The 144,179-nt window shown below is 34.2% G+C and overlaps 13 protein-coding genes and 1 pseudogene across 19 annotated transcripts in view; 5 read left to right on the forward strand and 9 right to left on the reverse strand.

The window, feature by feature from the left end:
* The window catches only part of LOC105168167 (glutathione S-transferase U17-like), a 1,454-nt gene extending 963 nt beyond the window's left edge, over positions 1–491 (reverse strand). Inside the window, exon 1 of the mRNA XM_088883317.1 lies at positions 1–491. This exon is cut by the window's left edge and continues 123 nt beyond it. Coding sequence (XP_088739443.1) covers positions 1–195 — 195 coding nt within the window. The 5' untranslated portion in view covers positions 196–491.
* Positions 492–2,533: 2,042 nt separating this feature from the next.
* Positions 2,534–5,056, reverse strand: LOC148787295 (glutathione S-transferase U17-like). 5 transcript variants are annotated; one of them, XM_088883316.1, is made up of 5 exons: positions 4,856–5,056; positions 4,624–4,704; positions 4,155–4,462; positions 3,208–3,543; positions 2,534–3,121 (listed from the first exon to the last, which is right to left on the reverse strand). In XM_088883316.1, exons 3-5 carry the CDS (start codon positions 4,233–4,235, stop codon positions 2,738–2,740), a joined length of 801 nt encoding a protein of 266 aa, XP_088739442.1. In that variant the 5' UTR covers positions 4,236–4,462; positions 4,624–4,704; positions 4,856–5,056; the 3' UTR covers positions 2,534–2,737. The 5 variants fall into 5 exon arrangements, with proteins under 5 accessions (XP_088739442.1, XP_088739440.1, XP_088739439.1 ...); XM_088883314.1 differs by having other exon boundaries at positions 4,155–4,704; positions 4,863–5,056; XM_088883313.1 differs by having other exon boundaries at positions 4,155–4,704.
* Positions 5,057–9,037: 3,981 nt separating this feature from the next.
* LOC105168164 (glutathione S-transferase U17) lies at positions 9,038–11,298 on the reverse strand. Its single transcript, XM_011088118.3, has 2 exons — positions 10,931–11,298; positions 9,038–9,554 (listed from the first exon to the last, which is right to left on the reverse strand). The coding sequence occupies exons 1-2, from the start codon at positions 11,249–11,251 to the stop codon at positions 9,180–9,182; spliced, it is 696 nt and encodes a 231-aa protein (XP_011086420.1). The 5' UTR covers positions 11,252–11,298; the 3' UTR covers positions 9,038–9,179.
* A 28,231-nt stretch (positions 11,299–39,529) lies between these two features.
* Positions 39,530–41,076, reverse strand: LOC105168639 (glutathione S-transferase U17). Its single transcript, XM_011088771.3, has 2 exons — positions 40,733–41,076; positions 39,530–40,124 (listed from the first exon to the last, which is right to left on the reverse strand). The coding sequence occupies exons 1-2, from the start codon at positions 41,051–41,053 to the stop codon at positions 39,753–39,755; spliced, it is 693 nt and encodes a 230-aa protein (XP_011087073.1). The 5' UTR covers positions 41,054–41,076; the 3' UTR covers positions 39,530–39,752.
* An 8,878-nt stretch (positions 41,077–49,954) lies between these two features.
* Positions 49,955–53,328, forward strand: LOC105168168 (HIPL1 protein). Its single transcript, XM_011088123.3, has 7 exons — positions 49,955–50,402; positions 50,488–50,645; positions 50,963–51,763; positions 51,867–52,083; positions 52,165–52,343; positions 52,473–52,711; positions 52,848–53,328. The coding sequence occupies exons 1-7, from the start codon at positions 50,282–50,284 to the stop codon at positions 53,233–53,235; spliced, it is 2,103 nt and encodes a 700-aa protein (XP_011086425.1). The 5' UTR covers positions 49,955–50,281; the 3' UTR covers positions 53,236–53,328.
* Positions 53,329–53,622: 294 nt separating this feature from the next.
* LOC105168169 (uncharacterized) lies at positions 53,623–62,086 on the reverse strand. Its single transcript, XM_011088126.3, is given in 8 exon segments — positions 53,623–54,292; positions 54,464–54,619; positions 55,399–55,574; positions 55,919–57,878; positions 57,956–58,031; positions 58,916–59,115; positions 59,118–61,325; positions 62,019–62,086. Coding segments are annotated over 2 exon segments (2,151 nt in total). The 5' UTR covers positions 61,237–61,325; positions 62,019–62,086; the 3' UTR covers positions 53,623–54,292; positions 54,464–54,619; positions 55,399–55,574; positions 55,919–57,878; positions 57,956–58,031; positions 58,916–59,083.
* A 5,958-nt stretch (positions 62,087–68,044) lies between these two features.
* Positions 68,045–69,121, reverse strand: LOC110012432 (uncharacterized). The gene has a single exon (XM_020696054.2). It carries the CDS (start codon positions 69,119–69,121, stop codon positions 68,045–68,047), a length of 1,077 nt encoding a protein of 358 aa, XP_020551713.2.
* A 1,996-nt stretch (positions 69,122–71,117) lies between these two features.
* LOC105168171 (wall-associated receptor kinase-like 20) lies at positions 71,118–72,551 on the forward strand. Its single transcript, XM_011088128.3, has 2 exons — positions 71,118–72,193; positions 72,281–72,551. The coding sequence occupies exons 1-2, from the start codon at positions 71,344–71,346 to the stop codon at positions 72,331–72,333; spliced, it is 903 nt and encodes a 300-aa protein (XP_011086430.1). The 5' UTR covers positions 71,118–71,343; the 3' UTR covers positions 72,334–72,551.
* A 933-nt stretch (positions 72,552–73,484) lies between these two features.
* LOC105168172 (hydroxyproline O-galactosyltransferase GALT6) lies at positions 73,485–78,918 on the reverse strand. The gene is made up of 7 exons (XM_011088129.3): positions 77,760–78,918; positions 76,987–77,219; positions 76,617–76,907; positions 76,387–76,515; positions 76,125–76,298; positions 74,258–74,365; positions 73,485–74,019 (listed from the first exon to the last, which is right to left on the reverse strand). Exons 1-7 carry the CDS (start codon positions 78,583–78,585, stop codon positions 73,810–73,812), a joined length of 1,971 nt encoding a protein of 656 aa, XP_011086431.1. The 5' UTR covers positions 78,586–78,918; the 3' UTR covers positions 73,485–73,809.
* Positions 78,919–88,486: 9,568 nt separating this feature from the next.
* LOC105168173 (glycerol-3-phosphate acyltransferase RAM2) lies at positions 88,487–91,084 on the forward strand. Its single transcript, XM_011088130.3, has 2 exons — positions 88,487–89,367; positions 90,033–91,084. The coding sequence occupies exons 1-2, from the start codon at positions 88,756–88,758 to the stop codon at positions 90,921–90,923; spliced, it is 1,503 nt and encodes a 500-aa protein (XP_011086432.1). The 5' UTR covers positions 88,487–88,755; the 3' UTR covers positions 90,924–91,084.
* Positions 91,085–99,615: 8,531 nt separating this feature from the next.
* On the reverse strand, positions 99,616–100,258 carry LOC105168174 (protein RALF-like 32). Its single transcript, XM_011088131.3, has one exon. The coding sequence runs from the start codon at positions 100,234–100,236 to the stop codon at positions 99,802–99,804; it is 435 nt and encodes a 144-aa protein (XP_011086433.1). The 5' UTR covers positions 100,237–100,258; the 3' UTR covers positions 99,616–99,801.
* A 1,674-nt stretch (positions 100,259–101,932) lies between these two features.
* Positions 101,933–106,184, forward strand: LOC105168176 (exocyst complex component EXO84A). 2 transcript variants are annotated; one of them, XM_011088134.3, is made up of 8 exons: positions 101,933–102,089; positions 102,214–102,406; positions 102,840–102,937; positions 103,299–104,328; positions 104,429–104,926; positions 105,035–105,223; positions 105,347–105,483; positions 105,588–106,184. In XM_011088134.3, the coding sequence occupies exons 2-8, from the start codon at positions 102,266–102,268 to the stop codon at positions 105,733–105,735; spliced, it is 2,241 nt and encodes a 746-aa protein (XP_011086436.1). In that variant the 5' UTR covers positions 101,933–102,089; positions 102,214–102,265; the 3' UTR covers positions 105,736–106,184. The 2 variants fall into 2 exon arrangements, with proteins under 2 accessions (XP_011086436.1, XP_088739896.1); XM_088883770.1 differs by having other exon boundaries at positions 101,933–102,406.
* Positions 106,185–106,337: 153 nt separating this feature from the next.
* LOC105168175 (uncharacterized) lies at positions 106,338–111,530 on the reverse strand. Its single transcript, XM_011088132.3, has 9 exons — positions 110,850–111,530; positions 109,889–109,972; positions 109,344–109,805; positions 108,689–108,824; positions 108,387–108,549; positions 107,863–107,991; positions 107,463–107,657; positions 106,644–106,766; positions 106,338–106,560 (listed from the first exon to the last, which is right to left on the reverse strand). Exons 1-9 carry the CDS (start codon positions 111,043–111,045, stop codon positions 106,450–106,452), a joined length of 1,599 nt encoding a protein of 532 aa, XP_011086434.1. The 5' UTR covers positions 111,046–111,530; the 3' UTR covers positions 106,338–106,449.
* Positions 111,531–133,393: 21,863 nt separating this feature from the next.
* On the forward strand, positions 133,394–136,444 carry LOC105168178 (transcription factor BHLH094-like; annotated as a pseudogene). Its single transcript, XR_016067066.1, has 6 exons — positions 133,394–133,965; positions 134,315–134,500; positions 134,700–134,765; positions 135,430–135,498; positions 135,614–135,679; positions 135,950–136,444. The product of XR_016067066.1 is annotated as a transcription factor BHLH094-like (transcript).
* Positions 136,445–144,179: the final 7,735 nt, after the last annotated feature.

Consider the following 144,179-nt stretch of genomic DNA (forward strand, 5'->3'; position numbering starts at 1 on the left):
GACCGGCTTGTCAGCATGGACTAGAACTGGGATTTTCTTGTGAACAGGGTTATATTTGAGAAGCAGCTCACTTTTCTTGTAGGGAATATCTTCGATGAACTCATACTCAATAGACTTTACCTTTAGAGCAAGCTGAGCGCGGTTGACGTAGGGGCACGCCCATGTTCCTAAGAGCTTTAGATCACTTGTTGCCATAATCTATTCTCTAGGACTATTCCTAGGAATTTGATTGTGAATGCAAGGAAAAAGCAAGAAGCACTTCTAGTAATGTAAAATTTAGCATTGCCAGGAAATTATATAACATGGTTCAGACCAAGTGATTCTGGTACTCATCGTAGGAGGCTGTCTGTTAGTGCAATGGACAAAAGGGTAGGAAAAGAAATATACGCGGAAACAGAGGATTTCGTCATCATATATTTGCTATGTGACTGACCTGTGACAAATCATCTATATCTCTTGGGACACATGTTAGCCTTTATACAGTAAAGTAATATTTCTATATCGGATGATTGTGTTGGAAGGGAACCATATTCGTGTCACTAAATTATTACACAAAAACTGTTGTCAGCTGTTTCTGCGCTCTATCATGCTTGCATCATCATGTCTGTATTCATACATCATCTAACTCAACTGCTGCACAAATGAGGACTTCTAAGATACGTTCAAATCCTGCATTGTTTCTACTCAGGATCTTGTGTTCGGCAGAATATTTCTCAAAGGATGGCCTGTCTCCTTCTTGATACCATCATTCATCGAGGAAGTCATGGATTAGAAACAAATTAACTTATGATCAGACAGATTATACTAACATACTCTGAAAGAAACATGTTGATTAACTTAAAAATTAATTCTTGGGGAACAGGTGAGAGAAGCAACAGTTCTGTCTTCCCTCACTGGTGCAAACGGGGAAGGGCACCTTCCCATTACCGGCTTGGTGGAAAGATAAGGAATTCTGAAATCCAATTAAGAAACTGTGCGTGGTCATAAATCTTTTGGGACTTTGATCTATTCAATCACTGGAATTTCGGAAAAAATGCAAGTAACCCGTTTATAAAAAAATAATAACTAAATTGTTTCATTTTAAAAAGTATGGGGGATAAATTGCTATATTTTTCATAAAGGAGTAATGTGCTTATTTTCAATATCATAGGAACATAAATTGCTACTCACCCCTGGAATTTCTATAGTGGTAGGTAGGTATACGCACCTTTTTCAAAATACATTTGATTGAGGTGTTCACTACAAAAAAAAGAAAAAATTACTGTCACAGCAATGGATCTTTGCCACAAAAATTTGATTGCAAAATGGTACTATAGCTTTTTTAATTGTTCAATTTTGAGACACCAGTTGTCAGAGTTTGTCCGAATTTGCTGGGAAATAGCAAATGGAGCTCACGTGCAATTTTTAATTAGGGGTTGAAATATTATTAGCTAATTGAGGCTAACGTGGCAAATGCACGAGTTCTTTTTTCTTTTTCTTTTTTTTTTGTGTTCCTTAAAAAAACAAGGTGGCATGACTTGCTATATCACCAGGTGACATGAATTGAGGGGAAAATTTAGAGGTCCATTATGCTTTGTTGTGTGTAATATGATGGTGAAGCTAGGCATGTGTTTGAAGACATGTATATTGAGGGTAGTGTCTATAAATTCAATAAAAAAAAAATACTAAAATCTAATTATAAACACACCAATACAAGAAATGTATATTGCAAAGAATCAACAACATATTATTAATTTTTCGTCTTTCTTTTACCTTTTATCATTCATCTTTACTGTACTGCCAAGTTTCTTCTCATGGATCTTGCAGTACAAGTTGTTAGGTTTGCTAGGGTGAACCACAACTACAATCTTTCGAAATTTAAGTAAGCTTGCTTAAATTTATCAAGGACAGAGCTCCATGCATATTTTAGGAGCCCAATATTTATAGTAGTCAATAATGTCAGAGAGTGTAGAGTCCATAAATGATTTCAAGATCAACGTTCATAATAACGAATTATCGAATCATACGGGTTGGATCGAACTCAACCAGGATAAAGAAAAAAAATGCGAACCCTTGTTCTGTTTCATAATTTTCAGCATTTTTAGGAGTAATTAGGTGGTCGTGGGGATTCCTAGTGTTTAATCCCCATCACATATAATGTACAATATATTTCTTTTTGTAAACATATATTTGCTGTGCATTGTATATATATGTTGGAGTGTGATTGCTATGAATAAATTTATATTTTATAATACTTTACATGACATCCAGATTTTGAGTGGCTGTAGATGTAGGAGTATTCTATGAAGCACGTCCGAATTTTGTAAGCTGCCTCAACCTATTTCTTAACAAGTTTAAGCCTATGTGAAAGGGATAGGCTTAGTTTTGTGAACTTTGCGGTAGAGCCGAAGGGAACAGATATATTCCTCAGGTTGTCCGTCATGATATAGAACAGAAACCTAGTAGAATCCTCCCAGACCAACCACATACAGCTTGAAAGGAGCTATTCCTCGGGTTTTCACTCACGACTTCGTCCAACACTTGCCCACAGAAATATGTTGCTTCAAACTAATGAAATTGTTTAACAGATTCAGTGTTTCAAATGTTATTCTCCTCAGACAACACATGAGAATCTTGGAAAGCCTGCTAACTGATTTATTGGACTGTAGTCTGTAATGCAAAACAGTTTGATCCGGTAGAAAACAGAAGGAAAATCAACAGAGATAACAGATCACTGTCTTTTGATGGGCTTACTGGATCAATCAGCGGCTGTATTAGCAGCAGCAGCTCTTGCAGCTTGGACCTTCCCCATGAACTCCAGAAATTTCTGAGGCTCCGGGATGATGTCCTTAGCGACTTCATGCGAGCGAAACCTCTCAGCCCATCCTGCCAATCTAGGAGTCCTGCTTTCATCAAGCAGCTTCACACCACCCATTATCTCTGCTACCTTTACCCATCCCAAGTAGCATCCTAGTGCAATATCAAGGTAGCCCACGTCGTCTCCCCCGAAAAACGCTTTCCCTTTGCTACATTTGACAAAAGCCTCCTCCAACAAGGCGAAACCTTCAACCACTTTCCCTACAATGATGGCTTTCGCCTCGTCCCCTGATGCCGTTGCCAACTCCTTGGTCGTTGGAAACCACTGATCAAACCATATCAAGAAGGTCAGAATACGAATCAGTTAAGCGAACAATCATCAATCATGAAGAGGGAACGACAGTTTCATACCTTATTATCTATGTATCCAGCCCAGAAACGTGCTATGGCACGTTCATAAGGATCAGAAGGGAGAATGGACTGACCATTACCAGTCCAAACCTCGTCAATGTACTCAACGATGACCAAAGACTCACAGACCGTCTTCTCATCGTGGATCAAAACCGGGATCTTTTGGTACACCGGATTGGCTTTAAGAAGACGTTCACTTTTGTTGCCGTAGAAAACTTCTTCCACAAATTCATACTCGACAGACTTCAGCTTAAGAGCCAGTTCAACCCTGTTCGAGAATGGGCTGGCCCATGAGCCTAGCACCTGAACACTAGCACTTGTTGCCATAGCTAAATTCTGATCAAGAATCAAGAATTTGAGCCTCAAGATCACAACTCTGAATTCAGACCCAGAACTAGATCTAAGTTATATCCTGGCAAGTTCTTGTGGTCAACATTTCACCATAATTAATAATATTATAATGCATGTTTTGAGCAAGGTAGATGTAATAATTGAGATCTCCCCCAATAATAAATTACTGCAAACTGACTTTCATGAAACAATTTATTGCTAAATAAATTCATTGACAGCCTGTTATATAGATATATAAGTATAGTCAAATAATATTTAAAGCATAAATAATGGGTAGCACATGCTATGTAATACTTTTGATTCTCATACCAAATAATGATATTTAATGATTTTTGCCTTGGTTTCCATGGTCTTTCCTTGTAAGAGTACTGTGTGTATTAAAATGGTTTTGAGTTTAAAGTTTTCATTCTTTTGTCAGGAGGCATGTGGTGGAGGCTGAAGCTGGCAAGAAAAGTATGGGAACTGAAAAACAAATAGAATTCCAAGATTGGATATGTCTCAAGAGAATCTTGGCAAATTGTTCACTCATGTTCTGTGTAAATATGTGAACGTTTGGCTAATCAATCTCTGGCAAACGCTTTAAGAAAATTGCTTACACACTGAAAACTAAGCAGCTTCAAGAAAAGCTTGAATCTTCCTATAAAGTTCCAGGAGATCCTCAGTCCCTGGCAAAACATCCTTAAGAGTATCTTCCGAGGGAAACTTGTCGGCCCATTTTGCCAGTCGTGGAGTCTTTGTTCGATCAACAAATGCAACTTGAACAATTATCTCTGTCACCGTCAGCCATCCCAAGCAGGATCCAAGAATAATGTCAGAGGTAACCGACCATGTCTCCTCCGAAGAAATCTTTTCCTTTAGTACAACTCAAAAAGGCCTCCTCCAAAATGCGCGAGAAGTCTTTAATCTAAAACACCTTGCCGTCAGCAACGTGATCGAAATGTGCTTTGGTTTATCGAAGACGAGGTGGGGTACTCTATGCCCTCTTGGTACCCCATCAAGATAAAAAATTGAACTATATTGGCGTATTGTCTACTGCATAATTATGTGAGGAAGAAGATGGTGGACCTTGTGGAGGATCTTTTTTGCCTGAATGTGGAGTCACATGAAGATAACAATGTGGGTTTTTCACAAGCCTTAAAACGTAACCTGCAAAAAAGCGCGTTAGCACTGAACCCTCAAATTAGTAAACAATTTAGAAAAATTATAGCTTAGAAATTAGATGCGATAAGGTAAAACTAGTAGTAATTTCTAAGAAGAACATGTGAATTTTGTGCTTATGTATGTCATTTAAGGTTACCCTCTACCAAAAGAAAAGGCTCGCTTTTATAGCCATAGTTCTCTGCTACTTGAAGGAGTATGATCTCCTCGGGAAATCGAGCCAATGGTTGTTGTGGATAAACCCCCAGGGAGTCCGACATAGGTTGGAGAGGATATTTGGGGATAGAGGCTTGTTAAAGACTTGTGATTGGATAAGTTTTCTTGCATAACATTCTTCTGATTTCTTAGGTGGTTAGGAGGTGTGAGTCGATCCGCCTAATCCATAGGCTTTGTCACAGGTTATGTGATCGGCTTTCCTCCAGGTCGTTGAAGGCACGTTGGTGCTCAATGTCTGCCCCATCATCCTAATCCAAGGCTCACAAGGATACTGCTGGGCTCCTACCATAGTCTGTCTCCAAGGCCTACCCACATCTGAGGGTTGCACCCCTTTGGGCCATGAGCATCTTTTGAGACTCTCTACCTGGCTTCCCTTCTATTGGGTTTCCTATTTGGGTTGAGTACATTTTTGGGCCATCACATATGGTATCCGTGTACTAGTAGACACCCGCAAGCCATTCGACCAGTTTATTTGCATCTTGCAACCTCCAACAATAGCTTCCCACCTAGTGAGCACATGTATGAACCTCATATCTTTGTCGCATATACCCCCAACATTCAACACAACCTCATATTTTTCTATTCCATAGCTGCCCTTATTAGACTATGAACCCGCGCACGGATGTATGTTCCGTCTAAGGCACCGAAAAACCTATGCATCAACTAAATCTCTTCAATGTCAAACACAACAATTGCAAGATAAATAACATAATATTCAATGGAAAGTTATTATTAAACTAAAATTACCTTGAACAATCTCCATTTCGGACAAGTGTTATCTTCCTCCACAAGGGTAGGACCGTAGGACTAACTAGCAGTTTCGAATGTAGCTCCAATACAGCCTCCAAGACTCGGTTGAACTGTTTACTAACGGTGCATTCATTTCGACTAAAATAGGACTTGACAACGAATTATTATAATAAATCCTAGCCAATAAATTGTAGCCATGTAATAGGGGGAAAGTGAGGATTAATGTAGTATTTTACCCATATCTACCCTAAATAACATACATTTATATTAATATAAATACCCTCTCATTTTATCATTTGAAGGGGGAAAAATCACTCGTAAGAATTTTAGTGTGAAACATATTGAATTGTGTCATAATAATATAAATTTAGTCAATATTGCTTTTTTGCGACATCAACCGTTTTCATCAAAGATTCTTGCAACCCATAAAATGTGAAATCCTCATTAGCCATTTCCATCCTCACCAAAATATACTTCAACATAAATTATTCCTAATAAACTATAAAATCCAAAGTCAACATCGTTTTGCATTATGATACAAACAACTGCACATAAACCAATCAGCTTCCACCAGCTTCAATGGTTGTTTTCACCGTATAAACTCGAGAGCAATTAAGCTGACACAAAACAACTCACTCGCATGCAACTAAATAGAGAGCAAATAGAACTTCAGCATGAGAAATTGGCGCAATTGGGACGTCGATGGGAGTGGAGACCATTTCGGAATTCAGATGGCTGGAGAAAATTTTTTTGGACAAAGGAAACTTTTATTTTTAGACAAGATGTTTGCTTTTATTTTTGGGCAATTTTCGAAATAAGACAAAACACACTCAATATTTATTTACTGTTTTTTACATTTTATCTGTATTTTTTTTTGAACTTTGTATGTATAATATATATATATATATATATATATTAAATGTGTAAATAGAGTAAATTACAGACCAAAAACTGTAGTTTGCCAAAATTTTAATTTAGGCTGGATTTAAACCAATTATATAACGAATACAATATACTTGTCTTGTGATTATTGTACATTTTAAAAAAATAACAAATCATATTATAAATATATCACGCTTACTCTATAATTAATTTAATTTTGCCGAACTTAATTTTGATAAAAAAAAAGTCCCCCATCTAATCCCAGTTTTTAAAGGAAATGAGCCCTAATTAAATATGTGGGTTACTTAAGATGAAGCTTTATAAGTTCCAAATTTCTAGAGATGAACAGTTAATAGCCATTCTCGTTCAAATTTAATATATATATATATATATAATCACAATTTTAATTGACAAAAAGAAAATTTCTACCAAATTTATATTTTAAGGACTATTAAAATACTTTGCCCAACTTATTAGCATACCACATCACAAAATTTCTACCTACTCATAGGCCACAACGTAGCCCAAACTATTCATCTACACATTCATAGTATTATATCCAATTAATTTAATTTAAACTTTCCACTGTCCAACCCAAAGAGCCGTATTAGACTAAAACCTCTATAAATTAATAAAATTAAAATAATATAATTTTATTAATTTTAAAAAATATTAATTAATCAATAAATTAATAATATATTAATTTAATTTTTTTTTTATTTAACGAACCTTCATTATTCTTCGTCTTTATGAAGAAGACATTTATGAACATGATACGTTGCTTAATGGCCTTGGTTACCACAACAAAAATGGATGTCAATTACCTATTGAATTACCGGGGTAAAAATAATACATGTTCAGAAAGTATAGAAGAAATTATAGCTAGTGTTGTTGAAAATCTTATTGAGAATGAAACTGACGGGGATAGTACAATACATTTGCAATTAATTATGTGGAAGGAAGCACTCATAGCAACATTAATTCTTTGTAATTTTTTGTTGCAGTATAAGAACACAACACCAGAGCTCTTGGATGCAGTGAGGAAAGTGGAGATGAAATATAATTAGATTTAAATTTTAAAAAGAAGCAAACAACAATAGGATCATATTTTACTAAGTTGCCATAGTTATATTTGTAATTTTATGGAATTATTAATTTATAATATTGAAGGAACCACAAATTTATATAAGACTCTTCTGAGAAATTATTATGTAATTATCTATGGCCCAAAGCTACAAACCAGTAAAAGCCCACTTGGAGGCCCATTTTTCCAACCCGCCTGCAAGACCCATTGACCCAAAACTCGACCCAGGTTTTTCTCTCCCCTTTTATTCATGCTGCAACCCTAAAACACTTCATCTTCTATTCTTCACTCTTATGGGCGCCGACTGCCTCTCATCCCACTTCTCTCTCTCATATTTCCACTGATACACTTCCTTCTTCTCACTGGATTTTTTGGAGGGCTTTCGTTGCCAACCTAATGGCTATTGGAAGGCCAACGGCATCTTCCTTTTATGGGTTCCCTCATCCCAAATAAAAGAAGATCTTCCTCCTCAGATTCAAAACAAGAAAATCGATTGAAACACTTCTCTCCCTTCTCTCTCGAAAAACGTTCTTAGTGAACATATACATTCTTTGTGGGTCTCTGTGATTAAGGTTTATTGTGAGATTTGAGAACCTTGTGGCGTCGGGTTGGAGGTGGAGCAACCGTGGGTTAATCGGTTATGTGTGAACGGTGCTTTGTGTGTTCTTGAATGGAATCTGGATATTCCTGAACCTACATCTGCAGATCTGTAAAAGCTTTAAGATTTGTTCTTTCTTTATTATTTATTATTCATTAGATTTTGTAATATCAGTTTGTATGTAAGGAGTTTCGTACTCCACTATTTCTGTAATAATTGGTTAGGATTCTTGAGGTTACCACTCTACATATTATCTTGTTAATTTATCAAAATTATAAATTTAGACCTTGGGTACAAGTCGAGACTAAGAAAAATTATTATTTTAGAAAGTTATTAATTTATCGAGTATTAGTTTATAGAGTATCTACTTTAAATGATTCCGAACACAAATAAGATAAATTCTATCCCAGTGCTTACGCCTCACCAAAAAAAGAGAGGCTATAAGCGATAAAAAGTTAAGTGACGATATTAAAATTATCATTAATTATATGTATTACGTAACAAAACAAATCGTTTTATTACTAATATGTTATAATTTGAATAATTTTAATTTTTAAATCATCATTATAAATAATTGATGACCCATGCATGTTGACAATGGGTAGGTAGAGACTTGGGGTGGTACACTTATAACTCGACAAAATAGGCTCATAACGTGAAGTTGACAACAAATGTACATATAAAACGAAGCACGTGAATGTAATTAACTGCCGTGTCCCATGGTCCATGGCTGTAGGTGCACTACAAACCAGGTTCCGACAACGAAAACAAGCGACACTTGAGTCACGGGGTACCAAAAACCGTAGCACTAATGTCATCATGTATAATCAAACAATCATGGATTTTAGTTCAGTACGAACTCAAATAGTCGAGAATTCAGGAGCAAACACAGTTCAAACAAATAAATTAAAATATATAGTACGTAGTACGTACTTAACCAGTAGGTTTGCCTAGGTTAGCAACAAAGAGTTGAGCAAACTCCAGGAGCTCATCAGTTTCAGGCAGAACATCCTGAACAGCAGCATCAGCACAAAAGTGTTGTGCCCATTGGAACAACATGGGAGTCTTGCACTCATCAAGCAAACTCACACCACACATCTTCTGTATCACTCTAATCCACGCCAAGAAACTTCCCAGTGCGATGTCTACGTAGCCGATTCTGTCGCCGCCGAAGAATTTTCGGCCTTTGCTGCATTTAGTGAAGGCGTCCTCCAACAAAACCAGGATCTGAGTTGCTTCCTCCACTGCCGCAGCCTTCTGGCCTTCCTCTCCCCCTGCTTTCAGGATTGCATATTGTGCTGCAAAAAACTGAAATATGTCCATTTTTTCGACATCATCATCGTCATATATATGTATAACTGTAATTCGGGTTTCTTACTTCAATTGAGAGGTAATTATTTGGCTGAGTTTATATATATATTTTTTTTACTTTAAAAAAGAGGTAACTTCAATCAATTGTTTTTTTGAAATATTTTATAGACCGACAAAAATACAGTGATATCAGCTGCATATAATTGACATTTTGAATTTTTGACCTCGAAGTAAAATTATCAATTTATATGATTTTAATTTAATAGATTTTTCAGTTATTATTACAGTAAACTCTCTTAAATTTATATGATGTTGTAAGTCCTAAAACCTCTATCATGTTATAAACTCATTCTAAGATAGTTATGTACTCATTGGATTTTTTTTAATGAATAAAAAATATATTTGAAAAAATATAAAAAAAAAGGGTGGGTAAAATAATCTATAGGAAATATTAATAAAAAATTTGAAAAATTCTATAAAATTATAATTTATAAATTCAAAAGGGCATTTTGATTATTTCATCAAAAAAATTAAATGAAAATCTAACGGAAACTAATGGAATGAGTTGATTGTTAGATGAATGTTAAAATTAAGGGGTACTTATAATTTTTCAAATAAAAATATAGTATTTATAATTGGATAAAATGCAATATACCACCCGTGTTAAAGAAAATGAGCAATTTATCACACCATCTCCCTCCCTCGAGCCTTTGTTACCGCCATCGTCCCCTCCCCTTTCTTCTTCCTCCTCCCCCGTCACCATCCCCTTCCCATGCCCAAATCTGCTGCCCCTCCCTCTTCCTCCATCCCCTTCCCCCTTCCCCCTTCCCACTTCCTCCTCCCTCATCACCACACCCTTCCATTGCCTAGATCCGCCCCCTCCTCCATCTGCTCAATCCGCCGTCTCCTCCCACTTTCTTCTTCCTTGTCGCCACACCCTTCCTGCGCCTAGATTCACCGCCCTCTCTCGCCGCTTTCTCTATCGTATTAGAGGGTAAATTGTTCTATTTTTAATAACACAGAAAAATAAATTGTTCTTCTATTTTTTACAAAGGTAAATTATATTTAATTAATTCATTTATAATTATGACAAAATTCAAGAGAAGTATTTATAATTTACCACATTTTTAAACTTTTAAGTGAAGGTGAAAGCTCTTAAAAAATGTTATAAAATATCATTACAAATTAAGTACACCATATGGCTTTCTACGAACTTTGCCAACTGCAAAATTTTTCATACTTGGTGGCGTACCGACAAACTTCGTGCAATAAACAAATCTATGTTCATTACAAAATGTGGATAGTTCCAGCGGGAATCACTTTGGTCGCGAAACATTCTAATAATCCCAAATGTTAGAATTGCGAAAGCATACCTTGTCATCAATGTAAGCAGCCCAAAAACGGGCTATGGCCCGACCGTAGGGATCAGAAGGGAGGATTGGGGGCCCGGAAGCCCAAACTTCATCAATATACTGAAGAATGACGAGTGATTCACAGATGGGGCGTTGGCCATGGATAAGAACTGGGATTTTCTTGTAGATAGGGTTAGATTTGAGAAGGAGAGCACTTTTGTTAAAGATATTTTCCTCAATCAGCTTATACTCAACACACTTGATGTTGAATGCAATCATCGTTCGGACAGCGAACGGGCTTACACATGAACCTATAACTTTAACTTCTTCTTCTGAACCCATTCTTGCACTCAATCTCAAGAATATGAATCAACTTGGAGATGTATATATAGGGTGAACAACAATTTATCTTTCTGTCATATTAAAAATAAGTAAATTATCTCCTTATGAAAATAATATAGTAATTTACTCTCTCATATTTTTAAAAATAAAACAATTTACCTTCCTATCTTAGAAGTTAAATTGTTTTATTTTAAAAAACGTAGGGTTGTAAATTGCTGTATTTTTAAAAATATATGAAGATAAATTACTATTTATTTTTTATAGGAGAGTAATTTGCTAATTTATGATATTACTGATGAATTATTTGCATTTATATATATATATATATATATGTATACATTTACATGAAGGGCGGGGAGGGGGTTGGGGGGGGGGGGTTATGTCGAAAATTGTGCATGTTTTACAAATGGGGCTCTTGAATGGTGGTCACGGTTTGGAATTCTAAGCTAAATTGATGATCCCAACAAAACATTTTATCTAGTTTTAAAAAATCGCACTTTGAAAACAAAAATAGCCAAAATTTATTAAGATACCGGAAGAAATGTCACGTGATCAGATTAATTGGACGTATCTTTTCGATCATTTTAATAAATTTTAATCATTTTTGTTTTAAATGTGTGAAATTTATAAAGTTACATGATATTTTTTTTTATTGTTGTTATTATTATTTAGTATAATTATAGATTTCACATACAAATAAAATTAAATACTCAAAAATTAATTTTTTACTTAAAATAATCATGGTTAGCAAGATTACGGGATGTGAGGAAACCAATTATAGTAGAATTATGAACTCACAATACACATTATATGGAAAGATGAAAGTTGGAAAATCACCATGAATTCTTTATTCATTCCATGTGACACTTATAATTATTGGACATAATTCGTCTCAATTATACGATACCACGCATGTGACCACTAACTAATTCTTTGACATGATTGGTCTTACTTATGCCGCTTAAATGCAATTACTGTAATGTACATATGAGGTAGTGGCAAAATACGGATCATATAAATAGGGGTGACAATATATGTCTTATGTTTTTCAAAAATGAGCGCAATTTATGCCCTCTGACCAATCATTAACCATTTTGCTCTTTTAATAGTCCCTCCTCGTGCTCTTAGTCAAACACAATATATTTTCAAAAATAAAATTAAGTTTTAGTAAGTTCATACCTTGGTTTGACCGTTTTGCCACCTGGTATTCCAAGTTTTCGATTTTAGGAACTTCCTCCAACCACAGCAGATGGTTCGCAGGTGCTTGACTCCTTCAGCAACAATCAGCATAACCCTATTTTATTTTCTACCATAGGGGGTAACGATACTCCAGCATTAATAGAGACTTAATAAAATTTTTGGGTGTATAAGTTGAATAGAACCCTTGAAGTTATTGAATATTATGTTACATAGCATTCTCTTCCTCTATTGGAAGATATAACTATTTAGTCTCGCATAGAGGAGAGAGCTATACCTGTGGAGGAAATCCCCATAAATTGAGTTTCTGACACAGGAAACTTAAAAGACTCAGAATGTTATTAATTTGCTAAAGAGTTGGAGAAATTTTTTGATAATTCCTATCTGCTTCCTAACTTCCTTATTTATAATAGTCCGTGGATTTCAATTATGGACTTCTTGTTTTAAGATGACGTTATTGCATTCGTCACCTACTTTGTCTTTCTTCATTCCAGTTATTGGATATAATGGCTGGTTGGCCATGTGCTTGCCAGCTAGTATCTTTTGCTTTCTGACTGTTTTTGTCGTCTTATGCCGATAATCTTGCTTTTGAGTTTTTACATTTTGAGGTTTTTACCTCAGCTTGTAAAAATTCTTTCTTTTATCCTTTTTGAGTTTTGATTCAAGTTTCTTTTGGGTTACCTGAATTTTTGTTCCGAACAATGGTTTCTTTTATTTCTCACAGCAAAGGCATATGTGGTTATGGCATTGCCCAACATGCATCATATTGCATGCTTTCTTTCCTGAGCCTATGTTGCAGGAAACTTATTTTCTCATATGAGTATTCTCTTTTTCTCAAACAAGCTTTCTGCAAATTCAATGTTTTTTTTCTGCTAGGGAGTTTAATAAGAATGATCCATATTGTTGGAAAAATCTTAAATAGATAATTGCTTTGTACATCTCTGTGGTACAGACCCAAAATCCTCAAACTCTTTTGGTAGATATGTCGTCTTCAATAATGGATGATACTAGGGGAGCTTCTCCTACGTCAGTCTTGATTTTGCTAAAAGCTACCGTATCTACTGTTTGCAACTTAATGAAATGAAAAATTGTATGAGACACTTTACCTGTGATTTCTGGAGTTGCTGAATAAATTTTAGCCCCAAGATATCTCATCATTTTAAGTGGGGGTTATTCTACAATGCATTGTATACTGTCCCACTAATCTATTTCAAAAGTTTTGAAATCTTCAGAAACCCTAGTGATATAGTATGAACTGAAGCAAGTGCTCAAAATCATACCATTATCTAACATATTCTGGTTTAGACCCCTTGAGTATCTAGATCCGATTATATTTTCCTAATGCGTCAATTATGGTCTTGCCTGGATTAACGCCTATGCAGGAAACCAATTTTTTTCACATTATCTAGTATACCTGCCAAGCAAAAAAAGAAGATATTGAATTGTCAATATTAACCTTAGAAGTGTTTGTTATTAGTCTAAAGCTAATTTCTCCCCCTTTAATTCCAGAAGTGCTAGGTTGATTTGAATCTTCAGGTGTTTGAACTTCCTATACCTCAATTGTTGCCTTTTCACCAGAGTTTGGTGAGGGCCTGTTGCAAGCAGTACTTGAATCTGCCACTGCAAGTTTGGAGCCCTATTATCTAAGTGCAGGTTTAGAGCCATATTCTCTCAACTCTCGGGTCATCACCGAAGGCGGTGCCTTTCGAATTGATTCCATTAGGTCGTGTCATAATGAGCTGGAAACCAGTTTGGTACTGTTGATTGCGATTTGGATAATGTCAAGATCAACCTATTGAACTTGGCTAATCGTCAATTGTCCAAACTATTTATCAAACTCCTCAAGATTTTTCCTAAGATGCCCGAGCCTTACAATGATGGAGTTTGCTTCAAATGCCTCCATCTCTCATTAGCAAATATGCAAAAATATTGTTATGATTATAACAACAATATTATAACAATAATACTGACATTCTACTTGCCATATGATAATACATTTCTCAATTTTTTTATTCGAGTTTATTTTTAAAGAAAATTTTAATATTTGTATTATCAACTTTTAAAGTAAATTTTTTTGGTCAGTAAGAATAAAAGCCGTTTCTTGAATGCCTTCCAACTGCATTCATGTGTCAAACTTTGACTTGTCGTTTAGTGAATCCTCCTGTATATCTGCATGGTTCTTCACCAGTAGTCGTCCTTTTTATGAGCACTACTGCCTATTTATAATCATTAGCGTCTATTTAGACTACAAAATTAATAACATAATCTTTGTCCACATACCATGTATATATATATATATTAATTGCAGCAGAAGATGCAATTAGACTTGAAACAAAAATTCCAATCTGCTCAAACATACCTCATTTTTCATGTGTGTTTTTTCTTACAAAATACACCAAACTAAAAGAAATCCAAACATAAATATAAGAGTTCGAACCAAATTATTTTTCCGCAGCTGATCCTTTCATGCCGAAACAAGGACTTTGGAGAACTGATAGAGCTTGTCTGTGTCGGGCAGGACATCCTTAATAGGTACATCGGCAGAAAATCATGTGCCCATCTGAACAAATTAGGAGTCTTTGCCTCATTGATCAAACTCAGATTGCACGCTTGTTCAATCACCCTACTCCAAGCCAAGTGACTGCCCAACGCAATGTCTAAGTAGCAGATTCTTTCAACTCCGAAGAATTTCTGGCCTTTGCTGCAATTTGTGAAGGCTTCCTCAAACAAAACCAGGCCTTGACCTGATTCCTCAAATGCATTTTTAGCTTCTTCTCCTTCGGACAGGAAGCCTTCCCTTACGTGTGGATACCACTGATACGAAAAAAACGTACGACCACCATGAACATAATCATCGTAAAGTAATATCCGATACTTAGAAGAGTAAATTACAATAAGCTCTGATGAGGTTTGACATAATTATGGATACTCCATCATTGTTTGGGAAATTATCGATATCCCCTAGATTTAATAGTCATCCAATAACTAGCTAGCTCAGTCCGTTAGTTTGTATTAGGTTTATTTCTATTTCTTGTGGTGAATTGAATAAAATGCTCTTGTGGACTATCAATTATAATTTTAGGTATTTTTTAAATTCATTTGATTTTTTATTTGGACTAAGTGGGTAATTTTTTTTAATAGTTTTCAAAATTTTCCATCTACATCAATCAATTTAATTATGATTTTTCATTTTTTAAAAAAAATTAAACAAGGATAAAGTTGATAATTTTAGACCTCCATCCAAGAATTACTAATTTGATCAAGTATTAAGAAGATATTTATAATTTGGGTAAATACTATATTTGGTTCCTTAAGTTTTCGTTTAGAATCACTTTAATCCCTTAAGTTCATTTCTTGACTTTAGCATCCTTAAACTTTAGTTTTTGTCTCAATTTGGTCCCTTTGACTATTTTTCGATGAAAATGTGGTCGGAATTTGACTCTGAGGGTAAAATAATTAATAAATTTAATTTAACTTTATTTTCTTAAGTTTGTAAAATTATCAAATTAGTCCCTTTTTTAAATGAAAAAAATAAACTTTTTATATTTTATTTTATCCTGATATATTGTAATTATCTTATGTGAATAATTAAAACTTTAAACTCTTGTGAACATAATTGATGTACATAAAAATAGGTTGGCCCAATGAGACCAAACAATACAAAAAGAAGAAAGAAACGAGAGGCCCGTAACATCTTAAGAGGTCCAAGAGAATCCGGCTAGCGTCCTTGGCGGTTTCCCCCCTAGAAAACAGACAAGCGGGCGTGCCCCTTAGAAAACAAACAGACAGATGGCCTTGGGATGCCCCCAAGAAAACAGATTGACAAAGGTAGGAGGTTGAAGACATTCCTCTCTCATTTGGCCCATGAAGAGATCTAAAGCCCAAGCCAGGTCCACCAATCCATGATGAGGACGACCCATTGAAAAATTATCAGGCTCAGCCTAAGAGGGAAGCCTAATACACTAAGAGCAACCCAAGAAGGAGACTTGGTACGAGGCCTGCCTTCCAAGTCCAGTCTTGGGGAAAGGGAAATGCCTTTAAAAAGCTGACTCCTTGACCTAGAAGGACTCCTCGTAGACGTAGGAGTTCTCATGTAAAATGAGTCCTCCTCCAACCGAAGACGTGTTGTTCAAGTCAATGAGACGAAAAGATTTTGCCTTATCCCCGAATTTTCATCTTCTTTCTTGAAAATGCAGCTCACCCAAAGTTCCTGCGAAGAGGGACTCCTTCTCTATAAATACAGATAACACCCCTCAACACGAATATCTGCAACCTGCCAACATACAGACTTTCAAGAAACTTGAAACTATCTTGCTATTTCGCTGCAACTCTCAACTTGTGCTTTTGTCATATTTTACTAACAAAATCATTATTTTTATTTCAATTTCTGATTTCAGCACCCCCAATATAAACGCCTTCAGTCCTCCAACAGGGACGCCTTCTTCAATACTCCAACAAGGACACCATCAATCCCTCTATGGTGATTCCCTCGAGAATATGAGAAACCACTCTCTATTCTTGCTTTAGCATTCAAATTGCACCTTAGCATGATTTCTCTCACGAAATTGCTAACTCTATCACGAGTTCTCATTACATTTTATTTCTTACGAGTATTTTTCTCCTAAATCCGATACTAACTTGGGCATTGGAGTGCTAATACCTTTTTTGTAAGTCTCCCTTTTAGAATTGGCATTTGCTTAGCCCAAGCTTTGAGCATGGTCTATATCAATTGGACCCGTGCGTTTTTTAAACCATCAATAATAATAATAATATATTATTTAACTTAAAATAAACACACTCTGTTTTTTTTAGTATTTAAAAAAAAAAGATTATGAATAAATTTTATAAAATTTTAATATGAAAATATAACAAAAAGAATCTAAGTCAGTAATTTCTTATTTTAAGAGTTAAAGATAAATTTATAAAAGTTAGACCTTAACAATGTTTATCAAATGTTTGGGTTTTCGAATAAAAAGTTGATAAATTATAATTTTTTTTAACTAGATTCTTTGATGATTTTCATACGTATATATAATTTATTTGTACATATTTTCTGAATATATTGTTCCATTTTATAAAAAAAGTTCTATAAAAACCTTTTTAAATGAATTTTATATATATTTAAAATCAATCGAATAATCTAGTTAAAAGTATATTCCACCAATTTTTTCTTTAAAATCATGGCTGTTAATGTTTAATAAACATTGTTGAGATATAAACTTATTAGACTTATTTTTAACTCCTAGATTAAAAACCAACTTAGATATTTTTTAATTGTATTTTCAATTTAGATAAGTTTTATAATTTTTTTTCAAAATTTTGATTTTTTCAAAAGAAGACTATTTTATTTTAAATTAAATAATATATTATTAATATGTTCACAAGAGTTCAAACTTTTCATTTTTCATACAAGATAATTACATCATATTCACCATATAAAAAGTATATAAAAAAATGATTTTCTTCTTGAAAAAGAACTAATTTGATAATTTTACAAATGTAAGGGACTAAAGTGATAAAATAAATTTGCAAAATTGACCATTTTAACTTTCAAAAAGTCAAACTCCGGCCAAATTTTTGCTAAAAAATGGTCAAATGGAATCAACTGAGACAAAAAATAAAGTTTAGAGATGCTAAAATTAAAAAAAAATTCAAGGAATTAAAATAATTTTAAATAAAAATTTAAGAGACTAAATATAGCATTCACACTTATAATTCTTCAAACATAAAATTTCAATTCGATTAATTGGTTGTAAAATGTAGTATTTATATGGCCAAGAAAAAGAGCTATTAGAATTTGGAATGGAAGTCCAAAAAATCTTTCACAATAAATGCATGGACAGAGGGATTTTAAATTTTTAATAAAAGGTCAAGAAATTCAACCGACCCAAAAGATGCATTTATCCATACTATTTATCACGTTTGAGTGATCATATATATTTTATTGATAAAAAGTATGTTCAAAATACACTCCATATATTTATTTCTATTCCAAATGATCATCTATTTAAAAAAAAATATATAAAAATTTCTAGTCACCCACATTTAAAATTAATAAAATTTATTTAAGAAATTATAAGTAATACTCAGTTATTTATTTTAATTGTTTATATAATTAAAAAAATAAAAATTCAAATTGTGCACATACATTGAGTGTGCTCTGACAGTTACTACTATAAAACTAGTAGGCATAATAGTAACATTAAATGCTTTATAATTAATATTTGCAAGTTAATTACCAAATTGCCCCTTGGATTCATTTTGTTACCAGTCTACAAATTCATTAAAAATGAGGTAAATTACAATATCAACTTGAGATTTGTCTTGATTACAAATATTCTTTGTCTTTTTTTTTTTTTTAAATTACAACTAATTCCTAATATCATAAGTATCTTAACAATGCCCTTCTATAATAAGTTGTCACAAGAGGTATTTATTAGTATATTTATAATTTTAGAAACGTATTTATAATTTTTCATACAACAATGAAATACTTATAATTGTTGCAAATTTTAAGAAACCCTATTGCAATTTACCCTTAAAAATATTAGGGAAAGGAAATCATATCTTTTCATCAATATAAATAGCCCAAAAACGGGCCACAATGATCAGAAGGGAGGATTGTGGGCCCAGAAGCCCAAACTTCATCGACATCTGAACAATGACGAGTGATAAGAACAGGACTTTCTTATAAACAGGGTTGGATTTGAGGAGGAGATCACTCCCAATTAACTTGTTGAATGCGTTTAGGTAAAAACGAACTATTTTCTATATTTATTTTTAAAATATTTTATGATACATATAAATTTATAATATTTTAATGCATTCGTAATGTATGTCATAATTTCCGTCCAGACACAAATAAATTTCGAGTTAACTATTTTTTTATTATTAAAATAAATTATATTAATATAATTATTTTAAATATGTTAATGTTAATATGTCGAATCGTGATTTTATATTAAAAATACTATTTTTGCATAAAACCCTGCCAAGTCGCGATCCTAGTGTCGTGATTAGGATCACGACACCAAGTCGCGATCTCTAATCACGACTTGTATAATTTAATTATATATAATTAATTTTTAATAACATATTAAAGTTCAAAATATTATAAAGTTAACATTGTATTAATTTCAAAAATTACAATTAGGTGTACAAAATGTAATAGTGTATTTTTTTTGTACAGTTATAAAAAATAAAATAAAGTATACAATTACAAATGTAAAACATGTCCACCCGTTCTACAATTACGTCTGTGGCGTTGACACCGAGGTCTTCTTATTTCCTCGCCCACATTTTGCACTGGCTCATTTGTGTCTCATTTTCATCACCACCAAACCGACTTGATGTTGTTGCAGAACTAGACTCCACATTGTTACGATATGCACCAAATGATGGAAATAAAATTGGTAAAGTATTGTATCCTTGTGCATATGGTTGATTAATACTAAGATCAAGGTCAAGATGTACTTGTGAATAATAATCTTGTGTTTGGTTTGACATATATGGAGTAGATTGAAACCAATCATCTTGAGGCGGTTGAGGCATGTAATAATTTTGAGGCGGTTGAGGCACGTAAAAATCTTGAGATGTATATACTGTAGAAGAACCAGCTATATCCACTCCAAAATTATGATGTTCAACTGAACCAATAGACATTCGGCTAGAACTTCTTCTTTGCCTGTGGGATATTGTGGGAGCATTATTGGATGGAGAAGCAACTTGTTGTGGCTGTTGGGTTATGACTTCCTTGATAATATGTAACCCATATTCAAATCTATCCACCAATTGACTATATCCTTCAATATTTAGTGGTCTAGATCGACATAATGTTTCAAGGGCATTCACCTTATTTGCCTGAAATTGTAGAAAAATAACGAGCCTTATGTTGTAAAAAAAAATTTAAAATAAAATATGTAATATTATATACCAACGTACCACAACTTGCAACATAGGTGCTTCTCCAGGTTGGTACCCACTTTCTACAAGTCTATCAGTAGATGACAACACGAAATTTCTTATTATGTTGTAGTATCATTCCCAATAATCTCGTTCTATTTCTCTTTTATTGGAAATGGGTGGCCTCTGTACAACCGTGTCATATCGTGTTTGTCATCTAGTGATATATTGTATGTGTTGTAGGTACCAATCCGCACCCGTGTGATTTTTACGAGAGATCTAATGGAGGCTCATATCCCGGGTATCCGCCGCTTCTGGAATATTTTGCCTCATCCCGAATTGGTGAAGAACTCGTTCGGAACGATGCATTTCAACTATTGCGTAGAATATCAATGGACATGATGACCTTCACAACTGGGGGTTCAAAGCAGCGGTGTAAGCCATAATGACATCCGAGTCCATAATGACATCAGATCAGGAAATTCAATCGCAGTATGGAGGAGATAAAGAGCCAGAAACTAGAGGCGTTTGAGTTGCTAGACAGGATCAACAAGGAAAAATGGACAGCATCTCATGATGGTGGATGGCGATGTGGAATTCTGACGATAAATATATCGGAATGCATAAACGGAGTATTGAAAGACTCTCGCCGCCTACCGTTGACAGCAATTGCTGAGATGGCGTTTCGGCGAAGTATCCATTATTTCGGTGAGAGGTTAGCGAGAAGTCTGTAATGTTGGCCAACAACCAACTGTGGACGGATTTTGCACATAAGATGTTCACACGTTGGCATCAGAATTTTGTGGAGCATACCGTCACCAAATACCATCAGTTCCAACAGTCCGCCTCGGTTGTTACAAGACGTCACAGTGGACATGGAGTCAATACTCATGTTGTCAAAATTGCGAACCGAGAATGTTCTTGCGGCAAGTGGACTCAATTTGGTATTTCTTGCAGTCACGCTCAAAAGTTATGCACTGCATACATGATTAGTGCTGCATCAATGGTGAAGGATTATTACGATATAATGATTTCTAAGAATACATATTCTAAGTCATTTGAACCTCTGCCATCCAAAAATTATTGGATTGTATCGGGATTTGAATTGGTCCACGAAACTACGATTCGCATCTATTCGCGCCCTGGTCAAAATCAAACAACACGTTCACAACGAGATGGATTGGACACAAACGCGTGCAAGACAACAAGCCCAACGAAGAAATTTTTCAACACAATCAGATGTGCCGGAACCGGGTTGTCAATAATAATTGTATATTTCATTGTATTTTTTACAATTATACAAAAAAAATACACTATTACATTTGTACCCTTAATTGTAAATTTTTAAATTAATACAATTTTAACATTATAATTTATTGAACTTTAATATATTGTTAAAAATTAATTATTTATAATTAAATAAATTATATAATTAATTTATACAAATTTAATTACACAAAAAAAAAAATAAAGGGAGTCGTGATTAGAGACTTGGTATCGTGATCTCTAATCACGACACCAAGTCGACTTAGGTGTTTTTTTTTTAAAAAAAAATTTTAATGTAAAATCACGACTCGACATATAATTATTAATATATTAAAAATAATTATATTAATATATATTTTTTTACAATAAAAAAATAAATAACTGAATAAATTTCCATAAAATATCACAGCAATTTGAGTCCAAATTGGACAAAAACATTCAAATCATGTGGGATTCTCCCACTAGCTGGCATGACCACCTCAAATCATGCCTACAGTCCCACCTACATTATCAAAGCATCTATACATCACTCTCAGCATTTACTACATCTCTATCTCCCTTCCAGAAAAGGAAACCCCAAATGCACCATTCAATCTGTCCAAATACCAAATTACCAGCATGCAACTTTTGCAATAAAATCAGAGGTACCTGTCAGATATATATGTGTGTGGACATCAATGACTTAAGCATTAGCACTCATCCTCTTCCTCATGTTGTGTGGTTCATCATACTTTACTAGAACACTCTTTTGCACTTGGCTTTATTAGGTGCGGATATGATGATAGATTCTCACATCACCACCATTACTCTTGTCTGAATGCAGTGGAGTACTGTTCTCTTTTCTTGCACATTCTTGCTTCCTAATTTACAAGCTGATAATCTTTCGCCACTGTCTTAATGTTTACAAGTTGATGTTGGACCAGTGCTTTGGACTACTTCTCTTCATCTGTCATTTTCATGCCTCACCCGTGATTGCCAAATCTTGTCTTTCTTCACAAATTCAACTTTCCTTCTATCTTTTATTAAATTAATAAAAAGTTACCTCAGAGATAAATTCGTTGCGACTATTCCAACAAACAGAACCTAACTATCATGAAATATTCATTTCGTTAAAACTTATCGAGATATTACCTAACTTGGTCAATATAATCCCACTTATAACATATTAGTAAGTTAAGCCCAACTTTCACTGAATAAAAAATTATAAGTGGACCACCCCGTCATCCTATAACATATACCCATATAACTTGGTGAACTTTGTGCCGTAATGAGGTTCGGACTCATGGCATTCCAGTAAAGAATTGGACACTTCCCCATAGGGCCACCATATTGATTATATGTTTTTTCTGTTTTTTTTTTTTTTTTCAATTGCTATTAAGTGTAAGAAGTTTATAGACTTCTATAATGCAATGATATTTGAAAAGGTTATGACGTGTCATGCCAAATATATATTAAATATCGTACACGACGTGATATATCTTTAATAATTGTTAGATATGCTTCTTGGCTTATTTAATTAAGTACAAATGAAATGTTCAATATGTTTCTAGCAAATAAAATTTTTTTTTATTTCCTCCTATACATTAAAACGCATTTCTATAAACACCCTTTTTATAAAATAAGCAAAAGGAACAACAACTTCGACAGTCTCCTTCATCCTTCAAATTTTACACTGTTTGCTTTGTTTTTGACCCTCCTGCTGCTGCAGGTACTCCATTTCATCACCCCCCCCCCAAGTTGGGCTTGGGGCTAGAGTAACGAAGCCTAACTTGGAACGCAAATGAAGAAAGGATGTGCCAAACAGTGACTTTGTGAAAATGTCAGCAACCTATTACTTTGAAACTGTGAAAGTTGGCTGAAACCCCTTCTTTATACTTATTCCTGACAGTGTAACAATCAATCCCAGGTGCCTGATCCTCTCATGGAATACTGAATTAGCTGTAATGTGCAATGTTGCTTTATTATCATAAAAAAATGGTACTGGAGTGTGAGCTGTTGAGCAGCATGGCAAATGTCTGGTCTTGTAAAATATAAATATGAAAGCCTTCCAATCAACCTTCTGCACCGGGAAGGAGTTTGCAAAAGTTCACCTGTTTTTTGAAGAAAATTTAAGACTTGCAGGCCAAGGAGTAGTAGCAACCTTTCCTCTAACGAGGCCAATATCTTTAGTAATATCAAGAGTAAACTTATTTTGTGTTATGATCAAACCTTGAGATAAACGAGCTAGCTCAAGTCCTAAGAAATATTTTGTAGTTCTCAAGTCTTTTATAGTAAAAAGATCATCTAAATACCTTTTAACCTCCTGCATGAGTTCATCTGTACAAGCTGTAACAAGAATGTAATCAACATACACTAAAAGTGCTATCAAGTGCAAACCTTTTCCTTCAATGAAAAGGCAATGATCATGGCCTGATTGTGTGAAGCCAGCTCAAGGCCAATTATTAGTGAACTCTTGGTTCCATTGCCTTAAAGCTTGTTTCAAACTATATAAGGATTTTTTAAGTTTACAAACCTTACCAGTAGGAACCTTATAACCCTCTAGAGCATCCATGTAGATATCTTTATCTAATGTCCCATGTAGGAAGGCATTATTTACATCCAAGTGATGTAAAGGTCATCTTCTAGCTAGAGTCACTGCTAAAAACAACCTTACAGTGATTGCCTTTACCATAGGTGCAAAACGGCTTAATTGCATTTACTACCCCGTATATTAGGGGGGGTAGCATTTCAGGGACTATAGTTAAGGGTGTAGCAAATAGCATCCCAGAATTAAATTTTTTTTGGCTATTGAAGGACTCCGGCGATCGGAATTTTCAAATGTACCGGAATATGCTTACCTGGACACTAATTAGGGTTCGAATTTGGGGATTTTGCTGATGTGGCGGGGGGAGGGGTAATGAATTATTGCCATATAAGCTGTTGACGTGGCTGTGGTGTAATTTAATTGCCAACTTGTCCGTTGACGTGGAAAATAACTTAAAAAACAAAAACAAAAACAAAAACAAAAATAAAAACAAAACAAAACGGCAACAAAGAAACGCGTACGTCATTTTCTCTCCCAAATCGACAGACAAAGAACCCTAATCCCCAACAATCCCCAACCCTAATCTTTGATCATATCACCTGAAGAAGACGATTAAGCCACTAAACGACGAATAGAGAGCACCAAAGGCAAGAAAGTGGTGGTTATACGGAGCAACCGTCACCTAAACCTCCCACCTCCTTTATACTATAAGTTTCCCTCTTCTTGTCTGTGGTCCCCCATTGCCCCTCTTTGTCTCCCACTGTGTTTTCATTTTAATACGCATTTTGTGGTCCCTCTTTGTCTCCCACTGTGTTTACATTTTAATTGTTCGAGGGAAAACATGTGGGGGGATGTTATGAATATTCATATTATATTTCTGTATCTTTCTGTATCAGTATGTGGGGGTACGAAGAAATTAATTTTTTTTTGTTGTTTCTATTTTTAATATGTAAAGTTGTGAAAGACCCTCCAAGCGGTAGGGCTTTCGCCTCAATCCAGTTATGTATAACTGAGGGAGGAAGTGTGTGCTTCGTTAGGTCTCGTCTTCCAAGTCCAATCGAGCAAATTCCTGTACTATGTCTTTCATATTTTGCTTTGAACCTCCAATAGAATTCGAGTCAACTGTAAGCACATGCATACCACCAGAACTGTCACAGACGCAGATTAACCTGAAAAGGATGAGTAAGAACGGTTAGGAAAATTAATCAGTACAAGCCAACTTAATATGCTAAGCCTTAACCATTACCTGCCAGACAGAATGGAGCCATTAGACATCACTTGGGTGTTCTCATCTACATAAGCAGATGAAGTAATTGGATGTCCAATTGCATGCTTCCAGATTAGATTACCTGTTCCCTGGAATTAAAGATAACAGAATGATTAATCTACATATACTTCTTTTGAGCATATACATTTGGCCAATGTTAAGAATATTCAAGTGAAAGTGTATCAGCAGAGAATTGAAGTAGTAGGAGATCTTGAACTTTAGTTTTTAGATTATGAATGATTGATAAACTAAATGGCAGTTTCCGATAATCTGAATTGTGTTAAATTAAGAGTATGAACTGATTGTTAAATAGAATTGTAACATAAGAGTTAACTGACATGGCAATACTTGAGATGTTATTCTTAAAGGCCAGTTTGAGTTGATTTTAGACTAAGAACCAGCTACAGTGTAAGTTTCATAAGACTTGATTTTCCAAGCACAAATAAGTAATGCGATATGAGCAGGTAATTGGCTCTACTTAACAAAGAACCTGGTAACCAGAACATTATGCACAAAATGTTCAGTGAAAACAAGTATATGTAGACAACCAATCTCTGGAGCATATGAGTACCTGCATAGGATGTGAATCAATTGACTTTGGAATCAAAGTTATATTATCTAAGGCAAAATGGCAGCATGAAATATAGAGTTGCTGAATTTGCACACGTTCACTGGTTGGTGATGGTGATATTTAATTTAGTATTATTTTGTTTCTGTTTGCTTAGTCTGTTGGTGATGGTGATATTTCTAATTTAGTATTATTTTTTTTTTCTGCTTTTTAATTTACAGATCCTGACAGTAGTTCAACTACTGTCACATATTATTATGGGGGAAAATTTAGCCCAAGTAATTGTACTATTCCTTATTATATTGGTGGCGAGGTTGCTAAGTTTGACTATGTAGACTCAAGTCACATATGTTTTGCAAACTTTAATTTGTTCTGTGATAAATTAGGGTTGGTTGCTTATAAGAGATACTATAAGAAAGTAAAAATTGGTTTTCAGCTCCTAATTACAGATTCACAGTGTTTAGAGTTGGGGAGGGAGTACAGGCATGCTAGGGATATCCCTGTATATGTTGAGATGTTTGGTGACTTGGGGGTTGGTGTTGAGACATGCTTCATACCTCCATTGCCACCAAGGTTTGGCAGAAGGAGTGGAAGACCTTCCTGTGCACGTAGAAGAGATGCAGATGAGCCTATGTCAAAGAAGAAAAAAAGGGAAGAAAGGTAATGAGATGAAGCTGAAAAGACAACAGACAACAGTCAAATGCTCTAAGTGTGGCCAGGAGAAGCATAATGCAAGGACATGCCCAAAGACTGATCTATCTCAGTGGTATGAAGAACTTACAGATTTGACAGTTGAAGATGATGTATTGACAGCTGATGAAGCTTTACCAACAAAGCTAAATGTAAGGAAGAGAGGGAGGATTTCAACACAGCAATCTCAAAATAAAGTGGTTTGTTCCCAATTTTCTGATTTTTTTTTTTTTTTTGCTTCAGTTGTATTCTGCTAGTGTTGACAACTTCTTCTGATATTATTTGCAGGTGGCAGACAAAGGAAAAAATAAGGTCACTGATGAGGCTCCAATTATTTTAGCCCCAATTACTGTAAGTATTTTTATAGTTGTATTTTTGTATTTTTATAGTTGTCTTTTGTTATAGTTTTGACAGTTTGTTTCGATGTTTCTTAGGGAAAAAGGCAAAGGAAAAAAGAAGGTGACAAATGAGGCAGAAGTGATGCAAGTGGACAATGAGGCAGAAATTATTCTACCCCCAATTACTGTAAGTATTTTTATAGTTGTCTTTTTCTTAAGATTTTGTGTGTTTTCTAGTTGTCTTGTCATAGTTTATTTCGATGTATCTTAGGGGAAAGGCAAAGGAAAAGAGAAGGTGACAAATGAGTCAGAAATGATGCAAGTGGACAATGTGGCAGAAATTATTCTACCCCCAATTATTGTAAGTATTACTTTACATCTTTTTGCAGCTTTCTTTCACAATTTATTTCACACTTTTCCCTTTTCATGCAGAGCCTAGTCACCTCACAATCTGCAGAAAATGAGAATGAGATCTTCACTACACTCCAAGTGCCCAATCTAGTTTCCAACTCTCCCCAATACACTAAGGGACCTTCAATGTACACTCAACTACAGAGTGTTGGACTTCCCAGGAGTGCAACATCAAGGGTAAATATTAGAGCCCCACCTCCTATGCTTGGTAGTCAATACAGTGTCACACAGCATCCAGTCCAAGAATATTTTCCAGTTATCATGCAAGGGGGAAAAAAATTCATCACATTGCCAAACTTGCACAGCTTAAGCTCAAAAGGGCCTCCAAGAAGCAGTAGCAACAACTCATAAGAAACATAGACTTGACTTGTACATTTGGCATTTTGGATTGTTTTGTGATTTTCACTTGTTTGGCATTTTGGCATGATGTTTTGGCAGGATTTTGTACTTTTTGTGAGCCCTTTAGATTGCCATTGTTTGGCAAACATAGTCTTATTCAAACATCATGTTTTGAGGTGATCAAGTTAATATAATCATCTTTACTGTTGTTTTTAGTATATCTATTACTTAATGTTTATAGCTTATTCACATATTCACAGGTTATAACTTAAAAGACAATTTAAACATATAAACAAACAAAATGCTTACTAATCCATAAAAATAAAGTTCATGATGCTTACTAGTGTAAATTTTACATAGCAAAACAACACCATCACAGCAAAACTCCATCCATTACATAGCAAAACACCATCAATTACATAATCCTTACACAAATTACACCATTACATAGCAAAACACCATCAATTACACAATCAATTACATCAAAACTCCATTTATGCACGACTTCCTAGCATCCAAACACAAATAAAAAAAAAACCATGACAAGAAAAGCAACTTCAAGTAAAATTTCATCTTCTTTTCCATCTTTGTCTTCTCCATTTCTAGCTGATTCATCTTCCTCCCAACCCCGGAATTATAGACCTTGCTCTTGAGCACATTGGAGGATCTTCCCACTGGAAGAATCTACACCCATTATTCTACATTTCTCACCAAAAAAAAAAAAAAATTTGAGAGTATGAAAAACGAAAAAATAGAAAGAAAAAATGAACTGCTCTCTACATACCTTGTAGTCATGGCATGAATGGAATCGTCTACCTGGGTTTTGGTCAGTCCAAGATGTGCGAATGTAAGCTGGCTTACCACAATAACATTGTGTCCAACTGGGCATGGAAGACATCACGGAATCTTCGCACTGTCGGGCTCGGATCAAGGGAAATGGTGGCGGGTTGGGCTCGGAGCAAGGGAAATGGTGGCGGGTTGGGCTCGGTCGTCTTCTTCAGCTTCAGGGATGGGATTGGGAGTGTTGGGGGTTAGGGATTTTTGTCTGAGAGAAGAATACTTCGGTCGATTTCAGCGGGAGAAGATTTCTTCTTTTATTTTGGGTTTTATTTTTTGTTTTCATTTTTCTTTTGTGTTTTTTAGCTTAGTTGGCAATAATTTATCACCCCCGCCACATCAGCAAAAGCCCCAAATTCGAACCCTAATTTTTGTCCAGGTAAACATTTTCCGGTACATTTGAAAATTCCGATTGCCGGAGTCCTTCAATAGCCAAAAGAAATTTAATTCTGGGATACTATTTGCTACACCCTTAACTACAGTCCCTGAACTGCTACCCCCCTAATATACGGGGTAGTAAATGCAATTTAGCCGGTGCAAAACAGTCACTATAATCTTCTTCAATTTGGCTATACCCTTTTGCCGTTGATCTTGCCTTGCACCTTTCTAAAGAGCCATCAGGTTTGAGTTTGATTTTATATATCCATCTACAACCCACAATGTTCTTACCTTGAGGTACAGTTGAAATTTCCCAAATTTCATTCTTCTCAAATGCACTAATTTCTTGTTGCATTGCTTCTCTCCATTCTGGCTTTTCTTGTGCCTTTGAGAAACTTCTTGGTTCCTACGAAGAAGATAAACCTTCCACAAAGCAACTATGTGTATGGGTTAAAGTAATATCAGCAGGTAAGTTCATATTTTCAGTATTGTTACATATAAAGTCATCCATCCAAGCAGGTTTGATAACAGGCCTACTTGACCTTCTATGCAATATAGGCGCTTCATGTTGTGAAGTGTCTTCCTCAATAGTTTGCTTGGCAAGCTCACTCTATTGTTCTTCAGAGTCATTGCTTGATTAATGGTATGAAGAGGACACATAAGTTTAGAGTCAGAAGGATGGCAAAAGGAAAGGTATTCTCATGAAATGTCATATCTCTGGCTATGTATATATTTTCAATCTCTAAGTCCATTACTTTATACCCCTTTCTGCCATGTGTATATCCTAAGAATATGCATCTCAATGCTCTTAGTTCTAATGTTCTTTTTAAAGGTAGTATATTGGTGGCAAACACAAACAACCAAACACCTTTATATGATCATAACTAAACACTATTTTGCATAGCAATATATGGTGTTTGCCAGTTTAATATATGTGTAAGTAACTTATATATTAAGTAGGTTGCAATTAACAGAGCCTCAGTCCAAAACTTAGGTGGCATGTTTGCTTAAAACATTAAGGATCTAGCTACTTGAAGTAGGTGCTGATGCTTTCTTTCAACTCTGCCATTCTGTTGCGGTGTGTATGCACAAGTTCTTTGGTGTATAATCCTGTATTTTGGAAAAATATTTGGCATTGTTCATTAAGAGTTCAGTTCAATTATCAATTCTTATTTATTTAATTTTACTGTCAAATTGAGTGAGCACCATATTATAGAAATGTTCAAGTTTTTGTTAAGCTTGTGACTTATGTCACATCATATATGTCCAGGTAGCTCTACTAAAGTCATCAACAATAGTCAACATGTAATCACAATGGAAAATAGAGTACTCCCTATATGGTCCCCAAACATCCACATGGATTAATTCAAATGATGATTTAGTCTTTGATTCACTTGAAGGAACAAAAAATCTATGCTGTTTTGCTAGGGACAAACTTCACAATTCATTTGATCAACTGCTTTGTTGTTGTCCAATTGTAGGTGTTATAGTACATCAACTAGCATGTCCTAGTCTATTATGCTAGAGATAACTATTTTTCATACAATGCACTTTAGACTTCTGCCTATTGCCTGAAACAGCAGGTTCCTCAGCATTATTGACAGTATCAATAGCCTTATTCTTGCCTTTGGGTATGGTTCTTTATCTAGGACATATAGTCTACCTTCTTGTCTACCTACTGCCACCACTTGGTTAGTCTGAGGGTCATGCACAATGTAATTCTGGTGTGTGAAGGTTATGCTAAGATGTCTATCCTTGCAAAGTTTGCTTACTGATAATAGGTTATAACTAAAAGTGGGAACAATAGAACATGCATAAGGATAATATCTTTTGATGTTTGAACATTTCCAGCAAATTTAACTCTGTGCATTGTCCTATTAGGTAGTCTTATTATTGCTTCAGTTTTAAGAGGTTTTAAAGAATCAATGCTGTAGCATTTGCACACATATGGGCTGATGCTCCACTATCAATAATCCACAAGTCACTACATTTAATTATAGTTTTAGTAAGAGTTAAAGCAGTACCTGCAAAATCCTTTAGGTCAGCAAACTTAGAACACTGCTGATTAAAGTCTTGTCTTTGCGAGGCTTTCTGCACTTCTGTCGTTATAAGGTCTGAAAGGGTGCCTTGTAGATTGCTATAACCCTTTTCCAGCTGCACGTTCAATGCCCTCACATTGGGCAATCTATCATTTTTTCTTTTTGTACTATGTGAGGTTCCTATACCATTCTGGAAATCCATTTAATTCAAAGTAGGTCTCCTTTGAGTGACCAGATTTCTTACAGTGCTCGCAATGTAGTAGCCTTTTATCTGTGAAGATTTCTTTCTTGGCAGCTCCTCTGCTGGGGAATTGCTTTCTTGTTTCTCCAGCTTGTGCAACCATAACACCTTCTCTGTCAATTGCAGTTATGCCTGAATAAAACCTATCTTTGTTTCTCAACTCGTAGTACCATAGAGTATGCCTTCCCAACAGTGGGAAGTGGATCCATTAACAGGACTTGATTTCTTACTTGGTCATAGGCATCACTTAGTCCCATTAGGAATTGCATCAATTTGTTTGATGCTATTCTTTCTGACAATTTCTTGCTAGCTTCACAAGTCCACAAAGGCAGAGGATCCAAACTTGTTAGCTCATCCCATAATTTCTTCAATCTTGTAAAGTAAACTGCTACAGACATATTTCCTTGAGAAATTGAAGCAATTTTCCTTTGAATTTGATAGAGTAAGGGCCCATTACTTTCACCAATCCTTGATTCAAGTTCGAGCCACAAGGCCCTGGCAGACTCATCATAAAGAAAAACTGTTGATATGTCCTTTAATATAGAATTCAAGATCTAATACACAACCATGTAGTCATTTCTCCGTCATTGTTCTATTGCGTTCTTGTCATCTATAAGCTTATGACAGGATCCCAAACCAAAATTCTCAACTTCCTCTTCCACTCTTAAAGGCTATTTTTTTTTCCTAATTCTATTCGTAGTAATCGGTAAAGCTTTTAAAAATGTTTGAATATTCTTCAATTCTTCATTCGAAGAGATCACAAAATATTTTATACACATACTCAACGGATTTTATGTTGGGTGCAATTCGGGCTCGGCCAGCAACCCAAGACCTCCACCGTCTATGTGGCCATCTTGCACTCTCACTATGAACAACGAAGAGACTCTCACGTCTCTGCATCAATATATCATGAGCGTCAATTGGTGCATGAAAGCAATGGTAGTGGTCTTGATGTTTCGGATTTTCTGTCCTACATTGATATGAGTCACATTATCGTGATTGTGTACTAATGCGATGTGAGTCAATAAGTGTCTTATTGTACGAGATATTATATACTTTTTTCTGATTTTGTATGAGTAACATGTTTTTGTCTTGAAAAGCTAAGGAGATAAGGTATTGAAATTTATAAAACGTTCAAAATCCTCATCTGCAATTAATATGAAATGTTTGCTTACAACATGTACAAAAATATATCATCAAAGTATGATAAAAGATCTTTAATGATGTCTTGAAAAGCTAAAGTTCACGTTTATTAAAATATATCAGACACTTGAAAATCAGTACAAACAAGTAATCGAATTAATAAAATACTATATGTATGGTGCATAGAATCCCACATTGGTCCAACATGAGTCAGATGGAGCACATCAAAAAATATTTTATTTCCAAAAGTATAGAGTTATAAATTATTGTATTTTAAAAAATATACGAAGGTAAATTGCTATTTAATTTTTTATAAAAGAATAATTTGTTAATTTATAATATCCAATGTGAATTACTTGCATTATGTATATATATATATATATTTACATGAAGGGCGGGGTGGGGGTTAGGGAAGGGTGAGTTATGTTATTTAAATTAATTTTTCAATTAAAATAATCATGCTTAGCAAGATTACGGGATGTGAGGAAACCAATTATAGTAGAATTATGAACTCACAATACACATTATTTGGAAAGATGAAAGTTGGAAAATCACCATGAATTCTTTATTCATTCCATGTGACACTTATAATTATTGGACATAATTCGTCTCAATTATACGTACCACGCATGTGACCACTAACCAATTATTTGACATGATTGGTCTTAATTATGCCGCTTAAATGCAATTTTCTGTAATGTAAATATCAAATAGTGACAAAATAAGGACCATATAAATAGGGGTAACAATTAAATGCAATTACTGTAATGTACATATCAGGTAATGACAAAATAAGGACCCTATTAATATAAATAGGGGTAACAATTAAATACAATTACTGTAATGTACATATCAGGTAGTGAGAAAACAAGGACCATATAAATAGGGGTAACAATATATTTCTTCTATTTTTCTGAATGAGCACAACTGATGCCTCTGATCAATCATGGGTCATTTTGCTCTTTTGATGATAAAGTTGTTTTAATCCATTCTCATGCTCTTAGTCAAACACAACATGTTTGGTTTGACCGCTTTGCCACCTGGAATTTCAAGTCTTCGATTTTAAGAACTTCCTCCAACCACACTACCACAGCAGATAGTTCGCAGGTGCTTGGCTCCTTCAGCAACAATCAGCACAACCCTATTTGATTTCCTACCATAGGGCGCAAAGATACTCCAGAATTAATAGAGACTTAATAAAAGTTTTGGGTGGACAGTCTCCTCAAGGTTTTTCCTAGGATGTCTAGGTCTTATAATGATGGAGTTTGCTTCAAATGTCTCTATCTCTCCTCAAGAAATTTTCAAGAACATTATCATTAAATTTTATAATGACATATTATAACAATAATATTGGCATTCTGCTTGTCATTTGTATTATTAACTTTTAAAGTAACTTCTTTGATCAATAAGAACAAAAGTCATTCCTTGAATGCTTTCCAAATCGTATTTATGTGTCAAACTTTAACTTGTTGTTTAGTAAACAGCCCTCCTATATATCGGCATGGTTCTTCACTAGTAGTCGTCCTTTTCAGAACACTACTATCCATTTATAGTCATTGTCGTCTGTATATACTACCAATTTATTTTCATCATGTGGGATAGCAAGTTTTTGGCAGGTTATTGCAAAATTGTTTTAACTCATGAACCATTTGAGTGTGAATTTGTACTCATTTCCACTTTGAACTTTCTGTTTTTTTCAAAAATGGTCGAAAATCCTTTATGTATCTTTCAAGATCATTAATAAAGATACTTGCAAAGTCAACAACTCCCAAGAAGCTTTAAAGTTACTTCTTGTCTTTATGAATATCAGGAATATTACAAATTCTTTCTACAATGTGTTCCTGCAATTTAATACCTATTTTGTCAATAAGAATTCCTGGTAAGCCTCCAGTACCACGTGGTTGTGGTCATGGCCGCAGTTGTGGCCTGCCACTTCAGCAGCACGGTCTAATGCTTCCCAAGTTAGGGAAGCAATCTTTCGACCACCCTCATCACCTGACACAGCTGGGCCGTCAGCTGCCCCGCAGACTCCAAATGATGCTGAACCATTTGGTGTGGCACTGGCAGTTGAGGAGGCTGGATAGCAGTCTACCACACCAGCGGCTGCTCCAGCACCACCACCACCACTAGCAGTCCCCTTACCATCAGCGCGCCAATATATCAGCCTCGATGACGCTAGGTAAATTTGTTTATAAATATTTTGTAGTATTATTTTATCTTAAAAGTTACTAATTAACATGTCCTTTCAGGCCTGACAGCCGCTTCCACGAGTGTATCAATGCAGTGGTACGAGGACACTTTCCCCACTCGTGGCCATATCTGAGGCAGGTGCCGCCAAAAAACACCAATATTTCTGGTTTGAGAGCATGAAAATAATATAATTAAATTTTTTTCATATTATCTTATAATCAAAATTGTTTAATGAATTTTACTAATATTTTGTTTAATTTTCTTATTGTAGATGACCTACTGGTGGGACTATGACGATGAGTCCATGTTCCGGCTCTTTCACATGTGGACCGAAAAGTACATCCAAGAGACGTTCTACGCCTCCCGATCAAGCCTGGTCAAGCCACTTTGGCTGGCCAACGACGTACGGCTCCAACTCTAAGAGTATTGGGCCAACGAGGACTTCCAACATGAGTTCTCGAAAAATAAGGCGAATAGGGCAGCGAACCCCATGGCGTCTTCGACTTTGCATCACGAGGGATCTTTCTCTGTTGGCATGCACAAGGGGAAGTTGGTAAGTACATTATAGTACATTTATAGGTGTATCATTATTTTATACATATTACGGTAGCTGTTTTATTCTTCTACAGGAGATAGAGCTCGATCGGCCTTCCAAGCAGATGGAACTATTCGCTAGATGCTACAAGAAGGACGGCGGCTGAGGTGGCCGTAATTACCTTACTAATATTGTTTTTCTTTTAAAATAATAATTCTTGATTAAAAGTACTGATAATGTTATTTATTTTGCAGGAGTCGTTCCAGAAGCTGATGGAGGATCATCAGCCTCTGCCTACAGCATATGACCACCATACCCCACCGAATCGGATGCTTCGGTGGCAATGACCAAGTAGCAGATGTGGTTGGCTATAATCGGGGGCAAAAACAAGGATCGTGTGTTCGGTCTTGGTTACAAGGCCCACTTCTCCAGCCGGACATGCACATCACCATCGCTACCCACACCGACACTGCTAGCTCCACAACCAAACCCAACCATGGAGGACCGCATCGGTCGGCTCGAGACAATGATGGTCGACATGATGACCATGATGAGGGAGATGCAGGCCAGTTCTTTGATTGTGGGACCGTCACAGCAGACCTCCTCCACTACCGCCCCAGCACAACCTCATACAGAACCCCAGTCGCCTAACGACGATGAGATAGACGACGCTGATGAGGAGGGTTTAAATTTTATAATCGAATAATATTTTATATTAAAATAATATTTTTTTCTAATTATTCATGTTTCACTCAATGGCTTTGCCGGTCATCACCAACATCTCAATTATAATATTTTTTTCTCGATATCACACAACACACAGCTCGTATAATACTCCATAATCACTAATACCACACAACACACAGCTCGTATGATATCCCATCTCCAATCGAAGCATACAGCATACAGCTCGTATGATATCCCATCTCCAATCGAAGCATACAACACACAGCTCGTCTGATATGCACATCATCTCCATTGATCAATGACAGCCGCACAATTCGTCACTTATCATATCATCATAAGTCAATGCAATATGCCCACTCCCAGTTAGGTAAGCCATTTTTTATTCTAATTCACAACAACAATATCATTAACTTCATCATTCAATTCTATTTAATAATTATTTTCTCATCAATAGTTCTCTCATTTGATTTCATTCACCAATCAATTATACAATCACATAATCATTCATCTTACGTTTGTATAATACACCACATACAAATATATAATCACAATTTTACAGATATCAAGGTAACCCAACAAATAGTCAACGATCAAATATATAAACAACCAATATATAATATCCACATACATAATTATATACATATATATATTCAAGTTCACAATCAAATATGTAACAACCAATATATATAATATCTACATATATAAATATATCATATATATAAATCCAATTAGCCATAATTACCTCAAGTATCAAACGGTTACGTTAGTAGAAGGTGCTACTCAACCTTCTCCTTTATCCTTGCGTCCTATAGTAAATTTATATATATATATATATATAATTATCAATATATTGTAAATATCGTTAATTTTAGATAAAATGTTATATAATATTAATATATTTTCTACCAATTTTTAAATATTCTATTTATATCGAAATTCAATCCTCCACTCCATTTTCTTTTAAATAACTACACTTCCTAAACTTTTCAAGTATATATTTAATTTATAAATTTGTTCATAAGAGCTCATTTTATCAAGCCCTCATATTTTTATAAGTACCTTTCTCTGTAACATCCCTGAGTTAAACTATTACAAATATCTTAGTTTTCTTTTAAATAACAATAATATTTCTCAAATATAATTTTCTAATATTTCTTAAATATAATTTTCAAATATTCCTATAACTTCTCTATCAACTTCTGGCTGCTATAGAAAAATATTCCTATAATTTCCAAATCAATAGGGGTATTTTGGGGTTTTAAAAGTTTGTCATGAGTGGTTTTTATAATTTATGAAAATATACGGATGATTTGTGTAAAAAGACAATAAATAAGGGGTGTAAATGTAATTATCAAATGTTAAATGAAGGAAATAGTACCTTACCATCAATATAAGTAGCCCAAAAACGAGCTGTGGCCCGATCATAGGGATCAGAAGGGAGGATTGCGGGTCCAGAAGCCCAAACTTCATCTACATACTGAAAAATGATGAGTGATTCACAAACGGGCCTATCGGCATGGATAAGAACTGGAACTTTCTTGTAAACAGAGTTTGATATAAGAAGGAGATCACTCTTAGCCATCAAAAGATCTTCCTCTTGATACTCATACTCAACAGATTTGATGTTGAGTGCAATTCGGGCCCGCATGGCATACGGGCTCGACCAGCAACCCAAGACCTTCACCTTCTCTGTGGCCATTCTTGCACTCTCACTATGAACAACGAAGATCAGACTCTCACGACTTTAAATGCAGAAGAAATTACTTGCTGCATTGGTGCATGAAAGCAATGGTCGTGGTCTTCTGTCCCATTTTGATACGACTCAAATTATTGTGATTGTGTGTTAATGTGGCGCATGAGTCGATTGACAGCCCATTATGTGAAGTATTATTTATTTTGATTTTGTATGATTTACATTTTTTTTTTTTTTTGAAAAGTCACGTTGCTAATTAGGAGATGAGGCATCGCTCAAAATCCTCGTCTATAATTGATGTGAAATGCTTGTCTATATCACGTACGTTTCAAAATAAATCATCAAAGTATGACGAAAGATCTCTGACTTATTGTTTTGGGCATGAGAAGAGCTGCATTGAAGGTTGACAACTCGTTCAATGTCGCCTTTCTTGTTCATATTTTTATGTTTTAATTCGAGATTGCCCAACTTTGAAATGAATAGAGCGGATTAAGAACCACATAGTATTGATTTTTTTTATTATGGGTCCCACTTGAAATGTTGTAAGAACAAGAGCCGTAAACATAGTCTTGATATTGTATATGGTTTATTGATTTTCAGTGTGAATCGCAGTTGCAAGCCATGGCATGTAAAATGATTCTTTGTCAAATTCAACCAATTACATAAATATATAACGACTAATGAGCTCTCGCAATTCAATTTGAAATCAATAAATGCCAATCACATACACACTGCACTACTGGATGGCAGATTATGGAATATTATAGAAATTTAATTAAGGACTGATCAAATACATATTATTTTTTTAGTCATTTCTAGTCAGACTTTGATATTATTTTCACGAAAAAAGACACGTAATCTTTTTCAATAATATATTAATTATGGAATCGATGAAAGGAATAATATTGAGATTTTTGTAACACGTGCTTGTCATCGGTGAGGAGAAAGTTTGTGTCTCTTATCATGTTGTGCTTGTCATCGATGAGCTTCTCTTTTGTCATAAATGGAGAACAATTTAGTTATATTTGGTCACAGAGAGGGGTTCTTCAAGGGCGTCTCTCCATATTTTTACAGATTATGTTCGGAGCTTTTTAATGTGTTACTTAAGGATGTTAAATGTCGGGGTATTATTCAAGGTTCATTTGTGGCTCAAGGTGTTCCAAAAATTTCTCACTTATTTTTTGTAGATGATTATATCATTTTTTATAATATTTCACACTACAAAAGAAGGTGAAATTTGGCACAATCACGGCACCCGTCCCAAAGCCGTTCCATCTTGGAACGGTCCTTGGAACACATGAAGAACGAATATTGAAATATGACATCAAGTTGAATACTTTTTTTGGTTACAAGTTTGGAACGGTCCAACCGTCCTAAATTGAGTTCCAAAGGAACAATTACTATAATCCTTCCACATTCCGTGCCAAAATGGTAACGGAAAATTGTTGAAACTTAGTTTGGAATACTATATTAGATTTAGGAATGGACACTTACTAACTGTTCCTATATCCGATGCACAATATGTCCCAAAATTGGCAATTCGAAAATATATTCTTACAATTTGAAAATATATTCTTAAATGAGATACAATTCGAAACGGTCATTGTACACTGTTAATAAAATATGCCAAAAATCGTTCCAAAATATAAGTTTTGTTTGAAAAGCAATGTGTGTCTAACGTGACATGTGAGTCAATAAGTGTTTCATCGCGCGAGATATTATCCATTCTGATTTTATATAGATAACACATTTTTTGTCCTGAAAAACTAAGAAATTAGGCGTTAAAACTTATAAGCCGTTGAAATGCCAACCTTATAAACTGATTTTTTTTCTGTTCAAATTCAACCGAATACATAAATATATAACGACTAACGAGCTCACTCAAATCAATTTGAAATCAATAAATCCCAATCACATACACACTGCGCTACTGGATGGTGGATTATGGAATACTATAGAAATTTAATTAAGGACATATCAAATACACATTATTTTTAGTTATTTCCTCACATTCCGATATTATTTTGATGAAAAAAGGCACATGATCTTTTTCAACAATACATTAACTGGATTTGATGAAAAGACAAATATTGAGATTTTTATAACTTATAGAACCAATAACAAGAATTCTGTAATTAAGTGGACGAAATGTGTAGTGACCCTAAAATATAGGTCGGACAAAACATGCAATCACCTGACACTTTAATTATTTATACAAAGACTTAAATGGGCTCTAATTTCCCTGGTTTCGGCCAATTAATTTTCTCCAGAAGATTTATGTTTTGCAGCCAAGAGTTTAGCAAACTCAAAGAGCTTATCAGTTTGATGCATGACATCCTTAACAACAACATCAGCACAAAAGTGTTGTGCCCATTCGGACAGCTTAGGAGTCTTGGATTCATCAATCAAACTGGCATTAGCCCTTTGTTCTGTCACTCTGATCCACCCCAAGAAACTACCCAATGCAATGTCTAAGTAGCCAATTCTTTCACCTCCAAAGAATTTATGGCCTTTGCTGCACATTGTGAAGGCTTCCTCTAACAAAACCAGGCCCTCAGCTGTTTTCTCTGCTGCACTTTTAGCTTCCTCTCCTCCCGAAAGTACGCTGGCCCTCAGGTGCGGAAACCACTGGAATATGATGAGAAGGGTGAACTCCGACGAAAAAACAAAAAGACAGAAATTGCAAAAATTAAAAAGATAGTAAGCCCAAAATGCTACCTTAAAAAGTTGACTAGCGAAATGACCAAATAATCTAAATTACGGGACCAAAAATCCATTTAGGCCGAATTATATATATGAATAAAATGACACAAGATAGCGTACAACTAATTATCTTAAAACACTACAACAAATCTAATATTAGTAATAAAATATCGACGAAACTTGTCACAATATAATTATTAGCGAAAAAAATGATGCATAAAATTGTCACCATAAATAATTAGTTAACATTTTATAGTGATAATTTAGTTACAAAACAAATATAGTGACAATAGGTTGTAACTATATATTTGCCACTAATTTTATGGGCTATCTTCTGTCTCTAATTCTTAATAATGATAATTTGCACAAAATAATTATGAGTACTATACCAATAAAATTTATTATTATGACAAAATAAAAATTTTGGTCACTAAATATATATAATTAGTGACAATGTCAAAAATGTGGGTTTATTTTTTTTGTCTTATGGCTAATCATTTTTCTTTTTGAAATTAAAGACATATACATCTGACCTTATCATCAATGTAAGCAGCCCAGAAACGGGCTATGGCCCGATCATAGGCATCAGAAGGGAGGATGGCGGGCCCGGAAGCCCAAACTTCATTAATATACTGAAGAATGACGAGTGATTCAGAGACGGGCCTGTCAGCATGAATAAAAACAGGGACTTTCTTGTAAACAGGATTTGATTTGAGAAGGAGATCACTTTTTGCCACATAAAGATCTTCCTCTTCATACTCATACTCCACAGATTTCATGTGGAGAGCAATTCGGGCCCGCATGACATACGGGCTTTGCCATGCACCCAACAGTTTCACCTTATCTGAACCCATTCTAAGTGGAGAAATACTGTATAGTTTTTGCTGTAGAATACGTAAGGTTGGTGTATAAATATGGAATATAAAGGGTCTAATGTAATTTAATCCGTGATATTCTAAATAAGTAAATTAATTCTCTTTAAAAAAAATAGTAATTTACGTTCTTATATTTTTTAAAATAAAACAATTTATTAGAATTTTTAAAAAAAAAAAAAAAGTAATTACTGCATTTTATAGGGAGCGATCTGCTCATTTGTAATATCACAACAAGTTGCTTGAATTTTTTCTAATTATATATATCTATATATAAAAATGGGTTTTGCAATGCGGATCTTTTGACAATGTATAAACTTTGCGCTCTATAATTTGAATCGAAACTTTTCTAGATAATTAATTTTGTCAAATTATTTTTATATAAATTTCAAAAGAGTAGTTATATGTTTAGACGTGCAGTGCAGTTTTTGACGATTCTTTTTAATTATAAATCAAAATCAAATAAAAAGTACGATGCGATTTTATTAAAAATTTAAAAAATAAATTATAAATAACAATTCAGTTGGATTTGATCGAAACTACTTTAGTGGTTTTAAAAACTTTTTTTATCACCCCTAGATGTAGTGATAGGATAGAGCCGCACCCAACCTCCGTTAGACCGGATCAGATGCCTAAGAGGCATGTAGGAGGGCTCGGAGTTATCATCTATGGTTGGAGCTACACATTAATTACCTCATCTTCCTAATTATTTTTATTTCAACTTCTTATTTCATCTTATCTTATATTAAATTTGAGTAGATTAGAATGAGTTTTCACGAGATTTGATATAATTATAAATAATTTTTATTACTTGAAAATTTGTCGATACCCTTTAATTTTAACGGTCATCTAACGATTAATTATCATATTAATTCTATTAGGTTTTCATCCATTTATTATGGTGAATACAAAATGTTTTTGTGGATCATGAGTTATAATTTATTTATTTTTAAAAATTATTTTAAAATTTTTACAAATTAAGTGGATAATTTTTTATAATTTTTTGAAGTTTTTCATCCTTTTCATCTGAATATTCCTTAAATTTTTATATTTAAAGAAAAACGAAAGGAAAAAATACATGAAGGGAAAAGTTGACGCTTTTGAGTCTCCATCCAAAAATTACATAATTTCATCAAATACCATAAAGAAGTTAATAATTTTTCGAACAACAAAGAGATATTCATAATTATGCTGAATTTTAGGTAAATAATAATTATAAATTATATATATATATATATATATTCTCTTAAAAATACAAATGATGTTAAATGCAGTACAAAATGCAATACAAATTTGTAATAAAAAAATTCCAATCCCACATCGTCTTCATGTTGTGGCAGTATTTTCTAGGATAAATTATATCGACACCAATGAAATTAAATTTAATTACACAAATAATTTATCTCATTTGTAAAATTATAACTATACCCTCTAAAATCGCAATTGTAATTATAATTACATTTATATTCAATTGCAAAATTTTACATATACTCCCTTAACTTACATTGAGGAGCTGTATTTGTATTTGCAAAGAGTATCAAATACTTGTGTAATTATATCTAATTTTGAAGGTGTCCATCTAATTTATCCTATATTAGTTATTTTAGTCAATATTTATTGGAAAATTGCAATTTACGTCGCATAATTTATCTCTTTTTTTATTTTGGTCTCATTATTTTACGACTCCACAAATTTAGTCTTATAAATTAAAAAAATTGCAGTTTACATTCAATTACCTATTTTTGTTAAATTATTAACGGAAGGAGCACGTGCAGTACAGTGCTCCTTTCTCAAACAATCTAACAAAAATGGATAATGGGATGTCAATTGCAGCTTTTGCAGGCTTGTGGGACTAAATATGTTGAGTCATAAAATAATGGGATCAAAATTGCAAATGGATAAGTTATCGGACTTGTGGGACTAAATCTACTTAAGTCATAAAATAATGGAACAAGAATCGCAAATGAGTAAGTTATGGAATCTAAATTGCAATTTTTTTGGCAAATGACTAATGAGAAATAGGAAATGGGGTTGTGACTTTGTACAAAAAATATTTCAATGGCTCATGTCCATCGGACCCAATTTTTCACATGCTAGTTGTCGCCAGTGTACTCCTTACCTACTTTCAAATCATAGAATTTATTAATGTTTTAGAAGTTGGCTCATTTTCCAGTAATGTACAAATCCGTCTAATTCGTACAAAAATATTTTTTGTCTCTATTCTTTCCTCTCTAAATAAAATTTTGGCTTCAACAAAATAATTATTTTTGTCTGTGAATATTTTTATATCGTTATTTTTTTAAATAGTTGTAATAAATTAGTTGGTTTCCCATAAAAAAAAGTTACTTATATTAAATTAAATTAAATAGGATGTTAATTGTTTAAGCCATTAAAAAGGATAAAATACAATCAAATCTCTTGAAATTTGTTATTTACAAATATCTTATATTGTTTGAAAAATTATAAATATACCTATAATTTTAATGTCCATCTAACAACGAGTTCATTCAATTAGTCTCCATGGTGAATGACTTAGAGTTCATTTGAGTCTAGGTTCACACCCGCGGCAATGACCACATGCCCCAAATAATGCACTGAATTTGTCCCAAATTCACACTCAAATATAAGGCCGAATGACATCACCAAAAACTCATAGTGTCTGTCAACCGTCCAAAAGGTTTTATTGTGAATGCCTCCGACGCCATGTGTATTTGGTGGTAACCGAAACGCAAGTCAACAAAATGTGAATATGGTGATAATATGGACAGAAAAGAGGTAGACTGTGAGGAATCGAGAAAATATGAGCATATTGGCCTAAAAGTGAGCAAAGATCCTAGGGCTAGTTCAGAGGGAGGCGGATTTCCTCAAGTGCAGAAGAAACCAAATTGTATGTTTGTGAAGTGATTGACTGAATGGAAATGGCCATAAATGAGGCCACTGAGTTTGTGGAAACAAATCTTAGGGGCTGATGTAAGAAGCCGGAAAAGGATGTTAATGAGTTATGCCTTGAAGAGTGACCAAGGCGCCTTGATGGTAAAATTGCATAGAAAGCATCGTAAAATCCGAGAGGAAGTGTCACGCCCCGGATTTAGGGGTCATGACATGGCTATGCCACCAAGTTCAGAGCCTTAGTAGCATGAAGCCTCGTTAGTGAACAATATAACCAAACTCCACAACACTAAGTAAGAAAATCCCAAAGTGTTATTTTAACATTTGCAGTGGAAGAAAGAACAATTCTGAAAGTTTTAACACTAGCCTCACGTCCTAACAACTAAAAAGAATGAGAAGTAAGTCCAGAAAGAAAATTGTTCATAGAACTTATTAGTTGAGGCCATGTGTGCCTTATTCCATGACTAGCTACCAATTCCAGTACAGCTCCTCCTCATACTCCTCATTCACCTAATCTGCAAGGTATGTAAGCGGCATGACCGACTAATCGTTCGGTAAGTGGTTCCCACCTCTTATCAGATGCGAGCATAACATATTGATAATGCATAACTATCATTTGTCAACATGTTCAAACCAAATAAAATAAATGAGAAAAATGTAAAACTTCAAAATATTTATTTTCCAGAAGAATGAGAATTCTAAATTTTTCGATCGATGCAAAAGCGTACAATATATTTTGTGGCAACTTTATAGATTAGTGCATGTGTTTCCCTAAATCAACCCTTTTAGTTAGTTAGGCATGCTCATGTTCACCGGCAACATAGCAGACAACATGCTTTTCTATGACTATTATTATAACTCATACGTCGGGCCTCAATCTTAATTAAACCCCAGTTGAGAAGGTTTCACAGAAGTTCTCAGCTTGTAATCCTAACTAGGAGGGTTAGACAGAAGTTCTCGATTTTTAACTCCAATTGGGAGGGTTGCACATAAGTTCTTAATTTTTAACCCCTACTGAGAGGATGAGTCAAAAGTCCTTAGTTTTTAATCCCAGCTGAGAGGGTTCAAAGCAACTCTAGTTTTTTCCCAATTAATAGTAATTTCGTTAACGGTTGAACATATTTGGTCTGTAAGTCAATGTCATTGAGCATGCTTTATCATAACTTAAAAGTAACATAACATTTGCCTCACATGTTTCAATTTTAAAAATAGGCCCAGAAAAGAATACAGACAATAGAATAATTTTAGCATAACGTAATAGCTGTCAAATTTTTAAAATTCATCAAATACTTGCATCAACATTTGACGAAAAATCCTACCGCACGTATCTTAATTTTTAATTTATAGAAAAAATATCACATTCTCGCATCGCATTTTGCCTTAAGTCCAAAACAATCATTTGAAATTAGAAAATATTTAAGAAAACATAACTTAATAGGGAAGAAATCACTTACCAAATATTTTGAACTCGAATCCATTTATTAATTTGCCACATTTTCCTGGTCTGCTGACTCTTTAATTAGAAAATATTTAAGAAAACATATTAGATATTTAGTTGAACAAATAGGTGTAATAATTTTCAAAATCGAGTTGAAAATAACTACGACACAGACTGATACTTTACTTGGATGAATTTTTAAAATTCAATCGTACAAGAAAAAATCATAAACATTTTACAAGTTACTTAAACTCATATTATTTAACGCGAAAAATAATTAATCTTCAAAAAGACTATTTAAAATCATCATAATATTTCCAAAAAGTAAGGTTCTTCATAAAAGAACACTGCCATATAGCATGACGCAAGGATTTTTAGAAATTTATGTAAACTTTAAAAAAAAAATTAAAGTTGACATGTATTCTCTCTATCGTTTCAGAATTATTTTTAAAAAAATTATAATTAAAAGACATCTAGAAGTAGATCAAATATTCATTAAAAAGGGTGTTGTCAGATTCACGCCTAAATTCATTAAAATCTAATACAAAGCATATATTGGGTAAATTACAACTACCTCTCCTGAAATTTGGCATAATTACGAATACTCCTCTTATTTGAAAAATTAACAATACCCCTTAATTTTAATGGTCGTCTAACAATTTGCCAAATCCGTTAGATTTTCATCTATTTTTTATGGTGAACTGACCAAAATGTCCTTGTGGATTAGAAATTATAATTTTATTTGATTTTTTAAATTTTTTTATTTTTTATGGACTAAGTAGATAATTTTATTTATAATTTTTAAAATTTTTTCATTCATCCCGTTTATTTTTTTATAAACTTTTAATTTCAAAAAATAATAAAAAATTACAGTAAGGGCAAACTTGACAATTTCATACCTCCATCCAAGGATTACATAATTTTATCAAATATCAGGGAGGTATCTGTAATTTTTTAAACAACAAAGAGGTATTCGTAATTATGCCAAACCTCAAGAAAAGTTGTAATTTACCATCGAAATATTCCTAATATTTTTTTCTTCGAACACACAATAATGTATCATAAAAAAAATATTCTTGGTAAAATAAAATATTTGAGGTACAAATAAAATGAGTTTTCTCTGTGTTCAAGAATTATTCCATCAAAAACACCAACAAGACTAACTCTCCTTTGAAAACTCATTCTTTATTACATCTAAAATCTCCAATAAATCCCAATAGAAATTTCTAATTCATAAAAAAGAAAAAATATGTAGTAGTTTTAACATTTTTACACCAATAATTCAATATCTTAATCAATTGCAGAATTTCTAAAATATAAATAATCTAAAAATTAAAAAAGATAATCTATCACATCCCTACTTTATTAAAAAAATGTTTCTGTTGTTGACTAACTGAAATTCATGGGAACAAGAGTGTTAAAATTTGAAGTGTGGGAAACAGAGTATATCTATGGCAATAAATTAGAGAATGAAAAGAAGGAAAAAAACGACCCTTTATTTATCTAAAAACTCAAGTACTAAAAGTTACAGAGATGTGAAACTATATATAAATAATAGAGTTCTAACTAAAAAAGAAAACTCACTCACTTTGAACTCTAGTTGGCAAAAGACTCAACAAAAATTAAATACTGAAATACTAATAAAAAAACAAACACTAAGAATAAAAAGGATAAGTACGAGCAAAACTTGATAAGTACAAGCAGAACTTGCTACAGCCCCCTCAAGATGGAGCTGAGGAAGCGAGGCCCAGCTTGCAAAGGAATCGTCCGAAGTCAGCAGCAGGAATGGACTTGGTAAAGAGATCAGCAATTTGATCAGATCCAAAAACTGTAAAATAAGGAAACAAGGGGACATAGAACAAAATGAAGGCTCAGGAGCCTAAAGACCCAAGGCGTACTAAGACCAAAGGCCACAACCATTTCATAATTGCACAAATCACTCAAAGCCACAAAGGCTTATAAAATCATAGGCTTTGTTTGGATTTGTTACTTTGCATTTTTCGAGACAAGATAAAACACACTCAATATTTGTTTTTGTGTTTTTACACATTATCTGCATTTTTTCTGTTTTTCAACTTTCTATATATAATATATATACATTATATATATACATAATATAAAACAGACATGATTTGACAATAAATAGTAATTTTGTCTCCCAAAAGTACAACATTAAACATAAAATATTTATATATACATATTTATATATAAAAATATATGATTTGACAATAAACAGTGATTTTTGTCTCCCAAATCCCAACATCAAACCTACACCACTTATTTTAAAATATTTTAAATTTTTCAAAACACAAATCCAAACATATCATCTATTTTCAACATACACTTACTTATCTCTATTTTTCTCTCTCTATTTCCAAAACACAAAACAAAATAACTAAAACACAAATCCAAACATAATGATAAAGTCTCCACCAATTTTCACAAAGGAAATAAGCCACAAAGGCTTATAGAACCACAAAAACTCCACCAATATTCAAAGCCACAAAGGCTTATAAAATCACAAAGGCTCAACCAATATCCACAAAGAAAGTATGCCACAATAGCATAAATAGAGACATCATGTCACACAACGAGTTTTTAGGTGCAAAACACCAGTATAAAGGCACTTAGCCTATGGAAGCAAGGTCGATCAGACAGACACACAAATAGGTGTAAGACAAATTAGGGTTTTATGCGGCGGCGCTCTAGGGTTTCAAAAGGCAGCGCGCAAGGATGCCAGTGGTGGCGTGCTAGGGTTTCAAAGGCATCGAGCAAGTAGGCCAGCGGCGGCATGCTAGGGTTTCAAAAGGCTCTCCTTTTTTTTTTTTTGTTTTTTTGAAAAACCCGCTCTGGTATGTCCAAAAGATAGAGGGAGAGAGATCACAAAAGATAGAGAGTTTGTGATGTTGTCTGCTTCAAGTGAGAAGTGGCATGCCTTTATATAGGCATGTCCAAAATACAGCACTAGAAGAGAAAATAATTGCAATAATTCCCCCCACAAGAAATCGTCCAAAAGAAATGAAGCAGAAATGGATTACAAGTTTTGATTCTCAATAAATCACATTCAAATTGCAGATTAAACCAAATTCAAATGAAATGAAGAGTTTTGAAAAGGAATTCAAAATCTGCTGCTGTTACAAATATGTGGGTTTTCCCACCACCAAAATCCTACAGTTGGCCCTATCAGATGGCCCTTTTTCCTAGTTCAGATAATTATAAGTAATTGTTTATTTGATTGTTTGTGGATTGAATATGACCCAACTAACGACGCACTCCTGCTTTCCCGATTTCTTTGTCGCTGTTACACTAGTTCTAGAAACAGATAGTTACACTTTCTTTTTATTAAATTTAGTAATTATACGTAAATTTTATATAATTTAAAAAATAAATTTACTTTCATTTAACAAATAGATTCTTCTATTAGTTAAAATTCATTAAATTTGAAGATATCAATAAAAAAAAAGCGAATAAAAATCGATATTTACCATTGACTTATTATTGATTTATTGCAGGTCAAATAAATAGTTTTTTATCAAAATACTTTTAAAACAATAAAAACATACCTTCTTGTATATATTAATGCGTGAAAATATATAAGGGCAATTTGATCATAAAATGATTTATAGGGCCTGTAATAAATCAATAGTAAGTCAATTAGTGATAAATATAATTTTTTATTCAATTTTTTTACTAACCTTATCAAGTTCAATAAATATATTTATTAAATAAAAATACATTTTAGAGATATTAAATATAATTTTTAAAATTATAAAAACATTATATATAATTACAGTAAATGTTAAACAACAAAAGTGTAATCACTAATCATCCTTCTAGAAAAGTTGTCTTTCCTATGACAGATAAGTCATAATCGATTGACCAATTGTTGGACTGTTCGGTTTTGGTTGGCCTCACGTCTAATAATAGAAAACCTGTCCCCATATGCCATACTGTCCTCATCATTAATGCATCCCTACAAGTCTTACTCCAAATTCCAACCTCTTTAACCTGCTTCTCATATTTGATTCCGCAATCAAATCACTCCAAGACTATCTATATATAAACCCAATTATTTTTTAAATTTAAACTAAAAAAATACTTTACGATAAATTTTATTATTTATAACTCTCGAATTAATACAAAAAAGAAATGTTTTTCTTTGAATTCTAAACTATCTTTTTTTATATAATGATGTTGACGTTGTATGATTAAGAGAGAGTTTACATGTCGTCAACGTGAACATGTAACTTTTATAATAATTCTCTTAGTTGTGTAATGTCTTCAAGTTATATATGATATTTAAGTTTGTAATTTGAGTAAGAAAACCCTTTTAGATGCAATGACATATTTGACACTAAATGAACATTGCTTTTAACACCTTTTTGAAAAACCTTCAAAAGAGTTTGAAAAGCAAAGAGAGTGACAGATGAGAAAGTGTGCATTTAGTGTCACCAATTACCAATCACCCAACTTCTTGTTTTTTGTTGAGACAATTATTTGCTTTCCTTCCTAACCACTGAGATTCAGTATAAATGGACAAGTCAACCCCAATTCTTGAAATTATGTTGCCCACAAACACAATTCTCGACTCCAAAAGTCCATTTTCTATTTATATCCAAACTTATCTTTCAGGTGTAACTGCACTGTCCCTGATCTTGAAAATTTCCCAATGAGAGAGATTTTCTTGTCAAAAGGGACTATGAAAAGTTCAATGTCTTCTGTCATATATATACATATCTATAGTTTATTCATTTAATTCCAGCTTTTTTCTTGTTCGGCAATTATATGCAAGGATGTTGAGCTGCACTTGCACGTAGTGGGAGTATAGGAAGATAAGGATTTGGTTGGTGTGAGTGGTTGCTGCATGTAATTATTGTCCTCTCATGGTTCATCACAACACGCAGTGGAGGGAGATGGAAAAAGTTGGGAAACTTTTGCACTTGTTCCTCCTGCTGTTCTTGGTCCCTTTTCCTTCTTCTTCATTTCCCTTGTGCACTGACCTGAGTAAGTGTGTGTTGTGTGTGTTCTTTTAATGGTTTGGTGCTGTTTTTCTTGTGTTCATGGTGTTTTTCTTTGTGTGGGTTTGCAGGGCAGCCCACAAGTTTGAAGGGCCGTCTGGCGTTCTGCCCATACAATGGGAAAGTGTGTTGCAGTTCATCACAAGATCTGCTGTTGCAGAAGCAGTTTGAGGCCATGAACATATCTGATTCTGCCTGTGCTGATGCTCTGAAAGCAATCCTCTGTGCTGTGAGTTTTTGTTGGAAGCTGAGATGCTTGGTTTTTGCTGTAACTTAATCATAGAACTGGAGAACTTTGTGCTAATGTTTGTTTTTCGAGAACCCCATGAAAGTTGTTTTATGTTCCATTACTGTAGGAAGAATTCTTTTGGTTTCTTGTTAAATGATATTATGGGATTGAACGAAAAGCACTAGTTTTTGGTGGAAAGTCATGCAAAATTCCATTCTTGTTTTCAGATGTAGCTTAGAATTTTCCTCAAAATCCTTTGATACAATTGTTTTATTTGTGAGAAAATCTTAATTACTGTGAAATCTTTGTCTCCTCAGACTTGTGATCCATTCGCTGCAAAGCTATTCAACATCGGTTCAGATTCGAGATCAGTTCCGGTGCTTTGCAATTCCACTGCTGGAACAGCGGTCTCATCTTTGTCAAGCCAGGAAGATGACAGCTTCTGCTCAACTGTATGGAAATCTTGTCAAAATGTGTTGATTCTCAACTCTCCCTTTGCCCCTGCACTCAAGAGCAAGGCTCGAGTTCCACGAAATGCGACTCTGTCCAAGTTAACAGACCTCTGGGGATCAAAATCCGAGTTCTGCAGTGCATTTGGTGGAGACTCTGATGAGAACTCTCTTTGCTTTGATGGCAAACCTGTTTCATTTAACAAAACGGATACGTTGCCTCCCCCCAAGGGCATTTGCCTGGAGAAACTCGGCAACGGTTCATATATCAATATGGTTGCTCATCCTGATGGCTCCAACCGTGCGTTCTTCTCAAACTTGGCAGGCAAAATCTGGTTGGCTACTATCCCAGAACAAGATTCAGGGGATGTATTAGGACTCGATGAATCAAATCCATTTGTTGACTTGACAGATCAAGTGTATCTTGATACTAGCTTTGGGATGATGGGATTGGCGTTTCATCCAAACTTTGCAACAAATGGACGGTTCTTTGCATCGTTCAACTGCGACAAAGTGAAGTCTCCAGGATGTGGTGGGAGGTGCGCCTGCAACTCGGACGTCTCGTGTGACCCATCCGAGTTAGGTTCTTTGAACGCTGGAGAAGTCTGCAGATACCATACCATTATTGCTGAGTATAGTGCTAATGGAACTGCTTCCAACCCTTCAATGGTAAACATCTTATCTCCACATTATGAGATTACACGTAGACTTTCTATTAGGATTGATCAAGAAAATTATAATACATCTGAGTCAAGTTCTATGTGATCTCCAGGCAGAAAAGGCAAGGCCTCATGAAGTAAGAAGAATTTTCACAATGGGACTACCCTTCACATCAAATCATGGTGGCCAGATTCTCTTTGGTCCAGCCGATGGGTACCTATACATCATGATGGGAGACGGTGGTAGTAAAGGCGATCCATATAACTTTGCCCAGAACAAAAAGTCATTGCTTGGAAAGATTATTAGAGTCGATGTAGACAACATACCAAGTGAGTATTCTCACCATAAACCCTCAACGTTTATCATTTGTTTTTATCAATCCTGCTTAAAAACTATGTTCGGGTTCTTAGGCGAAGACGAAATAGTTAAGCTGGGGAGATGGGGAAACTACTCTGTCCCACAAGATAACCCTTACTCGGAAGATAAAGAAATGGAACCAGAAATCTGGGCTTACGGTCTGAGAAACCCTTGGCGTTGCAGCTTTGATTCAGAAAGGCCTTCTTACTTCCTCTGTGCAGACGTTGGACAGGTTTGGAGATACTATTAGTTACAATTCTTTCCTTAGTCATACCAAGTTTTACCAGAATGTTTTATGTCTGTTGATTGTAAGGAAGTACTTCTCTCACAATGTCTTTTGTATGCTTTTGAGTACTTTCAGGATCAATATGAAGAAGTTGATATCATCTCCAAGGGGGGAAACTACGGTTGGCGTGTCTACGAAGGCCCTCTTGTCTTCCAGCCTCAGAAAACTCCAGGGGGCAACACTTCTGCTGATTCCATAGATCCCATCTTTCCAGTGTTGGGATATAGCCACTCCAATATAAATCAACTTGGCTCTGCAGCAATATCAGGTGGATACTTCTATCGTTCCCAGGCCGATCCATGCACATATGGAAGGTAAAAAACTCTAAAGAAAGACATCTCTATTTTTTCGTATTCTAACCAATCATAACGATCCATATAAGGTGATAATTAGGATCAATGGTGCTAATATCATATAACTAACATGCATTTGCCTCAATGTGATGTTCAGTTACTTGTATGGAGATCTTTATGCAAGTCATATTTGGGCAGCAACAGAAACCCCCCAAACCAGTGGAAACTTTACGTCTACCGATACTCCCTTTAGCTGTGCTCCAGATTCTCCCATCAAGTGTGACTCAGTGCCTAAAAGCAATCTTCCTGCTTTAGAGTACATATTTTCCTTTGGAGAAGACAACAGAAAAGATGTGTATATATTAACCCAGAGCGGTGTATACAGAGTAGTTCGTCCCAGTAGATGTAACTATACCTGCTCAAAGGAAGTTGTGACATCTGGACATCCTCCACCTACTCCTTCTCAAGGCTACCTTGTTTATCCACATTCGGAGCTGATGTTTTTTGTTTCTGCAGTTTTGCTTTTCGTGGCACTTCTCTTGTAACATGCAAGAGTTACTGTGATGAAACTGAGAGGATGGTGAGCAATAATGGACCTTTACTAGAATTATCAATGATATTTCCCACTGTTGAAATTCCTTTGCGAAGATATCTTTTCACTCAGACATCTAAAAAGACAACAAAAATAAAGAGTAAAAGAATAAGCAGAAAGAAAAGGAGGAAAACAAGAGGGTTGTCTGCGTATTTTAGACTTGGTTAAAAATAAAATCTCAGTGCCAAAACAGAGTAATGATGGCATCTCAAGGGGCCGGCCTTATTAGATTAATCAGCATGAGAACGCTTTACTAAAGAACATGTTCCTGCTCTGAGTTGCCAATTCTGATAGTGTAAAGGAGACGAAACTGAACGATGCAGGAAGCGAGGATTCCATCTAAAGCAAAACTTGAAGCAATTCCTTGAATTCAAGAAAAAGGATTTTACAGAATGTTTCTTCTCGCTGGAAGAAGAGTACAGCAGCTGTATATATACAACCAATTCGAACAGTTAACTAAAATCCCGCGCGATAAAGTGCACTTCTACTTACAAAGGCGTGTTCGTGCTTTCACTTCATACATAAAAGACTATAAACAATAGAGTCGCAAGTCCCTTGTGAATGGTAGAGAAAAAAACATAATAAGAATTAATGCGACTTTCTGCTACTGAGAGGAATGGATCAAGCTCTGATTCTTTACAGATAGGCATTAAACATTTTCAGCCAACTAGCAGCTTTAATGAACAGCATCTGTACTCTCACTCAAGAGCTCGACTCTCCATCAACGTAAGTAAAACAAGGTCGACCAAGCAAGCTTAGTTAAGCGGCATTGATTGAATTCTTAGTCCAATTGTATGCAAAATGCTTGCGAAAGAAAGGATGACAGAACCACAGAGCAATCACTTGGATGACATTCCATCTCAAGCTCCTGAGTGTTCGATTTCCCTTGTCGTCTGCATTATAATTCATGCATAGGCACTCTTTCGCAAACCAGACACACCTTCACTGAAGTGTTATTTGAGAAACACCCACATTCCCATGCTTACATCTTCCATCTTCAATAACCGAGTCTTGAGAAAAAGAGTCAAGAGTTTAGTTAGTAGAAACAGTCTAGTTAAATGCTTGCAACAGAAAAACTCAAACTACTAACAGTGACACCATCCCAACCACAACCACACAGGAATGGCATGCTGGTGACACACACAAATGCAGTCACTTCTCTCTCACACACATGCACGCACCTGTGCGATGACCGGTAAGGGGCTGGGGTTAAAGAAGGCAGAAGCACATACTCTTAGTTTGTGTTTCTCAAACTCAGATACAGCATATTGTGCTATGTCTGCTGACACAATATAACCAGGCCCATTGGCATAGGGTGGATAAACCACTGGCCATTCCTGCAGACCCATTGGAAGAAAGTGGAAGTAAGCAAATGTGATGTAAAGGGCTTGTTTTGGATTCACGAGATATAGATAACTTTTTTTCAATTTATTATAAGATTAAATTTTAAAAGAAATTACGTTAATTTACTAAAAGAACCCGAGAATTTCTAATTAATTCAGAATGAAAGAAATGAAGTTAATTAAAATTTTAACTAAGCAACGGTTAAATTTGAAAGAGTTAAAACTAGATCAGGTTTAACTTGAAACTTTAGAGAAAATGATTAAAAGAGTGTATATCTTTATCCTGACCATTGTGGCTTATAACCTTACCACTTTTAGTTTGATATTATACAATTGAAGTTCTATAAGTATCTGGTAATCTCGAATCAATTTTAAATTTGATTTATTTAATGTTATAAAAGAATTTAAGTTCATGAACTTGAGAAGAAAAACAATCTTTCTGTAGTTTATTCAAATCTTTATCTGATATAATTTATGTATAAAAAGGTGTAAGAAATACATTTTCTATCCAAAAAGCCCAATTTGTATATATTAGTCTAAGCTCTAACAAGCCCAAGGATACTTGATGCCAAAACAAAACGGTTTTGCTTGAAAGCTAATAGTAGGTTTTCGGGAATGAAAAGTTGGATGGATGGGTTTGTTCATTGAACACTATTTTCATAGGATGTTTGGAAACAAGAGCTTCTTCAAGGTTTTATTTTTCCCAACAAAATAAGATGTGGAAATGTTAATTCCTAACTGTGATTCTGATCCAGACCAAGTTCTACACTCACCTTTTCTTATGACAGAAGCACATAGCCACAGCAATAAAAAAGCTAATGGACATGAATATTCATGCTGATTTGCAACTTAGCCAGTTTTATTTTACTATGTCTGGCATCTTGACATTTCAATGACTGGAAATTAACACCTACACCTCAAAATTGAAACCACCAGCAAGAAGTTACATCTGCAAATTTGTGGATGAAATATTAGGCAAGTATTGGACAAGAAATTTAAATGATTCAGCTTATTATCATAGCATATATCACATAGAACTCTAGAACTAAAACATGGATTTCTACAGACAACTCAGACTTTGGTCCTAAAGCTCGAAAGATAAGAAATATCCCACATCAAATCAAATGTGCTAGTAATTACTTAAAATAAATGATACAGACAAAATTTCATACAAGTTACTAGCAGGGGTGAAAAAGATAACTATCCAGAGAAGCAACAAAGTTACAAAATCAGTAAAAAGAAAAATCTAATAAAAATAATTATTGAACAGAAACAGATACCAAGAAATCATACCTCATCCCATTCACCATGGCGTAGAGGGTTATGATAATAGTTGATATTTCCATTATAGAAACTTCTACCACTTTGAATTTTGTTCGCTTCTGCCATCACAGTATCTATCCTTACAAATGTATTGTCGTCACGTTTCATAATATACTTAGCTGCCACTGTGCGAACTTAACCAGATACTTGAATGGTAAATGAAGCTTACAGAAGAATTGCAAAGTATCTGAATCACAATGAGGTAATAATTCTCCATGTAAAGCACTATAACAATATCACAAAATAATCAGCATCTTTCATGAGCTCCAGATTCACTTTCATTCGAGCATACTGCCAAATACCAAATTCAAGAAATAAGATGGCCATTGAGAGCAAAGCTTCCATATAGGATGGTGTTCAACTCACATTCCAATCTGTTATGGACCCTCACCATTGCTACAAAGAAAACGAATCACAACATTGCAAACTTCGCTGTTTTATACTACATTCATGATTTCCTGAGTCATGTGTTGGCAAAATGATTTGCCAGCAGAGAGGATAACAATAAGAGCTCCACAGGTCCAGTGGGAAGGCTCCAGACTTTCCACTCAGGGGAAAGCTCCAGATGCCTTGGTGGAATAGTACTTGGATGTGAAGTAGGCAAAGAAGCAGCAAAGATAGAATCAATGCCAACATCGCCATTCAGAAAAGTCAGCATCCTCAAGAGTGAAACCCTGTCAACAGTCCTGGAGCTTTGCTTGTAACATGCAAGGGTTATTGTAATGAAACTCAGAGGATAGTAAGCAATAATGGACCTTTACTAGAATTATCAATGATACTTCCCACTGTTGATTTCCTGTTCACGTTATTATTTTCGCAACACACCTTATCAACTCAGACATCTCAAAAGAAAATAAAGACTAAACAATAGTCAGCAGAAAAAAGAAAAAAGAGGCTGTCTGTGCATTTTAGTCTCGGTTAAAATAAATTATTTCGGTGCCAAAACAGAGTAATGATGGCATCTCAAGGGGCCTTTCTTGACAGGACTTGGCTAACATTAGATAATCGGCAAGAACTAGGAAGGCCTTACTAAAGACAAGTTTGTGCTACTGTGTTGCCAATTCTGATAGGCACTAAACACTTTCTGCCAACCAGCAGCTTTAATGAACAGCATCTGAAGTCTCACTCAAGAGCTCGGCTTTCCATCCATGTAAGTAAAAGATGGTCAACCAAGCAAGCTTAGTGAAGCAGGCATTATAAGAATTCTCAATCCAATCGTATCCAAAATGCTTGCCAGAGAAGGGCAAACAGAGCCACAGAGGCACCATCACTTGGATGACGTTCCGTCTCAAGCTCCTGAGTAACCGATTTCCATTATTGTCTGCATTAGAGTTAATGCATAGGCATTCTTTCACAGACCAGACAAACATCACTGAAGTGATATTCCAGCAACTGGCTTTAGGGTCCTTACCTCACCATTACCAGAATATTCTTCATATGAATTCAGAATCAAACTTTTTGCTTCTTCACATACTGCCGAAACTTACAGGTGGAGTTCGTATAGTATTTTCTATCTGAACTCCTCTACCAAAGCTCCTCCTACTGGGACTTTGCAGACATAATTAATCAAATTTCATCATCTCTCACACCTTCTCATTGCTTTGCTGCCATTTAAGCAGTTAGATAGCTGTTGCACCTCAAAAATAGGTATACTGGCCATTACCAACTTCTACTTAAAAGAATTCGGAGGGCATACATCTCCAAGCTTCAATAGCTTTAACAACGGGCCAAATTCTCCAGGAATAGGACTTTGCTAAAACCACATTTCTTGAGAATCATTCTACCAGCCTCTTTACACATAAGGTATCATAAAGTCCTTATACAGACCTCAAGAAGGCACTTTGCTAGATGTCATTATGCTTATACACGTTCACATGAACACATCTTCCAGCCCTTTGCCAGACCAAGGTCCAAGGTGTCCAGTAACTTCCTGTATTTGCATGGTAATTAGATGAGCAATACAAAAGATAGCACTGCAGATTCTAACAAACTTAAGAGACAAATTACCCTGGTCCAGATGTGGATGTGGGAAAATTTTAATCTAGACATATGTCCATGTCTTTGTTCTTCCATTTCAGGCAGCCTTGCAAAGCAATGAGATAAACGTCACAAAAGTCCAAGGACGAAACAATATAAAGCAGAATACATTTAATCATTTTTGTTTGGAGACAGAGGAATCAAAAAATTATCTCAACTTCATGGTCTACTTAATACGTGAATCAGCATTATGGTTTATGGCATTAGAAGTTCTCCACATGTTCAGATTAAGGTAAAAACAATAAGAATCAACTGAGACTTATCAATTCCATTACAGCATGAGGAATCTCTTGTGTTTCACAAAACAATTGATTCATAATATTATTCAGTTAGGGTAAAGCTGCCGCTAGCACACAAGATGAAACTTAGATGTGACATTTTTCAAACCATGTGGCTCTTTGACCCACAGTTGGCCATCCATTTACTATCCTCAATTGACAGGTATTTAAGAAGGTTTACTCTAGATTTGCGCATGTATATCTATACACTCATCCCATCTAAATTATTGTCCAAGTAATCATTCATCAGACTGGTAAGACACTTCTTGCAGTGTGTGCAACAGAGCTGAACAGCCAACAAACTAAAGCAGACACTGTTCCAGAGAGCTCAGTCCATCTTGCAACTAGAACGAGTGTTCATCTTCCAGCTCTATAGCCAATTTATGCTGCTTCTATTACTTTTAAACTAAAGAGCCAGAACATGACTTTGGCACTCATCATTCTCTTATGGCACAATGTAATAGCATGTAACCGATCACAATGGAATCAGAAAAAGCAGTCTTCGATGGCAAGAAGTGGACAGAACTGCACTTAGAAATGTCGGGACTCAGTCGCTTGTGTTTACACAGACAGGTGGCAGGTCAGCTACTTTCTCAAGGAACTATTATTATAACCAGTTTTAACAAGAAACAATAGCATAAAAAGGACTTACCAGAATTTTCCAAGCAGTTGGGAGCAACAAAAACCATGCAGAGCGAAGATGAACTCCAGAAAGATCAAACCAAGTAAGAGTTATTTCCTCCCACCTTTGCTATTATCAATGAGACACTTCTCTACAGCTTCATCACAAAGCACCAAAGCCAAATCAATGTTCCCCTCCTCATAGTTCATCTCTGCAAACATGCAATATATTTCTTTATCTGCAGATAGTTCTTTCTCTCTCATCTCTTCAAAAAGCTCTCTCGCCTCCATATACTTCTTCCTTTTCATAAATCCCTTAATTAGTGCACTATAGGTCTCAGCTGTAAGATTACATCCCTTCTCAACCATTTCCTTATGCAAAAACCATGCTTCCTTCATATTCCTCGCTTTGCAATGCCCTCGTATCAATACATTATAGGTACTTTCATCTGGCACCACTCCCTGATGACACATACCCCGGTAAATTTCAGTGGCTGCACGCATGTCATTTCTAATGCAATGTTGTTTAATAAGAGAATTGTAAGTGGTTGCATTAGGCATTATACCCTTCTCCAACATCCAGTTGAGCAGCTTGTGACCATCTTCTAGCATCCCCGACATACAAAAACCACTCATCAGAACATTGAATGTAACAACAGTTGGTTTAATTCCCCTCTGTAACATGTCTTCAAGCAATTGGTGCGCCATAGCCATTTCCCCAGATTTGCAATAAGCATCCATTAATGTAGTATAGGTAAAAGCATCAGGCAATATCCCAGCCACCTCCATATCTTTCATCAACTTCACTGCTTGAACTATATTCCCAGATTTGCAAAGACCGTTGAGAAGTGCATTGCACGTGTAGATGTTAAGAACAAGTCCCTTTACACACATCTCATGAAGAAGTTCATTTGCCGTCTCAACCTCCCCCTGTTTACAGAGTCCATCAACCAGTGCAGTGTATGTGACCACATTTGGGATCAGCCCCAGCTGGATCATCTCATTGTGCAGAGAAAATGCCACTTTAATTTCACCTACTTTGCAATAACCATCAATAAGCGTTGTATAAGTAAATTCATCTGCTTTTAACCCAATATTAAGCATTTCACGAAAGAGCTGGTCTGCTTCTGCAACCTTTCCATTCTGAGAAAGACCACGAATTAGAGCAGTATATGTGATGGAATCAGGAATAATGTTCCGACTCCGCATTTCATCATACATTCTGAACGCAGAAGCAACATTTCCACTTTTGCTAAAACCATCAATCAGAGTCGTGTAGACTACATTATCTGGAAAAATTCCTTGAGAAATCATCTCTCTCAGAACCTTCTCTGCATCTACCAATTTACCAGTCTTGCACAGGAGAAGGATTACACTGTTGAAAGTAAATGCATTTGGCCTCAAACCCTTCTGTTGCATATTTTTAACAACTTTTAGCACCGACTGAAGATCTCCTTGACTACAATATCCATTGATGATCGTACTGTAACTTACAGCATCAGGAATGCAACCTCTCAACTCCATCTGAAAAAGTAGGTCATGAGCTTCTCTAACGTTCCCTGATTGACAAAGTGAGTGTATCATTATATTATATGACATGGTATTCCACTGAATTCCCACTTCAGAAAATTCCCTGAAAACCTTTAACAATATTTTGAGACCATCAATATCTTTGGACAATCTGGAAAGAAACATGTTACATGAATCAACAGAGAGAACCAGACCATAATTCAACATCTTATCAAAGACCTTTCTTGCATCAGCAAGGTGTCCATTTTCAACAAGAGCTTGGAGAAAAAGGTCAAAGACATGTGGATTTGAACCCCAATCCTTATAAGTGTATATTAACTTTTCAAGAAACTGGGAGACTGATGTATTGCGATCGATCATGGTTTTAGTCCAGAATTCATCAAATAGTTTCTGAGCCATGTTTAGATCTTTTGCAGCTACTGAAATTTGAATAAGAATGCAGCGTGCCTCAAGTGATGGATCCCGTCTAATGCATGACCAGTCAAATAAATTCACAACTAGGGTGTAATCATTTTTTATGTCCATGAGTACCCAAATGAGGTGGTCAGGCCTGAATTTGGACTCAAAAGGCTTCAGAATTCGGCGAAAGGGCTCACAGCGGCGTTGCTTGATGATAGTTGAGATACGGTGCACAAAATTAGCGTCTCTTATAGAAGGTTTCTTTGGTGAATAATCAGGAAAAGATCTCAACCCAGGTGATCCAAAGGAAGAATAACTTGAAAAGCATACAAATGAGATATGAACTCTGCTTGAACTTGGTTGAATATAGCAAGAAAACACTTTATGCCAGTAAGCTGAAAGGATAACGGGACGCCTCTTCATGCTGGTGGAAGAGATCCATCAATATAGATTTTTAGTTACATGTCTAAATTTCTCTGGCTCTCCTGCAGGCCTTCTAAAAACTGCATCACCTACTAAACAAAAGTTTGGCACATCATTAGTATAATTTTTACATCATTAATAAAGTTAATTAGTGGATGCTCAATATTTACTTCCGGAATAAACTGACATACACCTAAACACAGACAGAGAACCAAACCTTCACACACTACATATGCCTTCTTCAGAGACCAATAACTGCTATGTCTCAACAATTTATTTGGTCGCGTCGTATGTTTCCAAAGTAACCCAGAATTCAAACTAAACCAGACAGTCCGACTGAACATAAGGAGTACATAAAGATTAATTCACATAATCCACGCAGCAAACCCAAACTTCCATAATACGATTGCTGATTCATTTATGTCAGAGCAAATGCGCATCCAGTAACAAGAAGACATTGTGCATAAAAGTAGTCAAGCAATTCATCAAGTATGTAACGAGCACACAACATAATGCACTTCTCAGTAACTAAAGATTAACAAACCAAACTACCTCGGATTTTTTAGATAATTCACACAAAATATGCAGACTGAAATAGTAAAAATCCAATCCTCCTACATCCTGATGCTACTATGCAATTTTCCCCAAGTCCTCTGCTAAAAAGAGAAATCTTTAACATAGGAAAGCAAATGCAAACAAGAGAGCCCACATAAACCCATAAATTTGAAATAGAAAAATCCAACTTCTTGATTTTAATTACTCCGAAAATTAAATGAGGTGACCTGCAGGAGGAGGGAGCATGAAGAAGGCAAGCAATAGCTGCTTCAGGTTTCGGAAAGTTTGAATCTTTGGTACTTTTCTGGGTATTTTATGGGCTGCTTCAAGCCCATCTATTTAGGCTTCTACCCATAAGTTCTATTGGGCTTCATACGGTCCTTATATTGTTGGTCCAAATTTTACGGCCCAATAGTGATATATGGGCTCTTTTACAGGTTGGGCTTCTTCACACGGCCCATATTTTTTATTTTTTTATGCATAAAATTGGCTACCATCTCATTTTCTTACTCTTCACTTTACCTTTAGTCTTTTATTTCTTTTTCTTAATTTTTTTTAAGCCCACGCTCTCTCCTCTTTCTCTTTTTTGGACAAAAGAAAGGGTAAATTATATAAACGCCCCATGGAATGAGGCTTTATTACAAAATATTTGCAAAATTATAATTACAAGTACACTCCCTATTCAATTGAGAAATTTTGCACAAACAAGCACTAAAGTACATTACAGTAATACCCAATTAGGAGGTGCACCTGTAATTTTAAAAAATTACATTATGGTAACACTTTTTTTCTCTCAGTGGTGTAATTGTAATTTTATAAAAAAAATATGAATTATCTGCATAAATTATAACCTCATGGGAAAATGTAATTTACCCGGAAAAAAGTAATTGTATCTTTTATTCCAAAAATTCCCATTTCCCCCCTTCATTTTCTTGACATTTCTTTCTTGAAATACAATTTTTTTTTTTTTTGTGAAAAACGAATTAATAAATTATCCCTTTGTATTTTGAATAATGTAGCAAATTATTCTCTATCAATGGGTAGAAAAAAATTAATTTATTTTATTTTTTAAAATAACGGGAAATAATTTGTTAAAAAAAATATTTAAAAAAAATTACTCATTTCTCATATATAAAGAGTAAACTGCAATTTTCTCCAAAAAAAAAAAAAAAATAGGCAATGTGAAGGCAAGAGAAGCGGGGATTGGATTTTCTATTCTACAGTTACATCATCTATTCTAGGTAATATATATATGTCACGTGTATAAAAAAAATTTAAATAAAATTTATATGTCAACTTTATATATATAGCGTGTACATATTAAATGAAATAAAAATATAATAAAATTTATGAAAAAAATATAATTTTGGTCCTTTAATTTTGACCTTGATCAATTATCAATTTTGAGGCATAAATTTTTCTATAAAAAAAATGATATAACATATTAGTTATTTTTAAAATATTTAATACATTGTAATATTATTATCAGTCTATATTAAAATACTTCTAGATATATAGATTATATTGTATGGTTGAGTTTACAAAATATAAGTTGGTTGTAGCATAAGTAGTGAAGGGATTAAATATTGTTCTAGTTAACTAAGATTCGAATCCCATGGCCGATAAAATTTTTCAATCACTCAAGCACAAGCCACATCATCAATTTTATTACCAAAGTGAAAATTCCTGTAGACACACATGGCAAATTGAGTAAAAACTCTAAATCAGACTCTTTCTACAAATTATGGGACCAAGAGTGCAACACTTCTTGCCCTATGGGATCAAAAGTACAATGTTGATTTTTAAAATCGTTGAAAACCACTTTTGCCCACATAAAAGTGGTTTCCATCCCAAAATTAACGTCTGTTAGGCTTTAAAACTACATGTAGTGTTTTCTAATCTTATGGGACCATATATGTTAATCCCATAAAGTACGGGATCAAAAGTGCGATACCCACTATCGTATAGGATTAAAATTACAATTTTGTCTTCTGAAAAATATGAGTTATTTACTTGATTAGGTATAAAGTCAAGAAATGTAATTTAAACCAAAAAACATTATTCAACTTTATTCCAGTTTGTTTTCCTCATCTTGTCCTCATTTTCTTGACATTCCTTTCTTGAAATGAAAATTAAATAGAGTGAAAATAATTAATGATATTATATATAGTGTTATAAACTTAGAGAAATTCTAAGTTTATTAGCCTATCACTAGAATATAAAGTAAAATATATGTATTTCTCCAACAAACTTTCTTTGTTCACTCCAAAATCACTTTACAAATGAAATACATGGTGGTATTTATAGACCACCAAAATTGTGGTTACAAAATACATCATAACTATTTTAATTACAAATTATAATGGGGGATACAAAAGGGTGTATAACATAATGGGTATTAAAAAAGAATATGAAGAGGTGTATGCATTCATATATACATATTATATATAATACTCCCCCTTGAATGCATACCTCTTTATCATATACATCCTGCCTCGTTAAAAACCTTGCCTGGAAAAACCCAATGGGATAAAAACCAAGGCTAAGGAAAAGAGTACAGTTGTATAATCTCCCCCTCAATTGAGGCAGATATCTTTCAGGTGTCGCATGCCAATATTACGTATGAGTTGTTTGAACACCTTTGTTGGTAATGCCTTCGTAAACAAATCTGCATAGTTCTGACTTGATGAAATTTGTTGAACATCAACTTTGCCTTCCGCTTGAAGCTCGTGAGTGGAGAAAATTTTGGTAATATGTGCTTGGTTCTGTCGCCTTTAATATAACCATCCTTGATTTGGGCGATGCACGCCGCATTGTCTTCATATATTACTGTGGGACTTTTCTCGATTGATTGTAGTCCACATGATTCATGCACATAATGTATTAGTGATCTAAGCCATACACATTCACGCCCAGCCTCGTATAATGCAATTAATTCTGCATGATTTGATGAGGTGGCTACCAAAGTCTGTTTGGTTGAACGCCATGAAATAGCAGTTCCACCATACATGAATACATATCCAGATTGAGATATAGCTTTATGTGGATCAGATAAATACCCCGCATCTGAATAACCAACTAATTTGGTTGTTTTGGCATCATCATGCCTTTCAAAATATAGTCCCATGTCACTTGTTCCACGTAAATAACGTAGAATGTGTTTAACACCATTCAGTGTCTCTTTGTTGGTGTTGAACTATATCTTGCTAGTAGATTAACTGAAAATGCTATATCTGGTCGGGTATTATTAGCAAGATACATCAATGCACCAATTGCACTGAGATATGGTACTTCTGGACCTAAAATCTCATCGTTATTTGCTGGAGGACGAAATGGATCTTTATTAACATCAAGCGATCGAACTACCATAGGTGTACTCAATGGATGAGCTTTGTCCATATGAAAACGCTTAAGGACTTTTTCTATATAGTTCGATTGATGAATGAAAATTCCACCCTTAGTATGTTCGAACTGCAGGCCGAGACAATACTTTGTAGTGCCTAAATCTTTCATCTCAAACTCACTTTTTAAGTAATTAGCTGCTTGTCGAATCTCTTCAGAGGATCCAATAATATTCAAATCATCAACATACACGGCTATGATTACAAATCCCGACTTTGTCCTCTTTATGAATAAACATGGACTTATTTGATTATGGCAAAATCCTTTTTTTATTAAGTACTCACTAAGACGATTGTACCACATACGTCCTGATTGTTTAAGTCCGTACAAGGACCTTTTCAATTTGATGGAGTACATATGACGAGACTTTGACTGTAATGCTTCAGGCAATTTTAATCCTTCAGGGATTCTCATATAGATATCTGTATCCATTGACCCATACAGATATGCAGTTACCACATCCATGAGCTGCATTTGTAGTTGTTCAATTACTGATAAACTGATTAAAAATCTAAGTGTGGTAGCATCCACTACAGGTGAATATGTTTCAGTAAAATCAATTCCGGGCTTTTGAGTAAAGCCTTGGGCCACAAGTCTAGCTTTGTACCTTACAACTTCATTTCGTTCATTTCTCTTGCGTATGAACACCCATTTATAGCCAACAGGTTTGACACCTTTTGGTGTTGGAGTTATAGGTCCAAATACTTCTCGCTTATTTAGCGAGTCTAGCTCATCTTGTATGGCCTTTTTCCAACTTTTCCAATCATTTCGATGTCTATATTCCTCCATAGTTTGAGGATCATTTTCATCTTCATCCATGATTTGGACGGCTACAGAATAGGCAAAAATATCATTCATTTCAATTTCTTTTCGATACCAACCTAAACTGTTATGAGCATAATTAATAGACATCTCATAACTGTCCTCGAGATCTTGCTCATTACTTTTAGAGTCATCAGATAAAACCGCTTCAGGGATTTTATCCTTAGAGACACTAGTGGTCACATTAGCATCGTGATTAATTGAGATGATATGTTCCTTTCTCTTTCGAGGATTTGCATCTTTAGAGCCAAGTGGTCTACCACGCTTTCGGCGTATTTGTGACTCAAATGCATTTGATTTATTTAGAATCGCTTCAGGGACTTCTAAACGAGCTGGAACATTTTCAGCCGGAATATATGATTTTGTGATCTTTTTGGTATCTATCAATGCTTCTGGTAGCCTATTTGCAACACTTTGCAAATGTATGATCCGTTGAACTTCAAGTTCACTATCATTTGTCCGTGGATCCATAAAAGACATAGATGTTGCATTCCATGCAATATCTTTTCTTTTAATCTCCTTATCTACTCCCCCTAATGCCGGGAATACTGTCTCATTAAATTGACAATCCAAGTACCTAGCAGTGAATTGATCACCGGTCATTGGTTCAAGGTACTTAATAATTGAGGGAGATTCAAAACCAACATAAATTCCCAATTTCCGTTGTGGCCCCATTTTAGTTCGTTGAGGAGGGGGTATCGGGACATACACCGCACAACCAAACACCTTTAAATGAGATATATTTGGTTCTCTTCCGGAGACCAATTGTAATGGAGAAAATTTATGGTAAGCGGTAGGTCTAAGACGAATTAGAGCCGCTGCATGCAATATTACATGCCCCCATGCCGATGAAGGCAATTTTGACCTCATCAATAAGGGTCTAGCTATTAATTGTAACCGCTTAATTAACGACTCTGCCAGGCCGTTTTGAGTATGTACATGAGCAACTGGATGCTCTACAACTATCCCAATTGATTGACAATAATCATTGAAGGATTTAGAAGTAAATTCTCCCGCATTATCTAGCCGTATCCTTTTAATAGGATAATCAGGAAAATGAGCCCTCAATTTAATAATTTGGGCTAACAGTCTTGCAAAAGCAACATTTCGTGTTGACAACAAGCTTATATGTGACCAACGTGTTGATGCGTCAATCAACACCATAAAGTATTTAAATGGCCCACATGACGGTGTTATTGGCCCGCATATGTCTCCTTGAATTCGTTCAAGAAACATAGGAGATTCTATATTCACTTTTGTTATAGATGGCTTTGTAATTAATTTTCCAAGAGAACAAGCCGAACATATGAAATTGCTTTTAACAAGGAACTTCAGGTTCTTTAGTGGGTGTCCATGTGAATTTTCAATGATCCTATACATCATTGTTTTACCTGGGTGGCCAAGTCTATCATGCTACAAAGTAAAAATACTTTGATCAACTAACTTCGGGTTAGTGATACTATGTGTTTCAACGGAGCTTATCAATGTGCCATAAAAACCAAAACTATATGTTCCCATTCTTTCTAAAACTTGCTTCTGGCCAGTTTTATATGTTGTAAGGTACAGATATTCGATACCATTTTCATTCATGGTTTCAATATGAAAACCATTTTGTCGAATATCCTTGAAACTCAATAAGTTCCTTTGTGATTTACTAGAATATAAGGCATCATTGATATGTAATCTTGTTCCTTCAGGTAACAAGATAGTAGCTCTTCCGGAGCCTTCAATAAGATTACTAACTCCTGAAATAGTACTCACATTTGTTCTTGTCATTAACAAACTTGAGAAAAATTTCTTGTTTCTCAAAATTGTATGTGTAGTGGCACTATCAACAAGACAATGTTCCTTGTCATTGAGATTTGTAATGGCTTGATCCATTCTATGTACATGAGATAGATATATAATAAGTAAAAGAAACACTTCATTCATAAAATATAAAAACATTACAAGATTAAAAGAAATACCCTATCAATGAAAATAAACATAACTAAATATTGGAAACATACTAATAACATTTGGGGTAAATCTAATCAACAAGTATGTCAAAATCCTCAGTAATGTCACCAAACTGTAGGGGCAGCTCAGGGAGATTTTTATCTTCATTTTCAATAGACTGAAAAAAATCTGAAGCATCCATGTGGGTATTGTCTGAGATTCCAGCCTCAACAAAATTAGTCTCAACTTCTTTACCTTTCGCTTTTACAGAAGCTTGGTATAATTTGACCAGATGTTGTGCCGTACGACAGGTACGGGACCAATGTCCAGACATCCCACATCTATAGCAAAGATCTTCATTTGTAGTTTTCTCTTGTTGATTCTTTGCCTTGTTCCTATTGTTCTTTTGAATATTGGGATTAATCCATGTATTACCACGACCATTACCGCGACCACGACCACGGCCGCGACCGCCACGACCACGACCATAAGAATGGCCCCGTGGTGAGCCATGGTAACGACCATGCCCTTTTTGTGAAGAAGTAGCATTTGCTTCAGGCAATGCCGCTGAAATTTCAGGAAGTGGCTTGGAACCAGTGGGTCGGGTGTGATGGTTATTCAACAAAAGTTGATTATTTTCTTCTGCAACAAGCATGCATGAAATCAACTCTGAATAGGTTTTGAACCCACGTTCCCTGTACTGCTGCTGGAGTACAAGGTTGGATGCATGAAAAGTAGAAAATGTTTTTTCCAACATTTGTTCATCCGTCACATCTTCTCCACATAACCTCAACTTTGATACAATTCGAAACATTTCAGAATTATATTCAGCAATCGTTTTGAAATCTTGCAGTCGCAATTGTATCCACTCATATCTTGCACGTGGTAAGATTACAGTCTTTTGATGGTCAAATCGATCCTTTAAACTCTTCCAGAGTTGAAAAGGACTTTTGACTGTTAAATATTGAGACTTCAGGCTCTCATGAAGATGATGACGAAGCAAAATCATTGCTTTAGCACAGTCTTGCTCAGAAGCAACAGTATTTTCTTTTATTGTTTCTCCCAATTTGCTACTTGCCAAATGTAGTTCGGCATCAAGAACCCATGATAGGTAGTTTTTTCCAGAAACATCAAGAGCAACGAAATCCAATTTTGTGAGATTGGCCATTAAGCTACAACAAGTTAATATGCACTTTTAGCATAATATTCAACATATACATAAAAGTAAAATAATATGTATTACATATGATATAAAGTAAAAATGACATGAAACATTACTAACATTAAGTTACATATAAGTTACCATGTAATTAGTATGAATTATAATGGCATGTATACATGGAATTAAATAAAAATGTTTGCCTTAAATCTTATAATGTTACAAATAGCAATTAAATGGTATTCATGCCAAATCATTTTCTTAACAAATAAATGTTGTTGCATATACTAGCAAAACATGTAAAATACATACATGGGCATATGAAACAAAACTATGTGGGCAAAGTTAATAAAATTAACTTCAAGTTAGTCATATAATAATAGCTATACTATGTTATCGAAAAATTATCAGAAATCAAATAAATAAACGAAGAAGCATCGGGCTTCTTGATCAAGCCATTATCTCAAAACACTTCAGGTGGTGAGAAAATTAAACATATACTTATCATCGCTTCAGGGATGATATTGCACATAATTGGTACAAAATATTTCACCTACTACTGAAGATGATTTTAACTCATTACTTACTTCAGGAAGCAATGGAATTTTATAGAACATATCCACTTCAGGGGATAAAATCAAGAATTGTATGCCTGCTTCTGGAGGCAATATTACATCCACTTCAGGAGATAAAATCAAGAATTATATGCCTACTTCTGGAGGCAATATCACATCCACTTCAGGGAATGAAATATATAAATATATGTGTCTACTTCAGGAGACATTGAAATATATAATATAATTACTCATATTTTATTATGAAATATTCAAGGATAAAAGTAACTATGATATTGTAAAGGTAAACAAACAAAGAATAAAAATTATACTAATAAAATTAACATTTTACCTTGATCGATCGTAATGTAACGTCGTGCTGATAACGTGTTATAAACTTAGAGAAATTCTAAGTTTATTAGCCTATCACTCTTAATAGAATATAAAGTAAAATATATGTATTTCTCCAACAAACTTTCTTTGTTCACTCCAAAATCACTTTACAAATGAAATACATGGTGGTATTTATAGACCACCAAAATTGTGGTTACAAAATACATCATAACTATTTTAATTACAAATTATAATGGGGGATACAAAAGGGTGTATAACATAATGGGTATTAAAAAAGAATATGAAGAGGTGTATGCATTCATATATACATATTATATATAATATATAGAAAATTTTTCAGCATGATCCAACTTAGACTAGATAATATTTTCTAAATGAGATGGATTAGAAAGTAATCATCCCTGCTTGATGATCACTAACAATCTGTCACTATCTTTTCAGACCTTGGCATTTTGGACAAATGGGACTAATTGTCTAACATTTCTGAATACAAAAATTACCTTTTCATCAGAATAGAGTAATAAATAAATTAATTAGTAGTAAATTAAATTGGGGAATTCCAAGGGAAGGGAACAATGGATGCACCGACAAGTGGGAAGATCCGAAAATCATGTGGAGTAATCAAAACTGAGTTGGACAGGAACAGCCAGAAGTCAAGACCAGTGATGTGAAAATACTAAGAAATATTAGAACATATGATGCTTGTTCTTGCATCAACACTAGACTACTTGGGATCTTAATCTTGTACTTGAATACCCACTCTTTTTAAAGTCATTATCACTAATAAAATTTAAATTTATGACAAGTTTGTTGGACTAAGAATTATTGTTGTTATGGATGCAAGGATATTGGGATTGATGAGACCAAAAGCTAGCATTTCTAAGTTCTAACACCTAAAGTGAAGCCAAGAAAACCAATCCCTATGATGCAACTGGAGCAAACTCCCCCCCCCCCCCCCTCCCCCCCTTTTTCTTTGTGTGTGTGGGGAGAGGGGGATGGGGGGTGGTGAGTCGAGTTCTTGAAATGAAATGAATCTTTATTTGAAAATCAAGTCAGTTATAAACGCAGATATAAATATTTGTTCGTCTGCTTGTAAATTATGAACGGATTTACTGTCTTATAATACAATCCAATGGTTGTAAGTAAATCTAGTATGTTTGAGCTGAGCAAAAGTGCTTTGGACCTACCTACAAGGGAGTTGTAAGTAGCTTCATTGTATAGGATGAAGGGCAAGTGAAGGAAATTTGAACCGTTAGATACATCTATATATTTGAACCCTACACTTCCACTTCTCACTCTTTCTCTACTACACATTCACTCACAATGAAGCCCAAGAATCCATGCACCATTCTGCTATCCTCAGTTTTCATCATATTTCTTCCCTCCTTAATCTCTTCACAGACCTGTCAAAGAACCTGTGGCAAAATCCCCATCAAGTACCCCTTCGGCACTGGCCCTGGCTGTGGCGATCTCCGCTTCCAGCCTTATGTAACTTGCAGCCAGCAACAGCTCACGTTTGCAACCCACACCGGCTGCTACACCATCACTTCCATAGACTATGACAACCAAGTGATTTACATTTCTGATCCGACCATGTCAACGTGTTCGTGCACACAGCCCAGCAAAGGCTTCAGCCTAGACTGGGATGCTCCGTTCAGTTTCAGTGACGACACAGTTTTCGCCCTGCTTGACTGCTCAACAACTTCTTCACCGGTCTACAGAACCGGTGGTGGAAACAACTCCACTTTTCCTATGTGTGATTCTCAGGGTGCATCTGTGTGCAGCCTGTTATATTCTTGTGAAGCAATCAGCAGGCTTAGCCTCCCAATATCCACTTGCTGCGTGTACACGCCAGTGGATCTTGGCCCTTCGTTTGACATGAACTTGGAGAAACTGCAGTGCACGTCTTACTCTGCATTGGTTGGATTCAACAGCCAAGAAACCAATCCTGAGGGATGGAGATATGGGATTGGACTGAAGTACAAGTTCAACTTCAATAACGACTATCCAGAATTATGTGCAAGCTGTGAGAAGAGTAATGGAGTTTGCGGATATAACAACAGTCCGTACAAGTCATTTGCATGTAATTGTCCTGATGGGCTGAATACAACAACAGATTGTTTCTATGAACAGTCTTGGAGCCATGGTTCAAGATTTCTCCCCTGGAAAACCAGTAAGTAGTACAATATTGACCTTAAGTTCTCCTGTTTTTCTATCTGAAGCTTGTCTCCTGGATTCTGACATTATCTTGTGGTTGTAGGGACCCTGTCGATCGTCTTCTTCACATTATTCATTCTTTTGGCCTATATGTAGGCTGAAGATGGGAGATTCAGTAAATTTCAAATATGTGCCAAATTACATGATCTTGAATAACTACAAGTTTCTGCATTGAGCAGAAACATGGTCTCCTCCGTTTGATGTAAATTGTGGATATTGTCTTCCTTTCCTATCCGTCAATTAGTTGAAAATCTTGTACTACTACTAAATCAAGAAGAGTGGAATTCGTTCTCTGAGTTCTCAGTTACCAGCAATGTCTTCCTGTGGTAAACGACCATGCATCATGCATATTGGACGTCTCTCATACAAACCTTATTTCCAAAACAAAAAAATAACAGAAAAGGTTATATGCATATGTATATGAGATGAACCTCGAGAACTTTTGATCATTCAGAAGTTCAGAAAGCATATAGTTTATCTTGAATTCGGCTTTATCTCATAACCATCCAATTCATATTCTTCCAAGCCGGTGGGTCAAGAGGATAGCTAAACTATGTGATACAGCTTCAAAAAGTAGAGCTTTCAGGCCTCAAGGAATCAGCTGCATAAAAAATATAGACGCAACAATAATACCTTATGGAATATGTTCCTTCTTTAAAGCGCCTCCACTCAAAGGGAACCACTTTCCTTGCAAATGTTCTTTCTTTATCCCAAATTCCATGGGAAGATCACCCACTATCAGCTGAGTATCATTTGCATCCCCACTATGTTATCAGTCTCTGGACAATCCTGAAAATCCTCCACCTATACAATCTTGAAGCAACAGAAGAATAAAGTTTCAGTTGATGAGATTATTGATTTGAAAACGGATACAACCAGAACCAGGACAGTGAACATATCAACCATGAAGAAGAAAATGAATTCAAGCTGTGATATAATATAAACAGAACAAGAGAGTTTTCGACAACGTGTTACTAAAAAAGTATGTAAAGCTCATCCACAGCCGGGTCTTGCAGCAGATTCTCACAGCAACATGTTAGTATAGCCAGGTAAGGAGCCAGAAACATTCTCAACACAGCAATTCGGAGTTTTTCACGTTAATTGGTAAAATTTCGAAGAATATTACCAGTGAGCATATAGCCAGTTCCAAAGAATTCAAAGCTTGCTATGACCAGTGAAGTTTTGGGACTACTCACCATATCTCAGCAATTTCATGTGCCCAAAATAAAAGCTTTCGGGGCATGATGGGAACTAAAAAATTGAATGATAATATTAATGGAAGACGATAAAGAGAATGATCAGCATTCTAATTCTGATGTTACAATTCTTTGATATCAACTACAAGTGTAGTTGGAACTGGTTCAAATGGTCCAAGAGTAAAGAAATTCCTAGCATCTGTGAGCCATAACACTTAAAAAATGGGGCCCCAAAAGAAGGTGGACTAAAAATGAATGAACTAGAAAATAACAGAGATGGCCAAGAGGGCCAGCTACTCGAACTATGTACAAGCTACCGAAAAAAATTCCTTTCTTAGTTTCTGCTCTCAAATTTTTGCATCTTCATCACAAGCGGTCATCTCATGTTGCAGCACCGTGGTTTTCCAAGAAGTTGTAGTTTTTCCCACAAGCAGGTCATCTGTCTAGGAGATTGGTAATGTGCTGTATAATAACCCTCGACGCATCCGAATTGGCAAAACTTCAAGCTATGCACATACTCAACTGGCCTTGAGTTGTTGAACTTTTCCACCCACATTCCCATGCTTACATCTTCCATCTTGAATAACTGATTCATGGTAAAGAGAGGCCCAGTTTAGTAAGCAAAAAATATCTAGATAAATGCAGCAAACTCAAACAACTACCAGTGGCACCACCCCAAACCACAACCACACAGGAATAGGGTCCTGGTGACACACAAAAATTCACAGTCACCCTCTCTCTCTCACACGCATACACATACACATGCACGCACCTATGGGACGAGTGGTAAGGGGATGGGGTTAAAGAAAGGCAGAAGCACGTACTCTTAGATTGTGTTTCTCAAACTGAGACACAGTATATCGTGCTATGTCCGCTGACACAATATAACCAGGTCCATTGGCATAGGGTGGATACACCTCCTCTGGCCATTCCTGCAGACCCATAGGAAGAAAGGGGAAGCAAGCAAATGTCATGCAAAGGGCTTGTTTTGGATTCACGAGAAAATAATTGAAAAGGCAAGAATATTTATGATAAGCAATCTCAGAATTTCTTCAATTCCCTTCACGGGCATGGTTATCAGATGCAGATCACAACTATAATCGTACAGAATTTCTATAATACTGAATTTAAACACCAAATAACAAGTGTGTGGAACTAATATTTGTGTGTATGAAGTATTTCTGCAGTGTGAGCAGATAATCGTACACATCATTCATCCTCTTAACAGAATATAAAAGAGACAAATGACTATATAACCTTTAAGGAAACTTTTATATCAGAAAGATCCATGAAAATATTTTTCAAACTTAAATAAGTTTTTGACACACTTATACAACCAACATTTCTGGTTTTTTTGATAAATTACTCCTGGGCTTCTTAGCACTAATTTATTGGATTTCTATTTTGCTTGTAGAATTACCCATGAAGTCAGATATAAGATCACTAATTATTTTATGCTTTTGAGATTAGAACGTTAAGGGTGAAGGACAAGACCTCATACAATCCAAATATTTACTAAATTAAATATAACTTTTTCCAACTCATTAGAAGATCAAATTTTAAAGAAATTATGCGATTTTACTAAAACCCTAGAATTTCATATTTAATTCAGTCTGAAAGAAATAACGCAAATTAAATTTTTTAGTTAAGCAACATTTAAATTTGATAAAGTTACAACTAGATCTAGTTTGACTTGAAAATTTAGACAAAAATGATTAAACAAATGTATATCTTTATCCTGATCAGTGTGGCTTAAAACCTTACCAATTTTAGTTTGATATATACAATTGAAGTTCTCTAAGTATTTGGTAATCAATCTGAAATGGTAATTTCAAATCAATTTAAATTCTATTTATTGAATCTTTTAATGGAATTTAGGTTCATGAACTTGAGAAGAAAAACAATCTTTTTGTAGTTTATTCAAAATTTTCTCTGATGTAATTTATGTATTAAAAAGATACAAGAAAAAAAATTTCTATCTGGAAAGCCCATTTCCTATTTATTAGTCTAAGCTTTAACAAGCCCAACGGTGTTTGTTTCAAAGCTAACAGTAGGCTTTCTGGAATGAAAAAGTTGGGATAAAAGAACTTCTCCAAAGATGCTGGTATTTTTCCTGACAAAATAAGATGTGGAAATTGAAAAATCTTTATTCCTAACAGTGGATTCGGATCCAGACCAAGTTGTACACATCACCTTTTCCTATGACAGAATCATATACTCATAGCAAGAAAAAACCTAATAGTCATGAATAACCATACTGATTTGCAACTTAGCCAGTTTTATTTTACTATGTCTGGCATCTTGATATTTCAAAAACTGGCATTCAATACCCACACCTCAAGTTTGAAACCACCAGCAAAAAAAACATCTGCTTTGCCGATGAAATCTCACGCAAGTTTTGGGCACCCAAAACTTAAATGTGTCAGCTGATTATCATACCATATTTCTAAGAAATCACGAACTAGAGCATAGATTTCCACAGACAACTGAGACTTTGGTCCTAAAGCTCGGAAGATAAGAAATATCCCACACCAAATCAAAAGTGCTCGTAATTACTTAAAATAAATAATACAGAAAATTTTGTAGGGTTGAAAATACAATATGCAGAGAAGCAACAAAGTTACAAATAAGTAAAAAGAAAAATCTAATAAAAAGAATCATTGAACAGAAACGAATACCAAGAAAACATACCTCATATGTCACTGCCCATTTACCATGACGTAGAGGCTTGTGATAGTAGTTGATATTTCCAATATAGAAACTTCTACCATTTTGAATTTTGTTCACTTCTGCCATCACGGCATCTATCCTTACAAATGTATCATCATCACATTTCATAATATACTTAGCTGCCACAGTCCGAACCTGAAACAACCAGATACTTGAATGGTAAAGGAAGATTACAGAACAATTGCAAAGTAGTAGAAATCTTGAACTAGAACACGTAACTCACCCCATACTCGCAAATTGCAATAGTCTTCAGTACAACGAGGTCATAATTATCCATGTAAGGCACTATAACAATATCACCAAAATAATCAGCTTCTTTCATGAGCTCCACATTGACTTTCATTCTAGCATGCTGCCAAATACCAAATTCAAGAAATAAGATGGACATTAAGAGCAAAGCTTTTGTATAGGATGGTGTTTCAACTGACGTTCAAATCCGTTGTGGATTCTCACCATTGCTACAAAGAAACGAATGACAACATTAGCAGACTTGACTGTTTTATACTGCATCCATGATTTCCTGACAGCCATCCGTTCGGCAAAATGGTTGCCAGCAGAGAGGATACCAATAAAGAGCTCCACAGGTCCAGTGGGAAGGCTCGGGGCTCTCCATTCAGGGGAAAACTCCAGATGCCTCCGTGGTGCAGTACTTGGATGTGATGTAGGCAAAGAAGCAGCAAAGATAGAATGAATGTCAACATCCCCATTCAGAAACAGTCCTGTGGCATCCTCAAGAGTGAAACCCTGTCAACATCCAATGAACTTCAAGATGTCAAAATATGCCACCATTTCTCCATACAGAAGTTACTAAATCAATACTCACAGGACGATATGGAAAGGATGAAATATGTCTCCCATCTACATTGATGTGATAGCCTTCCAAGCCAGCAATAAGTGTAAGTACAAACAACTTGTTTTCTGCAAAGGGATAAGGCCAGTCAACGGTAACCTTCCTTGTTCTGCCAATCAGCCTTTTCAACCACCATGTGGCCTTTGATTCTTCGGACCCACTGTCATCATCACGAATCCATTTCTCACATTTCACCTGTCCATCAACTTCATACCAGCGAAAATGTTAAGAAAACACACTATTTCCAGGATAAAACACAATTTAAGGACCAAAAGGGTAAGTTACTTTATGTACATAAACTGGCAAAGGATGTCAACATTATATAATTTTTACAATTAGCTTACAGCAGGAATGTTTTGAGATAAGGAATTCATCAACTGAACGGTCCAAAACTGACTGGAGCTACCTTAATGAACGTGCAACACAAACTCTAGATTGTGAAAGCAACTCCCTTTTATCATAGACAAGCAATGGTCAATTGCTTCTCCACCAAAATTTAAAAAAATGGCAAACAATGAGTTCTCAGATAATCAAACAGCAAATAGACATTCAACATATGATCCAAACCGCCATTCTGTAGAGCATCAATAACGACAGAGATGTACAAAATCAATGACCATCAACAAATATTCCGGCCATATACGACAAATTTCTTAATAATCAAATCATAATAAGCAGAAATTAAGATCAACATGTAATGCATGCATACAGCTTGCACATGAACTCCAACTGAATAAATCCCTCACCAGTTTCCTCATCGGCTCTTGACTTCCACCCTTCACACCGCTGGGCAGACCCCCACTGCATCCTGTAACAGGTGTTTTGCTCGATCACTGGACGCCCACTCCAATCCCCTTTCAACCTTGGATTAAAATGCAGTATCCTAGGTGGGTCCTCCCCATCCACAGTTCTCAACCCCTGCAACTCTATCAGAAACTGTGACATCATTGTGCTCCCTCCACCCTTGTTCGACTCTTTATCCATGTGGGCCCAACGTGGCCTCCCAACTACCGTGATGTGGGAGCCCAATGATAAACCACACGGTATAACCATCATTTTCCCTTTCTTCACAAAATCATCCCCAGACAGCTCCACTGAATTCGGACAGGGCTCCTCTGCCCTTTTCGCCTGGTTCTCCACCTCATTCAGCACTTTCCCTGACTTCAAATCCTCCAAAACTTCCTTACCTGACGCAAATGCATCCCTAACTACCTTATGCAACTCAGAAAAGTCATCTTTACTCACACTATTAAACGCATTATCATCGAAAATGAGGCCCGAGATCTTCCTAAATTCACCCATTTTCCGCTCCTGTGCCCGAAAAACAAGTTCTTCTTTCTCCTCTGTAGAAAACTGGTTATCATTTTGGGTTCTGAATATTGGATGGGAGATAAGGGGTAACGCGAACGCTATCTCAGGAGATTCTAACCCTAACCCTGCTCTCAAAACCATAGGAATCTCAAAGCTAATGAAAAGCAGATACAAAAACAGCAAACCCGTCAAGACTTGAATCAATCGGGCTCGACTCAGTGAGATCAGCGAGTCGAACTTGGCTCGCTTATACATACCCATCTCCTACGTAAACGCCAGAAGAAAACAAAACCCAAAAAAGCTCTGGGGTTCTTGAGTTCTTAAAACAATGCAATCGCAGATCAAGAACTTGTTTCCCAATCAAATCCCGGGCTTTTTCCCAAAAAACAAAAATAAGGTTAGTTCATCAGCCCAGATGAACTAACACATACACACATTCACATTCACACGCATCAGAAGCCAATAAAAAAAAAAAAAAAAAGCGACAGAAATTCAAAAAACAATCCAAAGTGGAAACTGATGAATCCAATGCTGACAGTGGGAATGGCGTTTAAAGGAGGAGTTTTTTTTTCCTGTGAGTTGTAACAGATCAGGTGAGGTTGGGAGGAAATTTTTTGAAAAGATGGAAACGTCGGCGTCTCAGGCTCCAAGACAACAAACGACGTCGTCCAGCTTTCCCCAGCATTATTAATTGTAATTAACAATTAATGTCGATAATTAATTATTGTTTAAAGTAAAGAGTGACAGATGAATGGTGATGGAGTCTTCAGTTTGGTCTCTCTCTGTCACAAGATTTATTAATTAATTGTGTTTAAGGCTAAAGAGTTGTTCAACTGTCTGTTAATGCAAATTAATTTAGATATTAATTTATGGTTTTCAACAAATTAAAGAAGGATTAAATTGAGATTACAGTGAGCTTTACACCTCAAATTTAGTGGTTCGGTCTATATATGTTAGGATTTAGGAGTCTATGATATTTCTTTTTTTTTTTTTTTTAATTTTGGATTCACAAAGCAGTATATTGATTTTATCAATATATTAATAGAGTTAATTATACCTCGACTTTTTCTAAAAGTGCTAAATTACACTTTCTTTTAAAAAAATATAAAATTATACTTAAAATCCCTCAATAATTATCGTTTTACACCTAACCCCCTTCTGTGAAGGATTTGACAAAAAATATTGACATAAGTAAAAAAAATTATATAAATTTTTAATTTTTCTTATTATTTAATATTTTTATGTGTATTTTTATACTTAAAAAGAGAAAAGATGTAATATGTCTATATATGAAATGGGGATAAACATCATTATATTTTTTCTTTTATAAATACAAATTGTTACATGAAAATATTAAATAATGGGTAAAATTAAAAATTTGTACAATTTTTTTTTCTAGCATCAATGTTTTTTTATCTTAACAGAAAAAGATCATGTGTATATAATAAATTTTTAAAGGGGGTGTAAGTATAATTTCAAAAAAAATTTGGGAAAAGTTTAATTTTATATTTTTTGAGGGGGTCTAAGTGTAATTAACGTTATATTAATATAAAAAATACTATGAAATAAGTTCACGTAAAAAGTGAGACAAATCCGCATACATTTGATACACTTGAACACATTATACTAAATTTGTCCATAACACCTCAACTTTAACCATTAAACTAAGATATTATTGACAAAAAGGGATAAGTTTATAAACGCATTATTTAGGAAATTCTTTTATCAATCATTACAAAAGAAAAAAAACTATCATTATGTTTGGTTTCGTTTTTAGAGTGTTTTTTGTTGTTTTATGGAAATAGAGAGAATAAAGACAGATATAAATAAATATGTTTTAGAAATCGTGTGTATGTTTGGATTTATTTTTGGAGATAACTTAAGATAATATAAAATAGGTGGTATATATTTGGTTTTATATCTTGAGAGACAAAAGTCACTATTTATTGTCAATCATATCTTTTTTATAAATATTTGTGATTGTATATATATAGTATTTGTATTGAGCTTGAATTATATGTATATTATTGTTTTTAAATTCGGAAGAAATATATTTAAAAGATAAATTTTACTGTTTATTATCAAATCATGTATATTTTATTTGCATTAAAAGACAAAATATGATTTCGAGCAATTTGGTTGTTTTAAAATTTATAATAAAAATAATACTGAAATTAACAAAAAATAAGAGTGTATACTGATGAGTGCAAAAAATACATGAGTAAAATCTTTTATGGACTTGGGCCCCTTGGTGAGCCGGATTATTCGTAGTCTTAAAGATGGGAACCTGTAAAGACAATATTAGCATTCCAATATTCAAGTCAGTACGTACTATCAAAATGATGATATTGGGAAGAAATAATATGAAAATGAGAGAGCGATTTATGATGAAAAATCATGAGTAAAAACGAGTGCGTGTAATGGGAATTGCTTGTGAATGCTCGAAGAACCATCCTCAGCTTGAGGGGACCGAATCTAATTTTATAGCCAAAGTCCCCTAGTGGTGAGGAAGTCTAGCCGTTGAGTGAGTAGGGGAGGTGGTTGTCAATGAATAAGCCTTTTTGGAATTTTGATCTTGTTGGTTGGAAAAGTCTAAGAAATCTAACTTGATTAGGAAACCCCAGAGGAATGAGAATCCCACCTCTCCTCCTGGACCTCCTCGTTAGATCCCACTTTCATTGATGTTTGTCCACCTAGACAAGCGCATCGCTAGCTGCCAGAGTAGCTTTGGGCCCCCTAGGCCTCCAAGAGATGGGTCCTTCTCTTGGGCCTTAACTTTCTTAGGCCGCAACTGGGGGACGGCCCATGAGGCCATTCCAAATATCTTCTCTATATATTGGGTCTTTTGGGCCTCTGTTTGGACTGATAAATAGCTGTTCATTTCTGATCACGTGATATATTGTTAAAACCTTTTCATTTAGTATTATTGAAATTATTAAAGTCAAATACACAATATATTTAAGAATATGGATAGTTAAAGTCTTCAAGTAACAAAATATAACAAGTTTTAAAATAATTTAAATGAAATAATCAATAATTCAAAATATAATTACAACCAAAAATCTTTAAGAACATCTCAAATGCCAAGTTTCAACTACAATCACACCTGATAACTTAAGTAAAAAATCAAAAAATAAAAAGAAAAGTCACAAAAAACTTAGGAACCAAATGAAGATTTATTTCAAATTAATCGTATACGTCCATCGAGGAAGAGAGAATAGAGTTTAATTTATGAACTTTACGCTTCTATAATTTAAATATAAAATTATTTCAAACAATTAATTAAATTTATTTATATATAATTTTAAAAGAATTATATATTTAACGATATTGTTCGGTTTTTGGTGTCTTTTTTTAGTTTTAAATAAAAACCAAACCAATAAGTGTAGTACAATTTTATTATAAATTTAGAATTGCAGTTTGAAAAATAAATCATAAAAAACGGTTCGACTCGATTTGATTCAAGTAATTTGCATGGTTTTATTTTTTTTTTATCACCCCTAGGAGTTTTTTTTTTTATTTTTAATTTTTATTTTCAAACACTCTCACTTTTATTTTTATTTAACTTATAATTTTCTCTACAATATATTCTCGTTAAAAAAAATAAAAGCAATTACAAACACCTTCTTTATTATAAGCACCAATCATGTCAAAAGATTTTTCGAATGGAAAAGCACATAATTGATATATATTTATGAAAAATGCATAGAAAAGACTCAAACTTTGAATGCACAACTTACCACCCCACTTTGAGAAAGTAGATTTTATTTTTGAAATTTTGAGAAAAAGTATGAGTAATAAATATTTATAAATATTTTCTAAGTTTAGTAATTATTCAATAATTAATTCAACTCGTTAGTTTATGTTAAATTTCTATCAATTTTTATGGTGGACTAATTAAAATGTTGTCTTTGTGAATTATAAATTATAATGACAATTGTTATTTTTAGTGATTTATTTTTAAAAAATATTTGTAATTATAAAAAATTATAAATTATAATTTTACTTATTTTTAAAAAAAAATTCAAATCTATTTTTGAACTAAGTGAATAATTTTTTTTAGTTTTGCAAAATATTCTATCCAACTCATCCGTTTTCTTTATGCAATTTTTATTTTTCTTAAAAACAAACAAAAAGATAAAATAAGGGCGAAATTGATAATTTGAGGCACCCATACAAAAATTACATAATTTCATCAAAATATTAAATAGGTATTGATGATTATATAATAAAAATTATATTTTTATAATTATGATAAATTTTTAAAAAAATTCTTTGTGATTTCCTAGATTTCACATTTTGACTTTTTATCATGAAATGCTGAATTGACACGTGGAACCTTATGGGACAAGCTCAAAGTCAACCCCCTAATAACTCTTGTTTGTGTGTTATAGTTTAAAAAAAGTTTATTAATTTTTACTTTCTCCTCCAATCCCTAGAGAAAAGGGATTCACCTATTTGTTCTTATCTTCTAATTTTTCTTGGGAGAGGAGATGGAGAGGTATATGCAAAAATTTAAAAGAAAATTACATTGCCCTTTTTGGATATTGGTATGATTATGTAAGGATATTTTATAATTTGAAAAAATTATATTTAATATTCTAAAATTTACTTTTATCTGACAGATAATTTCCTGCATTAGTATTTGAATTTGATGATATAAAAACTAGATAAAAATTCATATTTACCCCCAGTTAATTTTATTGTAAGTCAAACAAATTTTTTTATGGTCAAATTATCCTTATGTATCTTCACGCGTTAATGGATGTGAGCAGGTATAGCTTCCCCTTTATAAGGATAGTTTGATCGCAAAAACTTTATTCGACCTGCAATAAGTCAGTAATAAGTTGATCGGTGTTAAATATCGAGTTTTGTTCAACTTTTTCATTAACATCAATAAATTCGATACATTTTGATTAACAGATGGACCTATTTGTTGTACTAAAACAAAATCTCATCAATATTGGATGTAATCTTTCAAACCACAAAGGATCTATATATAATTACACCCAACTTTAGTGGAGGTCAATATAATTATCCCAAAATTTAAATTAAGTTTTTTTGAAATTATAGTTAAACTAAGTTAAATAAAAGTGTTTGAAAATATAACTTCTATTTTACTAACCATTTCTACATCAACTTTTTTGAATTTATATCCATACACTTGTAATTTATTTAATCACGGTTTGTTTTAAATCAAGTAGTTTTGAAAAAGTATAAGTTTTTGCAAATTCTCCCGAGATATAGTTAAAAATTGATGCTATAGTTGATATTTAATGCACTCAATCTATAAATAATTATCACATATGCTTTAATTTTTATAAGAGTAGAAATTGTTTTAATACCTGAATTTTAATATTATTATTAAAATTGACACATGAGTTTTTGTAAATGATCGACTTGATACCAGAGTTACTTCATAAATATCAAATTGATACATGAGTTTTTGCAAATATTCGGATTGATACTTGAGTTTCTCCATAATTATTGAAATAAATACCTATGTCTATCTTAAAATATTTTGTAAATATAAAAATAAATTTTAATCAAAGGGTAAATTACAACGACCTCCCATGAATGCTACATTAAATGTGTGATAAGCTGTGTAGTTAGATAAACGTTACATATATATAGAGAAAAGTATTATTTTAGTCCTCTGGCAGATTTTCGGACAATTTTACCCCTATGAATGCATATGGACTAAAACTGCCTTTTAAAAGTTACATAGGGGTAAACTTATTTGAAAATCTGCCAGAGGACTAAAAGTAAGTAATTTCGTAAGTTGTTGGACCTAAATAAAAATGGACATAGTTATCGGACTAAAATTAAAATTAGGCATGCTTAGCAGACTAAAATAATACTTTTCCCTATATATATATAATTAAAAAAGGATAAGAAAAAATAAATTTTAATAATCTACACATTTAATGCACAAAGCATCAAATATAACATGAAATATGATTCACCTAGTAACTGTAATTAGCTGATGAAAGTGATAGCAATTAATAGTTCTGCGTTGCACTTGTCAAAGTAACCCTATCCATTTTTGTTTACTATACTTGCGGCGAGTTGTTCCTGTTTGTATATAATAAATAATTTTTTATATTTTAAAATATATTATAGATAAGAGTAAAATATATAAATTAATATATTATATTAAAAAATAAAATAAAAGAAAGTTGATTTATTAATAATTTGAAAAGTGAAATGAGTTAGTTATCTTATTAGTTTGAAGACATTTTTGACTTTATAAAAATTAGTGCGACGGAGTCATAAACCACTATTTGTGAGTATGAAATCATTTTTCTTTTTATATTAACTAGTTGTTGTGGCACGTCGTTCCTACGTGCATATAATAAATTTTTCACATTTTAAAATATATTACAAATAAGAGTAAATATATAAATTAATACATTATACTAATAAAAGAAAGAAAGAAAAAAATAATAATTTATCAATTAATGTAAATTTTGAAAAGTTGAATAACTTAATTATTTTATTATGAAGAGTGTTTTTTTGTTTCACAAAAAAATAATGCAACAATGTCATTAACCGTCGTTTGTGAGTGTAAAAAAACAGTGTATAATAATAATAATAATTACATCCTTAAGTCAAACTCTGCACCATCCCATGCTAGCTTTAAATGATTTTTGACCTCAGATTGTCAAAACCTGTCTAAGTACAAGGTTCATATCAGCCAGAATATGCACTAAGAAAATTGGAAAAGCACAAAATTATAGATTTGCATTAAAAAAAAATGGTAAATGATGATTTTTGTAATTCGATCGATGTCCGTTTCTTATAGTGATATAAGTTGTCCAATCTTTTTATCTGTAATTAATATGGAACGTTGGTCTATACACTAGAAAAAAATTACTATTGGCTATAATATTAATGATTATAGCTAAAATTCATAGTAAATAATTTATTACTAACTACGATTAATAAAATCGATACAAAAAATTAGATTTCACTATGAAAAATTATTTATCATAACTTTTAGCCATGATAAATATTTTGAGACACCTTCGCTCAAAAATTACGACTAACAACCGTTGCATGGTATAAGTCAATATCTATTTACTATAATTATTTATTATTAATTATAATTAAATATTATATTTCTTAGAGTGATATCAATATAGTAAATGCATATTCCAATCATTGCTCATTATTTCTTTGGTAAAATTTCTATAGCCATCCAATGGAATGAAAGGGTATTCTTCCGGCCCAGATCATATTTTTTTATTGCAAAATAGAATAGAAATATTATATTTAAATAAAATATAATATTATTTTTTATATATAAAAAAAATCAATTGGTTCCAATTTAGCCGTATAATGACTTATAACTTATGGAGTTTTCAAGAAACTCTTACATGCAAAGAGACATAGGAGACATTGTTTGACATATATACCAAAAGCTATGTCAGTAGTGTTGTTATTAATTCTACATAAAAATTGATGCAAATTTTACATCAATCACTAAGAATGTGTCTTTTTGCAGTTGCTCATAATGTTTTTGCATTGAATGCTATAATTAATTAAGGAGCATCTTTCTACCTAAAAAGCACTATAATCAGGTACAATTATTTGTCTGCACCTAATTAATTATAGAGTTAGAATTATGTTCTATGATCATGAATTTAATGTTTGGATAAATTGCATTTCATGATTCGGATCATGTCCGTTTTTACACTTTGTCATATATATTTTTTTTGTATCAACTTATTATTTCAACTTTACGAAATTTGCACTTTGCGCTATATGAATGTTTTTTGGTTAATTTTTCTGTCGAAAAAAATATCACGTGCACTGCACATCTGATATCTAAAGGCAATGTGACGTGATGATTTTCATGTGTGCACTGCATGTGATGTCTTTCCGGTAGAAGAAATGATAAGAAAACGATCATATATGGCAAAGTGCAAATTTCGCAAAGTTGAGATGGCAAATTAAAAAAAGAAAAGGATGACAAAGCATAAAAACGGGCATAGTTCGAATAGCAAAATGTAATTTTTCCTTAATTTGGGCACTTATTTTTTTCCTATGATAAATTTGTACTTTTACCGTGCTTCCAAACAACCTAATCTGTCTATTCATAAGGATTGTTTGCGAAAACTTCTACTTTTAGAAAAGTGATTTTAATAGAAAAAAAATAGAAGTTATAACATAATCAAACATGAACAATATTTTCAAAAAAAACTAAAAAATAAATAAAAGCTAAATTGGGTAATGTTTGTAAAAAAATTACTTCTTAAATAAACTTAATTGGTTAAAGAATATTTTGTCAATATGTATTAAAAAGATACTATGTTTGTTTAATATTTGCACTTGCCATTTGATAATAATAATTTTTTCGCAAAAAATTAGTAAGTTTTATTGCAATTAGTATATCTCATACAAAATTTTACAAATATTTGTCATTTAAAATTATGAATATTAATGAAAAAATTAAATATTTAATTTAATAATATTTTCATTATGTAATAAGGTTGTTCAGTAATTCACGCTAACGTTGCATGCTTGCCGAAATATATATTTATTAATTAATCAGCAATTTTAGTTTATATTTTTCTATGATACAGGAATAATATCCAATAATATAAAAAATAAAATAAATAAATTTTAAAATATTAAATATGTGAAATTATAAATATTGTTAGAAACTTAGAGATAAATTATTCAAATTATTTGAAAATTCTAACATCAACTTTAGATGAGCAATTTTAAAAATAAATTGAAAGGCAAAGTGAAAATAAGATTATTATACTGAAAGTAAAGTAGTCCGAAAAAAATTGAATTTATTTACATAAAAATCAAAACAGCTAGAATGACCCCCGATGTGCTTCGAACTTCGATTTAAAAGTGCTTCTTTTAGCAGTTTCAAAAGTAAAAGTTGATATCTCAAACACTTCAAAAGTATTTTTTCTGAACCTAAAAGCTGAAAAGCGCCTTTAAAAATCTCGCGCAAACACTCCCCATAACTTTGTATAAATCTTCTTAATTTCTCCACTTTTCTTTCACATGTTATTTATAGTATATTTCTTCAGCCCTTATATTTATTTTTTTAAAATTATATTATTTGAAGTCATTCTTCTTTTCACATGTCATAACACAATAAATACATTAAAATACTTTAAAAATATGAAAAATACTAGAGATTCTTTGAACCATATATACAAAATCAGGTCGAGTTTTCTACTTTAAATCCTCTTGCATTTTTTTTAAATTAATATATATATATCACATATAAAAAGATTACATTATATATTTTATTATAAAAAAGTTATAGACACGATATGTATATAATAAATAAAATAAAAATAGAATTTAGAATAAAAAATTCAATCCGACACAAAATTATTGTTCTTGCAAGTAATTTTCATCGTCACTCATTTATAAAATAAAAGTTCAATTATACTTACGCTTCATTTGAAAATGTGAAATTATGCTTTCCTCTAAAGGAGTTTTAAAATTATACTTACACCCCTCATGAAAATTCACTGTTTACATATGACTCCCTTTCGCTAGGATCTTGAGGAAAAATACTGACTTTAACAAAAAATATATATATATATTTAAATTTTTAATCTTACTCCTTATTTAACATTGCCATGTATATTTTTGTACTTATAAAAAATAAACATAATATAAATATAAAGTGGGATTAACATCATTATATTGTTTCTCTTATAAGCACAAAATTATTACATGAGAATATTAAATAAGAGATAAAATAAAAAATTTATGTATATTTTTTTGTTGCTAAAATCAGTAATTTTTGTCAAAAATCTAACGAGAGAATAAGATGTAAATGATGAATTTTCAAAATGGTGCAAGTATAATTTAAAATTTTCTTGAAAAAAAGTATAATTTTTCATTTTTAGAGGATTTTAAATGTAATTCATCCTAAATTTCCATGCAGAGTTTTGTACGCGAGGATGACGTGTTAAGATATGAATATTAATAATTTAAAGTTTTAGAGGAACATGGTTAAACCTGCAAAAACCGCGTTGAGGTTAGAATTAATAAAAAGAAGAATTGAAAGTTGTTGCAAAAAGAAAGAGTTAAAAATTTCAAAGTATATGCAGTTGATGCTCTTGAAAAAGAACAAGAAAAAGGCACGATGATCTCTAAGAAATCGTCCACCAATCCAGGAAAACGCACAAACCCTCCTTGAAAAACAAGAACACAGCCAAATTCAAGAACCTGTCAAATTTCTTCACTAAAACCAGACGCCAAACATCAATTTCATCATCCTTCATTTCCCTTTGTCCCTTTGTCAACCACACTCTTCAATGCCACAATCCACTCTCTTTCAACACCCATGTAAGTATATATAATCATCTGCCTACGTACCTCCATCTCAACTTCAGTTTCGGCTATAGAGGAATCGGAATCTTTTCTTCTTTTTCCCAAGAATTAACAATGGCCGCCGGAGAATTTCCCACTGTCGACGTCTGCCCCTCCATCGGGAGAGAGAAGGACACGGTAGTGGCGGACATGGACGGGACATTGCTCAGAGGAAGGAGCTCGTTCCCTTACTTCGCGTTGGTGGCCTTCGAAGTCGGAGGAGTGCTCCGGCTTCTCTTTCTGCTGCTGCTCGCGCCGCTCGCCGGAGTTCTGTACTATTTCGTCTCCGAGTCCGCCGGAATCCGCGTGCTCATATTCGCGACGTTCGCGGGAATGCGGGTTTCGGATATAGAATCGGTGGCGCGGGCGGTGCTGCCGAAGTTTTATTCGGGCGATCTTCACTCGGAGTCGTGGCGGGTATTCTCTTCGTGCGGGAAGCGGTGCGTGCTGACGGCGAATCCCCGGATTATGGTGGAGGCGTTCCTGAAGGAGTTTTTGGGGGCGGATATGGTGTTGGGGACTGAGGTTTCGACGTACGGCGGAAGGGCGACGGGGTTTGTAAAGGAGCCGGGGGTTTTGGTGGGGAAGAATAAGGCGGAGGCGCTCAAGGCAGCGTTCGGGGAGGCGCCGCCGGAGATTGCGCTGGGGGATCGCCATACCGATTTTCCCTTCATGAGTTTGTGCAAGGTTAGTCATTTACTACTACTTTACGTGGCCCAAAAAAACAACAAAAATTATTATTACTTTTTAAAAATTAAGATTCAATAGAATTTAATTATTGCTAAAATTCTCCTTTCTAAATTTTTTATAAATAATTAATAACACAAATATACATAAAATTTAATTTTGAACTTTTAATCACATTAAACAAATACACAAAAATAAAAATTATATTTATTAATGTAATTCTTGTAGCATCTTATGTTCTATTTTATATATAAACGTGCGTATAAAAAGATTATATTATTAATTTTATTTAACAAAAAGTATTCTACACGTGATATTTATTTATCTATACTTTTATATAATTGAAAAGCACAATTTTGATGTCTTCAATGCTTATAATCGGCTATTTTTTATTTATTTTTAATTATTTTTCTCTCAATCATAAACTTCTGATTTCTAGCTCTTTTCAACTCTCTATTTCTTTCCGTTCTCAACTTTCACATTTCTTTTTCTCCTCCCAATCTTTTTTCCATAACTTTTTCCTATTTAGTGTCCCATAAAAAAACAATTGATTTATTAATTTTTTGAAAATAAAATAGTTTTAAAAATTATTTAGAAAGTACAAAAAAAAGGTTAAATAGGAGAATTATTTTATATTTATTTGATGTAATAAATAAAAAATGCAGGAAGGTTACATAGTGCCACCAAAGCCAGAAGTAAAAGCCGTAACAATCGAGAAGCTGCCTAAGCCGATCATCTTCCACGACGGCCGTCTCGTCCAGAAGCCCACCCCCTTCCTCGCTCTTCTCACCATCCTCTGGATCCCCGTCGGCTTCCTCCTCGCCTGCCTCCGCATCGCCGCCGGCTCCCTCCTCCCTATGCCCCTCGTCTACTACGCTTTCTGGGCCCTCGGCGTCCGCGTCACCGTCAAGGGCACCCCTCCGCCCCCCGTCCACAAGTCCTCCACCCAATCCGGCGTTCTCTTCATCTGCTCCCATCGTACGCTCCTCGACCCCATTTTCCTCTCCACCGCCCTCGGCCGTCCCATCCCCGCCGTCACCTACTCCGTCTCCCGCCTCTCCGAGATCATCTCACCCATCAAGACCGTACGCCTCAGCCGCGACCGAGCCACCGACGCCGCCATGATCAAGAAGCTACTGCAAGAAGGAGACCTAGCTATTTGCCCGGAGGGCACCACCTGCCGCGAACCGTTCCTCCTCCGGTTCTCCTCCCTGTTCGCGGAGTTAACGGATGAATTAGTGCCGGTGGCGATGGTGAACCGGATGAGCATGTTCCACGGTACGACGGCGCGTGGGTGGAAGGGGATGGATCCTTTCTACTTCTTCATGAACCCAAGCCCGGCTTACGAGGTGACGTTTTTGAACAAGCTGCCGCGGGAGCTGACTTGTGGAGCCGGGAAATCGAGCCATGAAGTGGCGAATTATATACAGAGGGTGATAGCCGCTACGCTGTCGTATGAGTGCACCACTTTCACGAGGAAAGACAAGTATCGAGCTCTCGCCGGAAACGACGGTACGGTGGTGGAGAAGCCGCGCCGCCAAGTAATGGGTTGTTGAGCACAGCAATAACTACGAAATCTCAGTGGCCGGAAATGAAATGACAACTTCTGTTTTGATCTGCTGTTGAATATAAAAACTGAATAAATCGTAAGATACTGTACACATAGAACCGTATGTTTGGATTAACTGCTAAGAAATATCTTTGTATTTCTTAAAAACATTTTTGAAAATATTTCTGACCAGTGAAGAAATATTAAATAGAATAAAAACTAAAAGCACTATAGACACTTGTGAAAAATGAGTTCTTGACAAACAATTCGCATTTAGTGTTAATTTTTTGTAAAGTTTATTAATTATAATTATTTTACTATAGTCAAAAAAGTAAAATATAATTTAATGATATTATAAAAATACAAACGGAGTCTATTCTTGTTACATTTTAAGTGGTTTAATTACTTTAATATTAAAAAAATAAAAATATAATTAGAACAAAATCTATAATAAAAATATATCAAGCTGTGACAGCAATTTAATTTTTTTTTTTTTTAAAAAGGCTGAGTTGTTGACAACATTCAATTATGGATGTTGTCCACAACAAGCCCTAATTTATTAAAAAAATAAAATAAAAAGTCCTGACCGCCAGTCTTCAGCTCTCGTGTGTCAGCTTTTTTTCTTTTATATTATACATTATAAATTTAAATAATATATATTATTATTTTTAATATTATATATTATAAATTTTTAATTATATATTAAATATTTTTTAATTATAATCAACATTAAAAAATTTATTAATTAAAAAACTCGCAATCAATTGTTATAAATATTATAATAAATACACATATTATTTATGATTAGTTAAATAAGAGGTGATCTTGAATGACTTAAAATTGTAATAGTGTATTAGGTGCCAACAAAGACTTAAAATATGCCGATATCTTACAGAAACTTTTTATTGGTTCACTCATTTTTTTTTTGTTACTACCGATAAATAAATTATAATAATTTATCTCGATATACAAAATAATAACGCAATTAAACAAATACATCAATATAATAACGATAATTAAGTTACAAGAACTTACATTAAGTGAGAGAAAAGTTGAACAATATTATAATATTTGTAATAATTGATTGTAAATTTTTAATTAATAATGATGCCTCGTAAAATTATTGGGCCAAGCCCACAAGCTAGACATACTAACACAACCAATAAATAGCCCAATTAGCCCATCAACAGCTTGGATAAAGGGCCCATCAACAGGGTTGATAAAAAGGGCCCATCAGCAGGGAGGAAAGACCCACAAGCTTACTCGTGGACTTACTGAACTGGTATGCCCAAGAAATAAACTCATTTCAACCGGACACTATATCATACAACTAGGAGGACACATCATATAGCTTGCCGACACACTTGTACACAACACCCTAAAATAACTCCAACTGGTTCCAGGTAATCGATAGATAATGAGCTGGAAGATTAGTGAATAACTAATTCTCAAAATTATAGGTAGATTTGACAGGATTTAATCCAATTCACGTATCTCAATCAATACTTATCCAAATCACCAACATATTATTGCGGATGACAACTGACTTAAAGAGCTTTCTAATGTGTGTAGAACGCAAAAATTGATCCCATATCCAACTCTGTATCAGCCTATAAATAGAAGTCTTGTGCAGGTTTTTGGGAACACGGTTCACCATCACACTTATTCTCAAACCCTAACTTTCTTGCACCATTCTCGCTCATTTTTTAAGTTATTTCAAGCCTATATTTTGCACCCCACACAAATATATATACCTTATCACCATTTTATACTATTATTTCACTTTAATTCAAGTGTTCTCATTCATTTCTTCACAAAACGTTACTAACTTGAGCATCAGAGTGCTAACTCTTTTTTTGCAGGGCTAGTCCTTCAATAATGTTAAGATTTTCTTGAAGATCCTTCGACCCTTGTGGTATGCCCAAGTTTCTGGTACACATCATCGACGCTCTCTGTGGGAAACACTTGCGCTTTGCCGTGAAAAATGCCAAATTCCAATAATGGAGGTGACCACAGATCTTATGAAGAAGACTCTTCTCTCCCTGCTGCATCTGAACCTATTGTTCCACCTATAGACCCCACTTTAGCAGATGCTAACATTTCCGTATCAGATCCAGCTCCTGAGCAAGCAGCTAGACCTGCTGTTCTAAACCTGTTCTTTTGTGAGCAGTTTCGACAATTCATTATGGAAAACTCATCAACTCAACCCTCCGTAGTTTTCAAGCTAGAGGAGCAGGACCCTCTTCCCAGCTAGAGATAGGAGAAACACCAGGAAGTCACTGTGACGCCATAAAGATTATAATACATAATTGGAGAATTAATTGATATATTTTTATGAAACTTAGTGATTAGTAAATAAATTATAGGTCATAATTGGAATATAATAAAACTTGAATGAATTAAATTGGAATTCGTTATAATATTTGGGGACAACTTACGTGATAGATATTTTGAAAAAAGTCTAGTTAAATAAATAAAATAATAATAATATTATATATATATATGTAAATAATATATTATATACATATAGATATTAGTAAGTAATATAATATATATATATATACACATTAGTAAGTTATATATATATAGACATATAGTAATAGAGAGAGAGAGAATTGAGAGTGGAAGGTGGGGCCACCATCCCCACCGCCTCACTCTCTTCTCTTTTTCTTAAACGCATACATACATATATAATACACACACACATGAAGAATTGAGAGTTTCTCTTGCAGAAAAAAAACCAAAGATACGAGAATGACAATTTTAATTTTTATTAATTTATATAATTATATTATTTAATTAATCTATTTATTAAATATTGTTTATATTGAGCGATGTATTATTTAATCAGAATATTTTGCGAGTTTGGCTATTTAAAATAGTGTCGAATTAAATATCCAAGCGGATGTAAAAATGATATCGTTGGTTAATTAGATTATTAATAGATTTGAATATTACTATAGCTAATTTATACAATTCCATCAGAATTATTAACCAAATACGCAATTCTACGTATTGTTGTTTAATTAAATTATATAGTAGCGATGGATTGATAGAAAATTCATAGAAATATTCCAAAAATTATATTTAATAAATTGTATATTAATAAAGAGGAAAAACGAAGATTTATATTTCAGTAGAAATGGAATATTAAAGAATTATTAGAAATTATACGAATAATATTTAATATTATATTTAAAAGAAATTGCGATATTCTTGATATATTAACTGTATGTGTATAACTCATTATAGGATAGGGGGTAAAGTGAAAAGATCGAACCACTATCTATTGGATAGATAAAAACGTTGTAAGGTCGAGGTAAGTAAATAATTAGTATTATCTATATATGTCCCCTTTATTTGTGGTACTATTGTTATATGAATTTGTGGTTAATGCTGACATTGATTTATGTGAAAATATATGAGTGATGAATGATTTAATTTGATTGACGATATTGAGTACGTGGAATGAAAAAATACGTTGAAATATTATGTTTGTTGTTTGATGTGTTGTGGATGTCTGAAAATGAGAATATATTAATATATTGTTTTACTTTACTAGTTGCTTACAAAAATGATGATATGTGGAAATGAGGGAGTGGTGGAAATTGAATATAATTGTGGTGTGAATACCCCTAGATGTGTTGAAACGCCTGTAAGGCGAAATGATATGACAAAAATGATGCTGCGATATGAAAAAAAATATAATATGAAAAGAGCGATGCTGCGAAAAGAGCTATGATGCGAAACAAGATTGATGAGCCGGCTGTCAAGAGGATTCACTTGAACTTATATAACGGTGAGACTGAGTTGACGGGAAAAATACGATTCACCTTCTGATATGCAAACTAGAAAAAATAGAGTTTAATTGATTATCTTATTGTGAGATAGCTATGTGGTGTAATATAATTGATTATGTTGGAATTAAATTAACTGTATTCTGCACATGTTGCCTACTTATTTTATTTGGGCTGTGTTTGATATACATATATAGATGAGGCTAGTTATTTACTTACTAAGTGGCAGACTCATTCCTCTACTGACGTTTTCTTTCAAGAGTAGACTTTGAGGTGTCTGTTTGTTGAAGACTAGGTCTACACGCTATACTCAGGCAAGTCGGCCAGTATGTTGTTTTCTCCTCTTTATCAATTAAAGTACAAATCGTATTTTGTTTGTATAGAGAGAATGTAAGCGTACGGACTACTTGTGATGAATCACATTGTGGTGTTTGATATGTATATATATATAATATTGTGGGATGATTATACCTGTTATGACGTTGGGATTACATGTACGCATTGATTAGATGATTATGTGCATATTTATATATATGAATACAATTACTTTAAATATGATGTTTAGGGAGGATATAGCCCTAGTAGCGATAGGGGATGCTACAGTCACGGCATGGACGAGCAGATTCCTATTGGACTCCAGCAAGATCGATCCACCCCTGCTGATTTTGTGAGCGAAGAAGCAGCTGGACACCAGTTTTCTGGCATTTGGCAATCCCTGAAAAAGAGATGGTGAACTTCGTCAGCAAGTGGTCAAAGAGACTACGCCGGCTAAGTCGGGAATTCCTTTCCGTGAACACATCATGGTTGAAGAACTTCCTGCTCACTTCCAAGCACCCTCGCATTTATAGCTGAACATATCCGTAAATTTGGAAAACGCAACCTTGCTGTACAGGTATACTAATGGTATCAAATTTCGTGTTTTTCTTACTATGCTAACGAATTATTCCCAACAATGGTTTGAGCAGCTATCTGCTGTATCAGTTAGATCTTTTGCAGTTTAACTCCCTCTTTCAGTCTAGTTTGCTAGCAGCAAGAAGTACCAGAAACCAATCATTAACCTTTTCGGGATCAAGCAGAAAGAGAAGGAGACTATGAAGGCCCATGTTCAATGTATTAACACAGCTATCCTAGAAGTCCCACAACACATTAGGAGGTGTTGGTTTGCGCGTTTACTCAGGGACTTCGGGGAGGGCCTCTGTTTGAATCTTTAGCTAACAAGCGGGTTACTGATTTCCTTTATGTACTAGCTCGAGTAGAAAAATATATGAATTTGGAAGACACTTGGTTGGTGAAGAAGAATGGACGTGCAGGAGAATGGAAGGCGAATTGCTGACCGCCCGCAGACCAAGGGGAGAACCAAGAGAAAGTTTCAGCCCTCTTGACCAGAAAAATGACCATTACACACCTCTATAACTATCCCGGCTAGGATGTTTATGGCGGTTGACCAACTCCATGCCTTGTAGTGGCTTAAGGGCTCCGAGGAAGGCCTTCAGCTCCCAAACTCAAAATATTTCTACAGGTATCATAGAGATAGGAACATAACACCAACTGTTATTGCCAGCTGAGGCAAGAGATAAAAAAAACTTATAAACGTCGTTACATAAAGGATCATGTGCATAAGGAGAAAAAAGCGTGAGCCGAAAGAAGATTGTTCCTGCCACCATAATTCTTACAGGATTGATTTGCAAGAGGAGGATTCTTGTAAAAGGGAACCTAAGAAGAAGGAAACCCCAGAAACGAGCCTAGAGAATAATCCTGCTAAAAGAGTAATTCATATGACAGTAGAAGGACCCATGGATAGGGACTTAGGACAAGCCAGACGTGCCCACGCTAGGGTCGCCAAAGTCATCATGAAGATCAACGACAAGGAGCCAGCAGGAGGACGAATGATCCACTTCTATCCTATTGATGCCCAGGGAGTATACTTATCACACAATGATGTACTTGTTATTTCTGCCACAGTGGCTAATGAACTGTTCAACATATCTTTGTGGATTCAGGTAGTTCTGCAGATGTCTTATTCTACAAAATATACCAACAATTGAAATGAGGGGAAGTCCCGCTAGAGACTGTAGACACTTCATTGTATGGTTTTGCGCGTTAGACCAACTCATTAGGAGGTGTTGGTTTGCGCGTTTACTCAGGGACTTTGGGGAGGGCCCCTGTTTGAATCTTTAGCTAACAAGCGGGTTACTGATTTCCTTTTATGTACTAGCTCGAGTAGAAAAATATATGAATTTTGAAGACACTTGGTTGGTGAAGAAGAATGGACGCGCAGGAGAATGGAAGGCGAATTGCTGACCGCCCGCAGACCAAGGGGAGAACCAAGAGAAAGTTTCAGCCCTCTTGACCAGAAAAATGACCATTACACACCTCTATAACTATCCCGGCTAGGATGTTTATGGCGATTGACCAACTCCATGCCTTGCAGTGGTTAAGGGCTCCGAGGAAGGCCTTCAGCTCCGAAACTCAAAATATTTCTACAGGTACCATAGAGATAGGAACATAACACCAACTGTTATTGCCAGCTGAAGCAAAAGATAAAAAAACTTATAAACGTCGTTACATAAAGGATCATGTGCATAAGGAGAAAAAAGCGTGAGCCGAAAGAAGATCGTTCCTGCCACCATAATTCTTACAGGATTGATTTGCAAGAGGAGGATTCTTGTAAAAGGGAACCTAAGAAGAAGGAAACCCCAGAAACGAGCCTAGAGAATAATCCTGCTAAAAGAGTAATTCATATGACAGTAGAAGGACCCATGGATGGGGACTTAGGACAAGCCAGACGTGCCCACGCTAGGGTCGCCAGAGTCATCATGAAGATCAACGACAAGGAGTCAGCAGGAGGACCAATGATCCACTTCAATCCTATTGACGCCCAGGGAGTATACTTATCACACAATGATGTACTTGTTATTTCTGCCACAGTGGCTAATGAACTGTTCAACATATCTTTGTGGATTCAGGTAGTTCTGCAGATGTCTTATTCTACAAAGTATACCAACAATTGAAATGAGGGGAAGTCCCGCTAGAGACTGTAGACACTTCATTGTATGGTTTTGCAGGAGAGTTTGTTCACCCGTTGTAGATCCTCTATCGCTCACTCATCTACCCCCTCTCCAGACATGATTAAAACTTTTTTTCAGTAAGAGCAGAAGACTTACCTAGAGATGGAGATACAACGAGATGATAACAGTGAAAAAATTGGAAATCTGCGAAATTGAAGAGTTGGAGATCGACCGAGTTCTAGACATGAAAATATAGGGGAGAAAAGATGTTTTTTTACCTTAGAATGTGGATGGTAAAATTAAAGGGTAAATTCCTTATATATGGAATGGGCTCAAGATTCCAGCTGACCACTATTTTCTCCCCGTGGATGCGCGAGCTTTTTAAGGAAAATTCAAAAAATAGAATATTTCTCCTTATTCTTTGCAATAATTGCAAATTAATGGTTATATTTCTGTTGCAGATATAAATCTTAATTTAAATTTTTATAGAAAAAATGAGGAAACATTGTTAATCTTTAGTGAAAAGTCCTTCAGCCAGTTAGCATTTCAATGGGATTCGTCCTGCTAATGAACAGGAAAATTCTTCTCTTTTTGTAGAATAGTTATCTACTTTAACCGTTTAACTCTACGATTTGCACTCATAGAGGGGGGAGGAGTGATGATGCCCCCCTAAAATTATTGAACCAAGCCCACAAGCTAGGTATACTAACCTAGTCGACAAAGAGCCCAACTGGCATATTACAAGATGGATAAGGCCCCATCGACAGGGATGAAAGATGCACAAGCTTACTTGTTACTTTACTGAACTGGTAGGCCCAAGAAATAAATTCATTTCAGCCAGACATGTCATCATACAGCTGGGAGAACGCATCATATAGCTTGCCAACACACTTGCATATGTTACTCTAAAATATCTCCAGGTGGTTCCAGGTAAATCAGTAGATAATGAGTTGGAAGATTTAAGAATAACTAATTCCTGAAATTATAGGCAGATTTAGTCTAGCTCACGTATCTTAGTCAATACTTATCCAAATCACCAACAATTTGTTGCGGATAACAGCTGACTCAAAGAGCTTTCTAATGGTTTATTGAACTCAACAATTGACTCCGTATCCAACTCTATATAAGCCTATAAATAGAAATCTTATACAGATTTCTGGAGACACGATTCACCATCACACTTATTCTTAAACTCTAACTTTCTTGCATTATTCTCTCTCGATTTTTAAGCTACTTTAAGTCTATATTTGCACCCTACATGAATATATACACCTTATCACCATTTTATACCATTATTTTCACTTTAATTCAAGTTTTTTCCTTTATTGTTTTCATAAACCATTAGTAATTTAAGTATTAGAGTGCTAATATCTTTTTGCAGGGCTAGTCTTTCGATGATCTTAGGATTATTTTGAAGATTCTTCGATCCTCGTAGTGTGATCAAATTTTTGGTATGCATCAAATAACCTTTTAACATTGATTATGATTAGAAAATATGTAAATTTATAATTAAATAATTATAACATATAATACTCATAACAATTAAAAAGAAAAAATAAATCACATCAATATATATAAAAACAATGCATCAAAAATTCGCGCCCTCCTGATGCATTGTTTTTAGGAGGGCGCGAATCTTCATCATAAAACCGTAATAAATCCTTCCTTTTAGGAGTATTTATGTCATTTCCTCAATAATAACAATAATCCCATTGAATCCTAAATATTGCACTATGTACTATTATTTTTTTAAACTGGTTGACGGATGTTAAGAAGATTCTAATGACTTGAAATATTGAAAAACATTCAATCTGTTCGAAAACTAAATTGTGGAGTTTTTAGGTAATGTTAACCTACTTTGCAGGCTATTCTAAATTACATCCGACCCCTGATGTGATAATCTGCAGCAGTGCCACCATGTATGATTTCATTACACAACAAAAGACAATTGAAAGACACAAACACACACACACACAAAAAAAAAAAAAAGAAAAAGAAAATAATAATAAAGACACAAGACACAGGAATGAGCAAATACACCAAGAACAAAACAGCCCTGTAATTTCTGTAACACTGAGAATCACGCATCACTCCGACACCGATAGTATCTGGAGCATCCCCTGTTGTAAGTATTCGAGGGCTCAGGAAGACAGCCGCTGCCTCTCGAATAAGGCTCACCTGCCGCACCGCCGTTGCACACCGGCTGGTCCCTTTTCAGAGCCCCTGGAGAGATGTATTTCTTCTGCTCAAGAATCCTCCTGCTTATTTCTGATTCCATCAGCACCTCTAGCTCCTGCCTGCATTCTGCTATTGATCCGACACATGACGATGATGGCCCTGCTGCCGAATCATTCAAAGCAGCGGCGGTGTCGTTGATCAGACATGCGAGCGTAAGGAGTAGGAAGAAGGCGTGAGGAAGGAAGAAAGTGGGATTTGTTTCCATTTCTTGTGAATGAAATTGAGTTGCAGACAGCTTTGGGCAAAGTTTATAATGCAGCAGCAAGTCTCCTCCCATCTTTCTTTTTGAAGATAGTGGAAGCCACACTACAACCGGGGGGCCGCACTTCACCTAACCTAATACGAAAAAAACCACACTACCTAAGCATTATGTTTGCTTAAGAGTGCAAAATCCTAACTCAGATCAATTTTGATACAATCAAAGAAATTATACGGTAAGTATGATATATTTGTTGTACGTGTATGATTATTTTTTTTAATATTGTACATCAATCATATAATAAATGTATTACATTTATCATACAATTAATTTAGATTTGATTGGACCAAGTTCGAGCTAAACTTTCCCCTTAAGTATATTTCTTTACTTTGATTAGGTTCATTGTACCAACTACAAAAGTTGCACGTGTTTGGATTTTTAACAGTGGTAGATAGTGTCACACGGGGACATGCACGTGGGAAAATATAAATATGAAAGTACATATTATTTAGGATGAATTACATCAATCTCTCTTGAGATTTGACACAGTTAAAAATACTTTTTCGTTGTTTAAAAAATTATAAATACTCTCCCGATGGTTGATGAAATTATATAATTTTTGGATGGAGGTATGAAATTGTCAAATTTGTTCTAACTGTATTTTTTTTTATTTTTAAATTAAAATTCGTAAAAAAGTCGGATGGGATGGATGAATTTTTTTTTAAAAATTATAAAAAATTTATCCTCTTAATAATCCATAAAAAGAATCATAAAAAATTATAGAAATTAAATAAAATTCTAAGTCTTAATTAATAAGGGCATTTTGTCAGTTCACCACAAAAAATAGATGAAAATCTAACGGATTAGCTAATTGTTAGATGACCGGTAAAATCAAGGAATTATTAATAATTTTTCAAATGAAGAGAGAGTGCGTAATTATGTCAAATCTCACGGGAGGTTATCGTAATTTATCCTATTATATATTAGTAATCAGTCATTATTAAGTTATAGATAAATTAAATATTATAAATTTATTTGTAGATTTCGAAAAAAAAATAATTGAAATTGGATTTTATTGAATTTGAACTAATTATATGAAAAATGTAATATACTTGTTGTGTGATTAATGTACAATTTCGAGAAATTGACTAATTACTTGTTAAGTGTATCATATTATTTTGTGATTAATTTGATCAAATTAAACCTAATTTGAATAAGAATTTTAAGGAGATTTAAATGGTGTTTGCATCAGTAAATATATCTTATAAGATGAATGAAATTTATAAGACGTTGAGAAGTATTTGTTAAATTTTTGTTGTAATTAAATTAGCTTATAAAATAAGACAAAAAAAAAAATATTAAAAGTTTACGAACTCTTTTAACAAAAAGTAACAAGTTCTGAACTATTTCTTAAAATCTTAACAAGTTCCAAATCATATTAATTATAAAATTATCGTTACTAATATCATATAAATTTCATATTTTTATTTTAAAATAAAAAAAAGTGCAAGTAATCTTTGAGTGATATTGTAAATAAAATTGCAATTTATCTTTTATGTTTTTTAAAATACAGTATTTTATCCTCTGTATTTTTTAAAATAAAACAATTTACGTCCTTAGATAGAAAGGTAGTTTGCTTTATTTTAAAAAGTATAGAAGATATATTATTATTATTTTTATAATAAGAATAATTTGCTCATTTACGATAAACTCTCGTGGATGGAATAAGATGTAATCGTAATTTGCATGTGGATGAACATAATCAAATTAGATAACGTCTTGTCGGATTTCAGGATCATCAGTAACACAAAGGGAAATCATGTGTTAGATTGACGTTGTCGTCTGCGGGATTCATCACCGACTGTATTACTGCATCCATCACCGTCGCGTTTCGGAATCAGCTGCAGCACTGATATGATAAAATCGATCACGTGCATAGCTCCTCATCCCCATCGATCTCTCACTCCCTCCCATTTTCTCTCAACGTCACCTTTGTTGAATAGTCTTGTCTGTCCGCCTTGGTTTTGATCATCTGACGCGTGAATTTCATTGCAGAATAGTAGTTTGATAATACGAGGAAAGCTAGCTAGATCGAAACTAAGGGACAATGAGTTCGTTCTCGAGTTTAGGGGGCTCGCTGGATTTCGACAGAGATGTGCCGCTCAGCGACAGGCTCAAAGTCTTCAAATCCACGAATTACGACCCCGAATCCTATGTCACCACCCACTGCAGCAACCTGAGCGAAAAGGTCCGATTCTCACATGTCCTTCTCCCTCTCTGCGTGTGTGCCTGTTTTTTGGGCTTGGCATGATTGAAAGAGAATGATAATTCGGCGTGTAGTGTACGCGTTTTTGTGATCCATGCATAGGACTGATTCCTTAATTTGTAATAGACATAAGTTCTCTTTTGATGATTTCAGGAGATTTCAACTCATCCAAATTGTAAGACGAAAAGAAATATATATATAGTTAAGTTAAACAGAGTGGACTTTTACTGTTAGTAGAGGTTGAGAACTATGTGATGGTTACAGAAATTATTGATAAAATGTTGATTTTGTGGAAGATGATCCTAATGAGAATATGTCTCCTTCTGATAGAATCATAACTAGGGAGTTTAATGTTTATGTGATAAGGCATAAAGCGTTTACGCGAAAAGTTGTTGAATTTGCACATTTTTGGCAGGAAATTAGGCACCTCTGCATGCACCTTGTGAGCTTGAAGAAGGCGTCTGCCGAAGAGATGCGGAAAAGTGTTTACGCCAATTATGCATCATTTATAAGGTGAGTGGTGGTACAAGTCAATTGTAAAGCTAAGGGTCCCTGTTAACTTTCCTGTTCTCTGTTCTTGCTATTTGGAGTGTCATGCTGATTGTCTTGGACAAGCCCTTTAAGCATTTACCGTATCGCGGACTATAGCAGTTTCTAATCAAAGGAATTAGCAGAACATCGAGTAGAATAAAAGAAATCAGTGGAAAGATAGTGGTTTAAGGTATAACAGACCGAAAATGTTAACCATTTTAGATTCAGAAAAATGTTGTCTGGATTCTTTACATCACCACTGATCTAGATTACGCAGATTTTGCAGTGTGTTTATAGTTTGATCACGTTGACAAGAGCTGTCTTATTTGTCTGTACATTTCAGAACGTCAAGGGAAATTTCTGATCTGGAAGGGGAGCTTGTTTCCTTGAAAAATCTTCTATCTTCGCGTGCAAATATCATTCACAGCATAGCTGATGGAGTTCGAGTTGAGTCCTTGAACGACAGAACTGATTATGGGGAGGATGCTGTCCATTTTGAAGATAGAGAGCCTACAAAAACTGATAAGTGGTTGTCACAATATTTGGAGGACCTTGAAGTCCTGCTGGCTGAGAGACGAGTCGAAGAAGCTTTAGCTGCACTAGACGAAGGTGAAAATGTAGCAGAGGAGGCTAGGGAGAGTGGGTCAATGACTCCCTCAGCGTTTTTGTCATTGGGAAACTCTATCATGGAAAACAGGCAGAAATTAGCAGATCAATTAGCAGAGTCAACCTGCCAACCCTCAATAAACGGCTTTGAACTCCGTTCATCAGTGCAAGCTATGAAGCAACTCGGAGATGGCCCCCGAGCACATACAGTACTGCTCAAGTGTCATGAGCAAAAATTGCACAGAAACATGCAGTCTCTCAACCCGTCATCTCATGGAACAGCATACATAACCGCGCTATCACGTCTAGTTTTCTCAACAATCGCTCAGGCAGCAAACGATTCTTTAGCTATATTCAGTGATGAGCCAGCTTTTACATCCGAGCTTGTAACTTGGGCCGTCAATCAGACACATGCTTTTGCTCAGCTTGTCAAGAAAAATGTTGTAGCCGCCCCAGCAGCATCAGGATGCCTAAGGATAGTTGCTGAATCTGTTCATATAAGCTTGGAGCACTGCTTGTTGCTAGAAGACCGTGGATTGGCCCTTTGTCCCACGCTCTTGAAAATCTTCAAGCCTTACCTGGAACAGGCCCTTACTGCCAACTTAAAAAGAATTGAGCTATGTACAGCAGCAATTGCTGCTTCCGATAATTGGTCACTCACTTATCCACCTGTTGCTGGCCGTTCCTGGGGTGGTTCTGCCGGTAGTAGTGTTGGATTCCAGCAAAAGCTTTCGAGCAGTGCTCATAGATTCAATACAATGATTCAGGTGAATCTTTGAAAACATTTTCTTCATACGGGATATTCATTATGAATTCATGTCATACTTCTGAGAATGTAACTTGTCAAAGTTTTGAATTTTGATCCAGGAGCTTTGCGAGGATATTGGCTCTCTTGAAATCTTGCAGCTATCTGAGCAAGCTTTGGAAGGCGTGTTGCACTCGTTTAACTCATTCGTTAACTTGATGATAAACGCGTTTCCTAGTTCTGCGGAGACTGAAAACTTGGAGGGAACTGGGAGAAGAATAGTTAATTTGGCAGAGACTGAAACTCAACAGTTATCTTTGCTGGCTAACGCAGTGTTGTTAGCTGATGAGCTTCTTCCACGTGGAACGATCAAGTTCTGCTCCAACACCAGAAGTGGTGATCAGTCCCGGAGGGCTTCAGAGAAGCGTCCTCCTGAGCAAAGAGAACTGAAGCGAAGGCTCCAACGCTTTGTTGACCAACTGAGAGATAGCTTCTGCCGCCAACATGCCCTTGAGCTCATATTCACCGATGATGGAGGTGTCCGTCTAAGTGCTGATATCTACTTGAGTATGGATGAAAGCACAGCGCAGCCTGAATGGTTCCCGTCTCCTATTTATCAGGTAACAGATGAGTTGAGAGTATATTTTCACAAACTAGTTTGAATTGTGAAGATACACAACATATAGCAAAATTGTTGTCTAATACTCATTAAATTGTACAATACTTAGGAACTATTTGTAAAATTGACGCGGTTAGCAAGCATAGCATCAGATGTTTTCGTAGGAAGAGAGAGGTTCGGAACTGTTCTGTTAATGAGACTCACAGAGACTGTCATCCTGTGGTTTTCTGAAGATCAAAACTTCTGGGAGGAGCTGGAAGCTGGACAGAGGAGTCTAGGACCACTTGGGCTTCAACAGGTTTTGTTCTCTTCCCGTTTCCGAAGTTACTGACAACATTATTCTGCAAGCACTGAGATACAATGTCTTAAATCAAGATTTTTCACACTCAACAGAGATGTAAAAATCTGATACTCTGTGCAGTTCTATTTGGACATGGAGTTTGTGATACTGTTTTCATCTCAAGGGCGTTACTTGTCACGGAATCTGCATCAAGTGATGAAGAACGTTATCAGTAGAGCTATTGAAGCAGTTCAGGCAAATGGAATTGATCCATTCAGGTGGAGCACTATGCAACTGGCTTTCTGCCTAGTCTGTTAAATCTATTCAGCCAATATCTTTGTCCTAAGATGCTATAATACTAAATCTTTGTCAACCTTTGCAGCGTGCTGCCGGAGGATGAATGGTTCGCTGATGTTGCTCAAATAGCGATAAAAATGCTTACTGGCCCACCCAGTTTCGAAGGAGATCGTGACGGGAGCAGTCCAACAGCAAAATCTGTGTCTTCTGTCCATTCTCACGGAAGTACATAGTATCATCACAAAGTTGCGATAAACATCCCCATTAGCTATAGAGAATCACGAGCATCAACATCTAAGTTCTAGATCCAAGTGGTCTTCTCAGGTTCTTTAGCGTTGTTCTTGAGAATGAGCCGCTTTGCCCATTCCTTAAAGATGTTTTCATGGGATCTGGTCCACAAATAATTTATTAGTCTGGTTCTGACAAATGAGTCTATCAAGTCCTTTAGCTATGTTTTTGAGGAATGATCCAATCTGACCCATTCTTTATCGAGTAGTCTTTAGAAGATTCTTATCCAGCAAAGTTTTTTTTTCTTTATTCTTGTTTCGATGAACAATTATTGAGTCCTCGGATTAGCTGCTCTATTCAGATGTGGAAAACCAGATCATGTTCAGTTCTCATTACCTTGAGAATGTAAGAACAAAGTTTTCATGGTATCTAAACCTTAATGTCTACATGCTTATTCAACACATTATGTTGTCATCTCCCACCACTGTGATTGAGAAGGATGTGCTCACAACAGTGAATCAATTTTCCTTCACTTTATCCTCTCATAACTTCCACAAACCACTGATGTTAATCTCCCATTTGCTGTTTCTAGCGCTTTTTCTCAATCTGAAACTGAAGAATGGCAATTTATTTGCGCGACTTTTCGAACATGGGATCTTGGAAGCAAAGAACAAGACTTGTTTGTTACGATCTATGAATTACACTTTTGAGTATTATAACTATTCAAGGGTTTCCTCAAAAAACCCAAGTTGTTGATAATTCACATAATCAATTTCGTTTAGCCGCATACAGCACAAGATCTGCTCAGGCAACTCTTCAGCTTTGGTACCCTGGCAATAATCGAAAGAAGCACACATTAACATGTTGTAGCTGAGGAACAAGTAATGGAAATAGGGAGAACAGTTGTACTTGCCTGAATTGTTAACCCAAAATCCAGGACACACAGCTTTAGCCTGTCCAAGAATGTTTCAAACCCCTTTCTTGAAATGTAGCTGAATCTGTGCATGTCCAAATCTATTTCAAAATAATTTTCGCCCTGCAAAGTATAAGAGAACAAATTCTTAAGGATGGAGGATAGTAACATTGAATGTGACAGAAATTTTCTTCTATGGTGATTAATAGTCAACTGATCAAATTTAAACTTTTTATCCGTCAAACACTAATCAAGTAACTCTTCTAGAATGTTTTGCCTGGACTACTGATTAGCATAACTTGCAAGCATGGTTCATAGCATAATTGTATAGTTGCCCTTCAATATCTGAACGCAGTAGGAACAAAAAAAGAACCTTCGATATGAAAATTACAGAACACCACTTACAGGCATAATTTATATTAATGATCTATCTTGGCCTTTCAGTATATAGGGATCATTAATTCGTAATATAAAATAGGGTTTATTGCACCATCCCCCTACTACTATTGGTATTTCCAGATATTCCCCTCTCACTATCGAAATTACATATATCCCCTCTGACTAACAGCTGTCAGTCAAACTTGACGGAAAATGCTCAACAGGGGACGGGGGTGTAATTAACCCTCCCCCCCTTTTTTTTCCATATTCTCAAATCTCCCAGGGTGTTAATGTTACAATCTCTAGTTCATATAATTCAAGTTATACTAGAGAAGGTTAGACAAGCGGATAAGAGTGGTTTCCCAAAAATCAAGTAAGAACTAATGCTGACAGATTAAAAATCCACTTGTTCAAGAGCTGCGAGGACCAAACTTAACTTACCGAGTAAAATTCATGTTGAGGACGGGACAGAACGGGTTTTTCATTGTAGGCATGCATGAGCTTCCTCTCTGCAGCACTCAGAGGCAGGTCCTCGACATTTGCTACACGACCCAGTATCTTTAACCTTTCCCTGAACGGCGCGACCGTGTCTACTGGAAAACCTTTAACTTTTTCTACTTCATCATCAATCAGTTTCTGTAATATGTCAAAACACATTTACTCGATAAAAACGTCGAAAAGAAGTGCACTATAAGGGAAAAAAGCATTGTCGCAATTTTCTCTTGTAATTCTTGATCATCTACAAGATTGATCAGGTGTTACATTGAGAGTAAAGCAAACAGTTATCTGTGTTTCATAAAATTTGCATAAACGTTGACATCAAATTGATCGATTGACTCACCCGAATATTTTCTTGAAAAGAGGCTGAAAGTTCCTTGGCAAAGCTCTCAGAGAGCTTAAAGTACAAAACAAAGCTTAATCCTTCCCCATCTGTCTCGCCCTGAAATATTGCTGCAGGATATAATGGCATCTGCAAACCAGAAAAACGAGCACGTACTGCTATAATGAGAAAAATATAAGCCAAATGCGAGGACATTAAAAATACAACATGTCCTTACATTAAAGGGTATAAACATCATTTCCTTACAGGATATAAAATTGTTCCGGACAAGTGAAAGAAAAGGCTTCAGAGACTACATGACCATATTATCGTCTATTTATTCCGGAGATGTGAAAAGGCCTAATATTCAGCTATCTCTACACTAGTGTGTTTACTGGTTATTAGGTGTAATGGTTGCTAATTTATGCTTTCCCTAATACAAATCTTATAGTATACCATGTAAATAAATGATGCATGACATACCAATTCTCTGTAATATAAGGAAACGAAAGCTCCAATAGTGTTGTACTTGATGAGTTCAGTACCTGAACATTTACAACAAGAATGGGTGGCAGTTTCCCAGATGAAGTAATAACAGGGAGTTCCACAAATCGAGCAATATGATCAATTTTCCTCTGAGATAAAAATACATCAAGTCCAAAAGGTTTATATGCGGCACAATTGGGAGCATGATCCTTCCTTTTATCCCTGCCCACAAAATGTGCAGTATGAGGACGAATGCCGAGCTCGAGGCAGCACACCCCCCACCCCCGGGAAAAGATAAAAAATAAAAATAAATAAAAAGCCGATACTAGACATATATAGAGGATGAGTACAGTTATTTTACCTGAAATAATTTGCTCCCCTAACCTTGAAAGTCCCTGGATCAATGTCTGACCAACTATCGGGCATTCTCTTCCCCAAGGGGCAAAACGGCACTTGGGAACCGGCTAAAGGTCTTTGCAGCAGCGCCTTGGAAGAAACTGCAGCACAAACAGGAGAAACATTACATGAAGTGTCATGCATATAATGAAATATCCAGGTTGAAGTGTGTATATCTGAACAAAATCCATGAATTAGTGACAGGCAGAAGATGCAGCATGGCCGTCACAGAATCGGACTACTTGTTAGCATCATCTCCAAAGAACTAAATGTAGTAGTAAAAATAGCAAGAAAAACAGATCTGCAAATACGTCAGAGAAACGTCTATCTTTAAGTAGTTCTTCACAGGCTTGAGCAGTATGATTTCCAGTGAGATGCCAACAGGAAATGGTGAAAGCAATGGGATGAATGCAAAACAGATTTAAGAACTGAATTTGTTGAGTTGAGCCTTTACACTAATCCACTAACAAAGGATGATAAAAAGAGAACTGAGAAAGATGGCAACCATTTCAACAGGAAACAGAATTAGTCATGTGACGAACATGGCGAACATACAGACAATTCCGGGGATCAAAATTCAAACAATATCAAATAACATCATAGTATTTAGGTTTACTCACATAAAGTAGCAATAGGATGTTCATCCTTCCATTTGAAGGAGAGTTTCAAGGCAGTCTTTTTCCTTGTACTTGGAGGGCTAGAGCTAAGGGATCTTCTCTTTTCAACATGGGAAATGGTAGAAGCTAGACAAGGCAAACAGTTATTTGGAAGGATTCCGCAATTATCCAATAAACTGTCGTCTCCAGCGGAATTTTCTCCAGATGGGCCTGAGATTTCATCAAGGAATACAGGCTGTACGTCACCCAAAGGGCCGTCCGCTTTCACTCTGACATTGGAAACACTTTGAGTAACTGAACTTCTTGCCGTTTCACTTCCAAGAATAGGTTCAGAATTGCCAGTTGATGAGTCCATGGGATCAGGGACAGGTTGGATGCGGCAACTACCATCAGTATGGAAATTATCTGCTGCAGAAACGATTCTGGGCATGGATGTTCCATCAAATCCACTAACAGAGAGCACGTCTACAGCAATAAAGCATTATTAGTTTGACATGAGAATGGAAAATCGAATGTAGTTAGAAGAGAAAGATAAGTTTCCAATATACCATCAGGAAGGCTTTGAAAATCTTCATCGCTCCAGTCAGATTCAAGTACAGCAGCAGAATCAAACCATGCTTCTTCAACACTTCCTGGCATTGCAAACATGTGAAGTAATAAGTCTACTCAGATAAATGGTACATCCTTCCAAAACTGAAGAACTCCTTCAACAGCTTTAAACCATAAATCAAAGGGCACTGACAGACAAAGATTTCTACGCAGACTATGCTCATACTTCCCTATTTCAGAGGAGGTTCAATTGCTCATTAGCAATCCCAATTCCAAAACCAAAGAACTAAAACAACATCCAATCGTACGAAGCTACTTTGCTCATCTTAATCTAACAGAAAAGCAACATTAACTACCATTCGAAGTGCAAATGAAGATGATGTCTTTACCAACAAACATGCATAAAAGCCAGCTAACATGCTCATTGGAATTGGTAAACAGCAATGTACTCCAATCCTTAGATTTACAACCAAAATTTACCCAGAAAGCCAAGAAAGATGAGTAATTAAATGACGGAGCTCATGTTTGAATTCAGGAGTGTCCAGCTTAATAAAGGTGGCAATAGTCCAACTACCGTTTGAGCAGCCTCAATGTACCCAAACTAGATTTACAGTGTCAAGTAATAGAAAGTAATAAGCCAACCATGTGAACTTTCTCAACTTTACTCCTTTGTTCTTTTTCACAATTCCTAATACAATCTTCTTCAGCATCTTATCAGCATTTCTTGAGAAACTCAACAGTTAATAGAAAACCAGTTCCATTCTGCCCTCAGAGTTCATTTCAGGGATTCAAGAATTTAGCTCCCTCTTCTTCAATTCACATATTTCAGTCAAATTATCAGTACTTCACACATTCAAGAACCAATAATACTGTAATGGATCAAGAACTATTCTCACCAGCAGATACACAGAAATGCCACCAAACACACAAAAACAAATAGAGAGAGGGAGAAAAGTGAACCATGAAAAGTGGGATTGCTGAAGGGACGATCAACAGGCAAAGCCGAAAGCTTTTCAGCTCTATCCGAAGATCGATCTGACAAATGAGAAGGGAACCTCCTCTTCAAAGCCTGCCTTCTCTTTCTGTTCCTCTTTTTCCTTGAACCCCCAAACTTACCCCCCACACAATTCTCCGGCCGAGACACACAGGCCCCCATCTCTCTCCTTCTCCAAATAGTTAAATAAACTGTTTTTTATTAAAAAACGAACAAAAGGGCTAGTCCAAATTCAGAAACAAATAAAACTATCATACATACATCTCTCTTTCTCACAAGATCAACCCCAAAATCCCATTAAATCTCTAAAGAGAGAAGCAAAAAATTCATTCTAGAGAGAGAAAGCGGGAAGAGGAGGAGAAGCCCATCACCCACCCTCCTCTTCTTTCCCCCTCGATCTTTCAACAACTACAGAAATCCCTTTGCCATCAACCCCTTCTCCCACACTCACAAAATCAACACATACATATAATTACACATTTAAACCAATCTTGATACTCAGAACCGACGGTAAAAACGAAGTCGTGGGAGAAGATCTACAGTTAGTCAATTTGTAGCCGTGGGCAAATCTAAACTCTCTCAACACGGCAGTAGAAAGAGAAGTAAAGAAAAAGATAAGCAAGCCGCAGCGACGGCAGTTGGGACTTAGGATGCATATTCCATTGTTGGCCCGTGACACGTGTCCGAGATCGAAGGGCTCAGCCGGGGGGGGGGGGGGCGCGAGAAGGAGTATTCAGATCGCACGTGTGACCCCTGAGATTTTAACGTTGCTGTTTCTAAGTATCAGCTGTCAGACCAAAATCTAACACTTTTGGACACCGTTGTTTGTTGTGTTTTGTTTTTGTCTTTGTATTTATGTTGTTATTATATTAGGGTAAATTATGATAGATATAAATATTTTTTCATTCTATGAAAAATTATAAATATTTTATAAAAATTAACAGTCATTTAACAAATACTTTCTATATAAGGAGCATTTATTAGATAATTATTAATCATGGGGAGGTATTTATAATTTGTTAAATAATAAGAAAATATTTATAATTACGATAAACTTTAAGGAAGTCCATTGTAATTTACCTTTATTTTTAAGATTTTTATAAGGGACAATTCTCAACACGTCGTGTGACAAATGACATGTTTACACAAATCACTTTTATTTTTTATATAATTATAGAAATCACTCGTGATAATGAAAAAATAAGGATAGTTTACATAATGATATTAACATTTTCTGAAGGGTGTATGTGCAATTTTTCAAAAAAAAAAAATTAAATAATTTGTGTAAATGATACCGACATTTCTATTGAATGCATGTTTATGATGTAAATAAAAAATTATCCCTTTTTATGAGAAAAGATAAGAAAAATATTATTCACATTCCTCACAATGAAGGGTTGTATTTTAATCTTTCTATGGAATAAAATGTCCATTTGTCCTGCGGAACCCACTAGAAAAAATATATTATTTTGTTATGTTTATTATTATAGTTAAAAAGTAAAAAATTATGACAAATATTAATTAACTACGACTGCACAATAATTATTGACCCTTATTTCTCCGAACGAGATCAAAGCATTAGCTACAACTAAAAGTTACAACAAATATTTTGGTTATAGGTAAAATGGTCAATATTGACTAACTTTGGTCGAAACTTAAGTTTTGCTTCGATTTTATTTAACCATAACAATTAGTATTGGTTTATTATGAATTTTCAAATCGGAGTGATTTATTTTATTTTTCTAGTGACCGTTCTGGGATCTTTTTATTATAACAAATTGAAAACCCTGTCATATATTTGTGATGCCATTAACTATTAATAAAAATAATTGTTAAACAGAATTTTTATTATTATTTGACGTTGATACGCGTGTTCTATTGGTTATAAACGAGAAGTTTGGTTGAATTACACGTTTAAATACGTCCTCTCTATAGCAAAGTGTATTTTTACAAATAAAATTATGAAATTCATATAAAATTAGTGCTGATAATATATCATGCAATGTGATACTAATTACATTGCACGCTATATTATTATTAAATTTAGATATTATTATTAATTTAAAATAAAATTTATTGTGGCTCAATATATTATTAATGACAACTAAGACATTATTATTAATATTTTTGTTAATGATATATGAGATTCTTTGTAAGGTTTTTAAGGATCAAACTCTTCAATCTTTATTGTGCTACTCATCAAACAACAATAATGGAGAGTCAATAATTTGACTCCTTCGGTTGACTTTACACATGGGCCTGGCCCAATTTAGTATTACTTTCTTCAGTTCTTCATATGGGCCTATAGCCCGTTAATATTATATGGGCCGCTCAAATTGGGCCTAACTTTTCATGATGTTAGAATTTGGGCTTTCGGATAAAGAAAAATTGAGCTGGGCGTGGCCCAATCTACAACAACGACCCGACAACAAATAATGACGTCGAAGTATAATCCATGTAGCGTTCGAACTAAATTTATTTAAAATATCTTATATTATTTAAAATATTTTGTCCTTTTCTTTCTTCTTCTTCTTCGTTTTCTTTTTTAAGCAATGATTGCTCGAAAGCAAACTCCCACTACCAAAAATTACGATGTAGGCTCGATCAATTGATCCGATTTTAAGATGATGTCCCCTCCAAATACAACGAACATAGGCCAGAAGCCTTCTTAATCACCCATCGACCCTGTCCACATAAATATCTCTAGAAGCATCAAAGAAACAAGAACTAACATCCACATACATCACAAGGGAATAGGACCTCTTTTTCTCCAAATTCCAAAACTCAAAAGCCTAACGTTAGTTTCCCCACACCAAGTGGGAGGGTCCAAGGAACCCTCAAGAATATTCCGTTAGATGTTGGAATTACATATTAATATCAAATTTACGCGTGTATTATTTGTCGTTTTATTTTTAAATTATAATTATATTTTAATTTAAAGAATGGTAATTATAATGAGCTCACATAAGATTTGCTATAATTATAAATATTTTTCTTATTTTTTTAAAATTACTAATACCCTATGGTGTTTGATGGAAATATTTAATCCTTGACAGAGGTTTGGAATCTGTCTGCTTCGCCTTTATTATATATTTTTATTAAAAAAATTAAAAATTTGTAAAAGAACCTGCCCACTTAGTTCATAAAATCTTTTTAGAAAATTTTAAAGTACGTAAAATTATAATTCATGATACATAAGGGTATTTTAATAAGTTCACAATAAAAAACTGATGAAAACGCACTCTAACAAAAATTAACGAATTATGCTAGTTCTTGGACAGCTCTTATAATAAGAGGGATATTAGCAAGTACGAAACAACAAAAAAGTATTTATAATAATGTTAAATTTTTAAAAAAATCTCGCTATGATTTTTCCTAAAAAAACTGATATAATATTAAAATGTGATAAAAAAATCCACGGGGCCAAGAAGGACAGCTTCCGTATGGCTTATCTTTGGAATTAGACAGAAGTGATGTTACTGCCTCAACAACAATCTCATTGTCATATTTGAGAAAAAAAAAAAAACATTTAAGGACCAAAAAACCCTACCAGTCTTGCATCAATCATCTAATAATTTGGACCATTTACGAAGGGCAATCAATGCAAATTTCATGCTGCAGCTGTGGGGCATTTTGTCTTCTGCTCATACTTAGCTGTAGTTGTCTCCAATCTTGGGGCTACTTCATTTCAATCCCTATCCTTTCAGGCAGTTGGCAGCCTATCCCACATCAAACTTTTTGCATTCGGACATTTCGATGAGACATCTATAGTTCGTCGAAATTAATAATAAGGGTTGGTTTATTGTCACAATGTCGCAGTCGAGAATTCTCTAGTTAGTATTAATGATGTTTTAGTTTAGTGAGGAAGATCGAGATCTTATGAATACATTCAAAATCATGAATTTTAGTTTTATTAATTGTTTGAATTTATTTTTATTACATGTGAGTTTATTATCGAATCGATATAACTATCAGTTTATTGATATTGATATAATAATGTAATCGCCGTTTCTATAAAGAGAATTATGTAACTTGAACTATGATAAATGTTGCATTATTGTTCCTTGAAAGTTGGATTTGTGTTCTAGATGGATCGAAAATTTTTTGGTTCGCATGCTTGAAAGTACTCCTGTAAGTTGTGCTTTTAGAAATTTTCAGGTAGAAAACATAGTAATAGTGATGTTGTTGGGAAAAAAAAAATAGCGAAATTTGTAGAAATATTAAAGATTGAATTACATTTGATACCTCTTGAGGTTAGATCTAATTACATAAAGATTCTTATCCATTATAATATTATAAGTATATTCCCTGAAGGGGTGCTGCTGTAATGTACTTAATGAGGTATTTGTGTAAAATTTCGCCATCGACTATATAGGGGCTTACTTGTAATTACAACTACAACCTTACATTATGTTTGGATTAATGTTTTGAATGTTTTTGTTTTGGTGTTTTGGAGATAGAGAGAGAAAAATAGAGATAAGTAATTATATGTTTTGAGATAGATGGTATGTTTGGATTTATGTTTTGATATAATATAAAATAGTATAAAATAAGTGGTGTAGGTTTGATGTTGGGATTTGAGAGACATGAGTTACTGTTCATTGTCAAATCATGTCTTTAAATATATATATATGTGTATGTATATAGTATTTTGTTTGTTAATGATATTTAATAGGGCAAATTGCAATTTTCGTCCAGTTTCTTAGGGGTTGTGGCATTTTCAGTCCAGGTCTTTATCAAAATAGTATTGTGGAACAATAATTAAAAAAAGTTGGCAATTTTAGGACAAATTACCCTAAATCAGCCGGAATTGAGCACGAGGGAGGCACGTGAGCTGTTGAAAATTGGGGGAAGCTGACGTGGCCGGTGAAACTGCAAGGTGTAAAAAAAAAAATCGGACAACATGACGTGGCAAGCTGACGTGGAAAAAAGGCCACGTCAGCTTGCCAACGTGGACATTGTTGGAGGGAAAACAGACAGCACGTCTTTAGCACGTGCTGTCGTCTTCTCACCTGTTTTACAGAATAGGGTAAAGAAAAAGGGGTAAAAATCCCTAGCCAAATCCCTAACTGTAAAGAAAGAAAAAGAGCGAAAGAAAAGGAAATTACTGAACTCTAGCACGAAGGAAAAGGAAATTTTACTGCGGTAATCGATTGTGGGAAGATGGTCGTCATTCGCGCAGACAGGCATTTGAATATGCCACCGCCTGCTTATCGTAAGTGGTTCCTTCATTTTTTTTTGTTATTTAGCTTGCATTGTGCTTAGTGCTCTTAGAATAGTATTTAAAGGAAATGAATTTGCTATTGTGAAAAGGGGAAACATGGTCCCCATGAAGATGACTGTTCTTTGTTGTTTTGTGTGTGTGTCTGTTTTTTTTTTTTTTGTATTGCTATTTTGTAAAGTGGACAAGCGGTCCCCCATGAAATTGCTATCATAATATTATAATGTTGGTGTTGGTATGGTGTGTTGTTGCTATGTTGCTTAGGTTTCTTTTTTTTTATGCTCTTTTACAGACCCTGAAACAGAATCCATAACTGTAGCTGTTTTCTATGGGGGTGAACTTAGAAACATGCCTGTTGCAGCTTGCATTGGTGGAAAAGTACAGAAATTTGATTATTTGTGTAGATGGTTGTCACTTGAAGGGACCTCATAAGGGAATATTGCTAACTGCTGTGGGGGTGGACCCGAATAATAACTTGTACCCCATTGCATATGCTGTAGTCCAGAGGGAGTCTACAGACACATGGGAATGGTTTTTAACGGTGCTGAAACAGGATATATGTATTCAGAGGGACAGTGAATACACTTTTATGTCAGACAAACAGAAAGGACTCATACAGGCTTTTCAAAGTGTATTTCCTAATGCTGCACACAGGTTTTGTGTAAGACATTTACACAATAATTTCAAGAATGCGGGTTTTAGGGGTCTTGCATATAAAAATGCAATGTGGAAGGCAGCAAGAGCAAGCACAGTGGGGGAATTTAAACTAAGAATGGAAGAAATAAAGAAGCTAGATGAGAAAGCTTTTGATTGGTTGAATGAGAAGCCCCCAAGTGAGTGGAGTAAGTCACATTTTACTGAATTGCCAAAATGTGATATGTTACTTAATAATTGTTGTGAAAGCTTCAATGCAAACATAATGGATGCAAGAGATAAGCCTATTCTTACAATGCTAGAATGGATAAGGGAATATCTAATGCGAAGATTGCAAGAAAACAGGGAAAAAGCATCCAAGAAGTGGAAAGGAACTTTGTGCCCCAAAATTAAAAAGTTGCTGCAGAAATATGTTGATAAAATTGGTGACTGCATCCCTATTAAGGCCAATGATAGACACTATCAAATTTCATGCTATGATGGGAGTCAGTTCTCAGTGGATTTGGAGAGGAGAACATGCACATGTAGATTGTGGCAGTTGTCAGGAATTCCTTGCAAGCATGCATGCAGTGCAATTTTTAATCAAAATTTGCAACCTGAAGATATGGTTCACCCTTACTACAATGTGGATACATACAAGTCAGTGTATGAACCTGCTATACTACCAATCAGTGGTGAAATGCTGTGGTCTGAGACAGGCTTCATTCCTCCATTGCCTCCAAACTTTGGCAGAGGTCCTGGAAGACCTGCTGGAGCAAGAAATAGAGAGCCTGATGAAGGTAAAGAAAAAGGTGAAAAGAAAAAGCAGAAGAAACAAATTAAACTCAAAAGGCAACATGTCAAACACCACTGCAAGATATGTGGTGAGGAGGGACATAATGCAAAGGGATGTGCCTTGTATAAGGACATGCAAGAACCTGGGCTTGATGAGTCTGAAATGAATACGTTGTTTTCAAAGGTATCTCAATATTTATACTACATTTATATCAACCACCAATTTTACCTCCAATTGTGGAACAACATGAGTCAATGTTTCATGATGTGGAGCCAGAAATACTGACAGAACCTGGTCCTACACCCACTCCACCATGTGTTCAAGGGCCTACGATGTACGAACAATTGCAGATGGCCAACACAAACATATCCTTCCAACCCCAAGTGACATTGCAACCGAGACTTAACATCAGGGCACCTCCTCCAATGACTGGTACCAGTTTCATGCCCTCTTTTTCAAGCAGGCCATCTGATCCTATTTCCAAGACAATAGTGAAGGAGCATGGGAGAAAGTGGGTTGACATCTCTAAATGGCCTTCCCAAAGTTCTGAGGATCACGGGAAAAAGTAGTTTCTTGCACACTTGTAGTGGATTAGTTTTTGTACACTTGCTTTTGTGAATCAGTTTTTGTGTTGTGGTGGTTAGTTTTTGTAGATAGTTTCTGGTGGTAGAAATGGAGTTAGATTATTAGTTGTTGTGGATAGTGTTTTTTGGTTGTGCAAGTGAAGTGAAATGTCATGAAGTCAAACACATTGCAATGTAAGCATTTTTGGCAGAAATTATGATTTCCAGAAATGATGAGTTTGCAGAAATTATGGTTCTGTTTTTGTTTGTATTTTTTGCATTGTTTGCATTGTGCAAGTGAAGTGAAATATGCTGAAACAGGGGTATTTAAGTGTTCTGTTTTTTATTGGCATTGTTGAAGTTTTGGTTTGCAGAAATTTTGGATTGTGCAAGTGAAGTTTTGGTTTGCAGAAAGTATGAGATTACAGTCCAGGGCATAAATTATGTTTGCAGAAATTTCATTACACATAACAAAATGGTTACATATGAATTTGTAATACAATCAATTGAAAGATGAGACTAAATACTAAATACAATACATTGAAACAGGGGAAAATTCCATTACACATAACCAAATGACTACATATGGATTTTGTGCTACAAGTACTTCAAAAATACCAAATACAATACATTCAAACACTTGCTAAACATAGTACAATATGAACCAAACCTAACCATCTTCTTCATCTTCTACACTCTACATTTCTCTTGTTGCTTCTTTGAACACAATCCAACACTCACCCAAATGCACATTATGCAAACAACCAACAAAACAACTATCAGTCTCCAAAGTCTTCCATGCCTGAAATTTAGTTTCAAAATTTCAGCTTCCATTTCACTCTTCTTGCGCAATAAACCTGGGATAACTGTACGCGCCCTTCTACACATTGGAGGGTCCTCCCAATCAAAAAAACCACACCCACCCATCTACAATCAGTTAAGAAAATAAGAAAAATATAATGAGGAGAAATTTCTGCAAAGTGGAGATGAACACAAAAGAAAAACAAACTTACATTGTAGTTTTTACATGAATGGAATCTCCTTCCAGGATTGATCTCAGTCCATGAGGTCCGAAGCACTGTCCTCTTTCCACAATAGCAATCGACGAGAGATGAAACACTGCTCATCTTCAATTCCTTGCTCAATTTCTCCTTAAATCGTGGCTTGGCTTGGGAGCGAATTTTTCTAGCAAAGATTGGGAGCGGACTAGGGTTCTTGTATAGCAAAGATTGGGGGTTAGATGTCAATTTTTATTTGCAAAAGAAAACTTGCGATTTTTAACTATGGGCAAGCTGACGTGGCTTTTTTTCCACGTCAGCGATGCCACGTCATGTCCCCCCAAATTACACCTCGCAGTTTCACCGGCCACGTCAGCTTCCCCCAATTTTCAACAGCTCACGTGCCTCCCTCGTGCTCAATTCCGGCTGATTTAGGGTAATTTGTCCTAAAATTGCCAACTTTTTTTAATTATTGTTCCACAATACTATTTTGATAAAGACCTGGACTGAAAATGCCACAACCCCTAAGAAACTGGACGAAAATTGCAATTTGCCCTATTTAATAATATATATATGTGTATGTATATAGTATTTTGTTTGTTAGTGAAATATAATATATATATATTTATGTTAAGTAATTTTTATTTATTGAGGAATTTTTTTTATATTTTAAATAATAATTATAATTTTAATGCATAATTAAATACATTATAGTATTGTCTCCAAAATGATTTTGTTAGACTTTATCTTTGGAATGAAAAAATATAATATATAAAATTTAAATAAAATATTTAGAATTAAGTATGTATTATTAGTATATTGTCCTCAAATTTCAAATTGTTCAAATATTTTATTGAAATAGGAAAAATTATGAGTACAAAAGATTTAAATGGTCTAAGTTGAAAAAATTTATAATCAAGAGTTAAATGCACTATGTAACATGTTGAAAATACATTCATTAGACTTTTATATGTGAACTGTTAAATTTTAATATACAATTGAAATAATAAAAATACGAATTAGGTATATAGTACTAATATATTATCAGTAGTGTATGCAACTGCTACAGTAGTTCCGTTAGGCAGAAAAGTTTTATATATTTTAATTAAGTAGCATTGATAGTAAATGTCTTTAATATCAATGATTTCATAAATTAATAATTATTTTTTAGTAGTAATTATTGATTACATTTCACATATATTTTATATTAAATAATATAATATAATATATATAATACAAATAATTTAAAAAAACAATTAATAAGAACAAAAATGAAAGAAGAAGAAAGAGAAGAAAAAAGAGAGAAGAAAAGGAAAGCGAGAGAAAAAGCTGCCACAGAAAAGAAAGAAGAGAGAGAAAAGAATAAAAAAGAATAAAAAAAAGTAATAATTTTTTTTTTAAATTAAAATTACACACCTAGTGAAGGTGTGCAAATCACAAAACGAAACATAGGGTTAAGCTCTCGTTTACTTGACATGAAGGGATTTAAGTGGTATAGATAACTTTAAGATTGTAATCTAATCATAATCAGCTAGAGTAGCGGACTTTAGCTACTAATACCAGGCTGATTCAAAACAAAGTAAACAAAAAATTAAAGGTGATTAAGTGGGATACCCCAACTAATAACTCAAAGTAAAGATGACCTAGGGGTATATTTGTAATTGTGTAAGGAACAACTGTGTTTATGTAATTGATCTAACATTCAAGGCTATTAACGTAAATTTACCTAACAGCAAATGGTTTTCTTATATGATACTTAATCTTACTACAAGATGTTGAATTACAAATTTAAAGATGCGCGTTAAATGTGAAACGAGAGGAATGGATTACATGAATCGTGGCTTGTTCTGTATGTGGTGGTAGCAATTCAATCACTCATTATTGTGATTTAGTGATTAAGATCGAATGATATCATATCCGTACTCTGGGTTTAAATCATTGCCAAGCCTAATCTGTGTATTAATGTCCATGCTGTTAGATCTTGATTTTTTGTAATATTAAATCAACTATAGGATTCTAATCGGCATATTAAGTAGCTGCAATGCAATCTTGACGAAGCCATGAGCGCCTTCTTCCTCTGTTCTGTTAACTTCAAGTCTAGAAACTCATACTCTTGTTAATTAGTAGAGGTGGCAATGAGTCGGGTCTCACTATAAAAGTCGTCGGGTCAGGTCTGACCCAATTGACCTATTTGTACAAAGTTTAATAAATTTAATAAATCATTATATTATTTCATAAACAGATAAAAGAAAAAATCACTATCTATTTTTTCTGGACCCGAACATATTTCGTTTAGGATGACCCTGAAAAATTCGAATCCATTGACATCCCTATTTGCTAGTACTTTGAAGTCTATTTTAGCCTTTCTAAAATAAAAACTATAGGTCTTTTATTGTTTTTATTATCAGCAATAATTAGTGCAATAAATTGTATCCACCACAGTCAATTTTCAAGAACAGGTAATTAGTAATAGGCATAGCTTCCAACTGTTATTCAATAAGGTTGTAATATCAGTACTGCTGCAAAGTTGAAATTTTTGACTAATTACTCCACCCTATATATACACACAGTTGAGATTTATATTCTTGTAAGTATTATATTTCAGTAATGATTTAAATAATAAGTGAGTTCTGGTTAGTTGTAAGGTTGCAGTTACACATTTTGTTAGTGAAAATATATTTAACAATAATACTATTTAAAAATAAGAATGTTTGTTATTTTGTTATAATAATACCTTTTAAGATGAATTATGTTGAGTTAATTTTAAATTTGATATAATTACAAATACGTTTTTTTTTTTTGAAAAATTATCAATACCCCTGATATGTGATATAATTGTGTAATTCTTGGACATTAAGGTGGAAATGCCAACTTTACCTGTACTGATTTTTTTTTTTTTTAAATCTTAGGTAAGACAGACGTTACTGCATAAAAAATGTAAAATTTTGTTGTAGGATAGACGTTATTATAGAAAAAGGCTATTTTGGACAAGTTAATATAAAATTTGGAGAAAACACTAATAAAAACTAACGAAGTGAGTCAATTATTAGATCAACGTGATTATCAAGAAGTATCGATTTCTCAGACAATGATGAAATATTTGTAAGGATATCAAACCTTAAGGGAGCTCGACGTAATTTACCATATATTTTGTAAATATAGCAATAACAAAAATTATGTATAAATAAATCATCGCTAGTAACAATTGTGACATTTTAAGTTAAATACATGTGCATTGTCCAGTACCAACAATGAATACTTGTTGGACATGTAATAATCTGTGTAGCTGTTGCATATTCAGTTGCTAAGTACTAGAAACTTTCTATCTGGTTCACATGCTTGAAAGTACTCGTGTAAGTTGTGCTTGTTAAATTTTTACAGGTAGAAGTAGGTAATAGGGATAGTGATGTTGTTGAAAAAAATTACGTGATCGATAGACATATTAAAGAGTGCATACATTGATACTCTGTAAGTTAGATTTAATTATATAAATACTTCCTAACTATTGTAATATTACGAGTACAATTTCTGAAGGGGTGTTAGCTAATATATTTTAGTAATATTACAAGTACGTCCATAAGGGGTGTTCGTTTAATGCACTTTAGAGGTATTTGTGTAAAATTTTGTCAATGATTAGACCTGATTGCCAAAATGTATATATATCACTAGCAAGTAGAATAATATGTATCAATCGATCCCACAGGGATTTAAATGAAATTAAGTATCGAAATGATAACTAATCTATAATGATCTGAATGATCGTGAATTAGGTGATAGATTATTATTACGAAAAAACAATTATCAAAGAGAATATGGCAAAAGAAACAAGTTGGACAAAGTTCAAGAGTGAATGAGATGCTAAGGCTATAAGTCCACCTATTTGATCCAATAAAAGCAAAATTAATAGATTAATCTAACGAGCAAGTGTTTTCATATGCTGAGTTTCCTCCCAAGTTAATTCGATATACTCTTTCGAGCTATACCAAACCTATTATTATCAATAAATTAGTTGATTCCTCCTTTCTAAAACTCATGTAACAATACATTAAGATTTGTGAAAAATCTATACAATCAGATGAATCACGTCTATTTAGGAAAAAATACAATTTACCCCATATGATATGAGAAATGAGCAAAAAGAAAAAAACTTGTGAAAAATAAAATAGCAAATTACCCCTTGTGTTCTGAAAAATGAAGTAAATTACCCCCCCATCTAAACCATTGTAGAGGGGAATTTGCTTCATTTTTTAAAATAGAGGGGGATAATTTGCTAATTTTTTTTACGGGAGGCGGGGGCATTTGATCATTTCACATTCCAGAAGGATTTGCATTGACCATGCCTATGTATATCTACATATCATTCAATTCGTACCACAAATTACCATGTCTATTGAATTCCCTTTCAGTTCATTAACATAATTTATTTAATTAAGAGATGATCAGACTCTCAAATTATAATAACAGGCACAAAGAATCATAGACAAACTAAAACAAAGCTGTAGACTAATCCGGTAATATAATCAGTAGATTGTCTCATTAGGCTTCCCAAAAGCCTTAGCAAAAGTAAATTAGTTCATACTAATTAAATCGAATACAAAGAAGAAAGATTAAAAAAAAAACTCATGGAATAGAAAATCGAGCTTGAACGGCACTCATTCCGGTGCCGAATCAACTTCTCCACTTATCTCGTTGTCTTCTCCTCTTGCTTTCGTGTGATCTTTAGTGTTTGTCTCCCCCAAAAAGTTGTTCTCTTACTTCCTCATTTTCTTCCTTTTATCCTATTTTCTCAATATAGTAGGAGATAAAAAGTATTTTCCTTCAATCAACCTTTCTTTCTTTCCTTTCTAATACTATTCCTACCAAACTTCTAAGCAAAATTACAAGAAAACAAGGTGGCTTCAAGATATGATTTATATCTGCAATCAAATTAGGGACTCTTCAAAATCCGTCCATCACATGTCTGATAATCCGCAGACATGGATTAAAGTAAAGCGTGTTTCTATCAATTGAATCTCTGATAGGCCATGGGCACAGGTTATCCTGTGTCAGCTAGAGTAGTATAAATATCCCCAAGTTTCATTGTAAGGGGAACTTTTGGAAGAGCAGAAGGCCAATTTCTAGCTTGTGTAAGAGTTTGGCGTATTTAGATCTCAAATTTCATCTTTTTCCACATCACAAATGCTTATTATCTTAGTACAATAATAATATTTCACGGATATGGAAACACGAGGAATGCATTACATAAATCGTGGCTTTGTTTTGTATGTGATGGTAGCAATTCCACCACTTATCGTTGTTGTTTAATGATTAAAATCGAATATTGTCACACTCGTAATGTAAATTTAAATCATTGTCAAAATATTTGATAGGATTAAATATATACCATAAATTGTGTATTGATGTCCATATGGTTAGATCTTAATTTTTGACAACATTAAATCAATTATAGATACTATAGTCGGTATATTAAGTAGACGCATCGCAATTTTGACTTGTAATATGCCATGCACAGTTTCCATTAACTTCAATCCCAGAAACTCGTACTCTTGTTAGTAGGGGTAGCAACAGAACGGTACGGGCGGACTCAGGACCCGCCTTGCCCCGTCATCTTTTTTGCCCTATCCCGTCCTGTTACAAAACGGGTAAGGTCTAACCCAATTGTCTTTTTTTTAATTATTTTTTACTTTAATCAAAATAAAATTTAAAAAATTTAACAAACCAAATTATTTCACAAACATAAAAAGAAAAGCCCTCTACCCCTTTTGTTCGACACGAGATAGATTCAGGTTGCACCCTGAAAAACCCGAACCCGTTGCCACCCCTACTTGTTAGTCCTTTGAAGTCCATTTCAGCCTTTCTAAAATGGAAGTCATAGGTCTTTTATTATTTTAATTATCAGCAATAATTAGTGCAATAAATTGCATCCACCACAGTCAATTTTCAAGAACAGGTAATTAGTAATAGGCATAGCTTCTAACTGTTATTCAATAATTTTGTAACATACATTATTACTGCAAAGTTGAAATTTTTGACTAATTACTCCACTCTATACACACATGCAGTTGAGATTTATAATCTTTTATGTATTATATTTTAGTAATTAATTACTGCAATAAGTGAGTTCTGATTAGTTGTAAGGTTGCAGCTACACGGTATGTTAGTGAAAATATATCTAACAATAATATTAAAATTATCGCCAATGAGGCCAGTTCAGTTAGTGAAATTGAGGCCATCTCAGAGGCCATGGGTTTCACCCTGCCTTATGCGTGGGATACTATAATAGTATCTGTTGATTAGATTTTGTTTATTTGATATTATTGATTAGAGTATGATTACGTTGAGTTCCCCTGAAATTTAATATAATTATAAATACTTTTTTATTGTTTGAGAAATTATTGATACTTCCTAATAATGACATAATTATGTAAGCATTGGACAAAAGGTGAAAATACCAACTTTACCCTTGTTGAAATTTTAATTTTTTCTAAAAAAAATATATGATGTAAGACGGTCATTATTATAAAAAATAAAATAAAATTTTGATTTTGGACGGATGTCATTATAAAATATATATACATAAGGAAAAAAGAGCATTTTGAGCAAGTTAATGTAAAATTTGGATAGAACTCTATCCAAACCTAACGAAATAAGTCAATTATTAGATGGACGTGTGATTATCAAGGAATATTGATATTTTTCAAAAAATGATGGAATATTTGTAAGAATATCAAACCTCAGGGGAGCTCGATATAAGTTATCTTATATTTTATAAGTGCAGCAATAAAAAAATTATGTATAATTAAATCATACCTAATATAATTATGAATAACAACTTTGACATTTCAATTTAATATTTTGGTGCTATAATTATTATTTTTTTCTTGTAATGACAAAAATATTATCACTCTTCTTCTTCGAGAAATTCAATTTTTTTCTATTTATTTAATTTTGATAACTTAAATGATAAAAATGATCCGGGCTAATTCAACCTCATTCATTTGGCGGATCCAAGGATTAATTAATAGTCCAGTTGCGTTATTACCAAACAAAGGTAGTCTGTTAATTACATATAGGTCTGCATCGTAAGTTTATGTACAACTTGTGCTCGGAATGAATTTTCTATTCCTAATCTTTTCTATTTTTCATTTCATTTAATATACATACACCACGACCTAGTTTCGTTCGTGTGACAGAATTCAGCACCATGTAATTGGGTAAGATGGAAAATGATATGAGAATTAATCCAATCATCTATTTATAGTGTTTGGTTCGACATATTACATGTGTAATATCCTATGTAATAATATAATATGATGTTTGATTGAAAGAATTACAAAGAATGATTAAATGTAAAAAATCTATTACGAGTATCATTTTTTAAGTTATTTCATTTTAACATTGTAGTTTATAATTAATGACAAAAGATAAAAAAAAAATCCTTAGTATTTATTAAAATACAAATTTTGAAACAATAGTTTTTGCGGACCATTATTTTTTTCATTTTACATTAATTAATTTGAATTAAAACTCCAGATTGTATGATTTCACATAACTAGGAATGATCATATGATCATCATAAATTCATACATACTCGTGTTCAAATCAGATTAGAATCGAGTCTGTACAACCAATTAAGAAGTTTTGGGACATTTATACAGTTCCAAGGTACCATCGTGTAGCCCCACATCAGAACCATATAATGCTTCGCTGGTATTTCATTATTTTTTCTTGTTTTTGGAGGAGTTGGTATAATTTACATCGAGAACTTACTGCTTTTATTTATTTATTTATTTTTTCTATTCAAATCTAATTCCAAGCTTATATTTTCTTTTGAGATTTAATATAATTATTAATAGTTTTTTTGTTATTTGAAGATTACAAATAACTCCCTTAAATAGAAAATAATTATGTAACCCCTAAATGATGAGGTGGACAATACTACTTTATTCTTGTTGTTTTTTTTTAAAATATATTTGAAAAAATATTAAAAATTTTGAGGGTTTAAAATAAATAATCAATTGGAAATATTAGTCGATAAAAATAATAAAAATTATATAAAATTACAATTCATAATTCAAAAGAACATTTTGATTAATTCACCAAAAACATTATGCGGAAACCTAATGGCGGATAATGGAATGGACTTCTAGTAGACATATGTTAAAATCGACAGAGATACTTTTAGCTTTTCAAACAATGAGAAAATATTTATAATTATGTCAAATCTTAAAAATAGTGGCTATAATTTATCCAATAATAAATATAAAAAAAATAAAAACAAAACACAAATAACGACCCTATACCAACTCCTGAAATTTCAATCTCTGAGTCACTTTTCATTCAAACGCTTCAAGTTTATCAATAGAAGAACTGAAAAGAGCGCCAAAAATCAAATAATCTTTATCTCAATTCTCATAAATTCGAACTATATGGTTTAAAAAATTAGGATAATTACAATTACAATTACACCCCTTGATTTATGGCATATTTACACAAAGTAATTCCCACATTTTGCATAAATACAAAACCACTCCTGACAGCTAAGAAGCAGCGGGTAGTTTTGTAATAACGTTGACATTATTAAAGGGTGCAAATATAATATTTTAAAAAATAGAGATAATTTATGTAAATAATATTGATAATTTTAAAAGATATATATGTAATTTTCCAAAATATATAAGCAATTTATATAAATAAATCATATACGAGGGATGTAAACATAATTATTCGTTATTTTAGGGTGAAAGTAGGAATTGGCCTTTACGTTGATAATAGATGTCTATCCAAATTCGATAAATTTGTAGAGGAAGTTTGGGGCATGATGGCAACTTGTGAGAGCTTTCACCCATCATGGCTTCTTCACTTTGAGAAGCTATTTGGATTAAGCAAAAAGTAAATTAGAGTTTTTTGCATGTTGGTACCTTATGCAAATTATGTAATTATTATTCTTTTTAAATTAAATAAATTTTTTTATAATATATTACTTAATAAAGGAATCGATTTCGTAAAATAATTTTTTTTATCATTTTTAAAGGAAAATATAATAATTTTGCATTTTTAATCTATCTTGATTATTATCGAAAATTATATTTTTCTGCACATACAATATATTCTACCAACCAAAATTTGTATTTTATAAGGATTACTTTTATAAAATTATTACATTCTATTAAATATATAGATCACTTTTCTTTCTTTCTCTCTTTTTTTTTTTTTTGACAAATATCCAAATCTTTAGAAAAATATAGATCACTTATGTTTTATTGATAATTTAAAATTTTAATTATAATATTGGAGATTAGGTTTCGGATAAATACAAAATAAATAATTAAGATATTTAGAATAGATATATTTCTAACCAATAATTTTTTTTTGACAATTAAAAAAATTCAATTATAATCTTGTAGATAAGATTTTGGATAAAAAATACAAAATAAATATTTAATATATAGATGATGTTTCTAACCAATGTGATTTTTTCTTATCAATTAAAAAATTTAAAATTGTCAACAATTAGAATTTGGTCAAAATTGACTTAATTTTGGTCAACCATCGTTCTGCTATATATATGGATGTGGGTAACAATTTTGTCTTATAATCTTAAAAATTTTATCGTTTAAGGATAAAAATGATCAAAATTTACTGAAATGATCGAAAAAGTGAATTCACTTAGACTAGTCACATGCACTTCTCCGACCATTTTAACCAATTTCTATCATTTTTTTAATTTTTAATTAAAATAATATTTAAGAGCTTATAAATTATGTAAGAGTGTGTTTGAATAAATTGATTTGAATTTGAGGAATAGATTTGGAGATAGGATTTCAATGCTGAAATGTTAAAATTTATACCCCACAAATTATAACTCAATTCATGATATAGAGACTAAAAATTTCAATTTATGGTTTCTTCTCTTTTATTACAAAAATCCAACATTGATAACTTGCTAGAAATATTGAGAGTCAAAAAGGGTGCTAAGAAAAGCTTATCACCAAAATTGCAATTTATTTAGGTAAAAAGAGTAATAGAGATTGATTTATACACAAATCTAACTTTGGTGTTGCAATCAAATTGTGACCACTAAGAAAGTGAAATGCAAAAAAGGCACATTATGATCAAACATTATGTTAAGTCCGGGAAGGCGATTAATGTTTGATTCTAGTAATGAATTGTATTATTTTATAAATTTATAATAATATTATTGATGTAAGAAAAAAAATAGTGGTGCTCGATCTATTTGGAGTGGGAAATAATAAAATTAATGTTAGAAGATAAAAAAGTGCAAATGAATGAACTTAGAGTGTTATTTCTCGTTTTGCGTGTATAAGTGAGATGTTGATATAAAAGAAAGGTCTAAGTACGAAAGAATAAAGTTTCTTTCAGCTGAGGTGGTATAATAAAGGTGAAAGTTGTAGTATGTAAGTTCAAAATGTAAAAGCACATCTTCTCTTGCTGGAGGAGCTTAATATTTATAGGCGATCATAAGTTGGTTAGAGATGATTATGAATTTGGAGAGCATAATCTCAAAATGTTAGATGATGCTGATTTTCGGTAATAGTCCCTCCCGAATATGGGGGAGGGTTATCTATTGGCGGTTGGAGATCTGCAACTCTTGGTTGGCAGTGGGAGTCTGCTAGGAATGAAGGTATCTTTTGAAATAGGGATGCCTTCTTGAATTTTCACGGATGTGGTTTGGGAGGCCTTTTTCCCAGTAGGAGTCTAAATTTTTAGGGTTTATGAATTACTTCTCTTTGGAGGCGCCACTTGTTCTTGAGGGGGCTACTGGTCCTTATCCAATTCTGTAAGGTGTGCCTTCAGAAATCTTACGTGGATGTCACTTAAACAACTCGTGGACGCCATGTAAGATGAGTTTCGACTTTAGTTGGGGAATTTAAAGTTGCTTTCTTGTGGTCCTATGAAGCCTTTTTTTCGATCGAGACCCTCTTATATTTGGGCCGATTGGGCTTTTTTTGGTCAATTTATTTTTTGGAGGCACTTGCCAAGAGGGGTAGGCGTGGGTCAGGTATTTAGGACCTAAGGTTTATTGGTACAAGACACAAACCCAATAAAATCGGATACCTTTTTTTTTTGTTAATTTAAGAAGCATCAAATATATATTTAGAAGCATGTATTCTTTTTGAAAATTTTATAGTTATAAATTATAATTTATATGCATGGTGTGACTTTATTTTTTAAAATATTGTTAGAAAATTAATACAAATTATGATATCAATTTATTAAGTTAAGAAATAGTATACTATCACAATTAATTCAAATTAATAAAAAAAATAATTCAATTCGTAATATCAATAACTTGATAAGTAGATCAACCAACTCATACATCATTATCTTTTTTACTTTATTATTTTATTAGTAGCAACAAATAATTTTATTTTCTATTTTCTTTTTTATTATTTTTTAATTAGATATCGGGTAATCGATTAACCCGATCGAGTATTTATCTTTACCTAATAACCGATCCAATCTATTTAAAATGGGTTCAGATAATTCAAAATTAAAAATTATAAAATTTACCCAAACACGTTCAAATCAGGTCGGGATTCAAACAACCCGATATAAACGCCCACCACTACTTGCCAGACTCATTAAGGGCTTTACTCGGATTGAGCTTCCTGGGGGCATTTCGGCCCCTCTCCCCAATTATAATTACACCAAAGAAGGGTTATTATGCTAATGCCCCATTCTTACGATTTTCCCATAAGAAATAAAAAATCAATGTTCAGCTTAAGTTAACGAATAAATTATATTAACACGTCCTAAGATTAGTTTTAATTATATAAACACCCCAACACTTTGTCATATTACAAATTCACTCTTATACATATTTTTATACTTTCTTAGGGCACATTTAATGTTACTCTAAAAATAATGGAGGAGAAATGAATTTGGACCACTTTTGATATTTGCAAAAACTTTATTAAAAATCAATTAGCGTTGTCCGTGGAAAATTGCCGGACAACCCCCACCAACACCATCTTATCATAAATTATAAAATCAGTCCTTTATTATATAATAATTGTTGGTGTTATAAATAATTTCAGAGATTGCTTACTCTCCCCCCCCCCCCTCCCCCCAATTATTGGTAGAATTGTCGAAAATGGATTAACATCAAATTAGGGAAAGATAACTATATAGTGAATGGATAATTACAATGGTTAGAAATGAAAAAAAATATGACAAATATTAATTAGGGTAAAATACACTTTGCCCCCTGAATTATTTTTTATATAACATTTACTTTCTTAAACTAATAAATGTAACACTTACCCCTTATAATTAATTTTTTGGATAATTTTGCCCTTATATTATATATATAGTTCAAAGAATTTCTTTTTCTAACAATTTTGTATTTTAAGTTCAAAAAAATTTCTCGATTGGAAAAAGTATCTTTTAATTATAATGAAGTAATAGAAAATTAGTAAATTAAATAGTTTCGATGTTATTATATTTTACAGACTCAAAGTTAAATAATGAATGTGTACAAAAAGTACACAAAAACAATTTCATAAAAAGATTTTATTAATTTGGTAATAAAATTAAGTCATTAACTATTTATTTTTTAGATAAAAATCAGTAATTAAATAATTTTTTGAATATATATTTTTTATAAAAAATGATAAAATATTTATATCAATTCATTTTCGAAAAATATTTCACTTTTCGTTAAGCATATATATTTGTCAATTTCTTTTGAAAAGCATATATGAATTATTGATTATATTATATTTGTTCAGTATGTACTCATATATATTAATTTATACAATACTTGTAATTTAAATCCTTCCCTTATTAAAAAATAATTTAGTGATGATTTAATATGCAAAATACTAATATATATATATTAAAAATAATTTAATTATTCAAAACATGAGGGGCATTTTTGTCCAATCAAGGGGATAAGTGTTATATTTGTTAATTTAGGGGGAACGAGTTACATTAGGAATAATTCAAGGGGCAGAGTGTATTTTATCCTATTAATTAACTATGGCTGCATAACGGTTATTAACTGTAGTTTCTGCAAGTGGGGCCAAAATATTAGCCATAGCTGAAAACCATAACAAATATTTTGGCTATTGTTAAAACTATAGCAAATATTAATTAACTGCAATCAAACTTAATTTTCTGCATCAATTTTGTTTGATTGTGCTGAATAATATTTATTTACAATAATTTTTTAATTATAGTCATTCATAATGTAGGGAACAATTCATTTTTACTGCAATAAATGAAATAAACAGCTATGTGTTTCGATCATATCAAGAATGGGCCGAAAATAAAACCAAACATACTTACTTATTTCCAAATCTTATAAGCTCTATTCTAAATAAATTTACTTACCACCTTTCAATACCTTATAAGCTCTAAAATATTGTATAAAATATTTCAAAAAGCTCATAATTAGCTCACCCAAACACCCTCTTTGCTAGAGACTTGTTATATTATACTTTTCTTTTAATATTTAAATTCAAATTCTAAATAATAGATAAAACTTAATAAATAAATGAAGAAAAAACAAAAGGAGAAGAGAGAATGATGATTTTTTAGGTAGATGATGAAAACATAAAATCTAAAAATGTGGGCCAATAAATGATGGGGCAGTCATTATCAATCCAACTTTAGAGATTATATCCTTAAAAACCCCTAATCTCCAACTCTAAACCATCATTATCACTAATCTTTCCACATATGGACCCATTACAATCATTAATCAATCTTCTAATCCACTTTTCTCATTAATTATACCAAAATCAATAAAAACACCACTATTTTTTTTATCCAAATTATTCTTGAAAAAAAAAAAGGGTCTTCTTTGTTAGGAAATAACTAAAATAAATTGCGAATTTGTCGTGAATTCAACATATTTTAGTGTTTATGTACATTCATTCCTCAACGTTCGTTTTACAATTTTAATGCTTCGTATTTATTCATGCTAAGTATAAGATAGAAGTGATATTATTGGTACGAACCATGCGGATATGATCACAGAAATCTTGTGTTATTGTGAAATGTTCGATTTGAGTCGTAACTACTGTTCAAAAGGTAAGTATGTTACTATGATTTTACTAAAATGATAAATAAATTAAAATTAGATCTCAAAATGAACTAATTTTTGGATGGATTGGATTTCATAAATATAGCTTATGAAAGGACACAATTGGTTGTGATTGAACTACTTGAACATCTTTAGAATAAATGGAGATTAAGAAGTAGTGGGAGCGGGTGCAGGTGAGCCAGGTGTAGAGGAGAATAGCATGGAAGGCTTAAGACATGAAACGCTGGACGCTCCGAGAAAAGCTCACTCAAAGTCACTTCTTTTCAACTCCCGAGGTCTCTCTTTCTCTCTCTCTCTCTCTCTCTCTCTCTCTGTGGAGTGTGAAGTGAGAGAAGAAGCACACGCACTGCTGGTGCTGGTGGTAGCCATTGTACGCTAGTGTGTACTGTGCGCACCCAACAACCTCCATTCTTGAAGGAAAGAAGATCCACTCCCCACCCCACCCCACCTGTACATACACACCTGACTGTATCTATCTATACATTCATGATCCTTCATCTCCCGTGACTGCTCTCAGGCCGCGGAATTTTGTTTCGGGTGTTAGAAAAATGGATCCACAAGGGCCGGCGATGATGAACGACGGAGGAGTTTATAACTTCGCCGAGATCTGGCCGGGGTTTCAGATGACTGCCGCTGCGACGTCGTATGGGTTGGGCTTGGATCCGATGGTCATGGACCCGAGATCGAATCATAGCCCCCCCAATCATAATTCCCGGAAGCGCCGCGACGAGGATGACTGCGCCAAGGGAGGAGCTTCCACCAGCAATAGTAATGGCAACGGCAATCACAATGTTTTGGTAATGTGTTAACTGGGACAACTCCTTTAATTTCCTAGCTGCTGACTATGATTATTCCACTGTCTATACAGAGGCACCCTCGTACTAGTACTATTCTTATCGTTATTCAATACTGATACACTTGCTTGGATTATTCGTTCATAGTATGTAATGTTTGGCTGACTGTGTTCTGCTATGTTATTTATTTGGACTTGAAGAATTTATGTTTCCTTTATATGGTGTACTTGTTCTTGTAATAATATGAGTTTGTGTGTCTTCTTCAATTGTAGTAAGTGGATAATGTGTAAAAGACACATTTCTTCAATTTGTTTAAGTTCTAATATTGTAATTATTGTTGAAACTGAATCAGAAAGGTGATAGTAAAAGACTGAAGGCGGTAGGATCAAACGAGAATCATGAAAATAAACTAGAACGAGAAGGGAATTCAGGCAAGGGAACGGAGCAACCAAAACCAGCTGAGCCGCCAAAACAAGACTACATCCACGTGCGAGCGAGAAGAGGTCAAGCTACTGATAGTCACAGTTTAGCTGAAAGAGTAATGACAAGACCCCAATTCTCTTTTGTTCATATGTGAAGATTTAATCTTTCCGAGGTTTCATGGCGTATGTCGTTGTTAGTTAGAAAAGTAAAGTGAATGAATAATGCTATAAGTTAGCAGTGGAGTATTGATGAATAAATAATCGATGATGAATGTGGATACTAAGTGGTTTCTCTTGTTCCACTCTTTGGTGCAGGCTAGGAGAGAAAAGATTAGCGAGAGGATGAAAATTCTCCAAGATTTAGTTCCTGGTTGTAATAAGGTGAGCATCAACAACTTTTGGACTTGATTGTCTTGTTGAAAATGTTATACCTTTTTTTTTTTTTAATGTTATCAAGAATAAGGAATGCCTCAGTTTTTTCTTGTTATGTGTTTGATGAAAACACATGATGTAAGCAAACACACTTGTAAGCTTTGTTGACATCAGTTATGCTTCTCATTGCCATTTGAAATGTAGGACCAAATTTTGCGGACAAGAGGCACGCAATGTCTTTTGAGTCCTACATTGTGGGAATTTGCCATGGAAATTTTTTGGGTTTAAATGCATATGGCCATGCTTTTATTTTTCCATGTAGTATTGTTTATTGAACGATTTCATATATGTAGGGCTGCATTTCTTTACATATCAAGAACCTTTCCATTTCTCATCTTTTATCATGAACTGTGTTCATCGATGCCTTATGATCTGTTTTTCCACATTGGTAGAATCTGGGCAAAATCATGAAAATTTACAACATGTGCATGAACTGGGTTATGGATTATCTCTGATGTTCCATCTTGATTGCATTATGTTGATTTGATGTTCCATAATAACCTCTGGACGTATTTTTGCAAATATTTCTTTCCCATGTTCTTTATTGCAAGGATCTACTGCAATTTGGTACTTCCAAAGTAACTAATTCTTAGAGGGGATCTTTTGGTTCCAGGTTATTGGCAAAGCACTGGTGCTCGATGAGATTATTAATTACATCCAATCATTGCAACGCCAGGTTGAGGTACATCACTAGATTTCTACATCTGTCTGTATGTGTATGTTTTGTTGCAATATGTCTCTGTTTGTAAACAAGTCCACTTGAGAAATGCACTAATCACAGTTCACTCGTCCCATAGTTTCTGTCAATGAAGCTTGAAGCAGTCAATGCAAGAGGGGGGATCGATGGATTTCCTTCAAAAGATGTAAGTGCTTCAAACATGATATACAACCGTCTGAATTTGGTTGAACGTTTTTGTCACTTCAAGTTTCAGTCATCAAATTATACATATTGGTTCCACCACATGCTCTTCGGCAAACATAGTAGAAGGATTTTCCATAGATTCAAGGAGATTGTTTTGACAGTAGTTTCCCCTTCTGACATTCGCCTCCATCAGTCTGTTCCCAAAGTTTCTTGTGATAATTTGCAAAAGTGCTTACATGTTTTTCTTCTGTTCATGACTTTTCTTTGGCAGTTTGCGCAGCAACACATTTGATGCTTCTAGCATGGCATTTGGTCCTCAAAGTACAAGAGAATACGGTAGGAGTTCATCACCAGATTGGCTGCACATGCAAATTGGCGGTGGCTTTGAACGAACATCATGAGAAGAATTCTCATCAATAGTGCACCAAAAACTGTGCTTCTTCCTCAACAGCATACATATTTCTTGCAAATCAAAATATATTTCAATTTTCCTCTATCAGGTACGAGCAGTTTCACGTGGTACTATCGAAGCTTTATATTCCGCGGCAATCCTCCATGTCTGGTGTGGAAAATGGTTTCCCTTTTATAGAAGGCTTTGCTTTTTCCGGTCCATTTACCCAAGAAAGATTCATAGAATCAATGATCTTGCGAAATCCCTGTTCCAAACTTCTACATTCTTGTTGTATTATCTCCGTCATTGCTGTTTGCAATTGGCTTGTAGTTACGAACTTGATGATTCATCGAATAAAAGTAAGCTTTGTCATTACATATTTTCTCATATCGAACTGTGTATTTTAGATTTTTCTACTATGATTCCGAGTACTGTTGGTTCTGCTGATGCAATGATACCTTTAGGTAGAAATGGAACAGCAAACCACTATGAAACCAGAACAACACATTAATCAGATTGAACAAATGCAGCAAATAAAATCGCTTTCATTGAAACTGTTGAATAGATCAAAAGTAAGAAAAACCTGAAGAGTGTGCAGACCACCTTAAAAGCAACAAAACACTGCACATTGCTATGCAATAATTAAGAGCAACCAAAAAAGAGTACTCCTGTAGAAGAACTTCTGGAAACCGCCGGATCTTTTCTGTGTTTTTCTTCACTGTACAGAGAAAAAATCATAAGGCCTAACTACAACAACCTGATCAGAGAAAACTATTATACAGAAACAGCAGTTTGAAAAACTACTGTACTCCAACATAGTAAAGAACCTATACAGTAGTTTAGTTTATTACAGAACAGTTTGCTGGCCCTCCCTCAAGAGTAGTTTCATTAACAAACTGCATATCGACCCAACCACAAATAATGTATATGTGGGCTCGTTCTTCGTACCAGGCGGCTAGACCCTCCCGGAGCATCCCGTCATACTTCAATTTGAAACGGAGGGGCTTATGCAACGTCCTGCTCTCCACAAAAGCAGTCGGCACAAATGAAGCAGGAACAGAAACGGTCGTCTTGTTTATGCTAACATTGAAAACGATGTCGTTGCCAATGTCGATGAAGAAATCGCCTGTTCTTGCCACCCATAACAACTCATGGTCCAGAAAGATGGAAAGCACAGAAGTCTCATGGTATATGCTTCTATCGCCTTGGTTGCTGATATTGAACATAACATCACATTTCCCTGTCACCTGATCAGATGCTGCATGGAAATCTGATATTGTTAATGAATTGAGAATAAACTGATGTTGGAGCCGTTGATCGCTCATCAGCTGAATCCGCAAATATGGGAAGAACGCGAATATGACCAGAACTATAGCGATTGTGACGAAAGCTATCATGAAAATACGGTCCCAGTCAATCACATGGCATGCTGACTCCAACTGCTGGTGCAGATCGAAGCAGAACTGCCTAAATTCGGATGCACAATCGGATTCTCCTCCAGTGCTGCTGGCGTTTCCCTGATTTTCCATCTCCAATGTCATCAGCCTGTTGTACCCGTCCGGCCCCCTGACCCGTTGAGGCTGCTCGTTTTCATCCATGACGAAGAAACGGTGGAGAGAAAGATGGTGGTGGAGAAGAGAGGAAGATTTTTTTTTAATATTTTATTTTATTTTATATTTTTGGTATTTTACCTATTAAGGAGAAAGTTTAACATTCCAAATATGTTGGAGAATCCCATATCAAGAACTGGGACTTAGTTTCGGAGAGAAGTGATACTTTGTTTGTTTAAGGATGTCCTATGATGATGAATCTTGGCTCCATTATTAGTTCCTGTGAAAGTGGGAAACCTTAGTTATTAGAGTCACTCATTAGTCCAAGTAAGCCTCTCTCTCTCTCTCTCTCAACAGTGTTCACCCATCTATTTATGTCTTTGAATGAGGATCATCCATTCATGATTCTTGCATCAATGTTTGTTTATATAATCAATGTCCTAAAACTCAAGCTCTTATTACAAATGCCCTCTTCTTGTACTCCTCCAACTCTTGCTACTCCGTCCTATATATATATATCCTATAATACTTTCATGTGTATTATCTGCAGCCTACACTTTACATATCCTATAATACCCTAATATTAATGTCACTAATTATTGTTGAATCTTTGGAGAAGCCAAAAACAAACTTTTATTAAATGATCAACCTGCAATAACATGTTCAATATTTTTGGTTGGCATAATTTTCCACTCTCTTGTTTTATAATTTGATCAACTAATATACTGCAAATTAAAGTCATTGCTTGACATCTTATCCCTTTAATGGAAAACTGAGATGATATAAGTTTGCACGAGATGAGAATAATTTTTGAATGTGTATATTGATGTAACATAAAAGCGTAATGTTGGTAATTAGTATGTATGCCAAATATTTCATAAAAAATATTAGGGTAGATTATAGCCACATTTCGTGAGATTTGTCTTAATTATAAATATATTTTTAATAAAATTAAAAATTATAACTTTCATACATAATGTATGTAAACCCTTAAATGCTTGCTCGAGAAGTGAAAAAGTACAAAAGTATCCTCAAATAAAACAAAAAAGATTATTGTTGAAAAAACAAAAAGGTTTTTATTGAAATATCAAGAATTGGTGCCCAATTATAAACCATCAGATCATTGCTCTCCAGAAACGACCTTGACTCTCGTTTATGAACCCTCCCCTCTATCTCATCAAGCCTCAGCCATCGATCGTGAGGTTATTTTGGACATACGGCTCTCTAGCTATTAGTTCATGTTGTCTTTTCAATTCACTCTTATTTGCATTTTTCCATCAGTGTAGTTTCAAATCTTTTTTTTTTTTTTTTTAAATGGATGATCATCGCTTAAAATTGCGTTGAGAACATAATTGATCATGAGATGGAATCCTACTAGATGGGGTTACACAAACTTCAAGTAGGATAATTATAATTTTTAATTTAATATTAATGTATTTATAATTAGAACAAATCTAAAAAAAGTATAAATATAATTGATCCAAAATATTGTTTCACAACGGAAGTAGTGGAACAGAACCCATACACAATCACACTACCAAAAAATGACCCATACACAATCTTGCACAATCAAATTTACTTATGATTAATTAATATTTGTTATTGTCTTAATTATGATCAAAATATTTATTATAATGATTCTTGACTATATAAAATCATCTGTCATGAATTTTTAACTATGCCTAATATTTTGACCTCTATTTTGGTCTCGACTACTGAAATAATGTTTAAAAGCCACTTTGCATAACTGGAGGTACTGTCTATTTTACCATAACCTTTTATTTTAACTATAATAATTGACCAGAATATTATTTTTGAAGTGGTAATTGCATACATGATTACATCAATATTTCAATAAATTGAGCAATACGTCAATTCATATTACAAGAAAATGGCTCAATAGCTGGAGAAAAAACCCCTGTGTCAAGCTAATTACAAAGTAAAATTCCTATTGCTAATTTATATAATGCAATACAAGAAACTTACTTGCTAATGAAGTTAGCAACGAAAGTTTACTTGCTAACAAATTTAGCAATGAAAATTTACTTGCTAACGAATTTAACAACAAATTATTTGAAATATATATTAAAGAATGTATATTAGCGACGACAACTTGCTAATTAGGTCAACGCTAATTTTAACATCAATTTTTTCGTAGCTTTTTGAGTTATTTTTTGTAGTGTCAATCAATGCTAGATATATAACTGTTGGATGAATCTACCAGTAGTAAGCCTAATGAATCAAAACCCTCATTTACATTATAGGAGATTGTGGGTTTAGTAAACCCTTATACAGACCAATATTATAAAAAAAAAAGAAAAACAACAAAAATAATAATTAAAAGATTTAAAAGAAACAGTAAAGAAATAATAGAAAAAATCGAAAGGAATATTTAGCTCAGGGACCAAATCCGGTACAGGGGAGCCCAAACACCACCCGACGTTTAGCAACCCCTCACAGTAGCAAAGCCTAGAAAAACCACCAAGGCTCAGTCCACTAAGAACCACTCAAGAAACCACTCAGATTTCCACTAAGGAATTTGATCACAAAGAACTTTTAATTGGAAGAAAGAAAGAGATAGAAGTTTTTCTGGTTGTTCTTTAACATCAGAAATCACCAAAGGTATATATAAGGGGACGACGTGGATTTCAGAGAGAGAGAAGAACGGCGGAGGAAGAAAATTAAGAAGAGAGAGAGAGAGAGAGAGAGAGAGAGAGAGAGAGAGAGAGAGAGAGAGAGAGAGAGAGAGAGAGAGAGAGAGAGAGAGAGAGAGAGAGAGAAGAAGTGAAAGAGACGAGGAGACAGACAAATTAGGGTTAGAGTTTCTACCTGCTAAAGAATGAGGTATATATAAAAGGGGAACCGGGTCGGGGAGTGGGCCACTCACGACTTGGAGGTGGTCGGATAAAAATAATTTTTTCTTCCAAGGACCAACATTAGATGTCAAGGGGTCGAGGTATCTACATTCTTTCCGAGCAGACAAATAGAAGAAACCCCAATCCTCAGATCTCTTTGAGGTCGTAAAAGAATATAGCGACCAAAAGTTGTCGAAGTTGGGCTCAAAACGGTGGACCCTCATGATAATAATGAAAAAGAATAATGTGGCAGATAGAATTAGGTGACAACTGCATAGGGCACAAACCCAAACGACTAAGGATTTGGGCTACATAAAGAGCTAGAGGTTAGCGTAATCCGACCTCAAAATGATGAAGGGAAAAAGCACAGAAACCAAGAGGTCGGTGCATGCGATCAAATGACCTAGGTATAATGATCTCATAGCTATTAGGGATGAAGAACTTATCCTTTATACTTTGGATTTTTAACTTCACAGTGCTAATTATACCAGTCCAAGGACTATGCTCTAGCATAGATTGGAAATTTTCATAAGTAGGGACCTCTTCAGGATCGGACCCTTCTACCTGGCGACCATGTTGTGACCTATTTCTAGATGGACCCTCAAGAAGAGCTGGGGGTATATCCGTATGAGTGGAGGAAGCAATAGATGCAGAATTGGAACCAGAGTTAGAAGACTTTGAAGGAGACATGGTACCTTAGAAATGACAAGGTCGAAACCGGAGATGAGAAACTGGATTGAATGATTGAAGGCAACGATCACGGATAGATGATGAAGTCGGTAGGATTTTTTCAAATGAGAAGACTGTATATATAAATAGGAGGTGGGTAGGTACTTCATAGAGTTAGCCATCCCTGGGGCGACGTGTGGTAGTGCGCAGATCGATACTCCCGTTACCAGTCGTCACGTGTTGTCTCAAAAATCAAGACGGCCGTACTGCTAGCTGAAATAGACCTTTCGACTTCTTCAGTGTAATTAATTACACTTAGGAACTGGGGTAGTAATGATGAGGGAGGAATTACTAAATGACCGATATAACCCTCATTAAGGGTAAAAACGGGATTTTGCACCACTAAGTCAACTCGTCTTCAGATAAGGCAGGAAGAGAGAAATCCGTGAGCATGATTCATGGCCAGGATCACAGATTTTGGCCCCGAGCGCGATCTAAGTGCCTAATTAGCGACGGGCCGTCCAATTGAAGACTCAATGCCCAAGATCATGACATATGGCAACTCATTATAATAAGTTCTAGCTATATAAATATATAGAGCTCATACCAGAAAAAAGGTAATTGAGATTCTTATGAACCTAGATATTCTTTATCACATATTTCGACCTACAATCTAACTTGAGCATCAGAGTGTCTTCATCGGGGACCGGCCCCACTAGCCTAACGTGTTTTCTGATCCTCAGGAAATATATAAGATTGGGAGCACCGTGGTGGGGTCGCGATCGTAGATCTACATCATCATATTCTAGTCCGATCAGATACCTTCTTTATATAATAATTCTAGGGCCTGTTTATACTGAAGTGGCCTAATTTCTTATGCCATAAACTAGTTTTATCATCTTTCAGAGCAGCAAGAATATCATATTTCACAGAGTAAGCATATAAAATTCTTTTTCTTTCAGCTCTAAGAATAATCATACATCCTTTCATTATTTTCATAATTCCTTTACCCCATCTATCTCAAATCCTTCTTCTTCTAGGACAATACAAAAAATCAAATTATGGCATAATTCAATAACATGCCTTGTATTTTTCGTGGTTAACTTATAACCAATTTCGAAAGTTAAGCATATGTCATCAAGACATTTTATTTCACAAAGTTCTTCATTAGCCATGGACACACAACCAAAATTTTCAGATTTATAATTTGTGAAAATTACTCTAAAAGGAGTCACACGAAATGTACAACCAGAATCAATTAACCATTCATTTAAATTTAAAGAAGATTGATTAGAATTAACATCACATACCATATAGACCTCTCTAGAATTTTCTTCAGTGATTACATTTGCATCTTCTTTATTTTTATCTTTTTTGACTTTTTACAGTCTTTTATGTAATGACCTTTACCACCACAACTATAATATCTTCTTTCTCTAGTGTCTTTCATGCCTAGTTCTAGACTTTGATCTACTTCTACTTCTACCTTTACTATGTCTTCTATGTTAATATTCAAAGTTTCTATTCTTTGTTCTTCCCCTAACGTGATTTACCTCACTTTAGACCTGACTAGATTTATTTGTTTTAAAATCCATTTATTTACTTTTTAACCCATTAATCACAGAACCTAAATTAATATTATCTCTACCATATTTAATAGCAGCTTTAAAATCACTATAGGCTTCAAGAATAGCATTTAATAAAATAATAGGAGAATAATCATCAATGTTTTATCTCCTGTTAGTTTAATATCATGAATTAGTTTTGTAAAATCATTCAAACTTTCATTCAATGTTTTTGGATAAATCCAGTTTATAATGAAAAAAAATTTCAAGTAAAAACAGCTTACTAGGTAACGAAATTTCAGTATATAATTCTTCTAATTTATTTCATAAGTCTTTAGTTGTATTTTGTTTTCCTACTTTTCTTAAAACAATATCAGAAAAGTTTAAAATTATAGAACAATAAGCATATTCATCATTTTCTATTCTTTTTTCTTCAGAAATATTTTCAAAATATTTACCATCAATGACTTTAAAAACCTTTTGTTGAATTAAAATTCCTTTTATTTTTTGTTGTCAAATTGAAAAATTTGTTTTTCCATCAAAAGGGTGCAAGTTATAACCAACCATAAAAAAAGAATAGTAATAGAGTTAACAACAAGAAGAAATATTACCAAATATAGAAATATAACAGAAGACAAATATTATTAACAGATAAAATGAAAACCTTAGCTTAACCTCAGCTAGATACCCGACAGCCTCAAGGTCTCGCCCAAGTGAGGGATAAGCAAGGTAAATGGTCTTGATCGAAGAAAATAAACACTAAGTAGGAAAAGAGAACACACTAAGCATATAAAATTTTTCAGACCCAAAAAGCAGAAAAGATTTTTGCACACAGCGAGAATCACAAAACTAAAATATCAGATTTTCATAAAATAACCACACTAAGCTATTTTTGGCACAAAGCGTAATCAAAAGGATATTTCACAGCAAGATAATAAAATAAGAACGATTTTACCGGCACCGGAGAAAGAACCCGATATCTCTAATACCACTCTTGGACGAATCCACAAGTAGTAAGCCCAATAAATCAAAACCCTAATTTAGTATTGCATGAGATTATGAGTTTAGGAAACCCTTATACAGACCAATATTACAAAATAGGAAAAACAATAAAAATAATACTTAATAGATCTAAAAGAAGCAGTAAAAAATAGTATAAAAAATGGAAAGGAATATTTGGCTCAGGGACTAGATCCGGTATAGGGGGACCCAAACACCACCCAACGGCCGGCAACCCCTCCGAGTTGTAAAGCCCAAAAAAACCACCAAGATTTAGTCCACTGAGAACCACTCAGATTTCCACTAAAGAATTTGTTCACAAAGAACTTTTAATCGGAAGAAAGAAAGGGATAGAAGTTTTTTCTTGTTGTTCTTTAACATCATAAACCACCAAAGGTATATATATGTGGAAGACATTGATTTCAGAGAGAGAGAAGAGCCGCGAAGGAAAAAAATCGAGAAGAGAGAGAGA

Source organism: Sesamum indicum, linkage group LG8 (genome assembly GCF_026168435.1).
Source record: "Sesamum indicum cultivar Baizhima isolate 11 linkage group LG8, ASM2616843v1, whole genome shotgun sequence".
NCBI classification, from domain to species: Eukaryota; Viridiplantae; Streptophyta; class Magnoliopsida; order Lamiales; family Pedaliaceae; genus Sesamum; species Sesamum indicum.

Bases quoted from the DNA above. Each gene is read 5' to 3' on its own strand.
- LOC110012432 (XM_020696054.2), bottom strand. From the start codon at position 69,121: ATGGCCAATCTCACAAAATTGGATTTCGTTGCTCTTGATGTTTCTGGA.
- LOC105168174 (XM_011088131.3), bottom strand. From the start codon at position 100,236: ATGGGAGGAGACTTGCTGCTGCATTATAAACTTTGCCCAAAGCTGTCT.
- LOC105168173 (XM_011088130.3), top strand. From the start codon at position 88,756: ATGGCCGCCGGAGAATTTCCCACTGTCGACGTCTGCCCCTCCATCGGG. The intron at 89,368-90,032 runs GTTAGTCATTTA...TAAAAAATGCAG, and splicing joins CCTTCATGAGTTTGTGCAAG to GAAGGTTACATAGTGCCACC.
- LOC148787295 (XM_088883314.1), bottom strand. From the start codon at position 4,235: ATGTTTTGCCAGGGACTGAGGATCTCCTGGAACTTTATAGGAAGATTC. The intron at 3,544-4,154 runs GTAAGCAATTTT...ATTCTTGATCAG, and splicing joins AGCTGCTTAGTTTTCAGTGT to AATTTAGCTATGGCAACAAG. The intron at 3,122-3,207 runs GTATGAAACTGT...TGGTTTGATCAG, and splicing joins CTGGATACATAGATAATAAG to TGGTTTCCAACGACCAAGGA.
- LOC105168639 (XM_011088771.3), bottom strand. From the start codon at position 41,053: ATGGGTTCAGATAAGGTGAAACTGTTGGGTGCATGGCAAAGCCCGTAT. The intron at 40,125-40,732 runs GTCAGATGTATA...ATCATATTCCAG, and splicing joins CTGCTTACATTGATGATAAG to TGGTTTCCGCACCTGAGGGC.
- LOC105168175 (XM_011088132.3), bottom strand. From the start codon at position 111,045: ATGGGGGCCTGTGTGTCTCGGCCGGAGAATTGTGTGGGGGGTAAGTTT. The intron at 109,806-109,888 runs GTATATTGGAAA...TTATTGCTGTAG, and splicing joins TTTTCAAAGCCTTCCTGATG to ACGTGCTCTCTGTTAGTGGA. The intron at 108,550-108,688 runs GTAAAATAACTG...TTTTGTGGGCAG, and splicing joins AGGGGAGCAAATTATTTCAG to GGATAAAAGGAAGGATCATG.
- LOC105168172 (XM_011088129.3), bottom strand. From the start codon at position 78,585: ATGGGTATGTATAAGCGAGCCAAGTTCGACTCGCTGATCTCACTGAGT. The intron at 77,220-77,759 runs GTGAGGGATTTA...GCTGGTATGAAG, and splicing joins AAGAGCCGATGAGGAAACTG to TTGATGGACAGGTGAAATGT. The intron at 76,299-76,386 runs GTGAGTTACGTG...TGGTTGTTTCAG, and splicing joins TTGCAATTTGCGAGTATGGG to GTTCGGACTGTGGCAGCTAA.
- LOC105168168 (XM_011088123.3), top strand. From the start codon at position 50,282: ATGGTTCATCACAACACGCAGTGGAGGGAGATGGAAAAAGTTGGGAAA. The intron at 50,646-50,962 runs GTGAGTTTTTGT...TTGTCTCCTCAG, and splicing joins TGAAAGCAATCCTCTGTGCT to ACTTGTGATCCATTCGCTGC. The intron at 51,764-51,866 runs GTAAACATCTTA...TGTGATCTCCAG, and splicing joins CTGCTTCCAACCCTTCAATG to GCAGAAAAGGCAAGGCCTCA.
- LOC105168171 (XM_011088128.3), top strand. From the start codon at position 71,344: ATGAAGCCCAAGAATCCATGCACCATTCTGCTATCCTCAGTTTTCATC. The intron at 72,194-72,280 runs GTAAGTAGTACA...TTGTGGTTGTAG, and splicing joins ATTTCTCCCCTGGAAAACCA to GGACCCTGTCGATCGTCTTC.
- LOC105168176 (XM_088883770.1), top strand. From the start codon at position 102,266: ATGAGTTCGTTCTCGAGTTTAGGGGGCTCGCTGGATTTCGACAGAGAT. The intron at 102,407-102,839 runs GTCCGATTCTCA...CATTTTTGGCAG, and splicing joins GCAGCAACCTGAGCGAAAAG to GAAATTAGGCACCTCTGCAT. The intron at 105,224-105,346 runs GTTTTGTTCTCT...TACTCTGTGCAG, and splicing joins GACCACTTGGGCTTCAACAG to TTCTATTTGGACATGGAGTT.
- LOC105168164 (XM_011088118.3), bottom strand. From the start codon at position 11,251: ATGGGTTCAGAAGAAGAAGTTAAAGTTATAGGTTCATGTGTAAGCCCG. The intron at 9,555-10,930 runs GTATGCTTTCGC...GACATATTTCAG, and splicing joins CTGCTTACATTGATGACAAG to TTTTTTGCAGCACAATATGC.